The sequence below is a fragment of the Sinohyriopsis cumingii genome, chromosome 4, assembly GCF_028554795.1.
Source record: "Sinohyriopsis cumingii isolate HCF-2022 chromosome 4, ASM2855479v2, whole genome shotgun sequence".
Lineage (NCBI taxonomy): Eukaryota > Metazoa > Mollusca > Bivalvia > Unionida > Unionidae > Sinohyriopsis > Sinohyriopsis cumingii.
The window spans coordinates 78,959,014-79,103,192 of record NC_142964.1 but is presented as its reverse complement, the minus strand read 5'-3'; positions in this window follow the sequence as shown (position 1 = coordinate 79,103,192).

Sequence of the window (144,179 nt, the reverse complement as noted above, 5' to 3'; positions counted from 1 at the left end):
CGTTCAATGAGTGTCATGAGAGGGATAGTAAGAAATGAAAGAGCATCAATCCAACATTCTTATAGCTAAACAAAAGACAAAGGCATTTTTTTCAAAACACAACATTTTTTTATTCAAAAATCACTTAACACTAAACAACAACTCTAACATTTTTAACAATAATCCAACACTATAACATCAAACAATCTTTTCAAATCACAAACATTTTTTTCTTCAAATACAATTTACCTTGAACAGGGCTGACAACGTTGTGAATGAAATTGTGATTTCCACTTTTGGAAATCATTAGGCCATTGATGGACGCTACGTTTCCTAGCTTGAGACAAAAGATAAGCATAATGGTCACAAAACCATCGATCTACTTTCACATCGTTTCTAGTAGAAGAACGAGGATCAAAATGAGTCACTAAATGTTCTAAGGAATAGTCCAGGCTGCGATGATGCAGAAAATACACACAGTACTGTCCACACACCAAGGAATCTGTGCCTTGTAATTTCACATTATTGAATCGGGTAGTCTGAGCATTTCTTCTCATAAAGTCAATGATATCGTCTTCCAAAGGGGGCAATCCGTACGAATCGAAATATTCCACACATCCTTCTTGAGGAAAGTAGACGGCTACCCAGTGGGTTCCTGGGAGATGACTGTCGTCCGTGTTGATCTCGTAAGCTTGATGGTCTTTAGGTTTGCGATGAGGGAGTTCATCTTTAGCACAGACGACAGGATTCCAAGAAGCCGTATACGAACTGTGGTTCAAAAGGTAATAAAGTTCCCAAGTATCCATTTGTGTGTTTTTTTCTTCACAGGTAATAATAAGTCGTCAATTCGATCCTGACTTTTTGCTTGAAAATGTCTGACGAATAAACGGTTATTCGTTCTGTTTCCTCACTCTGATTCAGGAGAGCTTCGATACGATGGATCTCTTGAGTGGTTAATGGTGGACAAGAATGTTTACGCAAGTCTTTATACCACTGGTGCCACACGTCTTTGTCCGAGATGAGACTCCAAGCTTCGTCCAGATACTCGTCCAATTTTTCTTCTTGACTCAACATTAGGCATTTATCGTGTTGAATTTGACTGGGATGATCGTTTTGACATCCATAGCAATTTTTCTTGATCAGTTCCGTCATTTTTTCGACCAAGTGTTTGGCAAAACAGGAGACTAAATGGGCTTCTTGTTCTGGCCATCTTGACTTCATCATGATCACTTCTTCCACAGTCTCCTTACATTCCATGTCCAAAGTTTCTCCACTTGGTAAAGAGGGATAACAGTCTTCCATGGCTTCTAATAGTCTAGAATGACTTCTCTCAAACTGTTGATTTCTATCGTATTGTCAAATTCTGCATACAGGATGACGTTCAACGTTGGATCAGCAGGGTCTCGGTTTGCAAACTGAATTTCCACACGAATCTGGCCAGATTTTATAGGGTGGAAATGTCCCTCGTCGCTGCCTTGGTCTGGAGTGAAATCGAAAGCCCACAAAGCATAGCCTCCTGCATAATCGTCGTACGTAATCCCGTGACTGATGTTGGTCCCTAACTGTCCCGTGGCTTCGTACAGGGACAAGTACGATCTCAAGTAATTGTTCTGGGCAAAGTTATTCTCAAAGGGTCGGGTACACAAGGTCTTGCCGTCGCGACTGACTTCGATTTTGGACACGCTAGGGTGTCGAAACTCAAAAGGATTTTCGTTGTGAAGTCCATTGAAAGCTGAATTCCTGACGATACCAACGATCAAACGCTTGGGTAACTGTCCTTGGAACAGATGATCTTCGATCATGGATCGCTGTCCAACAGGAATGGTGAACGTTTTCACTTCCACGCGTCGTATGGGATACTTGGCGGTCGTTCTGCTCAACGTCTGACTGATGTCGTTTCCCACTTTAGGTAACACTTCCACACGGCGTACGTAAAGTCTGGCTTCTTGGATAACAGTTTTGTATTCGTTGGCATGGGCCATCAAATGGAAAGCGGCAGTGCTAAGATTCAGTCTCAGGCGAATATCAACTCCGTTCAGTAAATACCTTTCTTGTAACCACATGTCCAAATGCAAACGATCCATCAGTTCTAAACTACGTCCTTGCAGAATTTTAGTTCTACGTGTGTTAAACCCCACATTGTGAGGATTGTCATCTTCTGTCAGGGCTGTGTCGCTAAACGTGCCTACACCTGCCGTGTCAGGTTTCCATACCACGCAAGCATCCAGATGAGTATTCTTGGCTTCTTTTCCGTACGTCAAGAGATTTTCCAAGTAGGCACGATATGGGTAAGTATCCATGCTGCTGCTGACCAGTTTGTTATTCAAGTACAAGTCCACTTCGCTGAACAAGGAATGCATGAAATTGTTGACGGGCGCTACCCTATCATTGGCACAAGGATTGGTGTTGTCAGTTTTGATCACTTTGACTTTCAAATACAGGTAACTGCTATTCAGATCGATGTAATCTTCGGGTTGTCCTTTGATTTCGAACTCGATGGGAGCGGAATCCGTCAAAGAGGAGACGGGATGAAATTCCACCCACTGGGATTCTTGCATCGTCATCATGGTGGGGGGCATGGCAAACATATCCAGTTCCGTCTTGGAACAAGCACATGACTCTCGGTGCATCATTTTTTTCTGTGTCTCAATAATCGAAAACGTCTAAGTCTCGAACGGTTCTTCTTTCTTGGCTTTTCTCGCTTGAAGTCTGGTGAAAGGGTGTTTTCTTCGTCGTCTCTTTCTGCCTTGTCCTTGCTGAATGCCTGACTCGGTAGCGTGCAGGGCATTTATAGGTGTGTCTCGTCGGCCTAAAATGTCTTTACCCGTTTGCAGCAGGACATTTTTGCCTGCCCTCATGAAGGCTTCTTTAGGGTTTTGTTTGTCGATGATGACATTTTGGAGAAATTCTTTGCCTTGCGTCAGTGCCGCATCTTTCAAGGCGTGCAATCCGCGTGTCACCATCGGTTTCAACACCGGGGCCACCGAACAAAAGGACGATTTTAACATGTCTCCTAAACCGTGTCCTCGCTGTCGTGCAACCCCTTGGTACACTGGATACATGACTTACTTACGAATCGTGAGAGAACCGTTTTCGAAAATGGAGTTTCACCGTGACTTTTCCTTTGGTAAATGTAATATTTTGTCCCAGATCTCCTTTTATAGTAATGTTGACCGTGTCCAAATACGACTTGCTGACTGGCAAATAGTGAGGATGGACAAATTCGCGGTGGACGTGGTAAGTGTTTCCACCTTCCTCGTCAGCGTTCGCGGCAGAATCCAATTTGAAAGGAATGACACGCAGTAACGGTACGGAGGTGTGTCCCACCACGTTATACTCCACCACATCGGAATACACAAACATCAAATTCAGTCCTTGGTTCAGTTCTACTGGGGTACGAAATAACTTGCTAAAAGACTCGTTGTCGTAAACGATGGGTAATTCGTTGTTCTTGAGTATGGTCATTCTCAGGTTCATATCTCCGCCCAATATGTCAAACAATTCAGGACAAAATAAAATGGACATGATTTTACTCCGCTCAAATTTCATCGAGAAGCGACGAGCTACTTTGTGGTACTCCATGGTGACATTTTTGTTGACATGCTCCAAAGCTTTTCCAAACACGCCATTAAACTTGGCAGCTATGATGTTGACCAAATGTTGACCACTAAAATAATAACCTGGGGGAATGAACAAGTGGTTGGTCCACTTTTGAGTTTTCTCATTATAGGTTTTATTGTCATATATGACTTTCTTATTCAACTCCTGTTGCAATAGCTCGTCATGAACTTCCACATGAAAAAAATTTTGATTGGGAAGGACATTGAGGACTTGGGTTGGGTGAATGATTTCCACTAAAGCCACTTCCCAATGGGCTTCGTGATCTAAGGGGATGGCCTGAGGTAATTTGGCCGTGTAACAGCACAACGTGTTGTGGGGAAACACCTCCATGGAACTGTCACTGGGAATGGTTAAGTAAAATTGGTTTTGGTGACTCATAATTCCAGAGTTCTGTGGCTCTCCGAGGGGTTACTGGACGTCAGAGGCGTGTCTCCGTCCAAAATGGGGTTCTTATTGTGGTTGGAGTGGTGACTGAAACTGGCACTGGACACAAGGTTCCCGTGGTTCCCGTTGGAAGAGAATTTCAGGGAGGGATTAGGAAGCAGGTAACCGATGCAACTGCTTAATAAAATGGTCCACAATTGTTTGTCTCCTTGTTGCAAACTCAAATTGGCGATGGCTGCCCCGATGACACAATACACCACGAAGATTTGGCAGAAAAAGACGATTTGCGTTTTAGGCACACGTTCTCCACACCACACCCACAAGGGTTGTTTTTGTAAATCTTGCACAGAAGAACTAGGTGAAGAAGGAGTGGTCAACGTAGCTGCGTCTGCTGTGTGAAAGGCCATGATGGTCACTTCTTCTTTTTATAGTCGATGACTTGCGAAGCGTCGATCCAAGAATCGAAACTGGGTGGATATCCTTTCCAACGTACTTTGACTTCTTTGACACGTCGTTTGCCCACTTTACGGGTTCTGCGTTCGAGAATGCTTTCGATGTCGTACACGTCGTCTTCTTTTTTGGTGACACGTTGTAACTCGGGTAAATAAAACGTTCCTTTGAGCACTTCTCCGTTCATGTCTTCCAATTTATAGACGGCAGGATGACGGCCATGCACTCGTCCAGTGACGCGAAACAGTTCGGTCGTCCAGTTAGGTAAGTAACCTTTGTCGAAAGTGCGTTTGGTTTTGCCAATGCGTACCCAATCTCCTACGGCCAACTCTTCACTTTTCTTGGGGACAGCCCTCGTCGGGGACGTACCAAACAGGCGCTCAAACACCAACACTTCGTTGTCGGGAGTCACGTCTTGCGGGGCACGTCCGATGCTTCGATGGTAAGATTGGTTGTACGCTTGCACCAGGTGCGGTAAGATGTCGATGTACTTCAGAGTGTGGTGATGCGTAAAATATTTCCACATGCGTTCTTTCAAAGTGCGTTGAAAACGTTCCACGATGCTGGCTTTGGTTTCGGGATTCTCGGTGGTAAAAAAATGAATGTCACGTTTCTTTAATTCTTTTTGGAAAGCTTGGTTCAGAAATTCGGTGCCTTTGTCCGTTTGCCATCGAAGAGGGTGACGACCGCTTTGTTTCAACACTCGTTGCAGGGCTCGCACTAACTCGCTGCTCGATTTGGAAGTCAAGGGCACGACCCAGGCAAATTTGGAAAAGACGTCGATGACACAAAACAAATATTTGTAGCCACGATTGTAGCTGGCCAAATGAGAGACATCGGCTAAATCGGCTTGCCATTGATGATCGATGCCTTCCACTCGGGTGCGACTTCTGGCAAACTTGCGTCGAATGGGTTTGTGTAAAGTGTAGGTAGCTTGTTCTTGTAACCATCGTTGCACTTGAGGTAAACGGAGACTTTTCAGTCGCGTTTTGGCAGCACGATACAATTTTTGAACTCCTGCGTAACCTGCAGGATGGGAGGGATCGTAGTAAATGCTGGCTAAGACTTTTTCCATTTTTTTTTGTGTTGGTTGGTGTGTTAATAAGACACCCACTCTTGTAGGATGCTACTCTTTTTCTCTTGGGGTATTTTCTTGGATTGCAATGCTTTGCGTGTGCGGCCAGCAATAGGTGTCGAAGAGGAGAAGGATGTCTGAGCGGGGGATATCGGTTCTTGTTTCACTTCTGTCTTCACTTCTGTCTTCACTTTCTTTTTCACTTGTGAGGAAGAAGGGGTGGCCATCATCTTTTTAATCCATCCAATTCTGGAGGTAGGTGGTGTTGTTAACTTGCGTACTTTTTCTGGTGGAGTTTGAAACCCTTCTTCTTCTTCTCCTTTTTCTGTCTTGGTCACGGGTACTGGTGGTACTGGTACTGGTACTGGTACTTTTGATGGTGCTGGACTTTTCGTCAAGGTCTTAACATCTTTCAGAGTGGGTAGAGCTGTTTCGTCTAAAGCTTTCTGGTGAAAGAGTTGCAGTCGTTGCAAGAGTTGACCGTACTTTTGCGATTTTTCTGTTTCGGACAAATCTTGGCGATCCATCAAGGACTGCAATTCGTGTTGTAACTGGGACATCTCGCTCAAATGGGGATTGGGAGGTAAATGCGGGGTGTGTTGTTCTTGCCACCGATGGTATTCCATCCATCGTTTGTAAGGCACTAAAGCTAGTTTTCGTCTTTCCATGGGGTTGTCAGGGGTCGATTCTGAGATCTTGGAACTTCCGAGGCCTTTTTATCTTGCTCCCACCAGTCCTCCCAACATGGTTCCCAAGACTCCTTTCAGTATGGGGCCTAACAAGAGAGGTAAAATACCTCCACGTTGCACTAACATCTTCCTTTTTTGACGAATGGGAATTTTCTTTTGAACCATTTGGCGAAGAACGTGACGATGTTTGCCTAAGCATTGTTTCTGGTGTTTGGACAAAGGGATCGTGCCTTTCAAAACGTTCAAACAACATTCGCACACGGTATCGATGACCTCTTTGGAGGCCGTTTGAATGAGTTTTTTTCGTAGGGGTGGAGAAGCTTTGGACAGGACAGATAACAGGTCCCCATGTTTGGCTAAACGTGGTGGCAGTCCTTTCCTTTTCTTTCCTTGGGGTTTTCTGGAGGGTGACATCTTTGAGTCTTTAGGAGCACCAAAAAACACTGATACCCTACTCGGTCACAAGCCTTTTTTATACTCGAACGCGTCGCCACTGATTGTCTTTACGGCGTATTAGTTTGAGGACAGGCATGACACGTCGTGCAGGGGTACGTAACGGACTAAATCGAGGCAGTTCTTGCTTGGACAAATCCAGTAAACTTTGTAACATGCCCGATCTTTCATGGACTTTGATTTTGGGAGAAGGTACTTTGTGAGCAGCAGCCACTGCCGCTAAATTGGAAGGTCCTGCCACTGGGGAAGTTCTTTTGGGGGTCATCAACGGAGAAGTTCTTAGTGTGATCAACGTCTCCAAGTATTCTTCAGTTCCTGGTGACATCAACGGAGAAGTGGATAAACGTGAGGCTGCCGGAGACGCAGTCACCGCTGTGGCAGGTCGTGGTTTGCGAGTGTAAGGTTGCGTCCTGGCCGAAGTGCCTCTCTTGCTACTAGTTTTCTTCTGTGGACTTTTCTTTTTCTTGGGGCTTCTTTTCTTTTTCCGGGGTGGTGTCTGGTCAGAGGAGGGTCCCGCCACTGGAGAAGTTTTTCTCCTTGGGGACCTGGTCTTTTTCTTTTTCTTCTTGGGGCTTCGTTGGACTTTTGTCTTGGGTATAACTTTGGGGGCATTAGGATCCCATCTTAAGAGTGAGCGAATGATGACCCCTCCTAGAGTACCGCTCCCTCCAGGTTTCAAAATGATTTGTTTTTTGGTTTGAGTGTCGATGCGGGGATCAGCCAGTTGGACCAAAGCGACTTTGTTTCGATCAAAAAAGCGTTTGGTTTGATGAGGAATCTGAATGATTCCTTGGAGTAATTGACGTGCCGTCACCGTGAACCATGGTAAGACTTCTTTGAGACTAGCTTCTAAGACACGAGCTCGTGTTTGTGGATCTTTTTCTCGACTGATGCCATACAAGGCACGAATCAATTTGACGGGAAGATGCGACTGAAGGGACGTCATGTTCACACTGTGTGAGACAGACGAAAAGGGTCTGAGGTTTTTATAGATTTTTTGATGGGGAGTGAAATGAAGTCAAGGACGGAGACGTGTACAGGACAGGCCCTCCGTCTTGGCACCAGTGGTGAAACAAGTGGGTACGAAATCGCAAATCCTCGGGGGTCGTAAGTTTCAAATCGACGAGTAAATAGGCGTGTGGCGTTTGAGTGGCATCGTCGTACGCCTGAGTCAGCCAAGGTGTTCCTAACTGTTTGGCTAAGACTTGCACTTGCGATTTATCTCGAGGGCTTTTAAACAAGACTACGTAATGCGCATTGAGACTGATGGTGCGATGGGCTTTACTTTGTTGAAACAAATTTTGGGTGATGTAAACGACACTGGCATTACGGTGATGCCCTTTGCGCGTGAACCACAGTTTAATTTCTTCTTCGTCTTCTCCTAACATGTCGTCGAAAATGACCAAATGGGTTTGACGGGAGTCAGAGACGATGCCGTCGTCTTCTTTAGGAATGCCTTCCACAAACACGATGGAATCGCCTTGACTTTCTCGCAAGAGGCTGTACGTCGATTGCCACTCTTTGTAACACCACACGATTCGTTGAGGGGGTCGATCGATCAAATGATGTTTATGTTCGATCAAACGTTTGACGAATTCGGTTTTGCCTGAACCGCTAGGTCCAGCAATGAGCATGTTAAAGGGATGGCGAAGATACAAAGCCTCCCAACTGGCACGATCTAAGTGTTCGTCGATGACTTTGACAGTAGAGGAAGAGGGAGCAGAGACAGCAGAGGTAGCCATTGTGTGAGAAATGTCACTTGTGACACGAAAAAACAAACAAGACAAGAGTTTATATACTTTTTCAGAACACGTTTATTGAATGTTTTTTTCAAACATGAATACGAAAGACAAAAATACATAAAAGCCAAAGGTTTAAGTACAAGAATAAAAGGCACATGATAACTATGAACGTGGAATAAACACAAGTGTCTGTACAACATGTTTTGGGTAATGTTCTAACCAGTTCTATAGTAGGGGGTAAGGTCACACAAGTGTCCTCCCGAAAGGGTCTTTCAGGTCTGTCCACGACAGTCCTGTCCTGGGTGACGGGTTCTTCTGGCACCGTCACTAACACGGGTTGAAAAGTAACTTTTTTCCTTGAACAACTCTCGTGCATACTGGGCCACTTCTTGGGTCCAAGCCTCAAAACCCCATTCTTTCCAGGCACGGACATCTGTCCAATGGGGATGTAAGTCACAAGCTACACACACATCGTCATACACGTCTTGGGTAGCTAAAAGTTGACGAATCTTTTTTTCCTGTTGAGGTCGAGAAGTATCCAGATGAAACCGCAAGGCTTTGAGCAAAAGGAGTCTTTCGTGACCATTTAAGGCCATTGAGGTGGTAAGTACTGATCGTAAAGAGTCCACAAAGAATCGGCTGGTAAACGAAATCCCAGAAAACAAGTCACTAAGACACACACCACTTGTCGTCCCAAATTGAATGGATAAAGTTCTTGTAATAATTGATGGTAATGATCCACGGTTTGAATATGGTCATTGAGTACCTTCCACGGAATCTGTTGGATTACATGCGATAAAAGTCGTGGCATGACAGCCTGTTTTTATAGTCTCCTTGTTTCGGAAACAATACACGTACTTTCTAGCCAGACATCTTCGTTCTCCAGTAGGGAATTTAAATGTTGCATACTGTAACCGAAACGTCAGACTTCGTTTAGAAGTTTCCTCTTCCGCTAAGTAGATTCCACGTAAAATATGTTTGTAATCCTTTACCTTGTCTTCCTCAGTGTGTTGTAGTAGGTGAATCTCGAAGTAACCAAAATAATCAACACGTGGATCATCGGGAGCCTGGAAGTATTGAACAGGGTCTGACCACTGAAACAATTTCTGACGAATCAGTTCTCTTATAACATTTAGGTACCAGTGCTTAAAAATCTGGTGACGTAACGGATGCAATTGTTCTTTACGTTTCACTTGTATTTTCACCAGCCCTCGGTAAATCCTTTCTCTCAATTCCACAGGCAAAGCACGAATGTTCTCTTGTAAAGTATCCATGAACAGATGATGGTAAGAAGTTACTTCAATGTCTCGGTCCCACTAAGGGTAAGTAATGACAATTCAGTGACCATCGAGCATGTTCTACGTAAGCCGAATCTTGCGGTTCCCAGTGGTGAAGTGACACACCGCAACTGAAGCACTTGACTTTATCTCCTTCGCCCAAGTAGAAAAATCCGCTCTGGCTAATTCTTCGGGGGTCGGTCCTCCCAGATACTTAGGCCATTTTCCTTTGAACGATTGAAGACGATTTTCAAAGTCGCAGTATTCCGACAAACACACAGGGAACGAATATTCGTCTTTCACAGGTTCGTTTCGATGAGGGTTGGGTGACAAGAACAGGAGTTTGCTCAGGGCTGGATGACATCCGTAGGGGGGGGGGGTAGACGTGAAGGTGAACATTCCCCTTTAAAACGAAACCCAGTAAAATGTCCAAGAGGACGAGTGGCATCGCTTTCGCATCCCTCAGGTTTGACACGCACAGCATCACTTTCCATGATAGGGGTAGGGACACTAAAGTTCCCATGATGCTTTACGGCATCGCTCAGGTCACAAGGTACAGCATCGTACCCATCGCAAGGCTGACAATCGCATTCCACTTCCGAAGCCTCACACTTGAATTGTGCCTTTCTAAACAACTTGTTCTGTGTTTCTCTGAAAGTATTCATCTTGTTCGCTCGGTCTTGGTAGTCCCAATGAACTATCGATCTTGACCATAGCCCCCTTTTTATACTAGTCGCAATGCAGTCTCCAGCTTGTACATCTTTCCTTTTTTACGTTTTTTATGTCCTGTTCTGGAAGGCACGGTCTCTAAGGTACCGTCAACATTGTACCGTAGTGTGATGGGTGGAAAGGCCATAGAAAGGTAACGATAGTGCGGAGACCATCGAGTATGTTCCAGAATAGCTGAATCTTTATAGATACATAGATCCATTCGTAACTTCAGTCCGCAAGCGAAACACTGTACCTCGTATCCCAATCCTGACTCAGGTCCCAAGTAGTCAAATCCTGTTCTAGCTAAAACATGCGAAGAAGGTAATCCTTCCCTATCCGTAGGCCATTTCTGAAACGTGTCCAATCGACGGGCACAATCACAATAGTCAGGTAAAAAGACTGGAAAATGGTAGGGTTTGAACTTGGAGTTCTCATTGGGTTTCTCACTCGATTCTTGCTGTGGCGAAGTCATCCTTCTGGTGGGTGGCTATCCTCTTACAACCAATGTTTTATACCAACATGTCCATACGGTAAGGTAAAATGATTGGGAAGTCGAACTCGCTTCTGGTACACGATTTGATAAACTTTTTCCAAGGGTCGACTGACGGTGTGGTGAGTGGGTAAACGTACAATCTTGTTCGGTTGATAGGTGGTCACTTTAAAGTTTCCATCCTCTCCCGATTGCAAGGCTTCTTTCAATACCCCAAAGTTGACCACTCGACTGGTACGATGATTCAGAGTCAGTCCTTTCACTTTGCACGTCGTGTGCACTTCTCCTTGTTTGTCACGGTATTCGTAGCCGTAATTTTTGGGACCACCACTGACGAAACTTAGAATCTTGTCGTCGGGATGCTCGTCTGTCCAGGCTCCTAAACGGTCTCCTTCGATGTCAGGGTGCTGTTGACTCGGGTGATGGATGTAAATGCAACTGTCCGTGTCAAAGTACAGGACGCGTTCTTCTAACAGTTCTAAAGCTTCGTACAATTTTAAGCGAGCATGAGCTGTCACGTAAGCCGCAATGATGACATTTCCAAAAGGGTCGTCTTGTACAAAGTCCAGATCTTCTTCGTAATTGACCAAGATCAAATCCTCTCGAACGACGTCCACGTGTTTCATGTATTTGGTTTTGTCGTGAATCATCTGGAAGTAGCGGGAAGGTTCTGTCAAATATTCCGTCTTGGGTAAACACGGTCGTTGTGCCATTTTACCCCACAAGCAATTGAATATCACTTTGGCAAACGATCGCCTGCCTTCGTTTTTCTCGATGTGGTCTAAAGTGATGCCTTCTTGTTCATAGTATTTCTCTTTGAATTGTATTTGGTCTTCGGGAGTGTGACACCAGGAAGGATAGCCGCTGGCTTCTTGCTTCAGTTTCAAAAAGGCATCCACGTAGTCAGTGAAAATGCCTTTCTGAGTAGGGTCACCCTTGTGGTATTGCTGTGTCTTTGGAAAGTGGCAAATTTCGTACACTTCTAACAGTTGGTATCCCATGTCCAGAGCTTTGAACAATTCTACGCTGACCCAGGTTCCCGTCAAGGCACGTTCTTCCCGGGTGTGCTGACAAGGTTGGTCTTGGTTGCACGTTTCGGCACAAGTACGGCACAAGGGAAACATCAGTTTGCCTTGACAATGGTGAGGTAAGACGGGATGGTATAGGTTCGTGGGAGGCAAAACTTTGCACTTGATCAAGCCTTCGTATTGTCGAATGTTTTTCAGGTCGATTTGTTCCGTCAGCAATTGCGGGTGCCCTACAGGAAAGCGACAATATTTGCACACGTAGGGATACAGCGAACACACGTCCACGTATTTGATTTCTTCTCCTTTCTCTTCGTCGGCTTGGTACAGCAAACAGGTGGAATTGGTCCTTCCTCCGTACAAACTATCCCTCGGGTTCAGCGGGTCCATGAACTGGTAACTTTCCACGAGGCGTTTAAACTCGGGATCGGTTTTCATACGGTGATCGTACTCGTGTTCCCACATTTCCACCACTTGGTATCCTTGCTGTTCCAACTTTAGGCGCCGCTGACAAGTGTCCTGGTACAAGTCTTCCATGGTCCGTTGTAAAAACTGATTTTTAGTGTCACGGTCAGGGTAACAGACGGGACATCCGTGAAATAAGCAACCGTTAAACTCGTACACGATCTTGGGTTTTCTAAGTCCCAGCCATCGACCGAATACGTTCCGATAGTCTTTTCACCCCCTCCGTTACGGGCATGCTGAATCCATTTGTCTTCCTTGTCGCACAAGTAATGTAACCAACGTAGGGCTTTGACCGAGTATTGACGTTTGACATAGTGGGTCGTTTGAGGACTGATGACAGCCACGGTGTTTTCAGGCATGAATCGTTGGCGGTACACTAAGGAACACGCTTTGGCAATGGTGCAAGCTTCTTTCAAAGGATCGGGTCCTCCGTGTTCCATGAACAGTTCTCGAAATTTTCCACAGCAACGCCGTAAAATGTCCACGTCGGAACGACAATACTTTAGCATTTCTTCCTGAAAGTCGAAAGGGTCCGAGGCGTGAGCTTGGTACCAAGCGTAGAAAGCTTCTCGTTGTTCGGTACGCATGTTGTCGGGGTCGTAATAGTGAGCCTCAGGTAAATGGGGTAGAACGGCGTGTTGATTGGCTTCCGTATTGAAAAAGTGAGGAAAGTACCCTTTAGCCATTTCTGCCATTCCAAACGTTTTAGGCATTCGACTCAAAGGCATGGCCAAATAGCTCATCGAATCTTTAAACTGTACTTGTCCCACTTGCATGAAAATGATTTTGGCTCCGTTCAAAGTCACTTTAGGACGTTCGGTGCCTTGTTCCGTATAGTATCTCAAAAGAAACTGTCCATCGTATCCGGAGAAATTGTGAGCCATCACTGTGGCATGACGATGACATTCTCCGTAACGTTCGATGTCCTCTTGGCTCCACGTCTTGTCGATGGGGTCTAAGACCCATTGGGCAAAATCGGCTAACGTGTTCGGTCCCCGAAAGATTTTTTCACGCCCTCCGGGAATCTTGCTGCAGTGAGGGCAATGACTGAAGATAGGTTCTTGAATGCACTTCTCGCACGCTCGATGAGCCACGCAAAAATTAGGAATGTGAATGCCGGTCTCTTGCATGCATTCGAAATCGAAAAAGATGAAATTGCCTTTCTTCTTGTGACCGTCCTCTTTCTCTGGTGGGGGTTGGTATTTTTGCACGTAGCATTGGTGTTCCAAGTCCACGATGTGGTGACAAATGTGACATTTTTTCTTTCCTCGACATACGTGTTCCTTGGCCTTATTGGTACGTATGACTTGTTCACACGTAGGGCACAATCTCAGGAGTTGACAAGCACATTTCTTCTGTGAACTTTGTGTTTTCAGATGTTGTTGGTAACAGGTAGGACTGACAAACGTGCGCTGACAAGTCGAACAAGGCACTGGTTCTTCGCTCAGACAGGGTGGAGAGGCCAAACATCCTGGGCATTTCCATCCACAATGCTTGTGTTGCTCTCGATTATTATAACCATAATCACATTTCTCACAATAATAACCGTATCCCAGGAATCCAGTGATACTGGTAATGTTATCGAAATGTTCATCGTGATGATAAAGGTGAATGTATTTTCCGTCCTTAAAGTCTTGGCCTCGAAACAAGAGAGACCCACGCATTTCTTGAGGGTGCACTTTCAAGGTGTAGCGTGGAGCTAGGGCATCTTGCAATTTTTGCATCTCAGGAATGCCACAGGGTGTGTCTTTGGACAGGCCAGCTTGTTGCAACAGGAGTTCTGCTTCGTTTCGTTGTTTGGCTCGGTCCGATTGTTGAATAGTTTTCCAGGCTCTTTTCCATTCTGCCGTGTCGTTCTTGTTGGCATAGGTTCGTCCCACCGCGATGGCACGGGCTAAACACATCTGGTCTTGAGGGTTGTGAATTTGGACGAGACTCTTTTTGGTGTTGCGAAGGTCGTCCATCAATAACATCTTTTTGCGTTGTCCGGTCCCTTGAGGAGGAGAGACGTGAGCCATTTTCAGTGTGGCTTTACCATCGGTGATGTCAAACTGGTCATTAGATTGTTGTACGTGTTGAATCTTGTCCATGACTTTGGAAGGGGTCAGTTCTGCGGGTCTGCTAAACTCGATCCAAACAGGGGATTTCAAACCGTCGTGATCTATGGATAGTGTCAAGCGATCGTCTTCTTTGGCTTGACATTGTCGCTTGAGTGAGGTGAGCAAAGAATCCCACATCTCGGTGATGAACCCTTCTGCTTTCTCCAAGGGTACGTCGGCCTTGAAATCTTTAAACTTTACCGTGTAGGTGTAAGCCGTGGTTCTAAATTTTCTAGAGGAGCGCTTTTCCGTCTCTCGAATGGAATAGTACTTTTCGGGGTTGACTAAGGGTGGTGAACTTGGTTTAGAGGGTTCCAATTCTGGTTCACTCATGTCCTCTTCAAAATCACTGGCATGAATTTGTGCCAAGATTTCAGCTCTGGTACGAGGCGATAGATCACGTTTCTGCCTCTTACTTTCTTCTTCTTTCTTCTCAAATGAATAGGATCGTTTCATCTTGAGTGAAAAACGTCAAATGACTCAAGTTTAAACACCATAGACTAATTTATAGTCATGGCAGACTAGCGTATATAAAAGGGTGTGTGTCTTGTTCTTTCACTATTCATTTCACTCTCAAGCCGAGCACAACGATGGAAGAGACTACCCAGATGGAACGTTTCGTCAGAGCTTTGCGAGGGGTCATTAGAAAATTCTCTTCAGACCAGCCCACGGACTACTCTCCTTCCTTTCGAGATAAAAGTCAAGATACTTGCTATATCTGTCAGAAGAAAGGGCATTGGTCTACAGAGTGTCCAGACCGTCAAAAAAGAACAAAAACAGGGGCTAAAAAAGACAAAAGTCAAGATACCTGTTATTATTGTAAAGAAAAGGGACATTGGTCTCCAGATTGCCCAAAAAAGAGACAAGAAGAGTCAGAAGAAAAGAGGGATTCTTCAGAAGAAAGGGATTCTTCGGAAGAAGAGAGGGATTCTTCTGAGGAAGAAAGAAGACAGGTGAAGAAAAAGAAACAGGAGAAGAAAAGAAGAAGGGAAGAAAGCGAGGAGGAGGAAGAAGAGGAAAAAGAGTGTGACGGTGAAGAAATTTAAAAAACAGAGAGACTAAACAAGGAGACAGAAGAAGTCAATGAACTTTTAATTAAAGTGTTATGTTATGAATTGTGAATTGGATTGTAAAAAAAATGGTGAAAAGAATAAATGAATGATACAAGGTAAGTGTCTTTGAGTTTTGATTTTAAAATAAGAAGCTACACTCACGCACTCATACACAGAAACGTACTATAAGGGTAAAATGGGTGGGTTTTTTTTCTTTTTGAGTTATTGGCAAATTGAAATTGTATTTCTTTTCGAGAAATGTGGGTGGACCTGAAAAGGGCCTTTTTTCTTTATGGTGTAGGGGTGAGTTTAAGCAATCAACTTTAACTGCCTTAAGCCTTTGCCACGGCCAAGGCCTACTTCAGGACTGCGTAATGTTGATGATGATTATTGGGTTGAAATCACTAAGGGTGGTACGGTAGGCTTAGTCACAGGGTTGACGTGTTTAGCTCGGGCGGGTCGTATTCTCTTCGGTCGTAATAAAGAAGTCTGATACATTTGTTTCAGACTTCTTAACTCCGCTAAAATGTCCAACAGTACCGTGACCATTTGATTTTCACCCTCTTGTTTCTTTGCTGCTACTTCTTCTTGCTGTTGTTGCTGTTGTTTTTTTCTTACCTCTTCTTCTTGCTGCTGTTGCTGTAGGAGAAAAGCTTGTTCCGCTTCCTTTTGTCGTTGTATAAATTTCTCCAATTCTTCTTTCTGTCTCTGTCTAAAATTCTACACTTGCGGTAATGAAGAAGGTAACGAAGGTTCCGGAACAAATTCTTGCGAGGAGAGAAAATCCACAAAATCCCAATTCACCTCTTCTGAAAGTAAGTCCGGTTTCCCTTGGGCAGTCTCCCCTGCTGGTGCACCCCAATGGATCGTTTTCTGAGTTTCCGTCATGTTGAATCACTGTCGCATAGATTGACTGCACACAAGCGCTAACGAATCTATATAGACCACGTGACGTCACAGACTGCTCTCTTCGGATTGGATGCGAGCTGACTGAATTTTGTAACGCGTGTTCGGATTGGTGAATGAACTCAATCCGTTTCAATCCTTCCTCTACCTATAAATAAGCGCAGTTAACTGCATTGATTCACCTGTTCTCGTCGCTTCAAGATGTGGACTACAGTTGAGTCATCCACCCTTGTGTCTTCCATGATGTTCAGGAGGGACATGCTCATGTATGTCCGATCCAAGTGGACCGTTGTCCACAGGACAAACACCAGCCTGTGGATACGTAGGATCTACGTCGAAAGACAAGGATGCCTGAAAAGAGTGCTAATGTACAGACCAACAGTAAGACGCAGCCTAAGGACAAGAAGAAGACCAATGTGGTGCCCTTTATGTTAAGGGCATATTAACATAAACCCAAAGGCCCTTTTCAGGGCCAGCCATATTTCTCGAAAAGAGATAGCCTTTCCATTGCCTACCCTTTTTTTTAAAAAAAATTAAATTTAAATTAAATTTAAATTTAAATTTAAAAAAATTTTTAAAAAAATCCCATGTTCATTTTTCCTTGACGCTATAAAGTCCCACCCTGTTTAAATTCCTTGGACGCTAAACCGTCCCACGATTTTTCTCCATGTTAAATTTCCCTTGACGCTCATCTGTCCCGCGATTTTTCTCCATGTTAAATTTCCCTTGACGCTAATCTGTCCCAGGGGTCTCTGTAATGCTAATTCCCATTGACGCTAATGCGTCCCCCCTTACTACTTTCGTGACCTCGGATATTATATGCCTTTCGATGAGGAAGGAAAGATCCACATTTTTGATTGATTGGTATAATTTTCATGTCTGCTTGTCATTGAAATACTGTAAAATTTCATGTTAAAAAAAAAATTCGCCATTAAACTGTCTTTACTAATATTGACTTTTCAAATTAAAAATGTCCTCAGCAAATCCTGATCTTTTTTCAGGAAATCAGAGCATCCTATCTTGACCATACCACTCTTTATTTAGCCAGTAGAGACAAAGCTTTTACTGCCGTTGCAATATCCCATGGTATTATTTCCAGCTGGTTACTAGATAACGTCTCCATTCTAACAGCATAAATTACAACTACATTGAAATCTCTCAACAATGAAATGTCCCTATCTTTTCGGGTGGTCTTTCCACGCGGAATGCCTTGTAAAACCATAAACTTGAAACCCGTTAAAATCACAGAGCAAAAATCACAGATCTTCCAGGAACATTGTTTGTTCCTACAATCTGGACAATATTATTCTGTACTGTCTAGTCTCATTGTGTGTTAAATGCTACAAAAATGCAGATAAAGAAGCCCAAGGTGTCCCCTCGTCACATTGTGTATTAAATGGAATAAAAAGGCAGATAAAGTAGCCAAAGCTACCCTAGTTACCCATTTCCGAAATCCGATTTACTTTTTGCAAATATTATATAAATGAACATGTCGTATATACTTGTCAGAACACGTGGAATTAAATTGCCAAAAGCGAATAACACCAACCCCCAAATTATAGAGTAATACGATTGGCTTTGGGGTTTGAACCTAAAAAGGAAATCCCAATAGAGGGGTTACATTATTGTCTCAAATAATGCAACCCCATAGCAAGGAAATCGCAATAAAGCAACATTTCGAATGGAATGTCTTTGCATGGGTACAAACCACAACTAGATTTTTTTTATCTCACCCAACTTCAAATAACCCATAATTGTTGTAATATATTTTAACACAATTAACATATCTATTATTCAATAGGTAATATAATTTCATAGCCTTTTCTACATGTCATTCGGTCTTAACAAGTTTTGTAAAAACTGAAATAATATATAATTAGGATCATATTATATATGACAATCTTACAAAAAATAAGAGCTGGACATTTATTATTTGTACTTGTGCTATTTTTGTAACGGTGGGGTAAATTTGGTTTTGAAACAGCGAATTAATACGAATATGTTAATGGAGGCAGTGGCGTGTTTGCTCAGTCCGAAAAACACAACTTCATCGCGTGAGAAAAGAAAAGAGAATCACTTGATATAATCGCGATATTTTCACATTTAGTCGAAAATTAAAATAAATAATAGAGAATAACTTATAACTCTTTCAAAAGTTAAATATATGGACAGCTCATTAATGTTTGAAAAGTACTGGATGATAATGTCATCTGACGTATAGAAAAAATCGCGAGAGACGAGTTTGTATTGTGCCGATCGTCAATAGCGTACATACGCATGACTCATGTATAACTACTGATTGGTAAACCTTGACCTGAGCACGTATTGCGTGTCCACTGAAGTGAAACACATCCTGATCGAGTGTATTGAATTCCTCTATGAGAGACACAAGTTACTGGAGTTTCTTTAAACGTGAATTCGACTAGTGAATTTGAATGCGCTGTACCACCGCAGAAAATCTAGGATATTGTAACGGAAATTGGTTTTATAAAAGCTTTTGATTTTGAACATATATTTTAAGGCATTTATATTGGTTGCCTTTAAATTTAGTTAAACAACCACACTGCAGACAACGTAGCGGTATGACTGAAAAAAATATGAAAGCCACGTTAAAATTCCAACACACAGACGCACACACACTCAAACTGAATCGCATAAGTAAATATAAGAAAATGAACGTGTACTGAGTCCACAAAGGCACAAAACATGCTTGGAGTACACTATCTCAGGAGAATTTCATTACCCTATCGAAATTATACGGATTCATTTTTCCATATCGGTGCTGACTATACAGACAATAATTTCCAAATGATAGGCATACATCTTCGAATTACATTTGGCTCCGCTAATTTTTCTTGAACGTTAATGGTAAAATATGTGCATTTATTCAACGTTTGGATTGATTCCTTTACTCTTCTTCAATAGAATCGATGTTTTCGAATTTATACTTATAGATTTATGTGGATATATTGGTTCATTGGTTGATTGAAATATCACCTTTGACACATTATTAGCTACATTATGCCCAAAGAAAAATGAATGGCAAGTGCCCTTCCCAAAGATACAGAGAAGCAGCTAACCCCGGCTGGCATGGGCTGGAATTGAACCCGCAATACTGGGATAACAAACGAGCACGACGCTCTACCTCCTGAACTAACGCGCTTCCCGTTGTTGGGGCATATTCATTCTGCGTCTTCCTGCAGATTCCATAATTTAGAATTAGCCGGGTGCTCCTTACCGTGTGTCGTAAGAGGCGACTGAATGGAGACATGAGCTGCGGTGGCGCCGTGGTAAGGATGCCAAATTCGAGACCGATTAAGTGTGATTAAGTGTGTATTAAATCTTAAGAAAATCCTTAGTAAGCAAGAAGATTTTCTGCAAAACAGCCAAGCAATGCTAGGTATGAGATCCATCTTCAAGGCGTTGGTACAAATATTCCAAAATAGATCTATGTCGGGATGCTAAAATACAGATGATATGTACTTTTCATCAGAATATTTAAGTATATCTTAGCCGTATTTACCAACAGTAAATAGACCTTAACCTCCCGTTGTACTATTTGGGAGCGAGTGGTTTCTACAAAAGTAATATAGCTTAATGGCACTGATGAACATATCATATTAATTGCCATTAACTCAAATCAGCGAGACAAACAACCAGCCGATCTCATTTGATCAATCAATCATACAAACAATGATTTTGGAAATTAAAATAATTGATGAATCGATTTTGTAATACATGAAACCTGCTGATGTAATCGGACTCTTTCTAAGGGTGTGATTGTCAAATGAATAAACCTACAGCATGGTACGTTACACAGGTGTTATAATGCCTTTGTACTCGATTATAAAGAGGTCACAAAACACCAGCTTATTTAACGCCTGCCTGTAGCTTTATATGTCTCTATTAACGTTTCAAACAAAATCATGTCATATTTGATTATCTCAGTTTGTCCACGCGTGCTGAGGTCTACAGGGTGAAAACACCAATATGTGAAAACACCAATATATGAATGTTCGTTCTTTAATAACTTTATGTAAGTGGATACTCATGAAGAATATAAATATGAACACACACCCACACCCCGTTTAATTTTATATTCCGTATTATTTCTCAACAAAAGATAACATTTCTTCATCCAAGGACATGATTAAGTTGGGAATTTCGTTATTTATTTATTTATATATGTTTATTTCTGTATTTATTCGGGGAAATATCAGAGGAAATTTAATCTTAATTTTATCTGGTGACAGGCTCTTCACAGACTGTGTTAGACTTTCGAATGAAAATATATCCAAGACCAAGCATTGAAATTAACTTCCAGACCTAGATGGACATTGGGTCAACAGGTGATGAAACTAGAAGAAACATCTTATCCTGAGAAATGTTATTGATGCGATCTTAAAATTGCAATTTTCGTCCCGGTTAAAAGTGCAAACGCTCGGGTTAGACTGACAAGCAATACTGCCGACATGATGATAGTTTGATCTCAGAGGCAGCCTTGTTCTGAGTTGTTATTTAAGTCATATTTTTATCGGCATTTTGACATAAGACATTTTTCGAAATTAAACAGTGAAGTACAAGAACTTCATGCTTCAGCCTTAACACTTACAAATTGTCGTTACTTTTTAGAGAAATCTGTAGATGATGAAGTAGATAAAAAAACATGCATTTTTGTCTCATTCTTGAAGAAATCAACTTATCGTAGAGTTGATTTTATAAGAGAAGCGAGAAGGCAACCTGAGAGGCAGTTTTGTAAGATCAAGTTTCGTGAGTAGTAAGGGGGGACGCATTAGCGTCAATGGGAATTAGCATTACAGAGACCCCTGGGACAGATTAGCGTCAAGGGAAATTTAACATGGAGAAAAATCGTGGGACAGATTAGCGTCAAGGGAAATTTAACATGGAGAAAAATCGTGGGACGGTTTAGCGTCAAAGGAATTTAAACAGGGTGGGACTTTATAGCGTCAAGGGAAATTGAACATGGGATTTTTTTTTTTTAAATTTTTTTTAAATTTAAATTTAAATTTAAATTTAAATTTTTTTAAAAAAAAGGGTAGGCAATGGAAAGGCTATCTCTTTTCGAGAAATATGGCTGGCCCTGAAAAGGGCCTTTGGGTTTTTCTTCTTCTTCTTTTATCTTCTTAACTTTTTCCAACATCTTCTTAATTTGTCCATCATTCCTTTCTTCTTCTTCTTTTCTGTTTCCGGCAGCCAGTCCGGGTGGCCCATGGCCCGGAACTTCTCTTGGATTTTCATCCAGTTTGTGTTCAGTTTTTCTAGTTCATCCTTTTCTCTTCTATTTTCTTCGTCTTTTCTTTCATTGGACCACTTTTCTTTGATCTTCTTGACCTCTTTGGTCAGCACATTCCTCATTAGTTCTTCAGCTTTCTTAAGTTTTTCTAACCCCCACTTCGCGAAACACCAATCTGTCCATTCTACAATGTCTTCTAGAAAGCACCTTGCACTCGTCACATGATCTATTGCTTCTTTTAACTTACCCACTTTGACATACGGTGGGTTAATTAAACCTCTGATTCTCTTCTCCTCATCCTCTATCATTTCTTTCACGATGTTTACGGCTAAGTGCAGGCTGTTTACTTGTCTTGAGACGAAGTCTTTTGTCACTGCATACCTCCATTCCTGTTCAACCCTTTCTGCTACACTCAATCCATCTACCATCCAATACCAACTTCCCATAAGATCGTTGTATAAAGCTGAAGCTGCTGGCATCTTCTTGTTTGCTTATTCCGTAGAATGAGCTCCAATGGCCAACACTGTTAGTGTTATACTGAAAGTGCGGACGTGATGGAAAACATCCCCTTAAAAACATAAAATTGATCTTACCTAGATCATGACCCAACAACGCGCGGACGTGAAGGAAAACATCCCCCTACTTTCTCATTTCATATAATACAACCCTAACTATACTCTTCACATACGCTAAGAAACCCATAATCTACTTTTCACACAAACATACCTCATCTCTTACAAACACAAACACACAAACACACAAACACATACCCTCACATTTTTTAAAAAGAGTTAGTGTTTATATTCACACTACTCTACCTACACACATTGGCAAATTAATAGTTATTTCTTTTCTAGAGTATTGGGTAGCCCTTAAAAGGGCTGTTTTTTTTTTCAACTCCAGATGCACCTATCTAATGGTTGCACCTTCCAGTTCTGGCGCCACACACACATCTTTGACTCCAGTCTCTTTTTACTTTTTGTCTTGAGAGTGCAGAGGCGGGATGATTCGCTTCAGCACCCCAATCCTCTGTCTCGGGAATATTGTATGACATCCTCTCTCCTATTTTCTTTTCCTCTTCTTCCCTCTCTCTTCTCTCCTCATCTTCCTTCTTTATTCTTGCTTCTTCTACGATAGCCTCCGCTGATAGTTCGTTTACTATGCGCCTGGCATATTCCAGGTGCATCTGGAGTTCTAGCAGCTTCACAATCCTTGTATTCATTCTCTTGCTGTTAACAGGTCGACGATGTGACCCAACTGACGATTAGTTTTTAATTTATAGTGAAAGCGAGGACGTGAAGGAAAACAACCCCCTAAAAACATAAAATTCATCTTACCTAGATCATGACCAAAAAAAAACAACGCGCGGACCTAAAAGAAACACTCACTCACTTTTTTTATCCTACCCATCACTATTTTAAAATTTTTTATAAATCACTTCAATAGACTATTTACATACTCAAAGCAATCCAATCTAACCCCAAATATACACCTCAAACACCAAAAAATACATTATTTTAATCTACTATTGACCTAAACTTACGTGAACTGTTACTAACACTAACACACAAACACATACACTCTCACTATCAATAAAGAGTTAGTGTTTATTTTCACACTACTCTGCCTACACACATTGGCAAATCGATCGTTATTTCTTTTCTAGAGTATTGGGTAGCCCTGAAAAGGGTTGTTTTTTTTTTTTGCTTGCTATGGCATTCTTTTTTAGTTTCTAAGAATGCGATGTCCTCTGAGGATAGACTTTCTGGCAATAGGTCTGCTTCTTCGGAAAGAGAAGAAGAACTCTTTGGTGTCGATACGGCAATCGACAAAGCCTCTGTCAGCTTCAGGTTGCTGCTGCTGCTGTTGTTGTTGTTGTTGCTGCTGTTGCTGCTGTCTCTGAAGTCTGTACTTCTCTGTCCATTCTTCTTTTTCCCTGTTCATTTCTTCTCTGAAGAGCTCTTCTATCAGGTCTTCAGTGATTTTTAACATTCTCACATTCTCTATTTCTTCTGGCTTCGGTATCAGACTGTGTCTGACCCTGTGCAAATTCACGTAGGCTTCGTTGAGCTTGGCTAGTTTGGAACACATCTTCTTAGGAGGATGAGTCGACAATGGATGGTTAGACTGGAAACAACCCCGGTTCTTAAAGTCAAAGCGCGGACGTGAAGGAAAACATCCCCCACACGGTTTTCGAGCCGCAACGTTCAATGAGTGTCATGAGAGGGATAGTAAGAAATGAAAGAGCATCAATCCAACATTCTTATAGCTAAACAAAAGACAAAGGCATTTTTTTCAAAACACAACATTTTTTTATTCAAAAATCACTTAACACTAAACAACAACTCTAACATTTTTAACAATAATCCAACACTATAACATCAAACAATCTTTTCAAATCACAAACATTTTTTTCTTCAAATACAATTTACCTTGAACAGGGCTGACAACGTTGTGAATGAAATTGTGATTTCCACTTTTGGAAATCATTAGGCCATTGATGGACGCTACGTTTCCTAGCTTGAGACAAAAGATAAGCATAATGGTCACAAAACCATCGATCTACTTTCACATCGTTTCTAGTAGAAGAACGAGGATCAAAATGAGTCACTAAATGTTCTAAGGAATAGTCCAGGCTGCGATGATGCAGAAAATACACACAGTACTGTCCACACACCAAGGAATCTGTGCCTTGTAATTTCACATTATTGAATCGGGTAGTCTGAGCATTTCTTCTCATAAAGTCAATGATATCGTCTTCCAAAGGGGGCAATCCGTACGAATCGAAATATTCCACACATCCTTCTTGAGGAAAGTAGACGGCTACCCAGTGGGTTCCTGGGAGATGACTGTCGTCCGTGTTGATCTCGTAAGCTTGATGGTCTTTAGGTTTGCGATGAGGGAGTTCATCTTTAGCACAGACGACAGGATTCCAAGAAGCCGTATACGAACTGTGGTTCAAAAGGTAATAAAGTTCCCAAGTATCCATTTGTGTGTTTTTTTCTTCACAGGTAATAATAAGTCGTCAATTCGATCCTGACTTTTTGCTTGAAAATGTCTGACGAATAAACGGTTATTCGTTCTGTTTCCTCACTCTGATTCAGGAGAGCTTCGATACGATGGATCTCTTGAGTGGTTAATGGTGGACAAGAATGTTTACGCAAGTCTTTATACCACTGGTGCCACACGTCTTTGTCCGAGATGAGACTCCAAGCTTCGTCCAGATACTCGTCCAATTTTTCTTCTTGACTCAACATTAGGCATTTATCGTGTTGAATTTGACTGGGATGATCGTTTTGACATCCATAGCAATTTTTCTTGATCAGTTCCGTCATTTTTTCGACCAAGTGTTTGGCAAAACAGGAGACTAAATGGGCTTCTTGTTCTGGCCATCTTGACTTCATCATGATCACTTCTTCCACAGTCTCCTTACATTCCATGTCCAAAGTTTCTCCACTTGGTAAAGAGGGATAACAGTCTTCCATGGCTTCTAATAGTCTAGAATGACTTCTCTCAAACTGTTGATTTCTATCGTATTGTCAAATTCTGCATACAGGATGACGTTCAACGTTGGATCAGCAGGGTCTCGGTTTGCAAACTGAATTTCCACACGAATCTGGCCAGATTTTATAGGGTGGAAATGTCCCTCGTCGCTGCCTTGGTCTGGAGTGAAATCGAAAGCCCACAAAGCATAGCCTCCTGCATAATCGTCGTACGTAATCCCGTGACTGATGTTGGTCCCTAACTGTCCCGTGGCTTCGTACAGGGACAAGTACGATCTCAAGTAATTGTTCTGGGCAAAGTTATTCTCAAAGGGTCGGGTACACAAGGTCTTGCCGTCGCGACTGACTTCGATTTTGGACACGCTAGGGTGTCGAAACTCAAAAGGATTTTCGTTGTGAAGTCCATTGAAAGCTGAATTCCTGACGATACCAACGATCAAACGCTTGGGTAACTGTCCTTGGAACAGATGATCTTCGATCATGGATCGCTGTCCAACAGGAATGGTGAACGTTTTCACTTCCACGCGTCGTATGGGATACTTGGCGGTCGTTCTGCTCAACGTCTGACTGATGTCGTTTCCCACTTTAGGTAACACTTCCACACGGCGTACGTAAAGTCTGGCTTCTTGGATAACAGTTTTGTATTCGTTGGCATGGGCCATCAAATGGAAAGCGGCAGTGCTAAGATTCAGTCTCAGGCGAATATCAACTCCGTTCAGTAAATACCTTTCTTGTAACCACATGTCCAAATGCAAACGATCCATCAGTTCTAAACTACGTCCTTGCAGAATTTTAGTTCTACGTGTGTTAAACCCCACATTGTGAGGATTGTCATCTTCTGTCAGGGCTGTGTCGCTAAACGTGCCTACACCTGCCGTGTCAGGTTTCCATACCACGCAAGCATCCAGATGAGTATTCTTGGCTTCTTTTCCGTACGTCAAGAGATTTTCCAAGTAGGCACGATATGGGTAAGTATCCATGCTGCTGCTGACCAGTTTGTTATTCAAGTACAAGTCCACTTCGCTGAACAAGGAATGCATGAAATTGTTGACGGGCGCTACCCTATCATTGGCACAAGGATTGGTGTTGTCAGTTTTGATCACTTTGACTTTCAAATACAGGTAACTGCTATTCAGATCGATGTAATCTTCGGGTTGTCCTTTGATTTCGAACTCGATGGGAGCGGAATCCGTCAAAGAGGAGACGGGATGAAATTCCACCCACTGGGATTCTTGCATCGTCATCATGGTGGGGGGCATGGCAAACATATCCAGTTCCGTCTTGGAACAAGCACATGACTCTCGGTGCATCATTTTTTTCTGTGTCTCAATAATCGAAAACGTCTAAGTCTCGAACGGTTCTTCTTTCTTGGCTTTTCTCGCTTGAAGTCTGGTGAAAGGGTGTTTTCTTCGTCGTCTCTTTCTGCCTTGTCCTTGCTGAATGCCTGACTCGGTAGCGTGCAGGGCATTTATAGGTGTGTCTCGTCGGCCTAAAATGTCTTTACCCGTTTGCAGCAGGACATTTTTGCCTGCCCTCATGAAGGCTTCTTTAGGGTTTTGTTTGTCGATGATGACATTTTGGAGAAATTCTTTGCCTTGCGTCAGTGCCGCATCTTTCAAGGCGTGCAATCCGCGTGTCACCATCGGTTTCAACACCGGGGCCACCGAACAAAAGGCCGATTTTAACATGTCTCCTAAACCGTGTCCTCGCTGTCGTGCAACCCCTTGGTACACTGGATACATGACTTACTTACGAATCGTGAGAGAACCGTTTTCGAAAATGGAGTTTCACCGTGACTTTTCCTTTGGTAAATGTAATATTTTGTCCCAGATCTCCTTTTATAGTAATGTTGACCGTGTCCAAATACGACTTGCTGACTGGCAAATAGTGAGGATGGACAAATTCGCGGTGGACGTGGTAAGTGTTTCCACCTTCCTCGTCAGCGTTCGCGGCAGAATCCAATTTGAAAGGAATGACACGCAGTAACGGTACGGAGGTGTGTCCCACCACGTTATACTCCACCACATCGGAATACACAAACATCAAATTCAGTCCTTGGTTCAGTTCTACTGGGGTACGAAATAACTTGCTAAAAGACTCGTTGTCGTAAACGATGGGTAATTCGTTGTTCTTGAGTATGGTCATTCTCAGGTTCATATCTCCGCCCAATATGTCAAACAATTCAGGACAAAATAAAATGGACATGATTTTACTCCGCTCAAATTTCATCGAGAAGCGACGAGCTACTTTGTGGTACTCCATGGTGACATTTTTGTTGACATGCTCCAAAGCTTTTCCAAACACGCCATTAAACTTGGCAGCTATGATGTTGACCAAATGTTGACCACTAAAATAATAACCTGGGGGAATGAACAAGTGGTTGGTCCACTTTTGAGTTTTCTCATTATAGGTTTTATTGTCATATATGACTTTCTTATTCAACTCCTGTTGCAATAGCTCGTCATGAACTTCCACATGAAAAAAATTTTGATTGGGAAGGACATTGAGGACTTGGGTTGGGTGAATGATTTCCACTAAAGCCACTTCCCAATGGGCTTCGTGATCTAAGGGGATGGCCTGAGGTAATTTGGCCGTGTAACAGCACAACGTGTTGTGGGGAAACACCTCCATGGAACTGTCACTGGGAATGGTTAAGTAAAATTGGTTTTGGTGACTCATAATTCCAGAGTTCTGTGGCTCTCCGAGGGGTTACTGGACGTCAGAGGCGTGTCTCCGTCCAAAATGGGGTTCTTATTGTGGTTGGAGTGGTGACTGACACTGGCACTGGACACAAGGTTCCCGTGGTTCCCGTTGGAAGAGAATTTCAGGGAGGGATTAGGAAGCAGGTAACCGATGCAACTGCTTAATAAAATGGTCCACAATTGTTTGTCTCCTTGTTGCAAACTCAAATTGGCGATGGCTGCCCCGATGACACAATACACCACGAAGATTTGGCAGAAAAAGACGATTTGCGTTTTAGGCACACGTTCTCCACACCACACCCACAAGGGTTGTTTTTGTAAATCTTGCACAGAAGAACTAGGTGAAGAAGGAGTGGTCAACGTAGCTGCGTCTGCTGTGTGAAAGGCCATGATGGTCACTTCTTCTTTTTATAGTCGATGACTTGCGAAGCGTCGATCCAAGAATCGAAACTGGGTGGATATCCTTTCCAACGTACTTTGACTTCTTTGACACGTCGTTTGCCCACTTTACGGGTTCTGCGTTCGAGAATGCTTTCGATGTCGTACACGTCGTCTTCTTTTTTGGTGACACGTTGTAACTCGGGTAAATAAAACGTTCCTTTGAGCACTTCTCCGTTCATGTCTTCCAATTTATAGACGGCAGGATGATGCACTCGTCCAGTGACGCGAAACAGTTCGGTCGTCCAGTTAGGTAAGTAACCTTTGTCGAAAGTGCGTTTGGTTTTGCCAATGCGTACCCAATCTCCTACGGCCAACTCTTCACTTTTCTTGGGGACAGCCCTCGTCGGGGACGTACCAAACAGGCGCTCAAACACCAACACTTCGTTGTCGGGAGTCACGTCTTGCGGGGCACGTCCGATGCTTCGATGGTAAGATTGGTTGTACGCTTGCACCAGGTGCGGTAAGATGTCGATGTACTTCAGAGTGTGGTGATGCGTAAAATATTTCCACATGCGTTCTTTCAAAGTGCGTTGAAAACGTTCCACGATGCTGGCTTTGGTTTCGGGATTCTCGGTGGTAAAAAAATGAATGTCACGTTTCTTTAATTCTTTTTGGAAAGCTTGGTTCAGAAATTCGGTGCCTTTGTCCGTTTGCCATCGAAGAGGGTGACGACCGCTTTGTTTCAACACTCGTTGCAGGGCTCGCACTAACTCGCTGCTCGATTTGGAAGTCAAGGGCACGACCCAGGCAAATTTGGAAAAGACGTCGATGACACAAAACAAATATTTGTAGCCACGATTGTAGCTGGCCAAATGAGAGACATCGGCTAAATCGGCTTGCCATTGATGATCGATGCCTTCCACTCGGGTGCGACTTCTGGCAAACTTGCGTCGAATGGGTTTGTGTAAAGTGTAGGTAGCTTGTTCTTGTAACCATCGTTGCACTTGAGGTAAACGGAGACTTTTCAGTCGCGTTTTGGCAGCACGATACAATTTTTGAACTCCTGCGTAACCTGCAGGATGGGAGGGATCGTAGTAAATGCTGGCTAAGACTTTTTCCATTTTTTTTTGTGTTGGTTGGTGTGTTAATAAGACACCCACTCTTGTAGGATGCTACTCTTTTTCTCTTGGGGTATTTTCTTGGATTGCAATGCTTTGCGTGTGCGGCCAGCAATAGGTGTCGAAGAGGAGAAGGATGTCTGAGCGGGGGATATCGGTTCTTGTTTCACTTCTGTCTTCACTTCTGTCTTCACTTTCTTTTTCACTTGTGAGGAAGAAGGGGTGGCCATCATCTTTTTAATCCATCCAATTCTGGAGGTAGGTGGTGTTGTTAACTTGCGTACTTTTTCTGGTGGAGTTTGAAACCCTTCTTCTTCTTCTCCTTTTTCTGTCTTGGTCACGGGTACTGGTGGTACTGGTACTGGTACTGGTACTTTTGATGGTGCTGGACTTTTCGTCAAGGTCTTAACATCTTTCAGAGTGGGTAGAGCTGTTTCGTCTAAAGCTTTCTGGTGAAAGAGTTGCAGTCGTTGCAAGAGTTGACCGTACTTTTGCGATTTTTCTGTTTCGGACAAATCTTGGCGATCCATCAAGGACTGCAATTCGTGTTGTAACTGGGACATCTCGCTCAAATGGGGATTGGGAGGTAAATGCGGGGTGTGTTGTTCTTGCCACCGATGGTATTCCATCCATCGTTTGTAAGGCACTAAAGCTAGTTTTCGTCTTTCCATGGGGTTGTCAGGGGTCGATTCTGAGATCTTGGAACTTCCGAGGCCTTTTTATCTTGCTCCCACCAGTCCTCCCAACATGGTTCCCAAGACTCCTTTCAGTATGGGGCCTAACAAGAGAGGTAAAATACCTCCACGTTGCACTAACATCTTCCTTTTTTGACGAATGGGAATTTTCTTTTGAACCATTTGGCGAAGAACGTGACGATGTTTGCCTAAGCATTGTTTCTGGTGTTTGGACAAAGGGATCGTGCCTTTCAAAACGTTCAAACAACATTCGCACACGGTATCGATGACCTCTTTGGAGGCCGTTTGAATGAGTTTTTTTCGTAGGGGTGGAGAAGCTTTGGACAGGACAGATAACAGGTCCCCATGTTTGGCTAAACGTGGTGGCAGTCCTTTCCTTTTCTTTCCTTGGGGTTTTCTGGAGGGTGACATCTTTGAGTCTTTAGGAGCACCAAAAAACACTGATACCCTACTCGGTCACAAGCCTTTTTTATACTCGAACGCGTCGCCACTGATTGTCTTTACGGCGTATTAGTTTGAGGACAGGCATGACACGTCGTGCAGGGGTACGTAACGGACTAAATCGAGGCAGTTCTTGCTTGGACAAATCCAGTAAACTTTGTAACATGCCCGATCTTTCATGGACTTTGATTTTGGGAGAAGGTACTTTGTGAGCAGCAGCCACTGCCGCTAAATTGGAAGGTCCTGCCACTGGGGAAGTTCTTTTGGGGGTCATCAACGGAGAAGTTCTTAGTGTGATCAACGTCTCCAAGTATTCTTCAGTTCCTGGTGACATCAACGGAGAAGTGGATAAACGTGAGGCTGCCGGAGACGCAGTCACCGCTGTGGCAGGTCGTGGTTTGCGAGTGTAAGGTTGCGTCCTGGCCGAAGTGCCTCTCTTGCTACTAGTTTTCTTCTGTGGACTTTTCTTTTTCTTGGGGCTTCTTTTCTTTTTCCGGGGTGGTGTCTGGTCAGAGGAGGGTCCCGCCACTGGAGAAGTTTTTCTCCTTGGGGACCTGGTCTTTTTCTTTTTCTTCTTGGGGCTTCGTTGGACTTTTGTCTTGGGTATAACTTTGGGGGCATTAGGATCCCATCTTAAGAGTGAGCGAATGATGACCCCTCCTAGAGTACCGCTCCCTCCAGGTTTCAAAATGATTTGTTTTTTGGTTTGAGTGTCGATGCGGGGATCAGCCAGTTGGACCAAAGCGACTTTGTTTCGATCAAAAAAGCGTTTGGTTTGATGAGGAATCTGAATGATTCCTTGGAGTAATTGACGTGCCGTCACCGTGAACCATGGTAAGACTTCTTTGAGACTAGCTTCTAAGACACGAGCTCGTGTTTGTGGATCTTTTTCTCGACTGATGCCATACAAGGCACGAATCAATTTGACGGGAAGATGCGACTGAAGGGACGTCATGTTCACACTGTGTGAGACAGACGAAAAGGGTCTGAGGTTTTTATAGATTTTTTGATGGGGAGTGAAATGAAGTCAAGGACGGAGACGTGTACAGGACAGGCCCTCCGTCTTGGCACCAGTGGTGAAACAAGTGGGTACGAAATCGCAAATCCTCGGGGGTCGTAAGTTTCAAATCGACGAGTAAATAGGCGTGTGGCGTTTGAGTGGCATCGTCGTACGCCTGAGTCAGCCAAGGTGTTCCTAACTGTTTGGCTAAGACTTGCACTTGCGATTTATCTCGAGGGCTTTTAAACAAGACTACGTAATGCGCATTGAGACTGATGGTGCGATGGGCTTTACTTTGTTGAAACAAATTTTGGGTGATGTAAACGACACTGGCATTACGGTGATGCCCTTTGCGCGTGAACCACAGTTTAATTTCTTCTTCGTCTTCTCCTAACATGTCGTCGAAAATGACCAAATGGGTTTGACGGGAGTCAGAGACGATGCCGTCGTCTTCTTTAGGAATGCCTTCCACAAACACGATGGAATCGCCTTGACTTTCTCGCAAGAGGCTGTACGTCGATTGCCACTCTTTGTAACACCACACGATTCGTTGAGGGGGTCGATCGATCAAATGATGTTTATGTTCGATCAAACGTTTGACGAATTCGGTTTTGCCTGAACCGCTAGGTCCAGCAATGAGCATGTTAAAGGGATGGCGAAGATACAAAGCCTCCCAACTGGCACGATCTAAGTGTTCGTCGATGACTTTGACAGTAGAGGAAGAGGGAGCAGAGACAGCAGAGGTAGCCATTGTGTGAGAAATGTCACTTGTGACACGAAAAAACAAACAAGACAAGAGTTTATATACTTTTTCAGAACACGTTTATTGAATGTTTTTTTCAAACATGAATACGAAAGACAAAAATACATAAAAGCCAAAGGTTTAAGTACAAGAATAAAAGGCACATGATAACTATGAACGTGGAATAAACACAAGTGTCTGTACAACATGTTTTGGGTAATGTTCTAACCAGTTCTATAGTAGGGGGTAAGGTCACACAAGTGTCCTCCCGAAAGGGTCTTTCAGGTCTGTCCACGACAGTCCTGTCCTGGGTGACGGGTTCTTCTGGCACCGTCACTAACACGGGTTGAAAAGTAACTTTTTTCCTTGAACAACTCTCGTGCATACTGGGCCACTTCTTGGGTCCAAGCCTCAAAACCCCATTCTTTCCAGGCACGGACATCTGTCCAATGGGGATGTAAGTCACAAGCTACACACACATCGTCATACACGTCTTGGGTAGCTAAAAGTTGACGAATCTTTTTTTCCTGTTGAGGTCGAGAAGTATCCAGATGAAACCGCAAGGCTTTGAGCAAAAGGAGTCTTTCGTGACCATTTAAGGCCATTGAGGTGGTAAGTACTGATCGTAAAGAGTCCACAAAGAATCGGCTGGTAAACGAAATCCCAGAAAACAAGTCACTAAGACACACACCACTTGTCGTCCCAAATTGAATGGATAAAGTTCTTGTAATAATTGATGGTAATGATCCACGGTTTGAATATGGTCATTGAGTACCTTCCACGGAATCTGTTGGATTACATGCGATAAAAGTCGTGGCATGACAGCCTGTTTTTATAGTCTCCTTGTTTCGGAAACAATACACGTACTTTCTAGCCAGACATCTTCGTTCTCCAGTAGGGAATTTAAATGTTGCATACTGTAACCGAAACGTCAGACTTCGTTTAGAAGTTTCCTCTTCCGCTAAGTAGATTCCACGTAAAATATGTTTGTAATCCTTTACCTTGTCTTCCTCAGTGTGTTGTAGTAGGTGAATCTCGAAGTAACCAAAATAATCAACACGTGGATCATCGGGAGCCTGGAAGTATTGAACAGGGTCTGACCACTGAAACAATTTCTGACGAATCAGTTCTCTTATAACATTTAGGTACCAGTGCTTAAAAATCTGGTGACGTAACGGATGCAATTGTTCTTTACGTTTCACTTGTATTTTCACCAGCCCTCGGTAAATCCTTTCTCTCAATTCCACAGGCAAAGCACGAATGTTCTCTTGTAAAGTATCCATGAACAGATGATGGTAAGAAGTTACTTCAATGTCTCGGTCCCACTAAGGGTAAGTAATGACAATTCAGTGACCATCGAGCATGTTCTACGTAAGCCGAATCTTGCGGTTCCCAGTGGTGAAGTGACACACCGCAACTGAAGCACTTGACTTTATCTCCTTCGCCCAAGTAGAAAAATCCGCTCTGGCTAATTCTTCGGGGGTCGGTCCTCCCAGATACTTAGGCCATTTTCCTTTGAACGATTGAAGACGATTTTCAAAGTCGCAGTATTCCGACAAACACACAGGGAACGAATATTCGTCTTTCACAGGTTCGTTTCGATGAGGGTTGGGTGACAAGAACAGGAGTTTGCTCAGGGCTGGATGACATCCGTAGGGGGGGGGTAGACGTGAAGGTGAACATTCCCCTTTAAAACGAAACCCAGTAAAATGTCCAAGAGGACGAGTGGCATCGCTTTCGCATCCCTCAGGTTTGACACGCACAGCATCACTTTCCATGATAGGGGTAGGGACACTAAAGTTCCCATGATGCTTTACGGCATCGCTCAGGTCACAAGGTACAGCATCGTACCCATCGCAAGGCTGACAATCGCATTCCACTTCCGAAGCCTCACACTTGAATTGTGCCTTTCTAAACAACTTGTTCTGTGTTTCTCTGAAAGTATTCATCTTGTTCGCTCGGTCTTGGTAGTCCCAATGAACTATCGATCTTGACCATAGCCCCCTTTTTATACTAGTCGCAATGCAGTCTCCAGCTTGTACATCTTTCCTTTTTTACGTTTTTTATGTCCTGTTCTGGAAGGCACGGTCTCTAAGGTACCGTCAACATTGTACCGTAGTGTGATGGGTGGAAAGGCCATAGAAAGGTAACGATAGTGCGGAGACCATCGAGTATGTTCCAGAATAGCTGAATCTTTATAGATACATAGATCCATTCGTAACTTCAGTCCGCAAGCGAAACACTGTACCTCGTATCCCAATCCTGACTCAGGTCCCAAGTAGTCAAATCCTGTTCTAGCTAAAACATGCGAAGAAGGTAATCCTTCCCTATCCGTAGGCCATTTCTGAAACGTGTCCAATCGACGGGCACAATCACAATAGTCAGGTAAAAAGACTGGAAAATGGTAGGGTTTGAACTTGGAGTTCTCATTGGGTTTCTCACTCGATTCTTGCTGTGGCGAAGTCATCCTTCTGGTGGGTGGCTATCCTCTTACAACCAATGTTTTATACCAACATGTCCATACGGTAAGGTAAAATGATTGGGAAGTCGAACTCGCTTCTGGTACACGATTTGATAAACTTTTTCCAAGGGTCGACTGACGGTGTGGTGAGTGGGTAAACGTACAATCTTGTTCGGTTGATAGGTGGTCACTTTAAAGTTTCCATCCTCTCCCGATTGCAAGGCTTCTTTCAATACCCCAAAGTTGACCACTCGACTGGTACGATGATTCAGAGTCAGTCCTTTCACTTTGCACGTCGTGTGCACTTCTCCTTGTTTGTCACGGTATTCGTAGCCGTAATTTTTGGGACCACCACTGACGAAACTTAGAATCTTGTCGTCGGGATGCTCGTCTGTCCAGGCTCCTAAACGGTCTCCTTCGATGTCAGGGTGCTGTTGACTCGGGTGATGGATGTAAATGCAACTGTCCGTGTCAAAGTACAGGACGCGTTCTTCTAACAGTTCTAAAGCTTCGTACAATTTTAAGCGAGCATGAGCTGTCACGTAAGCCGCAATGATGACATTTCCAAAAGGGTCGTCTTGTACAAAGTCCAGATCTTCTTCGTAATTGACCAAGATCAAATCCTCTCGAACGACGTCCACGTGTTTCATGTATTTGGTTTTGTCGTGAATCATCTGGAAGTAGCGGGAAGGTTCTGTCAAATATTCCGTCTTGGGTAAACACGGTCGTTGTGCCATTTTACCCCACAAGCAATTGAATATCACTTTGGCAAACGATCGCCTGCCTTCGTTTTTCTCGATGTGGTCTAAAGTGATGCCTTCTTGTTCATAGTATTTCTCTTTGAATTGTATTTGGTCTTCGGGAGTGTGACACCAGGAAGGATAGCCGCTGGCTTCTTGCTTCAGTTTCAAAAAGGCATCCACGTAGTCAGTGAAAATGCCTTTCTGAGTAGGGTCACCCTTGTGGTATTGCTGTGTCTTTGGAAAGTGGCAAATTTCGTACACTTCTAACAGTTGGTATCCCATGTCCAGAGCTTTGAACAATTCTACGCTGACCCAGGTTCCCGTCAAGGCACGTTCTTCCCGGGTGTGCTGACAAGGTTGGTCTTGGTTGCACGTTTCGGCACAAGTACGGCACAAGGGAAACATCAGTTTGCCTTGACAATGGTGAGGTAAGACGGGATGGTATAGGTTCGTGGGAGGCAAAACTTTGCACTTGATCAAGCCTTCGTATTGTCGAATGTTTTTCAGGTCGATTTGTTCCGTCAGCAATTGCGGGTGCCCTACAGGAAAGCGACAATATTTGCACACGTAGGGATACAGCGAACACACGTCCACGTATTTGATTTCTTCTCCTTTCTCTTCGTCGGCTTGGTACAGCAAACAGGTGGAATTGGTCCTTCCTCCGTACAAACTATCCCTCGGGTTCAGCGGGTCCATGAACTGGTAACTTTCCACGAGGCGTTTAAACTCGGGATCGGTTTTCATACGGTGATCGTACTCGTGTTCCCACATTTCCACCACTTGGTATCCTTGCTGTTCCAACTTTAGGCGCCGCTGACAAGTGTCCTGGTACAAGTCTTCCATGGTCCGTTGTAAAAACTGATTTTTAGTGTCACGGTCAGGGTAACAGACGGGACATCCGTGAAATAAGCAACCGTTAAACTCGTACACGATCTTGGGTTTTCTAAGTCCCAGCCATCGACCGAATACGTTCCGATAGTCTTTTCACCCCCTCCGTTACGGGCATGCTGAATCCATTTGTCTTCCTTGTCGCACAAGTAATGTAACCAACGTAGGGCTTTGACCGAGTATTGACGTTTGACATAGTGGGTCGTTTGAGGACTGATGACAGCCACGGTGTTTTCAGGCATGAATCGTTGGCGGTACACTAAGGAACACGCTTTGGCAATGGTGCAAGCTTCTTTCAAAGGATCGGGTCCTCCGTGTTCCATGAACAGTTCTCGAAATTTTCCACAGCAACGCCGTAAAATGTCCACGTCGGAACGACAATACTTTAGCATTTCTTCCTGAAAGTCGAAAGGGTCCGAGGCGTGAGCTTGGTACCAAGCGTAGAAAGCTTCTCGTTGTTCGGTACGCATGTTGTCGGGGTCGTAATAGTGAGCCTCAGGTAAATGGGGTAGAACGGCGTGTTGATTGGCTTCCGTATTGAAAAAGTGAGGAAAGTACCCTTTAGCCATTTCTGCCATTCCAAACGTTTTAGGCATTCGACTCAAAGGCATGGCCAAATAGCTCATCGAATCTTTAAACTGTACTTGTCCCACTTGCATGAAAATGATTTTGGCTCCGTTCAAAGTCACTTTAGGACGTTCGGTGCCTTGTTCCGTATAGTATCTCAAAAGAAACTGTCCATCGTATCCGGAGAAATTGTGAGCCATCACTGTGGCATGACGATGACATTCTCCGTAACGTTCGATGTCCTCTTGGCTCCACGTCTTGTCGATGGGGTCTAAGACCCATTGGGCAAAATCGGCTAACGTGTTCGGTCCCCGAAAGATTTTTTCACGCCCTCCGGGAATCTTGCTGCAGTGAGGGCAATGACTGAAGATAGGTTCTTGAATGCACTTCTCGCACGCTCGATGAGCCACGCAAAAATTAGGAATGTGAATGCCGGTCTCTTGCATGCATTCGAAATCGAAAAAGATGAAATTGCCTTTCTTCTTGTGACCGTCCTCTTTCTCTGGTGGGGGTTGGTATTTTTGCACGTAGCATTGGTGTTCCAAGTCCACGATGTGGTGACAAATGTGACATTTTTTCTTTCCTCGACATACGTGTTCCTTGGCCTTATTGGTACGTATGACTTGTTCACACGTAGGGCACAATCTCAGGAGTTGACAAGCACATTTCTTCTGTGAACTTTGTGTTTTCAGATGTTGTTGGTAACAGGTAGGACTGACAAACGTGCGCTGACAAGTCGAACAAGGCACTGGTTCTTCGCTCAGACAGGGTGGAGAGGCCAAACATCCTGGGCATTTCCATCCACAATGCTTGTGTTGCTCTCGATTATTATAACCATAATCACATTTCTCACAATAATAACCGTATCCCAGGAATCCAGTGATACTGGTAATGTTATCGAAATGTTCATCGTGATGATAAAGGTGAATGTATTTTCCGTCCTTAAAGTCTTGGCCTCGAAACAAGAGAGACCCACGCATTTCTTGAGGGTGCACTTTCAAGGTGTAGCGTGGAGCTAGGGCATCTTGCAATTTTTGCATCTCAGGAATGCCACAGGGTGTGTCTTTGGACAGGCCAGCTTGTTGCAACAGGAGTTCTGCTTCGTTTCGTTGTTTGGCTCGGTCCGATTGTTGAATAGTTTTCCAGGCTCTTTTCCATTCTGCCGTGTCGTTCTTGTTGGCATAGGTTCGTCCCACCGCGATGGCACGGGCTAAACACATCTGGTCTTGAGGGTTGTGAATTTGGACGAGACTCTTTTTGGTGTTGCGAAGGTCGTCCATCAATAACATCTTTTTGCGTTGTCCGGTCCCTTGAGGAGGAGAGACGTGAGCCATTTTCAGTGTGGCTTTACCATCGGTGATGTCAAACTGGTCATTAGATTGTTGTACGTGTTGAATCTTGTCCATGACTTTGGAAGGGGTCAGTTCTGCGGGTCTGCTAAACTCGATCCAAACAGGGGATTTCAAACCGTCGTGATCTATGGATAGTGTCAAGCGATCGTCTTCTTTGGCTTGACATTGTCGCTTGAGTGAGGTGAGCAAAGAATCCCACATCTCGGTGATGAACCCTTCTGCTTTCTCCAAGGGTACGTCGGCCTTGAAATCTTTAAACTTTACCGTGTAGGTGTAAGCCGTGGTTCTAAATTTTCTAGAGGAGCGCTTTTCCGTCTCTCGAATGGAATAGTACTTTTCGGGGTTGACTAAGGGTGGTGAACTTGGTTTAGAGGGTTCCAATTCTGGTTCACTCATGTCCTCTTCAAAATCACTGGCATGAATTTGTGCCAAGATTTCAGCTCTGGTACGAGGCGATAGATCACGTTTCTGCCTCTTACTTTCTTCTTCTTTCTTCTCAAATGAATAGGATCGTTTCATCTTGAGTGAAAAACGTCAAATGACTCAAGTTTAAACACCATAGACTAATTTATAGTCATGGCAGACTAGCGTATATAAAAGGGTGTGTGTCTTGTTCTTTCACTATTCATTTCACTCTCAAGCCGAGCACAACGATGGAAGAGACTACCCAGATGGAACGTTTCGTCAGAGCTTTGCGAGGGGTCATTAGAAAATTCTCTTCAGACCAGCCCACGGACTACTCTCCTTCCTTTCGAGATAAAAGTCAAGATACTTGCTATATCTGTCAGAAGAAAGGGCATTGGTCTACAGAGTGTCCAGACCGTCAAAAAAGAACAAAAACAGGGGCTAAAAAAGACAAAAGTCAAGATACCTGTTATTATTGTAAAGAAAAGGGACATTGGTCTCCAGATTGCCCAAAAAAGAGACAAGAAGAGTCAGAAGAAAAGAGGGATTCTTCAGAAGAAAGGGATTCTTCGGAAGAAGAGAGGGATTCTTCTGAGGAAGAAAGAAGACAGGTGAAGAAAAAGAAACAGGAGAAGAAAAGAAGAAGGGAAGAAAGCGAGGAGGAGGAAGAAGAGGAAAAAGAGTGTGACGGTGAAGAAATTTAAAAAACAGAGAGACTAAACAAGGAGACAGAAGAAGTCAATGAACTTTTAATTAAAGTGTTATGTTATGAATTGTGAATTGGATTGTAAAAAAAATGGTGAAAAGAATAAATGAATGATACAAGGTAAGTGTCTTTGAGTTTTGATTTTAAAATAAGAAGCTACACTCACGCACTCATACACAGAAACGTACTATAAGGGTAAAATGGGTGGGTTTTTTTTCTTTTTGAGTTATTGGCAAATTGAAATTGTATTTCTTTTCGAGAAATGTGGGTGGACCTGAAAAGGGCCTTTTTTCTTTATGGTGTAGGGGTGAGTTTAAGCAATCAACTTTAACTGCCTTAAGCCTTTGCCACGGCCAAGGCCTACTTCAGGACTGCGTAATGTTGATGATGATTATTGGGTTGAAATCACTAAGGGTGGTACGGTAGGCTTAGTCACAGGGTTGACGTGTTTAGCTCGGGCGGGTCGTATTCTCTTCGGTCGTAATAAAGAAGTCTGATACATTTGTTTCAGACTTCTTAACTCCGCTAAAATGTCCAACAGTACCGTGACCATTTGATTTTCACCCTCTTGTTTCTTTGCTGCTACTTCTTCTTGCTGTTGTTGCTGTTGTTTTTTTCTTACCTCTTCTTCTTGCTGCTGTTGCTGTAGGAGAAAAGCTTGTTCCGCTTCCTTTTGTCGTTGTATAAATTTCTCCAATTCTTCTTTCTGTCTCTGTCTAAAATTCTACACTTGCGGTAATGAAGAAGGTAACGAAGGTTCCGGAACAAATTCTTGCGAGGAGAGAAAATCCACAAAATCCCAATTCACCTCTTCTGAAAGTAAGTCCGGTTTCCCTTGGGCAGTCTCCCCTGCTGGTGCACCCCAATGGATCGTTTTCTGAGTTTCCGTCATGTTGAATCACTGTCGCATAGATTGACTGCACACAAGCGCTAACGAATCTATATAGACCACGTGACGTCACAGACTGCTCTCTTCGGATTGGATGCGAGCTGACTGAATTTTGTAACGCGTGTTCGGATTGGTGAATGAACTCAATCCGTTTCAATCCTTCCTCTACCTATAAATAAGCGCAGTTAACTGCATTGATTCACCTGTTCTCGTCGCTTCAAGATGTGGACTACAGTTGAGTCATCCACCCTTGTGTCTTCCATGATGTTCAGGAGGGACATGCTCATGTATGTCCGATCCAAGTGGACCGTTGTCCACAGGACAAACACCAGCCTGTGGATACGTAGGATCTACGTCGAAAGACAAGGATGCCTGAAAAGAGTGCTAATGTACAGACCAACAGTAAGACGCAGCCTAAGGACAAGAAGAAGACCAATGTGGTGCCCTTTATGTTAAGGGCATATTAACATAAACCCAAAGGCCCTTTTCAGGGCCAGCCATATTTCTCGAAAAGAGATAGCCTTTCCATTGCCTACCCTTTTTTTTAAAAAAAATTAAATTTAAATTAAATTTAAATTTAAATTTAAAAAAATTTTTAAAAAAATCCCATGTTCATTTTTCCTTGACGCTATAAAGTCCCACCCTGTTTAAATTCCTTGGACGCTAAACCGTCCCACGATTTTTCTCCATGTTAAATTTCCCTTGACGCTCATCTGTCCCGCGATTTTTCTCCATGTTAAATTTCCCTTGACGCTAATCTGTCCCAGGGGTCTCTGTAATGCTAATTCCCATTGACGCTAATGCGTCCCCCCTTACTACTTTCGTGACCTCGGATATTATATGCCTTTCGATGAGGAAGGAAAGATCCACATTTTTGATTGATTGGTATAATTTTCATGTCTGCTTGTCATTGAAATACTGTAAAATTTCATGTTAAAAAAAAAATTCGCCATTAAACTGTCTTTACTAATATTGACTTTTCAAATTAAAAATGTCCTCAGCAAATCCTGATCTTTTTTCAGGAAATCAGAGCATCCTATCTTGACCATACCACTCTTTATTTAGCCAGTAGAGACAAAGTTTGGACTGCTGTTGCAATATCCCATGGTATTATTTCCAGCTTGTTACTAGATAACGTCTCCATTCTAACAGCATAAATTACAACTACATTGAAATCTCTCAACAATGAAATGTCCCTATCTTTTCGAATGGTCTTTCCACGCGGAATGCCTTGTAAAACCATAAACTTGAAACCCGTTAAAATCACAGAGCAAAAATCACAGATCTTACAGGAACATTGTTTGTTCCTACAATCTGGACAATATTATTCTGTACTGTCTAGTCTCATTGTGTGTTAAATGCTACAAAAATGCAGATAAAGAAGCCCAAGGTGTCCCCTCGTCACATTGTGTATTAAATGGAATAAAAAGGCTGATAAAGTAGCCAAAGCTACCCTAGTTACCCATTTCCGAAATCCGATTTACTTTTTGCAAATATTATATAAATGAACATATCGTATATACTTGTCAGAACACGTGGAATTAAATTGCCAAAAGCGAATAACACCAACCCCCAAATTATAGAGTAATACGATTGGCTTTGGGGTTTGAACCTAAAAAGGAAATCCCAATAGAGGGGTTACATTATTGTCTCAAATAATGCAACCCCATAGCAAGGAAATCGCAATAAAGCAACATTTCGAATGGAATGTCTTTGCATGGGTACAAACAGCAGCAGGGGGGGGGGGCGAATCGGACATTTTGTCCAATCGTTATTTTGCTTAATTATTACTTCTGCACTCAGCGGATCCGGTGTAGTCAGCGCTGGTAAAAAAAAAAACGACGTCGGTCCATCCTACACGATGGTGACGTCATTTGGTTTAATTAATACTTTCTGCGCGCCGATCCCAGCGTCGTCAGCGTCCGGTAAGCACAGCGACGACCGCGTCGATGTCATTTCCCCCCTGCTGCTTACAATGATTTTACAAACAGAGTAACCACTAACTCCTCCTCTTGTAGATCAATTAGGTTATTTGACTGATCGGTAAGTCTAAAATTAATTCTTGTTAAAAACCGATTATGGCATCGCATATAGACCGGATTAATCGGGTTCTCAACGATTAAGAATCCTGGAGGGGCTGTTGGCGAAAATGAATAAAGGATATACCCCTGTTGAGCTTGATTTGATTGCTTGGTATTTACCTGGTAACTCCCTTCGATAACATCACACACTAGATTGATTGCTATCACCGATGCGATATTTACGTTGTATGGAGCAATATGCCTACCACCATCTCCGTTATCGTGTTTGAGGATAGTTGATGGACCGAGAAAATCATTAAGAGACTTTCTTAGTTCTGGCGCGTTGTATCCTGGAAACTTGAAATCGGGTAAATCGGCTTCTGTGATATTATACTCGGTTAGGAATTTTTGTTTATTACCATCGCTGTTATCGGATATTATTTTAACTAATCGTTCATTGATATATTCCATGTCTGATATAAGTTGATTTAACATCTCAACGTGTTTTCGTGCTTTTGTTTTCCGTAGTTGTTCTAGTTGCAATTGGTAATAATGATTAATCTCGGCAAACACACTAGCGATATCTTCTAAACGAACTGTGACCACTGCGGACGATTCAGGAGTTTCCTTATACTGAAAAAACCACTGTATGATATTCCTGTTTTGAAATAAAAACTCGCTGGGTAATAACGTGCTTTTTATAATAGACAAATCATCCAGATAACTGGGATTAATCTCATGATACGATTGCGCATTCGTGTGCAAATACGCGGAGATTTCATTAGGTGGATTCTCGGGCCAACCTAGTATGGTTCTTATTGAACTGTTATAAATATCAACCATATACCCCGGTGTGCTTATTTCAATCATCGACGATAACGTCGGTTCATGAACCGTGATAGCGATTTTTGATTCTTTTCCTGTGATCGATTTTATCCTGCGTTGAAATTCTTTATTGATTTGTTCTACTTGGTATGACCCAGTTGGTATTGTAACCTCATTCCAGTCTGGGGTCCCATCGGGTTTATTTGTCCATGCAAAAACCAGCGAGTTATTAGGTTGTTGTCCGTTAAATGCTTCCGCTCGGATATTAGGCCAACTGTGATATACTCGCAATTTTGCCAGCGCTATTTCCTTCACTGGAACCGGTGATGGGAAGTTTACACTGAATTCTGGCTTCGTTGATGTTATCGATATCATATTTGTTTGTACCGGAGTGGTGTTCTCCGCGATCCGTTGGAGTAATTGCAACCCTTCGGGGTTCAGCGACATTATTATTATTCGTCGTTTCTAGTGTTTAATATTAACAACCTGCTTGTTTTAAGCCCATTGAAGTTGTTTTAGGAGAATGTTTTAAGCCCATTGAAGTTGTTTCAGTCACGTGGTTTCCAGCTTCCAGTTGAAAAATTCTCGATTTTTGACATCGCGGAGTCATACAACTGGACCATCGTGGAGAATTCAGCATCGGATATAAACGAATTATCTATCGCCAACGAGATCAACCCGGATAATTTCGAGTACGCGTCGGATACTATTTGATGTTTTACTGTATACTCGTTGAGTTTTTTCTGAGCACACGATGATATCTTTCTAGTGATTGCGTTGGCGACTCCAGCAATTGTTGTCGCCGCGGAGATAGCGATTGGAACAGCGATCGGGGCTATCATGGTCACCGTGGATAAAATAACACCGGTACCGGCTACTATACCTGACACCGAGTACACGACCGCGTCGATGACGGTTATTTTTCGACGGTATTTTTTTATTTTTACACGGTATTGTTCGGAAAGCGTTTTCAAATTCGCGGAGAATTCTTTTACGGTATTGAATCGATATTGATGTGACGTCGGTGATACCTCTGATTCAATTACCTTGGTGGTCATTTTTATTTTAAAAGAGCTAGTGTTTTTAATTACTTAGATCCGCTACAAATTCCACATACCATGTAATGTTTGACAGGGTTAAATTTCTATCAACGGCTCTAATTGTAAACTGTTCAGTTGCGTCCTTGTCTATAATTGTTGATATTGTATTGTTAAACCCGGATGAACTTGACGATGTTATATTAAACTGCATCATTGAAACCAGTGTCAATCGATAAATACCCTTAACAGTTGCGGTGATATATATTATACTATTTGTAGGAGTCCAAGCGAATGATCCGTGTTGAATCGTGTATACTGTGTTGATGGTGTTTTCATGAGGGATTTTTATTTTTGTTATTTTCAGTGTATACACTTCTATACTATTTATGCAGCGATCAATATCAAGTTTGATTGTTTCTATTTTCTGCAGATTCGCGTATATATTAATTTTGATTTTTCTTATTTCCTCTCTATACGCGTCTATATTATTTATGTTCGTTGCAACATTAGAGCTGATTTTTTCTATTATCAGTTTATGCGCGTCTATATTATTTATGATCGTTGCAACATCAGTTTTGATTGTTCCTATTTTCTGTTCATACGCAGTGATATCATTTATAGTTATTGTAATTTCTTCCGGTTTGGTATTTTTTTTACCAAAGAATTTATTAATGGCGTTATCAACCCTGTTAAAATTTTTTCGTAACGTGTAAATTTGGCCCGACAGCGTTGTAAACTCCGAAATAGTATTTTTTAACGAATCCGACACGGATATATAATTGTTGCCAAGTGTACTTATTTTTCCATTTATCGTCAAGATGGATTCACCTGATTTAAGTCGTCCATCGCCGGTATACAGCGCGATAGTGTCCTCGGAGGCATCATTATTTCGTGTTAAAACGTCATTCAGCGGCACATTACTGGATTTCAGTTTACCCTGGCGGTCTTGAAATACAACTATTTCGCCCGGGTCAACACTGGTTAAATTTAACGTATCAGCGATTTCATCCTCGATTAGTTTTTTTATGTCATCGGTGGCGAGCGTTTCCGTGGGTTTTTTCAGCGCCGAAACCGGTCGTCCCCAGATATCAATCATTATTATTGTAAAAAAAAACAGCGTTTCTAATTAACCCGCCGGGCCTCTACGACCCCACTAGTGTATTCGTTTACAACCACATGAGGTGGTTTCCGCGATGATGAAATCGCCGCGAGTACGTTCAATACCTCACGGCCGCATATCGGTGGGTCACTTAATTGTTGTGTTGGCAGCGTGGAATAAAAAACCGGGGCTGAACACGCCCGGATATATCGCATGAACTCGTTTGGCGGGGCTAACCCGTATGAATCAAAATAGACGATCGCACGCGGATCAATTGCGTATGCAACCCAATGAGTCCCCGCTCCGGAGGATTTATCGAGGTTAATTATACCGGTTTCAATATTCCTTGGTTTTGTCGGTAATTGATCCCTCATGAAAACACCTCTGAAGTTTTTTATCGCTAACGCGTTTGCGGCATCTATTAAATCAAAATTAGACATTGGAGTCATTAAACGGTTCCCGGTAGTCTTAGACCCTTCCCCGAGTACCATGAATACGGGGTTCCCGGTAGTCTTAGACCCTTTCCGGCTACGGGTCGTTTTTTTTTATAGCCTTTCCCGGTTGCCTTCTTTAATGCCATTCCAGCCGCGGTACCAACGGCTCCTAACGCCGCCGCCTTCGCCACTGCTGGGGCCGCCGCGGCAATCAACGCTGGAATCGCAGCTAACAGCGGAAATATCCCGCCGGTCTTTTCCATGTTTTTAATCGCTGCGGCCGAAAAATCAATTTGAACACCCTTTTTATTCTTCATCGCATTATTGAAATGTTTTATTTGACGCGCCGTCAACGATATCTTATGATTACCACCTGCCATCTGTGACGGCTTCAGCGTTATTGTGGTTCCACATTGTTTAGCCGACTTTGATCGTAATTTCTTGACTTGACCATCGGTCAACTCTACACTGACGACACTATACGACATTTTATTGTAAACGCGTTTATGTTTTCAATTACATGTTTTCCACTGGCGCATCAACGATTCTCATTCGTCCACCAACGCCTTCCAACAGCATTGATTTATCGCTGAGAATGACAGCAACCGCTCTATAATCAACACCACCCGGGGCTATACGAGCTCTAAAGTGTATATCAACGACGGATTGTCTCGTTAAATCAAGATGTTCCAACGAAAAATAATAAATCGGATACAGGTTTTTAAAATCAAGTTGTGATATTTGCAGACCAGTGTCGACGTTTTGATCACGACCCATATATGACAGCAATCGATGATACACACGTGCGACATGGTTGTCACCGTAATTAAGCTGTATATCCTCGGATGGTTCCTGTTGTCCGTTTATTCTCAGCGAAACCTCCCTGACTCCTAATCGATCAAATATCATATGGCTGCGTTCTTGATTACCCAATCGTTCCCTATTCTGTAGCGCTATGAATATATGACGCGGGGCTGAAACACCCTGTTTTGATGCCAGGTGCCATGTAAACGTATCGGCGACGTTATCCTCTTTAGCATCAGTTGTTACCGCTAGCCAACTCAACAACGATTTTCCTCCCTGTTCCATAAATGCTAACAATCGTCCTTCCGTGGTAACTGATGGAGTCAACACCGGCATCCACAATGCCATTTTAGTTAAAACGACTTTACCGGCAGCGACGCCAGCAGCATGCCATATTGCATTGTTATCATCGCCCCTTCGCGTCAGCGCGATTGTATGCTTAGCCCCATAGATAACTTTTCTAACATTTCTGCAGAATCCAAATATGTGATGGAGTGGAATCGCGCATGAAAACTGCCGGCGTGGTCTTTGCAACATCCCTACTCGTGTTGCGAATCCTAGATTGTAATCATTGTTGATACTCTTTATAATATTGAAATTAGCGCCTGGTCTTGCTCTGCGGTCTGGGTTATTTGCTTCAGCCTGTGGGTCAACTGCGGTATCTCTTTCCACTAGCACGTTAACGTACTGAAGATGATCAGCGTTATTAGTGGTGTCCTTTGCGAACATCATAGATGGGCCCGCCGATCTTGTATAATCATCTGAATACCTCGCTAACCCAATTATCGTCGTTGCAACATCAACCTCGCGTTCTATTGATTCAATTTCTCGCCCGTCAATAAGATATCTGGCGCTCTCAAATAACGCCATGATACCGTTGTTAACGAAGCCAACTCGAACACGATCGTCATCTGCGTATGGTGCATTATCGGCAGCATTTTTCACGAGTTCTCCCTCAATTTCGATAAACGCTTCACATGGCAAAAAATATTTACTGGTATCTTGGACTTGAAGTTCAATTCGCGATCGTAGGTCAGGTTGCGCTGCATAATAAGAATAATATTGATAATCACGGACAGAATCATCCCTGCGCACTGGGGCATCCATATCAAACGCCGGATCAGCGGTTCGCGCAAACATTTCTATTATTATTCATGTCGGTGTTTTCAATTGAAATCCATCAACGTCGTTTTCGTCGTAGACCACTCCCCGCTATCGCGTTAATGATCGCGTTGGTTGACGCATCGGCGGATGGCGAAGTCGCCGCCAACGACTCTAATTTTTCTTCCACGGCGTTATTTATTACTTTACTGACATTCGCAGGCATCACTGTCGTTGATGGCATCTGTTTTTTTCTCCTCACCAACGACATTAGTTTGTTCCGCGCGGCTGAAAGCGCCTTTCCGGCAACATCTCCAATAGCGCTGATTCCCTTATCACGAATAACATCAATAGCCTTCATTCCTAATTGTTTGGCTAACGGCGCTACTTTTGGAGCCATTCTTGTAAATAACCCCGCAATGGTGCTACCGAGACCATCTCCATAGTACGCGCGGTAAACAGGCAATCGCGAGTTTACCACGTAGACGAGTACTGGTTTATCATGGTTGTAGTGTATGATCATCTTTATTATAAAAACACCAGTGTTTTCCAATTAGTGATTGTGATCACCAGTGATTAATCAATCGCTGTAATGACCGTGGTTCACGAGTTCGTCTATGAGCGTTCGATATGCATTAATGTCCATAATACCGCCCGTAAATAACCGCTTGCAAATATCAGCGGCCTCATTGATTATTTCCGGAGAGTTATTTCCGGCTCGTTTTCCTCCGATTAGTATTTCCAGCCGTGATATATCACTGAGAACACTACCAGGACAGGTAACACCGTAGGATTCTTTACCAACAGAGTATCCTTTTCCTTTTTTTGGTGTTCTACTCTTAACTTCCTTGTGGAATGTGTTGTAATCGGGATCACCACGTGGTAATGCATCTTTATATCTACCTGCTAAATACACTATTCTTGTCCAATCCTTTAACGACCTTATATTTTTCTCGTAGCCGCTATTGATATGCTCATTTCGTGTGCCCTTAACAAAATTTGTAACAGTAAAATTAACTAATTCGTCATCGCTGTCGAAGGCTCTAATTTTATCTATTGTGCTCTTCTTGAGTACATTACGGGGTATATTCTCCTTTTTCTCTATTTTTTCCGGTATTTCTTCCAGTAGTTCTTCCGGTATTTCTTCTTCTGGTTCTCTTGCGGTGGCGCCTGGTTTTTCCTCGTCGGCCATTGTAACATAAGGTTCTTGTGGGTCCGTTATAGCGAGTGGTGGCGGCCTCCGTGTTGTAGCAGCCGCTATTTTCGCAGGGAGTGTTTCCAGAGACTTTTTTGTTTGCTCGGTCTGAGCCGCTATCTTTTCAAGCGCACCGAGGACGGGCACAGTTGCCGCCGTAACATCTTTAGTTACCGGAGCAAAGAGCTGTTCGCTTCCAACAGCAAAATCAGTTTGTAGTTGTTGCCGCGTTTGTAGTTGTTTTCGAACCCTGTCTCGTAACGGTATGAACTTTTTAAGCGCTACTAGCCGCTCTCTGGCTAGCCGAGTAGTAAGTGATTCGCCTACCATTATTGCAATTGCTCCGTAATTTCTAATTTCCCGCCGAGTGTGTCGGGGATATGTCCCAGGGGCTCCAGGGAGTTTTCGTCTATAATCCTTCTAATGTTTTTAATTTTATTAGAGATTTCTCGACGTCGTTCAAAAGCCTGTCCGAGTTTTTTTCGTACTGTCTCAACGGCAGTAAATAGTCCAATAAATGCATTTACGTCATTGCCATACAAGTTTTCATTGATCGTATATTGTAATCGCTTTATAAAAGAATACTCGCGTGGCAAGGTATATCGACCTTTCTTTGATTGCTCGTTAATAATTTCATAATCGGACAATATTTTTTGGTTATCAAGCTTATCAGATAATTCAATTCCTTGATTTTTTAATTTTAAAATCTCGGTTAATATATTATTGATGTCTTCGATATTCATATTCTTATAAAACATCTTATTTCTAATATCAAAAATTTTAATAAAATTATTGGGGTCATTTTTTGACCCGTTTTTAAGGATCATACAATGCCGTAAATCTCCACTCGAGTGTTGTGGCAGATTGTAGGTATATAAACAATGACGTAGATGATATTATGGTATGGGATGATGGGACGGCATAAGACAGCACAAACATAAAACGACGGGGCGGAACTCTACGGCTGATTCGACCAATCAAAAGCAACCCAATTAAATTAACCCGGTTGCATGATTGTAAACAAAAGACAACCACACGCCCGGGTCAAGTGCGTGGGTTAGTTTTGATTGATCGAAGCCCCAGGCTTATAACGAGTCGTCTTATATATAAGGTGACTAATACAACCGCATCAGTCACAAGGTGTGTGTAATTTGAATTCCCTTGAATCGTTAAATCCTTGAATACTTATTAATGGTGTTTCACAGCATTTAAATGAAACCAAATATTTGAATAAAACATTAAAAAAAAGAATACAGCTGTTAGATAACAGCGTGTATTTCATTAGTTTTCATCGTAAAATGATTAATTAATCGCAACATTAATTGGACTTCAAGGGACGTAACTCTTGTCATGCGACGCTATCACAAAGCGAGTTATCTCCCTTTGATGTTATATATGAAAATCGAATTCTGTGACCCGTCTTTTTTGAGATCGCTGTTTGATATACTCGTTCTGCAACAAATTGTATTGAGGCTCTACAAATATCGAAATATTTTCCTGCCTCATTCATCGACTGAAATATTTTTTCCTCGTGAGTTGTTGTATCAAATGACTTTACGCTTTTTGCTTTTTTTGAGCATTTACCAGTTTGGCCTTTTTTACTATTTTCACTCTGAGAGATGGCTTGCAGATTACACAGTCTGTTATTTTGAGGACATCCATCAATATGATCAATAACGAGACCGTCCTCGATTAATCCGTTGAATGCTTCAAATACCACCCTATGAACATAATACTTCTTCTTTCCGGCACCAAACATCAAGTATCCGTGATTATTTTTCCATCCAACCGGCTTCTTCAGTCTACAATTTCTAACAACGCCGTCGCGAGATGCCTCGTAATTAACGATGGCGGGATGCGGCTGAAATTCTTGGTTCATTTGTATAATAATACTACTTGTCTAATTCATTATTTGGTTTAATTATAAACCTTGCAATGTAGTCCTGAGGAGTTTTGATGACGAAGTCTGCGGTGGGGTCAATGACGGCGTTTTTTATTCGTTTATCATAATAGCGTTTTAACTCTCTGTATCGCTTTCCGCCACAATTGATACACAACTGCGATTTTCCTCTTACACCAACGTGGCAAACCAAGCACGGGAGGGGGCCAAGAGAACCATTACGAACGCTTTGTAAATGATACCCGCAGAATTCACCTCTACATGATTTATTGCACGGGGTTATCGACCCAATCATCAACCATTTGCAGTGATTCATTATACTATATTCTTTCATTTAAATACTTGTTTTAATTATATGGAGGAGTTCGAGAGATTAGCAGCAATTAAGCCCTGGAAAAATATTAAGTTCAATCTCGATAGAGTCCTCAAGGACGCACCAAAAGCGTTAATAAACGATAGAACCCTGTTGAATAAAATACGCGACTGTATCAATGAATTCAAGCGTGATGGTGCATCTCATAGTTGGTCAACATTTCGAATTGATGGTGTTGTTAATGCTACCATGAACGACAACCGCGCAGCAACGATAATATCACAACTTGGCTCCAGCAAGTATTTCTTCAGAGTAAAATTCATTGTCCGGGTGGAATCAGGTAATTGGATCATACGTGATAAATTTGAACCGGTTCTCAGCGATAAGAAAACAGTCATTGTTAGCCGCGACTCCAAGCCAGGGCTGTTAACCGGAGTTGACAGACCATACTATGAACGAGCGTATCCTGAAACAGCAGTTGTCTATGGAATATGCCCGTTAAATAAGAAACCTGATATCGGAAAACTAGCGCCGATGAAACAGTCAACGGGGATAAATTGTGTAGCAGAACGAGTAATAGAGCATTTTACAAATGCGTGTCGAGGAAACAAATTGACTGATTTACGACGTAGTAAAATAAACCAATGGGAGGAGACAGTGCGCGAGCGAGGAGCAACCATCAGCGACATAGCGAAATTAGAAACGTCGCTGAGATTTCCAATAACCGTTACAACAATAACCGGTGAAGTATTATATGAATCAAAGTATAAATCAAAGGGAGCCCCAATCAAAATTATTGATCATAACGAACACGCGTGGACGCCCGCGGTCACAATATTTCCACGGGATAGAACAGTAAAGTATATCCCCGGGGAATTTATACAGGATGGTTTTCTCGCGGAGAGGAAACTATTTGATGCTATTGCTTGTTTGTGTAAAAACGACCCTGTATCAGTGTGGTTACTTCGCAGCGCTGAAAACGATGCGGATACCTTTGATCAGTTTGTAAGACCAAACGGTGAATTATATCGCACTGAAGCGTTTCACAACAAGATGAAAAAAACCGCCATGGAATTTGAAGAGTATGATGAACAACTGCTAACAAATTGTTTTACGATTCCATCGGTTGCGGCTCATGTTGCAGCAAGGAAAAATGCGTGGAGACCAACGCGCAAGGAATTTCTACCGGATGTACAATCCAGTTGTTTGGAATATTATCACGGTGGACTATGGAACACTGAATACAACCGCGACGCTATGATTTCCGTTGATATGGTTGCCTGTTATCCAGCGAGTTTTCTCGGGTATGGATCCGCCGCTGAGTATTTCAAACGATTTGGACACCCCAGACATGAAATGACTCGTGTTGCTATTAATGGACCACTGCCTGATTTTGATTTAACCGGATTCGCTCGCATAGTATCATTTGAATTCGCAGCAGGACTTCATCGCTGTTGTTATATTTGGATCGGTAGACACATGGCTGAAAAGAAGTGGCTGCCAATAGCGCTGCTACGGTATATGATTGATTGTAGCATGCTTGTATCGTTGATTGTCAGTGATGCGATTATATCATATCGGGCGCAGACTGAAGTCTGGTTACCAGAACCAGAGCGTCTAGATAGCATAATTGACGAATCCAGAAAACAGATTGATGCCGACGAGGAATATATCGTCGAATGGTCCAAAAAGATATTCAACCAACGAAACCGCGAGGCAAAAGATCTCGGTAGAAGAATAATCGGTAAGTTCACACAAGGTGGAAAAAACTGCGACTACAAACGATATTGCTCACGGCTGATTATAGATGACGCAGAATATGATTTCGTAATCAAGGACGCAGTGGCGAAAAATAGATACGTGAACTGCAAAACAGCTTTCTTGTCCAATGGAACAAAGTTGGGTACAGTTGTTACTTACAGCGATGGAGACAGCCCGGCATATCCGCATTTGAGGGCGTCTATGCTGGGTTATGCTTGCATAAATTTATTCTCGACGATAAATAAATTTCCCGACACCGCGGTTAGAGTAGCCGTTGATTCATTTTATATTGACGTAAAGTATAAGGAAAACATAGCCGAGTTTACTAGTCCGGACGAGAGTTGGGGTACATGGAGAATTAAAAATGAAATACGACGCGATTATTCCCCGTCAGCAGATGTCACCGTTGAGAACAACTACTTACGCGGTGATAAATGGTCAGAATGGTCTAATGCACCACCGTGTTCTGATCCAATTTGTAGACATAAAACAGTTTATTTAAGCGGCTGTGGCGGGTCGGGAAAGACGACTCGGGCAATTGAGTTATTTCGAACGCGGGCAAGTATAATCGTGCTTACACCGACCCATAGACTAGCGCGAGAGATAAAACAACAAAATGTTGACGCCGTTACTTATCATAGCTTTTTTCGATACAGCGGCGGTGAGTGGACTCCTGATCGAATGGGTGAAAAATTTATTCCTGAGGTTATCATCTGGGATGAGATATGTACTGTTTCGTTAGATACTTTACAAATGTTTCTTGAGTGGTTGCTGCGCGCGAATACAGCGGTAATCATGTGTGGCGACCATGGCCAACCACCACCATTTGTCGGCGAGGGTCCACATGATTGGTTAAAGGGTTTTGTGGACTATTATGAAGAAACCGATACTGATTACCGAGCACTTGATGAACAACTGCGCGAGGTTAAAAAATTAATCAGATTACAGCCGGATAGAGTTCAATGTGAAATAATCCGCGAGGTGATTCCGGAAACGCCGTTAAATGAATTCTGGGAAACATGGAGACCAAACGATTTGATTGTAGCGAGTAGAAAGATAGTCAGAGACACACTTCAGCGGAAGTTGTTTGCGTTGCATAAGGAAAAGTTTCCAACGCGTCCAGTGCCGTTATGTTATAGACCCGCGGACACACGGCGGCAGAACATTGAAGTTGAAATCCCGGGCCCGACAGCGTCAGGGACAAAAAAACAAATTCTCGTGCTGAATGATATTGTGCTCGTTGATATCAGCGTCGTCGAGGACGCGCTACGTGCTAATAAATCCCCGTGGACGCTAGGATACTCAACAACAATACATTCCTCGCAGGGATTAACCATCACGGACACAATTGTTTGGATGGTTGATAATCGCATCGAATGGTCAAATCTAGTCTATCTTGCAGTGTCCAGAGTACGGAGAATTAATCAGCTTCGAAGAATTGTTATTGACGAAGCCACCGACGAAGCCAGTGACAACGATGACATTATTGATGCTAGCGTCATTGATAGAAAACTCTCGGGTTACCGCCAACAGGATAAAAAAAACAGCGGCGTTTTGATATTGATGCCGAATTAATAATTGCGTTACGACAACAACAGAATAATCACTGCGCGAGTTGCAATTGTGTAATGCTCTGGCGTTATTCGGATAAAGACGCTCGCCAATTTACCGTGGACAGGATCGATAACAGTCTCGGTCATGTCAAAAACAATGTAAGGTTGACCTGTCTTGAGTGCAATAGACGCAACGGCGCTAGTTAAGACCACGCGGGGGTAATTGAGTATCGTCAGGTATCACTTGTAGTTGCTCGCGTGTAAATCCGCGCTGAGGAGCAGTTGAATCCAGTCTATAGATCGGTGGTCTACCAGTTGATCGTGTTATCGTTGATATGTTATGCGTGGTAACACTCCAAATAGGATCAGTAGCTCTTTTTTTACCGCCTTCAAGCTCTCCTGGTTCATACAGATATCTAACAGTGACATTGCCGAGAATCGGCTTGGAAACGCTATCTATTTTTGATCTTCCGGGTATGTACTCGTATTTAATCGCGTCGCTGGGCTTCATGTTGATTGCTCGGGTAATCTCGTTATTTAATGCTGCAATTACGCCCGGTAACCTTTTGACCCATTCACGAGATCGTTTTTCTTGGATGAATTCCTTCGCGTATTGATATCCAAATAACCGTTCAGCAAGAGTCCGATTGAATCGTTCAACAATTGCCTGATCACGATGTAGCGCAGTATGACCTCGTCGTATCGCGACGCTATGATGTTTCAGCGTTGATAAAACAGCGCCGCGAAATTCACTACCAGGATCAACTTGTAATAGATTTGGCCAGCGCAGAGGACCCCTTCGGTAAATCCGCTCAAACGCATCGGCTACTTCAGTTGCTGACTTTGTTTTCAAGGGCTCCGCTTGTTTGTATCGACTCGCAACATCAACTACGGTTAGCGCGTATTTGTAACCGTTGTCATGCGGCAGAAATAATATGTCAGCTTGATGAACTTCATTGGGTACGCTGACATCAAAGTGTGAGAAGTTGATTTGTTTAGGCGGTGGTAGATAAATTTGCCATATAGCCTGTTTGGATAACCAATTAGCCGCAGTGGCCTTTGTTACCTTTGCAGCGCTTGCGAGTTTACCAATTGCGGCCTTCCCCTTCCAGTATCCTCTCGGAGAATAATAGATGGATTCCATGTTGTTATTATAAACGCTAGCGTATTCAATTACCAGCGCGAGAAGCTCCGCTTCCAATCATTAATTTACCTTTCATAGCCGATTTTACCAACCATGAAGCCAATTTTTCTTTGAATGATTTATCAGGAATAGCATTTAACGCGTGAATTAATTTTACATCCGCGATATGACGCTGTTGCAGATCACCGCTACGATAAGCTATATCATGTATCCGACATGCTTCGTCGATAGCGTTTATTGGATACTCACCGGGTCGCGGCTGATTTTGATCATCGAGTCTGATATCTAATCGTGTTCCGGGGCCACAGTAGCTATATCCTGGGAGGTGCTTTTCTCCTGGATACTTTGCCCACGGTGTTCCGGGGAGTTTTGATAACTTGGCTGCAATATCACCTCCTCGCTTTTTTTTAAAGCATCCCCGGGTCTAGCAGAAATAAATCTAAATTTCTTTGTACCGCATTGTACACACTTACCAGTAAGCGCCGATCTATTATTTCTTGTTGTAACGGTTGTCATATCATTTGTGCCAGTACGCACTCTACACTTCACACAATATAGATCCATAATTTATGTATAGAGATATGAATATAATTGATTTTTCGGCGACTAAAACGAGAGAACCAGTTAAGCATGTTGCAGCGTTACCAAACTCGATCCGGATGATTATCATCGGACCGTCTGGATCCGGCAAGACGCAATTGTTACTCAATTTAATAATGAGATGGATGAAGTGGGATAAGTTGTATTTAACCGCCCCTAGCGTAGATGATCAACGATGCTACGAGGTGTTGAAAGATTTTAACGAGAATGCATCAGCGATCGCTGAAAAAAATGTTATTGAGTTTATTACAGATATCAGTGATGCACCGGGTATTGATGATATTGATGGCGACGTTAACAATCTAGTCGTGTACGATGATGTTATGTTAGACAATCAAAAAAACCCAGCTAGGATATTTTCCAGAGGCAGGTATAAAAACACCGACGTGATATATGTCACTCAACGATACACTCAGATTCCAAAAGTAATCAGAGACAACTGTAATATTCTTGCTGTATTCAACGGCGTTGATACACACACGCTACGAAATATTTGGCAGACATGGTGCGGCGGTGACATGGACTTTAATGGTTTTCGAAACTTTTTTAGTCATGCTCAGTCGACCCCACATGGATTTGTAACGATAAATTTACATGATCCTCGGACACGATATCGTATCGGACTTGACCAAATATTCGGTTAAATTGTAAATAATTTTCATTGTAAGCAGCAGGGGGGAAATGACATCGACGCGGTCGTCGCTGTGTTTACCGGACGCTGACGACGCTGGGATCGCTGAGTGCAGAACGTATATTAAACCAAATGACGTCACCATCGTGTAGGATGGACCGACGTCGTTTTTTTTTTACCAGCGCTGACTACACCGGATCCGCTGAGTGCAGAAGTAATAATTAAGCAAAATAACGATTGGGCAAAATGTCCGATTCGCCCCCCCCTGCTGCTCAAACCACAACTAGATTTTTTTATCTCACCCAACTTCAAATAACCCATAATTGTTGTAATATATTTTAACACAATTAACATATCTATTATTCAATAGGTAATATTATTTCATAGCCTTTTCTACATGTCATTCGGTCTTAACAAGTTTTGTAAAAACTGAAATAATATATAATTAGGATCATATTATATACGACAATCTTACAAAAAATAAGAGCTGGACAATTATTATTTGTACTTGTGCTATTTTTGTAACGGTGGGGTAAATTTGGTTTTGAAAAAGGAATTAATACGAATATGTTAATAGAGGCAGTGGCGTGTTTGCTCAGTCCGAAAAACACAACTTCATCGCGTGAGAAAAGAAAAGAGAATCACTTGATATAATCGCGATATTTTCACATTTAGTCGAAAATAAAAATAAATAATAGAGAATAACTTATAACTCTTTCAAAAGTTAAATATATGGACAGCTCATTAATGTTTGAAAAGTACTGGATGATAATGTCATCTGACGTATAGAAAAAATCGCGAGAGACGAGGTTGTATTGTGCCGATCGTCAATAGCGTACATACGCATGACTCATGTATAACTACTGATTGGTAAACCTTGACCTGAGCACGTATTGCGTGTCCACTGTAGTGAAACACATCCTGATCGAGTGTATTGACTTCCTCTATGAGAGACACAAGTTACTGGAGTTTCTTTAAACGTGAATTCGACTACTGAATTTGAATGCGCTGTACCACCGCAGAAAATCTAGGATATTGTAACGGAAATTAGTTGTATAAGAAGCTTTGAACTTTGAACATATATTTTAAGGCATTTATATTGGTTGCCTTTAAATTTAGTTATATAATCATTTTGCAGAATTTTAACATTTGAACATTTTATATTTTTTGGGGTAGTACCTCATGTTTACCTTTATCTGGTGGGGTTTAATCTTACAAATGTATGTGCAGTTCGTTTTGACATTTTAGAACTTTATTAAAATTAACACGATATAGAAATTATTGTTCTGAAGTGCCGTTAAACATACATACATACATACATACATACATACATACATACATACATACATACATACATACATCATTGTAGCGGAATGGGTTTTGTCTATGTTGAAGAACCTGCAAAAAACCACACACACTTCTTAATAAGGTGATACAATACGTAAAGACAGAAGTAACCATATATTTTAAATTCCAGTCCCATCGTTTCCAGGCGTACTGTATTATTATTTTACTGAATCCTTTTTTAAATTGTGGGGAGAGGTCACGGCACTTTCAAAACATTATTGGATATATTATGACGATAACATTGGAGGGAAGTGTCTTTGCAAGAAGACACCCTGGTAGCCAACTACGGCATGCACGGGCACAGCATTCTCTGAAGAAAGCCATGAATATGTTAATCCGTAAATAGCATGGGATAACATATAATGTAAATTTAATATAAGTTTTCAATTTTGTCTACAAATTAAGTGTACCTTGTCAGAAATCATTGCATATTTTAGATAGATGATGCAAAGATTTAAATTTGTTTAATTTAAACTAAAAGTTCTGATATGTCGTTTGTCAGCAAATTCCTCGAACTGCGTAGCTTTAAGAGAGACCCTGATCATACATTATACCTGCTTCCGGGTCAGAACTAATGAATATAGTCTCTGTCAATATTAGAATAATTTTAAATTTGTGTTTTCTTGGTAACGACCCTTGGCTTATATTTTGATTATTCTTTGTATTGATTTATGCTTTATCAACAAAAGGATGATTTATTTTGTCTACAGAGCATAGTGGGTAAGCAGACAGTGGGATGTTGCGCTATTTACATCTCAGATTGGCACCAAAATGCTGGACAACCTATGACATGAAGTTCACTGCAAGTTTCTCTAGGAAGATCCTTCTGATTGATAAATTTGTATTTAGACGTATTGGAATGTTCAGTGCTGGACCGCCCCGGTGGCCATGTGGTTAGAGCGTCTGCCTCGGATGCGGGAGCAGCAGAGGGGGCGAATCGGACATTTTGTCCAATCGTCATTTGGCTTAATTAATGCCTTCTGCACTCAGCGGATCCAGCGTCGTTAGCGCCTGGTAAAAAAAAACGACGTCGTCGTCGGGGGGGTAAATCGAACGTCATTTAGTTTAATATACTTTCTGCGCGCCGATCCCAGTGTCGTCAGCGTCCGGTAAAAAAGCGCGACGACCGCGTTGATGTCATCGCCCCCTCTGCTGCTAAGTGGCTAATTACAATGAAGATCTTTATGATCTTACAATTTAACCGAATATTTGGTCGAGTCCGATACGATATCGTGTCCGAGGGTCATGTAAATTTATCGTTACAAATCCATGTGGGGTCGACTGAGCATGACTAAAAAAGTTTCGAAAAACATTAAAGTCCATGTCACCGCCGCACCATGTCTGCCAAATATTTCGTAGCGTGTGTGTATCAACGCCGTTGAATACAGCAAGAATATTACAGTTGTCTCTGATTACTTTTGGAATCTGAGTGTATCGTTGAGTGACATATATCACGTCGGTGTTTTTATGCCTGCCTCTGGAAAATATCCTAGCTGGGTTTTCTTGATTGTCTAACATAACATCATCGTACACGACTAGATTGTTAACGTCGCCATCAATATCATCAATACCTGGTGCATCATTGATATCTGTAATAAACTCAATAACATTTTTTTCAGCGATCGCTGATGCATTCTCGTTAAAATCTTTCAACACCTCGTAGCATCGTTGATCATCTACGCTAGGGGCGATTAAATACAACTTATCCCACTTCATCCATCTCATTATTAAATTAAGTAACAATTGCGTCTTGCCGGATCCAGATGGTCCGATGATAATCATCCGGATCGAGTTTGGTAACGCTGCAACATGCTTAACTGGTTCTCTTGTTTTAGTCGCCGAAAGATCAATTATATTCATATCTCTATACATAAATTATGGATCTATATTGTGTGAAGTGTAGAGTTCGTACTGGCACAAATGATATGACAACCGTTACAACAAGAAATAACAGATCAGCACTTACTGGTAAGTGTGTACAATGCGGTATAAAGAAGTTTAGATTTATTTCTATTAAACCTGGGGATGTTTTAAAAAAAAGCGAGGAGGTGATATTGCAGCCAAGTTATCAAAACTCCCCGGAACACCGTGGGCAAAGTATCCAGGAGAAAAGCACCTCCCAGGATATAGCTACTGTGGCCCCGGAACACGATTAGATATCAGACTCGATGATCAAAATCAGCCCAAACCCGGTGAGTATTCAATAAACGCTATCGATAAGGCGTGTCATGCTCATGATGTTGCTTACTACAAAAGTAGCGATCTGCAACAGCGTCATATCGCGGATGTAAAATTAATTCACGCGCTAAATGCTATTCCTGATAAATCCTTCAAAGAAAAATTGGCTTCATGGTTGGTAAAATCGGCTATGAAAGGTAAATTAATGATGGGCGCTGGTAATTAATAACAACATGGAATCCATCTATTATTCTCCGAGAGGATACTGGAAGGGGAAGGCCGCAATTGGTAAGCTTGCAAGCGCTGCAAAGGTAACAAAGGCCACTGCAGCTAATTGGTTATCCAAACAGACTATATGGCAAATTTATCTACCACCGCCTAAACAAATCAACTTCTCGCGCTTTGATGTCAGCGTACCTAATGAAGTTCATCAGGCTGATATACTATTTCTGCCGCATGACAACGGTTACAAATACGCGCTAACCGTAGTTGATGTTGCGAGTCAATACAAACAAGCGGAGCCGTTAAAAACAAAGTCAGCAACTGAAGTGGCCGATGCGTTTGAGCGGATTTATCGAAGAGGTCCTCTGCGCTGACCAAATCTATTACAAGTTGATCCTGGTAGTGAATTTCGCGGCGCTGTTTTATCAACGCTGAAACATCATAGCGTCGCGATACGACGAGGTCATACTGCGCTACATCGTGATCAGGCAATTGTTGAACGATTCAGTCGGACTCTTGCTGTACGGTTATTTGGATATCAATACGCGAAGGAATTCATCCAAGAAAAACGATCTCGTGAATGGGTCAAAAGGTTGCCAGGCGTAATTGCAGCGTTAAATAACGAGATTACCCGAGCAATCAACATGAAGCCCAGCGACGCGATTAAAAAAAAGTATATAGCCGGAAGATCAAAAATAGATAGCGTTTCCAAGCCGATTCTCGGCGATGTCACCGTGAGATATCTGTATGAACCAGGAGAGCTTGAAGGCGGTAAAAAAAGAGCTACTGATCCTATTTGGAGTGTTACCACACATAACATATCAACGATAACACGATCAACTGGTAGACCACCGATCTATAGACTGGATTCAACTGCCCCACAGCGGGGGTTTACACGCGAGCAACTACAAGTGATACCTGACGATACTCAATTACCCCCGCGTGGTCTTAACTAGCGCCGTTGCGTCTATTACACTCAAGACAGGTCAACCTCACATTGGTTTTGACATGACCGAGACTATTATCGATCCTGTCCACGGTAAATTGGCGAGCGTCTTTATCCGAATAACGCGCAGTGATTATTATGTTGTTGTCGTAACGCAATTATTAATTCGGCATCAATATCAAAACGCCGCTGTTTTTTTTTATCCTGTTGGCGGTAACCCGAGAGTTTTCTATCGATGACGCTTGCATCGATGATGTCGTTGGTGACTTTGTCGGTGACTCCGTCACTGGCTTCGTCAATAACAATTCTTCGAAGCTGATTTATCCTCCGTACTCGGGACACTCACAAGATAGACTAGATTTGACCATTTCATGCGATTATCAACCATCCAAACAATTGTGTCCGTGATGGTTAGTCCCTGCGAGGAATGTATTGTTGTTGCGTATCCTAGCGTCCACGGGGATTTATCAGCACGTAGCGCGTCCTCGACGACGCTGATATCAACGAGCACGATATCATTCAGCACGAGAACCTGTTTTTTTGTCCCTGACGCCGTCGGGCCCGGGATTTCAACTTCAATGTTCTGCCGCCGTCTGTCCGCGGGTCTATAGCATAACGGCACTGGGCGCGTTGGAAACTTTTCCTTATGCAACGTAAACAACTTTTGCTGAAGTGTGTCTCTGACTATCTTTCTACTCGCTACAATCAAATCGTTTGGTCTCCATGTTTCCCAGAATTCATTTAACGGCGTTTCCGGAATCACCTCGCGAATTATTTCACATTGAATTCTATCCGGCTGTAATCTGATTAATATTTTAACCTCGCGCAGTTGTTCATCAAGTGCTCGGTAATCAGTATCGGTTCTTCATAATAGTCCACAAAACCCTTTAACCAATCATGTGGACCCTCGCCGACAAATGGTGGTGGTTGGCCATGGTCGCCACACATTATCACCGCTGTATTCGCGCGCAGCAACCACTCAAGAAACATTTGTAAAACATCTAACGAAACAGTACATATCTCATCCCAGATGATAACCTCAGGAATAAATTTTTCCCCCATTCGATCAGGAGTCCACTCACCGCCGCTGTATCGAAAAAAGCTGTGATAAGTAACGGCGTCAACATTTCGTTGTTTTATCTCTCGCGCTAGTCTATGGGTCGGTGTAAGCACGATTATACTTGCCCGCGTTCGAAATAATTCAATTGCCCGGGTCGTCTTTCCTGACCCGCCACAGCCGCTTAAATAAACTGTTTTGTGTCTACAAATTGGATCAGAACACGGTGATGCATTAGACCATTCTGATAGATTATCACCGCGTAAGTAGTTGTTCTCAACGGTGACATCTGCTGATGGTGAATAATCGCGTCGTATTTCATTTTTAATTCTCCATGTGCCCCAACTCTCGTCCGGACTAGTAAACTCGGCTATGTTTCCCTTATACTTTACGTCAATATAAAATGAATCAATCGCAACTCTAACTGCGGTGTCGGGAAATCTATTTATCATCGAGAATAAATTTATGCAAGCATAACCCAGCATAGACGCCCTCAAATGCGGGTATGCTGGGCTGTCTCCATCGCTGTAAGTAACAACTGTACCCAACCTTGTTCCATTGGACAAGAAAGTTGTTTTACAGTTCACGTATTTATTTTTCGCCACTGCGTCCTTGATTACGAAATCATATTCTGCGTCATCTATAATCAGCCGTGAGCAATATCGTTTGTAATCGCAGTTTTTTCCACCTTGTGTGAACTTACCAATTATTCTTCTACCGAGATATTTTGCCTCTCTGTTTCGTTGGTTGAATATCTTTTTGGACCATTCGACGATATATTCCTCGTCGGCATCAATCTGTTTTCTGGATTCGTCAATTATACTATCTAGACGCTCCGGTTCCGGTAACCAGACTTCAGTCTGCGCCCGGTATGATATAATCGCGTCACTGACAATCAACGAAACTAGCATTTTACAATCAATCATATACCGTAGCAGCGCTATTGGCAGCCACTTCTTTTCAGCCATGTGTCTACCGACCCAAATATAACAACAGCGATGAAGTCCTGCTGCGAATTCAAATGATACTATGCGAGCGAATACGGTTAAATCAAAATCAGGCAGTGGTCCATTAATAGCAACACAAGTCATTTCATGTCTGGGGTGTCCAAATCGTTTAAAGTACTCAGCGGCGGATCCATACCCGAGAAAACTCGCTGGATAACAGGCAACCATATCAACGGAAATCATAGCGTCGCGGTTGTATTCAGTGTTCCATAGTCCACCGTGATAGTATTCCATACAACTGGATTGCACATCCGGTAGAAATTCCTTGCGTGTTGGACTCCACGCATTTTTCTTTGCTGCAACATGAGCCGCAACCGATGGAATCGTAAAACAATTTGTTAGCAGTTGTTCATCATGCTCTTCAAATTCCATGGCGTTTTTTTTCATCTTGTTGTGAAACGCTTCAGTGCGATATAATTCACCGTTTGGTCTTATAAACTGATCAAAGGTATCCGCATCGTTTTCAGCGCTGCGAAGTAACCACACTGATACAGGGTCGTTTTTACACAAGCAGGCAATAGCATCAAATAGTTTCCTCTCCGCGAGAAAACCGTCCTTGGAGAATTGTTCTCCCAGGAATTCTTCAGGTATATACTTTACTGTTCTATCCCGTGGAAATACTGTGATCGCGGACGTCCATGCGTGTTCGTTATGATCAATAATTTTGATTGGGGCTCCCTTTGATTTATACTTTGATTCGTATAATACTTCACCGGTTATCGTTGTAACGGTTATTGGAAATCTCAGCGACGTTTCTAATCTCGCTACGTCGCTGATGGTTGCTCCACGCTCGCGCACTGTCTCCTCCCACTGGTTGATTTTGCTACGTCGTAAATCGGTCAGTTTATTTCCTCGACATGCATTTGTAAAATGCTCTATTACTCGTTCTGCTACACAATTTATCCCCGTTGACTGTTTCATCGGCGCTAGTTTTCCGATATCAGGTTTCTTATTTAACGGGTATATTCCATAAACAACTGCTGTTTCAGGATACGCTCGTTCATAGTATGGTCTGTCAATTCCGGTTAACAACCCCGGCTTGGAGTCGCGGCTAACAATAACTGTTTTCTTGTCGCTGAGAACTGGTTCAAATTTATCACGTATGATCCAATTACCTGTTTCCACCCGGACAATGAATTTTACTCTGAAGAAATACTCGCTGGAGCCAAGTTGTGATGTTATCGTTGCCGCGCGTTTGTCGTTCATGGTAGCATCAACAACACCATCAATTCGAAATGTTGACCAACTATGAGATGCACCATCACGCTTGAATTCATTGATACAATCACGGATTTTATTCAACAGGGTTCTATCGTTTATTAACGCTTTTGGTGTGTCCTTGAGGACTCTATCGAGATTGAATTTAATATTTTTCCAGGGCTTAATTGCTGCTAATTTCTTGAACTCCTCCTCCATATAATTAAAACAAGTATTTAAATAAAAGAATATAGTATAATGAATCACTGCAAATGGTTGATGATTGGGTCGACAACCCCGTGCAATAAATCATGTAGAGGTGAATTCTGCGGGTATCATTTACAAAGCGTTCGTAATGGTTCTCTTGGCCCCCTCCCGTGTTTGGTTTGCCACGTTGGGGTGCGTGGTAAATCACAATTATGTATCAATTGTGGCGGCAAACGATACAGGGAACTAAAACGATATTATGACAAGCGAATTAAAAACGCCGTCATTGACCCCACCGCTGACTTCGTCAAGGACAAAATCATCAAAACTCCTCAAGACTACATTGAAAGGTTTATAATTAAACCAAATAATGAATTAGACAAGTAGTATTATTATACAAATGGACCAAGAGTTCAGACCTCACCCTGTGTTTGTTAATTACGAGGCATCTCGCGACGGCGTTGTTAGAAACCGCAGACTGAAGAAGCCGGTTGGTACCGTAAATAATCACGGATACTTGCGATTTAATGCTGGGAAAAAAATCTGTCTTATTCACAGGATGGTATATGAAGCGTTTAACGGAATGATCAACGACGGTCTCGTTATTGATCACATTGATGGATGTCCTCAAAATAACAGACTGTGTAATCTAAGAGGTGTTACACCGAGTCAAAATTCCAAATTTGGAAAAACAGGAGGGATGAGAAAGGCAAAACCCGTAAAGTCATTTGATACAATAACGCACGAAGAAAAAATATTTCGCTCTATGAATGCGGCTGGTAAATACTTCGATATTTGTAGTAAATCAGTTCGAGATGTTGCAGAGAATATAACTAAAACAGCGATCTCAAAAAAGACCGGACACAAAATTGGATTTTCATATTATCTGAGTGGGCATCAAGGGAGATAACTCGTTTTGTGATAGCGTCGCATGACAAGAGTTACGTCCCTTGAAGTCCAATTAATGTTACGATTAATTAATCATTTTACGATGAAAACTAATGAAATTCACGCTGTTATCTAACAGCTGTATTCTTTTATTTAATGTTTTATTCAAATATTTGGTTTCATTTAAACTCTGTGAAACACCATTAATAAGTATTTAAGGATTTAACGATTCAAGGGAATTCAAATTAACACACACCTTGTGACTGACGCGGTTGTACTAGTCACCTTATATATAAGATGACTCGTTATAAGCCTGGGGCTTTCGAAAGCCAATTCAACTAATCAAAACTAACCCACGCTCTTGACCCGGGCGTGTGGTTGTCTTTTGTTCACAATCATGCAACCGGGTTAATTTAATTGGGTTGCTTTTGATTGGTTGAATTGGCCGTAGAGTTCCGCCCCGCCGTTTTATGTTTGCGCTGTCTTGTGCCGTCCCATCATCCATCAATCATTTCATTGTAAATATATCCATCCTTAATTAAGTACATGTAGTGATGTCCCCCCAAGCATATCTTCTGGGCGGTCTACGATGACGTTTGTCACCCTATGCCTCCCTCCCGGAGATGTATGTTTTGGGGTTCCCTTGGGCTCAGATGGATGCGAAGGCACCCAAGGGGTTCCAAGATGTGTTGTTGATGAATGTCCTTAATTAAGTAACCGATGGGCCTCTCTGACGTCATAGGGCGCCAGCGGGGTTGCCAAACGGGTCTTTTATGTATGTGCCGTCCAATCATAATACTCTCTGTTAACACGAAGATGCGGTGGCAACTTTATGTTATACGAGTCCATAATCACGCACATATTTCTCTAGGCAGTAAAGATGTTAACAGCACCTTTATGTGCCTAGAGTTCATTTTGTAAAACATTTTTTTTTATATTAGAAATAAAGATGTTTATAAGAATATGAATATCGAAGACATCAATAACATTTTAACTGAAATTTCAAAATTAAAAAATCAAGGAATTGTATTATCTGATAAGCTTGATAACCAAAAAATATTGTCCGATTATGAAATTATTAACGAGCAATCAAAGAAAGGTCGATATACCTTGCCACGTGAGTATTCTTTTATAAAGCGATTACAATATACGATCAATGAAAACCTGTATGGCAATGACGTAAATGCATTTATTGGATTGTTTACTACCGTTGAAAAAATACGACGAAAACTCGGGCAGGCTTTTGAACGGCGTCGAGAAATCTCTAATAAAATTAAAAACATCAGGAAGATTCTAGACGAAGACGCTGCGGAGGAGAGAACTCTCTCAATTGAAATCACCGATTATACTCATTGAAGTTACTTGTGTGTACAAGTAAAAGAAAAATAAAACGTTAAAACAACATTTTTTTTTGCCATCAGCGAAGTCATATACGTGTGCAGGTATATTTCTACATAGGATTTTCTCCTCCAAGAATTCTTATCAATCTGGATTTTCCTATACAACTATGTGCGTACTGAATTAACTGTTTGTGGTCGCAGATAATTACTGCGACACCGCCGTTTTCACGTAGTTGCTGATATTGCTGTGGTGTTAGCAAGAATCTATCATCAACGTGTTCAGCAACCACTAGTTTAAAACCCTCCCCGTGATTATTTTTGAAGCATTCCCGGATTGCGTCGTATAGTTTGACTTTGTCGTTGATGGATACTTTGACCTGGTAGTACATTATTAAATAACTTAGTACTTAATTGCAATGACGTGTTGGGGGTTTGTATTATAAAATTAGAAGAATTTTATTTATAATAAATGGTAGGTGAATCACTTACAACGAGATTAGCACGTGAAAGACCAGCAGCGCTTAAAAAGTTTATACCGTTACGAGACAGAGTGAGAGAGAAACTTCAAACGCGGCAACAAATGCAAACTGATTTTGCTGTTGGAACTGAACAGTTATTTGCCCCGGTAACTAAAGCGACTAAGGATGTTACAGCGGCAACAGAACGAGCAATATATGGAGATATTCCTAAGGAGGGCGAGCGACGAGAAGTGCCTCTTCTTCCTGTACTTGAAAAGATAGCAGCAGAGACCGAACAAACAAAAAAGTCTCTGGAAACACTTCCCGTGGATATAACAACTACTGGACAGCAACAACGACAAAAAGAACGAGTACTAGAAGAACTACGACGACAAGGTGATACTGAAGAAGAGGAAGGAGACGTTACTATAAAAAAAATGTATTCACCACAAAGTATACTTACACACGATGTATACAATAAAATTAAAAGTTTAGATGTCACTGAATTAGCTAAATTCACCGCGCTGAATTTTTCACCTGATCTAAGAGAAAACGCTGTAAACAAAATGTATAAAGAGTATATAAAAAATGACAAGAATTGGATAAAAAAAAGTATACCTGGCAAAACGTGACAAATTTAAAATCACAAAAAATATCCGCAATGATTTCGAGGATTTTAAAGAGATGGTATTGAGTAGAGTGGATAAAGAAAAGTCAACTGGATTTCTTGGTAAATGGGACACAACTAAAGAAACAACTGGAGATGGATATTTAGGCAGCGGCTTAGTTGGAAACGCTAGTGTTACTTGTCCTGGTAATGTTCTCAGTGATATATCACGGTTAGAAGTACTTATCGGAGGGAAACGAGCCGGAAATAATTCCAGAGAAATTATTAATGAAGCCGCTGATATTTGCAGGCGGCTATTTGCCGGCGGTGTAATGGGTATTAATATATATCGAATGCTCATAAACGAACTCGTGGATGGTTTTGATGACCACGGTCATCACAGCGATTGATCAATCACTGGTGATCACAATTACTAATTGGAAAACATTAACATGATAATAATAAGATGATCATACACTACAACCATGATAAACCAGTACTCGTCTACGTGGTAAACTCGCGATTGCCTGTTTACCGCGCGTACTATGGAGATGGTCTCGGTAATACCATTGCGGGGTTATTTACAAGAATGGCTCCAAAAGTAGCGCCGTTAGCCAAACAATTAGGAATGAAGGCTATTGATGTTATTCGTGATAGGGGTATTAGTGCTATTTTCTGCAGTACGAGATAAACTAGCATCGTTGGTGAGAAAAAGAAAACAGAAACCACCGGTGATGCCATCAACGACAGTGCCATCAACGACAGTGATGCCTGCAAATGTCAGTAAAGTAATAAATAACGCCGTGGAAGAAAAACTAGAGTCATTGGCGGCTCAGTCATTGATGACGACTCCGTCGTTGATGGCTTCGCCGTCCACTGATGCAACAACCAACGCGCTCATGAACGCGATAGCGGGAAGTGGTCTTAAACAGAATTCAAAGAATTTACGACGAAAACGACGTTGATGGATTTCAATTGAAAACACTCACATGATAATAATAAAATGTTTGCGCGAACCGCTGATCCGGCGTTTGATATGGATGCCCCAGTGCGCAGGGATGATTCTGTCCGTGATTATCAATTTTATTCCTATCAACCACCACAAGCCGACCTACGATCGCGAATTGAACTTCAAGTCCAAGATACCAGTAAATACTTTTTGCCGTGTGAAGCGTTTATCGAAATTGAGGGAGAACTCGTGACAAATGTTGCCGCTAATACACCATACGCAGATGACCATCGTGTTCAAGTTGGCTTTGTTAACAACGGTATCATGGCATTATTTGAGAGCGCCAGATATCTTATTGACAGGCGAGAAATTGAATCAATAGAACGCGAGGTTGATGTTGCAACAACGATAATTGGGTTAGCGAGATACTCGGATGATTATACAAGATCGGCGGACCCATCTATGATGTTCGCGAAGGATACCACTAATAACGCTGACCATCTTCAGCACATTAGCGTGCTGACGAAAGAAAATACCGCAGTTGACCCACAGGCTGAAGCAGCTAATCCAGACCGCAGAGCAAAACCAGGCGTTGATTTCACTGTCATAAAAAGTATTAACGATAATTTTAATTTAGGATTCGCAACACGAGTAGGGATGTTGCAAGGACCACGCCGACAGTTTTCATGCGCGATTCCACTCCATCACATATTCGGATTCTGTAGAAATGTCAGAAAAGTTATCTATGGGGCTAAGCATACAATCGCGCTAACGCGAAGGGGCGATGATAACAATGCAATATGGCGTGCTGCTGGCGTCCCTAACGGTAAAGTCGTTTTAACTAAAATAGCATTGTGGATGCCGGTGTTAACTCCATCAGTTACCACGGAAGCACGATTGTTATCATTTATGGAACGGGGGGAAATCATTATTGAGTTGGCTAGCGGTAACAACTGATGCTAAAGAGGATAATGTCGCTGATACATTTACATGGTACTTGGCATCAAAACAAGGCGTTTCAGCCCCGCGTCATATATTTATAGCGCTACAGAATATGGATCGATTGGGTAATCAAGAACGCAGCCATATGATATTTGATCAATTAGGAGTCAGGGATGTTTCGCTGAGAATAAACGGACAACAGGAACCATCCGAGGATATACAGCTTAATTACGGCGACAACCATATCGCACGTTTATATCATCGATTGCTGTCATATATGGGTCGTGATCAAAACGTCGAGACTGGTTTGCAAATATCACAACTTGATTTTAAAAACCTGTATCCGATTTATTACTTTTCGTTGGAACATCTTGATTTAACGAGACAATCCGTCGTTGATATACACTTCCGAGCTCGTATAGCCCCGGGTGGTGCCGATTATAGAGCGGTTGCTGTCATTCTCAGCGATAAATCAATGCTGCTAGAAGGTGTTGGTGGACGAATGAGAATCGTTGATGCGCCAGTGGAAAACATGTAATTGAAAACACAAACGCGTTTACAATAAAATGTCGTATAGTGTTGTCGGCGTTACACTAACTGATGGTCAAGTCAAGAAATTACGATCAAAGTCGGCTAAACAATGCGGGACCACAATAACGCTAAAGCCGTCGCAGATGGTAGGTGGTAATCCTAAGATATCGTTGACGGCGCGTCAAATAAAACATTTCAATGATGCAATGAAGAATAAAAAGGGTATTCAAATAGATTTCTCGGCCGCAGCGATTAAAAACATGGAAAAGACCGGTGGGATATTTCCGCTGTTAGCTGCGATTCCAGCGTTGATTGCCGCGGCCGCACCAGCAGTGGCTAAGGCGGCGGTGTTGGGGGCCGTTGGTACCGCGGCGGGGATGGCATTGAAGAAGGCAACCGGAAGAGGCTATAAAAAAAAGAAACAAGGACGATCCGTGGCCGGAAAGGGTCTAAGACTACCGGGAACCCCGTATTCATGGTACTCGGGAAAGGGTCTAAGACTACCGGGAACCGTTTATTAACGCAAGAGTCAATGACTCCTATGTCTAATTTTGATTTAATAGATGCCGCCGACGTGTTAGCGATAAAAAACTTCAGAGGTGTTTTTATGAGGGATCAATTACCGGCGGCACCAAGGAATATTGAAACCGGCATAATTAACCTCGATAAATCCTCCGGAGCGGGAACTCATTGGGTTGCGTACGCGATTGATCCGCGCGCGATCGTCTATTTTGATTCATACGGGTTAGCCCCGCCGAACGAGTTCATGCGGTATATCCGGGCGTGTTCAGCCCCGGTTTTTTATTCCACGCTGCCAACACAGCAATTAAGCGACCCACCGATATGTGGCCGTGAGGTATTGAACGTACTCGCGGAGATTTCATCATCGCGAAAACCACCTCATGTGGTTGTAAACGAATACACTAGTGGGAAATTTAGAGACAATTACATTAGATAATAATGATTGATATTTGGGGACGACCTATTTCGGCGCTGAAAGAATCCACGGAAACGCCCGCCACCGATGACATAAAAAAACTAATCGAGGATGAAATCGCTGAGACGTTGAACCTAACAAGTGTTGACCCGGGCGAAATAGTTGTATTTCAAGACCGCCAGGGTAAATTGAAATCCAGTAATGTGTCGCTGGATGACGTTTTAACACGAAAGCGTGATGCCGCCGAGAACGCTATCGCGCTGTATACCAGCGACGGACGACTCAAACCGGGTGAACATCTACTGACGATAACGAATAGGGTAACATTAATCCAAGACGGTTTTATAAGGTTGGATAGATTGGTGACCGAACTTGACACGCAGGTGAAAAAATCTGTCACCGAGGTGAAAAAATCTGTCACCGATATACAACTCACTACCGCTAGTTTTTTTGGAACCCCGACGGTAACCGAACCGAATATTACAACAATAAAAAATACTATTTCGGAGTTTACAACGCTGTCGGGCCAATTTTACACGTTACGAAAAAATGTTAACAGGATCGATGACAACTTTGATAAATTTTTTGGTAAAAAAAATACCAAGCTGGATGAGATTACAACAACTATAAATGATATCACTGCGTATGGACAGGAAATCAAAACAATCAAAACTGATGTTGAAGCGAACAAGAATAATGTAGACGCAAATGGACAGGAAATAAAAACAATCAAAACTGATGCTGAAGCGAACAAAAAAAATGTAGACGGGCATACACAGGAAATAGGAACGATCAAAACTGATGTTGCAGCGAACAAAAAAAGTATAGACGCGTATGGAGGGGAAATAAAAACAATCAAAACTGATGTTGAAGCGAACAAAAAAAGTATAGACGCGAATGGACAGGAAATAAAAACAATCAAAACTGATGTTGAAGCGAACAAAAAAAATGTAGACGCGTATAGAGGGGAAATAAGAACAATCAAAACTGATGTTGCAGCGAACAAAAAAAGTATAGACGCGTATTGAGGGGAAATAAAAACAATCAAAAGTGATGTTGCAGCGAACAAGAATAATGTAGGCGCGTATGGAGGGGAAATAAAAACAATCAAAACTGATGTTGCAGCGAACAAAAAAGTATAGACGCGTATGGAGGGGAAATAAAAACAATCAAAACTGATGTTGCAGCGAACAAAAAAAGTATAGACGCGTATGGAGGGGAAATAGGAACGATCAAAACTGATATTACAGCGATCAGAACTAGTATAGACGTGCATGAACGGAGAATAGGAACGATCAAAACTGATATTGTAGCGAACAAGAATAATATAGACGCGCATGGATGGAGAATAGAAACAATCAAAACTGATGTTGTAGCGAACAAAAGGAATATAGACGCGTATGGAGGGGAAATAGAAACAGTCAAAACTGATGTTGAAGCGAACAAAAGGAATATAGACGCGCATGGAGGGGAAATAGGAACGATCAAAACTGATGTTGCAGCGAACAAAAAAAGTATAGACGCGAATGGACGGGAAATAGGAACGATCAAAACTGATGTTGCAGCGAACAAAAAAAGTATAGACGTACATGGAGGGGAAATAAAAACAATCAAAACTGATGTTGCAGCGAACAGAAAAAGTATAGACGCGCATACAGGGGAATTAAAAGCAGTCGACAATAATATTACAGCGATCAGAACTAATATAGACGTGCATGAACGGGGGATAAAAGCGGTCAAAACTGATATTACAGAGATTAAAGACAGACTACCTGGAATGACAGAGCAACTCGAAAAAATGAAAACACCTCATGGGAGCATCGGCAATAGCGTATACACGGTTCAACACGGATCATTCGATTGGACTCCTACGCATGATACAGTAAATATCACCGCAACTGTTAAGGGCATTTATCGATTGACATTGATTTCAGCGATGCAGTTCAGTATATCATCGTCGAGTTCATCCGGGTTTAACAATACAATATCAACAATCGTTGACAAAAATGCAACCGAACGGTTTATAATTAGAGCCGTTGATAGCGGTCTATTTAGGACAAACATCACATGGTATGTGGAATTTGTAGTGGATCTAAGTAAGTAATTGAAAACACTAGTTTTTTTAAAATAAAATGACCACCAGGGTAATTGAATCAGAGGTATCACCGACGTCACATCAATATCGATTCGATACCGCAAAAGAATTCTCCGCGAACTTGAAAACGCTTTCCGAACAATACCGCGCAAAAATAAAAAAATACCGTCGTAAAATAACCGCCATCGACGTGGCCGTGTACTCGGTGTCCGGTATAGTAGCCGGTACCGGTGTCATTTTATCCACGGTGACCATGATAGCCCCGATCGCTGTTCCAATCGCTATCTCCGCGGCGACAACAATTGCTGGAGTCGCCAACGCAATCACTAGAAAGATATCATCGTGTTCTCAGAAAAAACTCAACGAGTATACAGTAAAACATCAAATAGTATCCGACGCGTACTCGAAATTATCCGGGTTGATCTCGTTGTCGATTGATAATTCGTTCATATCCGATGTTGAATTCTCCACGATGGTCCAGTTGTATGGCTCCGCGATGTCAAAAATCGAAAATTTTCAACTGGAAGCCGGAAACCACGTCGCTGAAACCACTTCAATGGGCTTAAAACATTCTCCTGAAAACAAGCAGGTTGTTAATATTCGGTGTTGAAATTAAACACTAAAAACAGCAAATAATAATAATGTCGCTGAACCCCGAAGGGTTTCAATTACTTCAACGGATCGCGGAGAACACCACTCCGGTACAAACAAGTATGATATCGATAACGTCAACGAAACCCGAATTCAGTGTGAACTTCCCATCACCGGTTCCAGTAAAGGAAATAGCACTGGCAAAATTGCGAGTATATCACAGTTGGCCTAATATCCGAGCGGACGCATTTAACGGACAACAACCTAATAACTCGCTGGTTTTTGCATGGACAAATAAACCCGATGGAACCCCAGACTGGAAGGAGGTTACAATACCAACTGAGTCATACCAAATAGAACAAATCAATAAAGAATTTCAACGCAGGATAAAATCGATCACAGGAAAAGAATCAAAAATCGCTATTACGGTTCATGAACCGACGTTATCGTCGACGATTGAAATAAGCACACCGGGGTATATGGTTGATATTTATAACAGTTCAATAAGAACCATACTAGGATGGCCTAAGAATCCACCTCACGAAATCTCCGCGGACTTCCACACGAATGCGCAATCGTATCATGAAATTAATCCCAGTTATCGAGATGATTTGTCTATTATAAAAAACACGTTATTACCCAGCAGGTTTATATTTCAAGACAGGAATACCATGCAATGGTATTTTCCGTATAAGGAAACTCCTGAATCGTCCGCCGTGGTCACAGTTAGTTTAAATGATATCACTGGTGCGTTTGCCGAGATTAATCGTAATTACCGATCACAACTAGAACAGCTACGGAAAACAAAAGCACGAAAACACGTTGAGGTGTTAAATCAACTTATATCAGACATGGAATATATTAATGAACGAATCGTTAAGACAACATCTGCTAACAGCGATGATAATAAACAAAAATTCCTAACCGAGTATAATATCACAGAAGCCGATTTACCCGATTTCAAGTTTCCAGGATACAACGCACCAGAACTAAGAAAATCTCTTAATGATTTTCTCGCCCCATCAACTATCCTCAGACACGATAACGGAGAGGATGGTAGGCATATTGCTCCATACAACGTAAATATTACGTCTGTGATAGCAATCAATCTAGTGTGTGATGTTATCGAAGGGAGTTACCAGGTGAATACCAAGCAATCAAATCAGGCTCAACAGGGGTATATCCTTTATTCATTTTCACCAACAGCCCCTCCGGGATTTTTAATCGTTGAGAGTCCAATTAATCCGGTCTATATGCGATGCCATAATCGGTTTTTAACAAGAATTAATTTCAGACTTACCGATCAGTCAAATAACCTAATTGATCTACAAGAGGAGGAGTTAGTGATCACTCTGTTTGTAAGATCATTGTAAATAGCCACTTAGCAGCAGAGGGGGCGATGACATCAACGCGGTCGTCGCGCTTTTTTACCGGACGCTGACGACACTGGGATCGGCGCGCAGAAAGTATATTAAACTAAATGACGTTCGATTTACCCCCCGACGACGACGTCGTTTTTTTTTACCAGGCGCTGACGACGCTGGATCCGCTGAGTGCAGAAGGTATTAATTAAGCCAAATGACGATTGGACAAAATGTCCGATTCGCCCCCTCTGCTGCTGCGGGAGGTCACAGATTCAAACCCCGGCCAAGTCATACCAAATACTTAAAGAAATGGTACTAACAGCTGCCTCACTTGTTGCTCAGCATTAGAAATTTAGTGTTAGGACGGGCCGGCCTGGTGTCAGGATAATCTGATTGGCTGGGGCATGATGCTACATGTCTGCGGCATGATGCCCCAGTGCTAGACATCACTATAAACTGTCACATTGCAGAAATCGTAGGGATATGACTGAAAAAATGTGAAAGCTACGTTAAAAATCGAACACACAGACACACACACACTCACGCTCACACATGTTCAGTGCTGAATCGCATGAGTGCATAGAAGAAAATGAACTTGTACTGAGTCCACAAAGGCACCAAAAGTAGGCCTACTTATAAAACCAACGTGTATTTAGTCCACAAGGCACCAAACATGCTTGGAGTACACTATCCCAGGAGAATTTCATTACCCTATCGATAGTATACGGATTTCTATTTTTTATATCGGTGCTGACTATACAGACAAAATTTTCCTAAATTATTCATTATTAGTGGACATGATTGACAAAAGCAGTTCACAGCATAATTTGTCCGATATTGTTTATCATATTGATGAAAGGGATGTATTCTTTGTAATTTGTGAGTTTATGTCTATGTTCTGAATGGATCATATCATACAATATTTGTTTCGTTTTAAATATCAACACTTGTTTCAGCAGCGTAGCAAGACACCCCATCCAACCAACGGCAAAACTTAGTTATAAGGCCCCATCCTAGTAAAACAATAAAACGTTGTTTGACGGGAATTTCGGTCCCAGACTGGGTCTTCTCATCTCCATCCCACGTCCCGTTCAATCACAGTTGTATGCAAGATGTCTACGCCACTGACCTGGTTCACTGCTGCATTAGTGATGCTTAATAATATATTCTGGTCATTGGTCAAGCTACTTTGAAACATAGTTTATAAAGGTATTTAATAAAATAAGAATGTTAAAAAGGATTAAATGTGTTATATCAGATCATTTGATCCAAAAAATGTAAAATGCAATTGTTTTCCCACAATTTTTCTACTGTTGCATTCTGAGCGGACACTCCCAAAATTCTTCTTACATGCATAGCCAATACAGCTACAAAAATTTAATGCCTGTGCGATTTTAAATATCAAGGATATCATCTCTTTTTAAAAACACTTTTATACTGATGACACTAATCTATTATATCATTTGTATAGAAAAGCTGTTAGTAGTAAATAGGGTCACTTTAGCCTCAATGGGAATTAGCATTACAGACCCCCCTTGGGTCGTTTTAGCCTCAAGGGAAATTTAACATGGAGAAAAATCGTGGGTCGTTTTAGCCTCAAGGGGAATTTAACATAGGAAATAGCTTTGGGTCACTTTAGCCTCAAGGGGAATTGAACATGAAGAAAAACCCTGGGTCACTTTAGCCTCAAGGGGAATTGAACATGGGGGAATAAAGTGTGGGTCTATTTAGGGACAAGGGGGGAATTGAACATGGGATTATTTTTTTTAAAAAATTTTTTAGAAAAAGGGGTAGGCAATTGAAAAGTCATTCTCTTTTCGAGAAAAGGGCCTTTGGGTTTATGTTAATGTATCCATTAACATAAAGGGCATCTGCGGCATCTTCTTGTCCTCAAGCTGCGTCTTACTCGAGGGCCATAAATCAGTGTCCTCTTGAGGCAACCTTGTCTTTCTACATACACTCTTCGTATCCACAGACTGGTGTCTGACTTGTCGACAACGGTCCACTTAGACCGGACATACATGAGCATGTCCGTCCAAAACATCATGGAAGACACAAGAGTGGATGATTCGACTGTGGTCCACATTTTGAAGCGACGAGAACAGGTGAATCAATGCAGTGAACTGCGCTTATTTATAGGTAGAGGAAGGATTGAAACGGATTGAGTTCATTCACCAATCCGAACACGCGTTACAAAATTCAGTCAGCCCACATCCAATCCGAAGAGAGCAGTCTGTGACGTCACGTGGTCTATATAGATTCGCTAGCGCTTGTGTACAGTCAATCTATGCGACAGTGATTCAACATGACGGAAATTCAGAAAACGATCCATTGGGGTGCACCAGCAGGGGAGACTGCCCAAGGGAACCCGGACTTACTTTCAGAAGAGGTGAATTGGGATTTTGTGGATTTTCTCTCCTCGCAAGAATTTGTTCCGGAACCTGCGTTACCTTCTTCATTACCGCAAGTGGAGAATTTTAGACAGAGACAGAAAGAAGAATTGGAGAAATTTATACAACCACAAAAGGAAGCGGAACAAGCTTTTCTCCTACAGCAGCAAGAAGAAGAGGTAAGAAAAAAACAACAGCAGCAACAGCAAGAAGAAGTAGCAGCAAAGAAACAAGCGGGTGAAAATCAAACGGTCACGGTACTGTTGGACATTTTAGCGGAGTTAAGAAGTCTGAAACAAATGTATCAGACTTCTTTATTACGACCGAAGAGAATACGATCTTCCCGAGCTAAACACGTCAACCCTGTGACTAAGCCTGTCATACCACCCTTAGTGATTTCAACCCAATCATCGTCAACATTACGCAGTCCAGAAGTAGGCCTCGGCCGTAGCAAAGGCTTAAGGCAGTTAAAGTTGATTGCTTAAACTCACCCCCTACACCAAAAAAAAGGCCCTTTTCAGGTCCACCCACATTTCTCGAAAAGAAATATAATTTCAATTTGCCAATAACTCAAAAAAAAAATAAACAGCCCATTTTACCCCCCATAGTACGTGTCTGTGTATGAGTGCGTGAGTGTACGTTCTTATTTTAAAATCAAAACTCAAAGACACTTACCTTATATCATTAATTTATTCTTTTATCCATTGTTACAATCCAATTCACAATTCACAACACAACACTTTAATAAAAAGTTCATTGACTTCTTCTGTCTCCTTGTTTAGTCTCTCTGTTTTTTAAATTTCTTCACCGTCACACTCTTTTTCTCTTCTTCCTCCTCACTTTCTTCCCTTCTTCTTTTCTTCTCCTGTTTCTTTTTCTTCACCTGTCTGCTTTCTTCCTCTGAAAAATCCCTCTCTTCTTCCTCTTGTTTCTTTTTTGGGCAATCTGGAGACAAATGTCCTTTTTCTTTACAATAATAACAGGTATCTTGACTTTTGTCTTTTTTAGCCCTTGTTTTTGTTCTTTTTTGACGGTCTGGACACTCTGAAGACCAATGCCCTTTCTTCTGACAGATATAGCAAGTATCTTGACTTTTATCTCGAAAGGACGGAGAGTAGTCCGTGGGCTGGTCTGAAGAGAATTTTCTAATGACCCCTCGCAAAGCTCTGACGAAACGTTCGATTTGGCTAGTCTCTTCCATCGTTGTGCTCGGCTTGAGAGTGAAATGAATAGTGAAAGGACAAGACACACACCCTTTTATATACGCTGGTCTGCCATGACTATAAATTAGTCTATGGTGTTTAAACTTGAGTCATTTGACGTTTTTCACTCAAGATGAAACGATCCTATTCATTTGAGAAGAAAGAAGAAGAAAGTAAGAGGCAGAAACGTGATCTATCGCCTCGTACCAGGGCTGAAATCTTGGCACAAATTCATGCCAGTGATTTTGAAGAGGACATGAGCGAACCAGAATACGAACCCTCTAAACCAAGTTCACCACCCCTAGTCAACCCTGAAAAATACTATTCCATTCGAGAGACGGAAAAGCGCTCCTCTAGAAAATGTAGAACCACGGCTTACAAATACACGGTGAAGTTTAAAGATTTCAAGGCTGAAGTGCCGTTAGAGAAAGCAGAAGTGTTTATCACTGGGGTGTGGGATTCTTTGCTCACTGCACTCAAGCGACAATGTCAACCCAAAGAAGACGATCGCTTGAGACTTTCCATACAACACGACGGTTTGAAATCCCCTGTTTGGATCGAGTTTAGCACCCCTGCAGAATTGACCGCTTCCAAAGTCATGGACAAGATTCAACACGTACAACAATCTAATGACCAGTTTGACATCACCGATGGAAAAGCCACACTGGACATGACCCACGTCTCTCCTCCTCAAGGGACTGGACGCAAAAAGATGTTATTGGTGGACGACCTTCGCAGCACCAAAAAGAGTCTCGTCCGAATTAACAACCCTCAGGACCAGATGTGTTTAGCCCGTGCCATCGTGGTGGGACGAACCTATGCCAACAAGAACGATACGGTAGAATGGAAAAAGAGCCTGGAAAACTATTCGACAATTGGACCGAGCCAAACAACGAAACGAAGCAGAACTCCTGTTGCAACAAGCTGGCCTGTCCAAAGACACACCCTGTGGCATTCCTGAGATGAAAAAATTACAAGATGCCCTAGCTCCACGCTACACCTTGAAAGTGCACCCTCAAGAAGTGCGCGGACCTCTGTTGTTTCGAGGCCAAGACTTTAAGGACGGAAAATACATTCATGTTTATTATCACGATGACCATTTCGATACCATTACCACTATCACTGGATTCCTGGGATATATTTATTACTGTGAGAAATGTGACCGTGGTTATAATAATCGAGAGCAACACAAACATTGTGGAATGAAATGCCCAGGATGTTCGGCCTCTCCACCCTGTCTGAGCGAAGGACCAGTGCCTTGTTCAACTTGTCTGTGCACGTTTGTCAGCCCTACCTGTTACCAACAACATTTGAAGACGCAAGGTTCACAGAAGAAATGTGCTTGTCAACTCCTGAGATTATGCCCTACGTGTGGACAAGGCATATTTACCAATGCTGCCAAGGCACACGTATGTCAAAAAAAAATGTCACATTTGTCACCACATCGTGGACTTGGAACACCAATGCTACGTGCAAAAATACCAACCCCCACCACAGAAAGAGGACGGTCACAAGAAGAAAGGCAATTTCATCTTTTTCGATTTCGAATGCATGCAAGAGACCGGCATTCACATTCCTAATTTCTGCGTGGCTCAGCGAGCGTGCGAGAAGTGCATTCAAGAACCTATCTTCAGTCATTGCCCTCACTGTAGCAAGATTCCTGGAGGGCGTGAAAAAATCTTTCGGGGACCGAACACGTTAGCCGATTTTGCCCAATGGGTCTTAGACCCCATCGACAAGACGTGGAGCCAAGAGGACATCGAACGTTACGGAGATTGTCATCGTCATGCCACGGTGATGGCTCACAATTTCTCCGGATACGATGGACAGTTTCTTTTGAGATACTATACGGAACAAGGCACCGAGCGTCCTAAAGTGACTTTGAACGGAGCCAAAATCATTTTCATGCAAGTGGGACAAGTACAGTTTAAAGATTCGATGAGCTATTTGGCCATGCCTTTGAGTCGAATGCCTAAAACGTTTGGAATGACAGAAATGGCTAAAAGGTTCTTTCCACACTTTTTCAATACGGAAGCCAATCAACACGCCGTTCTACCCCATTTGCCTGAGGCTCACTATTACGACCCCGACAACATGCGAACCGAACAACGAGAAGCTTTCTACGCTTGGTACCAGGCTCACGCCTCGGACCCTTTCGACTTTCAGGAAGAAATGCTAAAGTATTGTCGTTCCGACGTGGACATTTTACGGCGTTGCTGTGGAAAATTTCGAGAACTGTTCATGGAACACGGAGGGGTCGATCCTTTGAAAGAAGCTTGCACCATTGCCAAAGCGTGTTCCTTAGTGTATCGACAACGATTCATGCCTGAAAACACCGTGGCTGCCATCAGCCCTCAAACGACCCACTATGTCAAACGTCAATACTCGGTCAAAACCCTACGCTGGTTACATTACTTGTGCGGCAAGGAAGACAAGTGGATTCAGCATCCTCGCAACGGAGGGGGTAAAAAGACCATCGGAGCGTATTCGGTCGATGGCTGGGACTTAGAAAACCGCAAGATCGTGTACGAGTTTAACGGTTGCTTATTTCACATATGTCCCGTCTGTTACCCTGACCGTGGCACTAAAAATCAGTTTTTGCAACGAACCATGGAAGACTTGTACCAGGACACTTGTCAGCGACGTCTAAAGTTAGAACAGGAAGGATACCAAGTGGTGGAAATGTGGGTACACGAGTACGATCACCGTATGAAAACCGATCCCGAGTTTAAACGCCTCGTGGAAAGTTACCAGTTCATGGACCAGCTGAACCCTAGGGATAGTTTGTACGGAGGAAGGACCAATGCCACTTGCTTGCTGTACCAAGCCGACGAAGAGAAAGAAGAAGAAATCAAATACTTGGACGTGTGTTCGCTGTATCCCTACGTGTGCAAGTATTGTCGCTTTCCTGTTGGGCACCCGCAATTGTTAACGGAACACATCGACCTGAAAAACATTCGACAATACGAAGGCTTGATCAAGTGTAAAGTTTTGCCTCCCACGAACCTATACCATCCCGTCTTACCTCACCATTGTCAAGGCAAACTGATGTTTCCCTTGTGCCGTACTTGTGCCGAAACGTGCAACCAAGACCAACCTTGTCAGCACACCCAGGAAGAACGTGCCTTGACGGGAACCTGGGTCAGCGTAGAATTGTTCAAAGCTCTGGACATGGGATACCAACTGTTAGAAGTGTACGAAATTTGCCACTTTCCCAAGACACAACAATACCACAAGGGTGATCCCAGTCAGAAAGACATTTTTGGCGACTACGTGGATGCCTTTTTGAAACTGAAGCAAGAAGGCAGCGGCTATCCTTCCTGGTGTCACACTCCCGAAGACCAAATACAATTCAAAGAGAAATACTATGAACAAGAAGGCATCACTTTAGACCACATCGAGAAAAACGAAGGCAGGCGATCGTTTGCCAAAGTGATGCTAAATTGCTTGTGGGGTAAAATGACACAACGACCGTGTTTACCCAAGACGAAATATTTGACAGAACCTTCCCGCTACTTCCAGATGATTCACGACAAAACCAAATACATGAAACACGTGGACGTTGTTCGCGAGGATTTGATCTTGGTCAATTACGAAGAAGATCTGGACTTTGTACAAGACGACCCCTTTGGAAATGTCATCATTGCGGCTTACGTGACAGCTCATGCTCGCTTAAAATTGTACGAAGCTTTAGAACTGTTAGGGGAACGCGTCCTGTACTTTGACACGGACAGTTGCATTTACATCCATCACCCGAGTCAACAGCACCCTGACATCGAAGGAGACCGTTTAGGAGCTTGGACAGACGAGCATCCCGACGACAAGATTCGTCAGTGGCGGTCCCAAAAATTACGGCTACGAATCCCGGGACAAACAAGGAGAAGTGCACACGACGTGCAAAGTGAAAGGACTGACTCTGAATTATCGTACCAGTCGAGTGGTCAACTTTGGGGTATTGAAAGAAGCCTTGCAATCGGGAGAGGATGGAAACTTTAAAGTGACCACCTATCAACCGAACAAGATTGTACGTTTACCCACTCACCACATCGTCAGTCGACCCTTGGAAAAAGTCTATCAAATCGTGTACCAGGAGCGAGTTCGACTTCCCAATCATTTCACCTTACCGTATGGACACGTCGGTATTGGTCTGTATATAAAAAGGAAGCCTAGGCAAGATCGATAGTTCATTGTGACAGCCAAGACCGAGCGAACAAGATGAATACTTTCAGAGAAACACAAAACAAGTTGTTCAGAAAGGCACAATTCAAGTGTGAGGCTTCTGAAGTGGAATGCGATTGTGAGTCTTGCGATGGGTACGATGCTGTACGTTGTGACCTGAGCGATGCCGTAAAGCATCATGGGAACTTTAGTGTCACTACCCCTATCATGGAAAGTGATGCTGGGCGTGTCAAACCGGAGGGATGCGAAAGTGATGCCGCTCTTGGACATTTTATTGGGTTTCGTTTTAAAGGGGAATGTTCACCTTCACGTCTACCCCCCTACGGATGTCATCCAGCCCTGAGCAAACTCCTGTTCATGTCACCCAACCCTCATCGAAACGAACCTGTGAAAGACGAATATTCGTTTCCTGTGCGTTTGTCGGAATACTGCGACTTTGAAAATCGTCTTCAATCGTTCAAAGGAAAATGGCCTAAGTATCTGGGAGGACCGAACCCCGAAGAATTAGCCAGAGCCGGATTTTTCTACTTGGGCGAAGGAGATAAAGTCAAGTGCTTCAGTTGCGGTGTGTCACTTCACCACTGGGAACCGCAAGATTCGGCCTACGTAGAACATGCTCGATGGTCACCGAATTGTCATTACTTACCCTTAGTGGGACCGAGACATTGAAGTAACTTACCATAATCTGTTCATAGATACTTTACAAGAGAACATTCGTGCTTTGCCTGTGGAGTTGAGAGAACGCATTTACCGAGAGCTGGTGAAAATACAAGTGAAACGTAAAGAACAATTGCATCCGTTACGTCACCGGTGTTTGAACCACTGGTACCTGAATGCTATACAAGGACTGATTGAGTTGAAAGTGTTCCATTGGACAGACATTGATCAACGACCCCCTGGTTTTAAAAATGAATGGTTTGGTATGGACGATTCTATCTACTACATTGTAAACGTACTGCATCAAATTCCAGAGGAAGAGTTAACGAATTACCAACATCTTGTACACAATGTCAGCTTGGTGAAAGAGGAAACTTCTGAACGAATTGTAACGTGTAAATTAGTAACTAAACGATTTAGATTCGACAATGCATTAAAACCATGTCTGTGCAAACAGTACATTTCTTGTGTCAGACCAAAGAGGATTTAGTATGACCTATTCATGGATACTTTGCTAGAGAACATTCGTGCCTTGCCTGTGGAGTTGAGAGAACGCATTTACCGAGAACTGATCAAAATACAAGTGAAACGCAGACTCAAAGTTATTGAACCGTTTTTAAATTATGCTCTGTTTCAAAGTATAAGAAGACTGATTATGAGTGGATATTACATCAGGCACAAAGGTAAACGAGGCTATTGGCCACCACCCAAGGATTCCAAAAACAGTGTATATACTTATGGATACTTTACAAGAGAACATTTTGGGCTTGCCTGAGGAGTTGAGAGAAAGGATTTACCGAGAACTGGTCAAAATACAAGTGAAACGTAAAGAACAATTGCATCCGTTACGTCACCAGATCTTTAACCACTGGTACCTGAATGGTATAAGAGGACTGATTCGTCAGAAATTTTTTCAGTGGTCAGACCTTGTAGAACACTTTCAGTTTGTGAATGATGATGAACTAGACGTTCGTAATTTTGGTTACTTCGAGATTCATTTACTGCAACGTATTGAGGAAGACGAGTTAAAGGATTACCAACATTTGTTACATGGAATCTGCTTAGAGAAAGACGAAACATCTAGACAAACTCTGACGTTTCAGTTACAGTATGTAACATTTAAATTTCCTCCTGGAGAACGAACATGTCTAGTTAGAAATTACCTTTATTGCTTCCGAAACAAAGACACTATAAAATCAAGTTGCCATGCCACGGATTATGTCACATATTATTGAACAGATTCCGTTGAAGGAACTCAATGACCATATTCAAACCGTGGATCATTTACGATCGATTATTACAAGAACTGTATCCATTCAATTTGGGTCGACAAGTGGTGTGTGTCTTAGTGATTTGTTTTCTGGGATTTCGTTTACCAGCCGATTCTTTGTGGACTCTTTACGATCAGTACTTACCACCTCAATGGCCTTAAATGGTCACGAAAAACTCCTTTTGCTCAAAGCCTTGCGGTCTCATCTGGATACTTCTCGACCTCAACAGGAAAAAAAGATTCGTCAACTTTTAGCTACCCAAGACGTGTATGACGATGTGTGTGTAGCTTGTGACTTACATCCCCATTGGACAGATGTCCGTGCCTGGAAAGAATGGGATTTTGAGGCTTGGACCCAAGAAGTGGCCCAGTATGCACGAGAGTTGTTCAAGGAAAAAAGTTACTTTTCAACCCGTGTTAGTGACGGTGCCAGAAGAACCCGTCACCCAGGACAGGACTGTCGTGGACAGGCCTGAAAGACCCTTTCGGGAGGACACTTGTGTGACCTTACCCCCTACTATAGAACTGGTTAGAACATTACCCAAAACATGTTGTTGTACAGACACTTGTGTTTATTCCACGTTAATGGTTATCATGTGCCTTTTATTCTTGTACTTAAGCCTTTGGCTTTTATGTATTTTTGTCTTTCGTATTCATGTTTGAAACATTCAATAAACGTGTTCTGAAAAAAGTATATAAACTCTTGTCTCGCCATCCCTTTAACATGCTCATTGCTGGACCTAGCGGTTCAGGCAAAACCGAATTCGTCAAACGTTTGATCGAACATAAACATCATTTGATCGATCGGCCACCTCAGCGGATCGTGTGGTGTTACAAAGAGTGGCAATCGGCGTACAGCCTCTTGCGAGAAAGTCAAGGCGATTCCATCGTGTTTGTGGAAGGCATTCCTAAAGAAGACGACGGCATCGTCTCTGACTCCCGTCAAACCCATTTGGTCATTTTCGACGACATGTTAGGAGAAGACGAAGAAGAAATTAAACTGTGGTTCACGCGCAAAGGGCATCACCGTAATGCCAGTGTCGTTTACATCACCCAAAATTTGTTTCAACAAAGTAAAGCCCATCGCACCATCAGTCTCAAGGCGCATTACGTGGTCTTGTTTAAAAGCCCTCGAGATAAATCGCAAGTGCAAGTCTTAGCCAAACAGTTAGGAACGCCTAGGCTGACTCAGGCGTACGACGGTGCCACTCAAACGCCACACGCCTATTTACTCGTCGATTTGAAACCGACAACCCCCGAGGATTTGCGATTTCGTACCCACTTGTTTCACCACTGGTGCCAAGACGGAGGGCCTGTCCTGTACACGTCTCCGTCCTCGACTTCATTTCACTCCACATAAAAAATCTATAAAAACCTCAGACCCTTTCTCGTCTGTCTCACACAACGTCAACATGACGTCCCTTCAGTCGCATCTTCCCGTCAAATTGATTCGTGCTTTGTATGGCATCAGTCGAGAAAAAAAATCCACAAACACGAGCTCGTGTCTTAGAAGCTAGTCTCAAAGAAGTCTTACGATGGTTCACGGTGACGGCACGTCAATTACTCCAAGGAATCATTCAGATTCCTCATCAAACCAAACGCTTTTTTGATCGAAACAAAGTCGCCTTGGTCCAACTGGCCGATCCCCGCATCGACACTCAAATCAAAAAACAAATTATTTTGAAACCTGGAGGGAGCGGTACTCTAGGAGGGGTCATCATTCGCTCTCTCTTAAGATGGGATCCTAATGCCCCCAAACTTCTCCCCAAGAAAAAAGTCCAACGAAGCCCCAAGAAGAAAAAGACCAGGTCCCCAAGAAGAACTTCTCCAGTGGCGGGACCCTCCTCTGACCAGACACCACCCCGGAAAAAGAAAAGAAGCCCCCAGAAAAAGAAACAGAGAAAAAGTCCCCAGAAAAAGAAACGCCCACAGAAGAAAACTAGTCGCAAGAGAGGCACTTCAGCCAGGACGCAACCTTACACTCGCAAGCCACGACCTGCCACGGCGGTGACTGCGTCTCCGGCATCCTCACGTTCATCCACTTCTCCGTTGATGACACCAAGAACTGAACAGTACATGGAGACGTTGATTACACCAAGAACTTCTCCGTTGATGACCCCAAAAAGAACTTCCCCAGTGGCAGGACCCTCCAATTTAGTGGCAGTGGCTGCTGCTCACAAAGTACCTTCTCCCAAAATCAAAGTCCAAGAAAGATCGGGCATGTTACAGTGTTTACTGGATTTGTCCAAGCAAGAACTGGCTCGATTTAGTCCGTTGCGAACCCCTGCACGACGTGTCATGCCTGTCCTCAAACTAATACGACGTAAAGACAATCAGTGGCGACGCGTTCCGGTATAAAAAAGGCCTGTGACCAAGTAGGGTATCAGTGTTTTTTGGTGCTCCTGAAGACTCAAAGATGTCACCCTCCAGAAAACCCCAAGGAAAGAAAAGGAAAGGACTACCACCACGTTTAGTCAAACATGGGGACATGTTATCTGTCCTTTCCAAAGCTTCTCCACCTCTACGAAAAAAACTCATTCAATCGGCCTCCAAAGAGGTCATCGATACCGTGTGCGAATGTTGTTTGAACGTTTTGAAAGGCACGATCCCTTTGTTCAAACACCAGAAACAATGCTTAAGCAAACATCGTCACGTTCTTCGCCAAATGGTTCAAAAGAAAATTAACATTCGTCAAAAGAAGAAGATGTTGGTCCAACGTGGAGGCATTTTACCTCTCTTGTTAGGCCCCTTACTGAAAGGAGTCTTGGGAACCATGTAGGGAGGACTGGTGGGAGCAAGATAAAAAGGCCCTCGGAAGTCCCAAGATCTCAGAATCGACCCCTGACAACCCCATGGAAGGACGAAAACTAGCTTTAGTGCCTTACAAACGATGCATGGAATACCATCGGTGGCAAGAACAACGCACCCCGCATTTACCTCCCAATCCCAATTTGAGCGAGATGTCCCAGTTACAACACGAATTGCAGTCCTTGATGGATCGCCAAGATTTGTCCGAAACAGAAAAATCGCAAAAGTACGGTGAACTCTTGCAACGACTGCAACTCTTTCACCAGAAAGCTTAAGACGAAACAGCTCTACCCACTTTGAAAGATTTTAAGAACTTGATGAGAAGTCCAGCACCATCATCACTACCACCACCACCACCACCACCACCACTACTACCATCCCCAGGGGTCACCAGAGATGCTACCCCACGAAGACCTGAGGAAGAAGAGATGCGAGAAGTGTTTCAAACACCGTCAGCAGCTCCCATTTCGAGTAAGATTGCAGCATTTTTGTTGACCCCGTCCCGCACATCCCAACGAGAAGAAATGAAAGCTTGGGTTAAAAAGATGATGTCCACTCCTCCTTCGACAGAAGTCAAAAAGAAAAAAGGGAAACCAGAAGTGAAACAAGAAAATAAAACCAAAGCCATTCCATTGCCACCTCCACCACCACCACTACCTTCGACTTCTACTCCCGTAGCCCATCGGACACGTAAATCCGTTTCTAAACCACCCTTTCGGCCCACCCAAAGTAGCATCACCGAAGAGTGGGTAACTTATTAACACACCAAAAATGGAAAAAGTCTTAGCCAGCATTTACTACGATCCCTCGCATCCTGCAGGTTACGCAGGAGTTCAAAAATTGTATCGTGCTGCCAAAACGCGACTGAAAAGTCTCCGTTTACCTCAAGTGCAACGATGGTTACAAGAACAAGCTACCTACACTTTACACAAACCCATTCGACGCAAGTTTGCCAGAAGTCGCACCCGAGTGGAAAGCATCGATCATCAATGGCAAGCCGATTTAGCCGATGTCTCTCATTTGGCCAGCTACAATCGTGGCTACAAATATTTGTTTTGTGTCATCGACGTCTTTTCCAAATTTGCCTGGGTCGTGCCCTTGACTTCCAAATCGAGCAGCGAGTTAGTGCGAGCCCTGCAACGGGTGTTGAAACAAAGCAGTCGTCACCCTCTTCGATGGCAAACGGACAAAGGTACCGAATTTCTGAACCAAGCTTTCCAAAAAGAATTAAAGAAACGTGACATTCATTTTTTTACCACCGAGAATCCTGAAACCAAAGCCAGCATCGTGGAACGTTTTCAACGCACTTTGAAAAAACGCATGTGGAAATATTTTACGCATCACCACACTCTGAAGTACATCGACATCTTACCGCACCTGGTGCAAGCGTACAACCAATCTTACCATCGAAGCATGGGACGTGCCTCGCAAGAAGTGACTCCCGACAACGAAGTGCTGGTGTTTGAGCGCCTGTTTGGTACGTCCCCGACGAGGGCTGTCCCCAAGAAAAGTGAAGAGTTGACCGTAGGAGATTGGGTGCGCATTGGCAAAACCAAACACACTTTCGACAAAGGTTACTTACCTAACTGGACGACCGAATTGTTTCGCGTCACTGGACGAGTGCATGGCCGTCATCCTACCGTCTATAAATTGGAAGACATGAACGGAGAAGTGCTCAAAGGAACGTTTTATTTGCCCGAGTTACAACGTGTCACCAAAAAAGAAGACGACGTGTACGACATCGAAAGCATTCTCGAACGCAGAACCCGTAAAGTGGGCAAACGACGTGTCAAAGAAGTCAAAGTACGTTGGAAAGGATATCCACCCAGTTTTGATTCTTGGATCGACGCTTCGCAAGTCATCGACTATAAAAAGAAGTGACCATCATGCCTTTTCACACAGACGCAGCTACGTCGACCACTCCTCCTTCACCTAGTTCTTCTGTGCAAGATTTATAAAAACAACCCTTGTGGGTGTGGTGTGGAGAACGTGTGCCTAAAACGCAAATCGTCTTTTTCTGCCAAATCTTCGTGGTGTATTGTGTCATCGGGGCAGCCATTGCCAATTTGAGTTTGCAACAAGGAGACAAACAATTGTGGACCATTTTATTGAGCAGTTGCATCGGTTACCTGCTTCCCAATCCCTTCCTGAAATTCTCCTCGAACGGGAACCACGGGAACCTTGTGTCCAGTGCCAGTGTCAGTCACCACTCCAACCACAACCAGAACCCCATTTTGGGCGGAGACACGCCTCTGACGTCCAGTAACCCCTCGGACAGCCACAGAACTCTGGAATTATGAGTCACCAAAACCAATTTTACTTAACCTTACCCAGTGACAGTTCCATGGAGGTGTTTCCCCACAACACGTTGTGCTGTTACACGGCCAAATTACCTCAGGGCATCCCCTTAGATCACGAAGCCCATTGGGAAGTGGCTTTAGTAGAAATCATTCACCCGATCCAAGTCCTCAGTGTCCTTCCCAATCAAAATTTTTTTGATGTGGAAGTTCATGACGAGCAAATGCAACAATTGATGGATAGCAATGTCAAATATGACAAGAAAACCCGTACACAAAATCAAAAGTACACCACCTATCACTTGTTCATTCCCCCAGGCTATTATTTTACTGGTCAACATTTGGTCAGCACCATGGCCACCAGGTTTAATGGCGTGTTTCTGAAAGCTTTGGAGCATGTCAACAAAAGTGTCACCATGGAGTACCACAAAGCAGCTCGTCGCTTCTCGATGAAATTTGAACGGAGTAAAATCATGTCCATTTTATTTTGTCCTGAATTGTTTGACATGTTGGGCGGAGACATAAACATGAGAATGGCCATGATGAAGAAAAACGAATTACCCATCGTTTACGACAACGAGTCTTTTACCTAGTTATTTCGTACCCCAGTAGAACTGAATCAAGGACTAAATTTGATGTTCGTGTATTCCGATGTGGTGGAGTACAACGTGGTGGGACACACCTCCGTACCGTTACTGCGTGTCATTCCTTTCAAAGTGGATTCTGCCACGAACTCTGACGAGGAAGGTGAAAACACTTACCACGTCCACCGCGAATTTGTCCATCCTCACTATTTGCCTGTCAGCAAGTCGTATTTGGACACGGTCAACATTACTATAAAAGGAGATTTGGGACAAAATATTCCATTCACCAAAGGAAAAGTCACGGTGAAACTCCATTTTCGAAAACGGTTCTCTCACGACTCTTAAGTCATGTATCCAGTGTACCGAGGGGTTGCTGGACAGCGCGGACACGGTTTAGGAGATATGTTAAAATCGGCCTTTCGTTCGGTGGCCCCGGTGTCGAAACCGATGGTGACATGCGGATTGCACGCCTTGAAAGATGCGGCACTGACGCAAGGCAAAGAATTTCTCCAAAATGTCATCATCGACAAACAAAACCCTAAAGAAGCCTTCATGAGGGCAGGCAAAAATGTCTTGCTGCAAACGGGGAAAGACATTTTGTGTCGCCGAGAAACACCTATAAATGCCCTGCACGCTACCGAGTCAGGCATTCAGCAAGGACAAGGCAGAAAGAGACGACGCAGAAAACACCCTTTCACCAGACTTCAAGCTAGAAAGGCCAAGAAAAGAAGAACCGTTCGAGACTTAGACGTTTTCGATTATTGAGAAAGAACAAAAAATGATGCACCAAGAGTCTTGCGCTTGTTCCAAGTCGGAACTGGATCTGTTTGCCATGCCCCCCACCATGATGACCATGCAAGAATCCCAGTGGGTGGAATTTCACCCCGTCTCCTCTTTGACGGATTCCGCTCCCATCGAGTTTGAAATCAAAGGACAGCCCGAAGATTACATCGATCTGAATAGCAGTTACTTGTACTTGAATGTCAAAGTTCTAGATAAGACTGGAGGTCCTATATACGATGAAGCAGTAGCTCCCGTCAACAATTTCATGCATTCCTTGTTCAGTGGAGTGGACTTGTACTTGAATAACAAACTGGTCAGTAGCAGCATGGATACTTACCCTTATCGTGCCTACCTGGAAAATCTCTGGACGTACGGAATAGATGCCAAGAACACTCATCTCAATGCCTTTGTGGTATGGGAAGCTGACGAACCTACCAAGTTTTGAAATATTGGAAACTGATGAAAAGAAAGACAACAATGATGGATTTCTAGAACGAAGAAAGAGAATCACGGGAGTCGACACATGTTTAGAACTGATGGATCGTTTGCATTTGGACATGTGGTTGCAAGAAAAGTATTTGCTGAACGGGGTGGATGTCCGCCTGAGACTGAATCGTAGCAGTACTGCTTTCCATTTAATGGCTGATAGTGACGGTTACAAAACCAAAATCCAAGAAGCCAGACTCTACGTACGCCGTGTGGAAGTGTTACCTAAAGTGGGAAACGACATCAGTCAGACGTTGAGCAGAACGACCGCCAAGTATCCCGTACGACGCGTGGAAGTGAAAACCTTCACCATTCCCAAGGGACAGCGATCCATGATCGAAGATCATCTGTTCCAAGGACAGTTACCCAAACGTTTGATCGTTGGTATCGTCGAGAATACAGCCTTCAACGGAGCTGCCGAAAAAAATCCTTTCTACTTTCAACACTTTGGCGTGTCCAAAATCGAAGTCAGTCGCGATGGCAAAACCTTGTGTACCCGACCTTTTGAACCTGACTTTACCAAGAAGAATTACTTGAGATCGTACTTGTCCTTGTACGAAGCCACCGGACAGTTAGGAACCAATACAAGTCACGGTATTACGTACGAGGATTATGCAGGAGGCTATGCTTTGTGGGCTTTTGATTTCACTCCAGACCAAGGCAGCGACGAGGGACATTTCCACCCTATAAAATCCGGCCAGATTCGTGTGGAAATTCAATTTAAAGACCGAGACCCTGATGAAATGGTGAACGTCATTCTGTATGCAGAATTCGATAATACCATAGAAATTAACAGTTTGAGAGAAGTCATTCTAGATTACTAGAAACCATGGAAGACTGTTATCCCTCTTTACCTAGTGGAGAAACTTTGGAGATGGAATGTGAGGAGACCGTGGAAGAAGAATCCCAAGACAAAGACGAAGAAGATATCATGATGAAGTCAAGATGGCCAGAACAAGAAGCCCATTTAGTCTGCTGTTTTGCCAAACACTTGGTCGAAAAAATGACGGAATTGATCAAGAAAAATTGCTATGGATGTCAAAACGATCATCCCAGTCAAATTCAACACGATAAATGCCTGATGTTGAGTCAAGAAGAAAAATTGGACGAGTATCTGGACGAAGCTTGGAGTCTCATCTCGGACGAAGACGTGTGGCACCAGTGGTATAAAGACTTGCGTGAACATTCTTGTCCACCATTAACCACTTAAGAGATCCATCGTATCGAAGCTCTCCTGAATCAGAGTGAGGAGACGAAACGAAGAAACGGTTATTTGTCAGACATTTTCAAGCAAAAAGTCAGGATCGAATTGATGACTTATTATTACCTGTGAAGAAGAAGAAGAAAAAACCACACACAAAACAATGGATACCTGGGAACTTTATTACCTTTTGAACCATAGTTCGTACACGGCTTCTTGGAATCCTGTCGTCTGTGCTAAAAATTAACTCCCTCATCGCAAACCTAAAGACCATCTAGCTTACGTAATCAACACGGACGACAGTCATCTCCCAGGAACCCACTGGGTAGCCGTCTACTTTTCTCAAGAAGGATGTGTGGAATATTTCGATTCGTACGGATTGCCCCCTTTGGAAGACGATATCATTGACTTTATGAGAAGAAATGCTCAGACCACCCGATTTAATAATGTGAAATTACAAGGCACAGATTCCTTGGTGTGTGGACAATATTGTGTGTATTTTCTGCATCATCGCAGCCTGGGTTATTCCTTAGAACATTTAGTAACTCATTTTGATCCTCGTTCTTCTTCAAGAAACGATGTGAAAGTAGATCGATGGTTTTGTGACCATTATGCTTATCTTTTGTCTCAAGCTAGGAAACGTAGTGTCCATCAATGGCCTAATGATTTCCAACAGTGGAAATCACAATTTCATTCACAACGTTGTCAGCCCTGTTTAAAGTAGAGTGTGAATTGAGAAAAATGTCTGTCATTTTTTTGAAGAAAAAATGTTTGATGTTATTATGTTGGATTATTGTTAAAAATGTTAGAAATGTTGTTGTTTAGTGTTAAGTGATTTTTGAATAAAAAATGTTGTGTTTTGAAAAAAATGCCTTTGTCTTTTGTTTAGCTATAAGAATGTTTGATTGATGCTCTTTAGTTTCTTACTATCCCTCTCATGACACTCACTGAACGTTGCGGCTCGAAAACCGTATAGGGATGTTTTCCTTCACGTCCGCGCTTTGACTTTAAGAACCGGGGCAGTTTCCAGTCGAACCATCCATTGTCGACTCATCCTCCTACAAAGATGTGCTCCAAACTAGCTAAGCTCAACGAAGCCTACGTGAATTTGCATAGGGTCAGACACAGTCTGATACCGAAGCCAGAAGAGATAGAGAATGTGAGAATGTTAAAAGTCACTGAAGACCTGATAGAAGAGCTCTTCAGAGAAGAAGTGAACAGGGAGAAAGAAGAATGGACAGAGAAGTACAGACTTCAGAGACAGGAGCAACAGCAAACAACAACAACAACAGCAGCAGCAGCAACCTGAACCTGACATAGGCTTTGTCGATTGTCGTATCGACACCAAAGAGTTCTTCTTCTCTTTCCGAAGAAGCAGACCTATCGCCAGAAAGTCTATCCTCAGAGGACATCGCATTCTTAGAAACTAAAAAAGATTGCCATAGCAAACAAAAAAAAGCCCTTTTCAGGGCCACCCCAATACTCTAGAAAAGAAATAACCATCAATTTGCCAATGTGTGTAGGTAGAGTAGTGTGAATATAAACACTAACTCTTTTTAATAGTGTGAGTGTATGTGTTTGTGTGTTTGTGTTTGTAACCGCTCACGTACGTTGGTGTGGATATTAGATTAAGATGATTTTTTTGGTGTTTAATGTGTGGGAGAGTAGATTTGGGGTTGGATTGCTTTGCGTATGTGGATAGTCTATTGAAGTGGTTAATGAAAAAAATCTTTTAGAATAGGAATGGGTAGCATAAAAAGTGAGTGAGTGTTTCTTTTAGGTCCGCGCGTTGTTTTGGTCATGATCTAGGTATGATCAATTTTATGTTTTTAGGGGGATGTTTTCCTTCACGTCCGCGCTTTCACTATAAATTGAAACTCGCTGGGCAGTCTAGCTACCCTTGTTGATTGATCAACACCAGAATGAATAGCAGAATAAGCAAACTTCTTGAACTCCAGATACATCTGGAATATGTCAGGCGCCTGTTAAATGAACTGGCTGCGGAGGCTATAGTAGAAGAGGAAAGAATAAAGAAGGAAGAGGAGGAGAGAAGACAGAGGGAAGAGGAGGAAAAGAAAATAGGAGAGAGGATGGCTTACAAGATACCAGAGACAGAGGATTGGGGTGATGAAGCTAATCATCCTCCCTCTCCGCTCCCAGCCAAACGAGTCAACTGGAAAGACTGGAGTAGAAGATGCGTGTGTGGCGCCAGGCCAGGAAGGTGCCATCATTAGATAGGTGCATCTGGAGTTCAAAAAAAACCAACAGCCCTTTTCAGGGCTACCCAATACTCTAGAAAAGAAATAACTATTAATTTGCCAATGTGTGTAGGTAGAGTAGTGTGAATATAAACACTGACTCTTCTTTTCATAGTGTGAGTGTATGTGTTTGTGTGTTAGTGTTTGTAAGAGCTCAGGTATGTTAGTGTGAATAGTAGATTATGGGTTTCTTAGCGTATGTGGAGAGTATAGTTTGGGTTTTATTATATGAAATAAGAAAATATAGTTTGGGTTTTATTATATGAAATGTAAAAGTAGGGGGATGTTTTCCTTCACGTCCTCGCGTTATTTGGTCATGATCTAGGTAAGATCAATTTTTATGTCTTAGGGGAATGTTTTCCATCACGTCCGCGCTTTTCGTATAAGACCCCACAGCATTCGTCGTTCAAACCATTATACAGAGAAGATGGCTTCAAACCACCTCGATAAATTGCAAACATTGCAAGACGTCCTTGACAATTTGGGCATGATGGAACAAATGCTAGTGAGACTCAATGAAGACCACTATTCTTATAGTCCGCATAGAGTAAAGATGGAGATTAACAACTTAAGAAAAGTAAAGGACATGATAAGTGGTGTGATGAAAGAAATAAAGGAGGAGAAGGAGGATGAAGAGGAAAGGATAAGGATAAGAGCATGGAACGAAAAAATTGAAAAAGAAGAAGAAAATGAGAAGAGGAAGAAAGAAGAGGAGGAGAAGAAAGAAGAGGAGGAGAAAAAAAGAAGAGAAAGAGTGTAGGAGAGAAAATAAGAAGTTGGTGGAGAAAAAGAAGAAATTAGAAGCAGAAGAAGAAAAACCAAAGGCCCTTTTCAGGGCCACCCATATTTCTCGAAAAGAGAATGACTTTTCAATTGCCTACCCCTTTTTTTAAAAAATTTTATAAAAAAAAAGTCCCATGTTCAATTCCCCCCTTGTCCCTAAATAGACCCACACTTTATTCCCCCATGTTCAATTCCCCTTGAGGCTAAAGTGACCCAGGGTTTTTCTTCATGTTCAATTCCCCTTGAGGCTAAAGTGACCCAAGACTATTTCCCATGTTAAATTCCCCTTGACGCTAAAACGACCCACTATTTTTCTCCATGTTAAATTTCCCTTGAGGCTAAAACGACCCAAGGGGGGTCTGTAATACTAATTCCCATTGAGGCTAAAGTGACCCTATTTACTACTGCTGTTCCTTTTTTCAAGGTCTTAGGTAATTTAGCGACACAATATCAGTCTTTTTAAATTTCTGAGGAACATTACCAGAAAGAGATACACGGTCAAGTGCAAGAATGTTTTATATTTAACAAATATTTGGACAGAGTATTTTAAGAAATCGTTTACTTACTCACGTACAGCTTAATGGGATAGTTTGGTGCATTATATTAAACAAGCACATGCTATTTCCACTTCGAAGAAACTATACCTGATATTTTAATGAGCAATCCATACTTCAAAAGTGCAACAGATTCGCAAGTAGTATCTCTGGTACATCGTTTCATTAACAGTAGTTCACCTTTTATAATTTGTACTATAATATATTTGTTTTATTTTACCTAACAGAAGCTATCCTAATGCACATTTATTAATTATATTAGTTATATATTTGTTTTCATTGCTGGGCCATAGAGTAAACTAAATATTAGCTGACTGAGTGACCCTGGGTAAAAATATTTGAGTCGTATCCTGAGATGTGAACAACTGAAAAAGACAATAGGTGTCAATAGAATCGACGTTTCAGCCTGTAAACTTGTAGATTTATATGGACATATTGGTTGATTGGTTGGTTTGAATGTCACCTTTGACACATTCTTAGTTGCATTATGCCAAAGAAATTAGATGGTCAAGTATCCTTCCCAAAGATTCAGCGACGCAGCCAACCCGGGCTGGCATGGGCGGAAATCGAACCCGAAATGATGGATAACTAACGAGTAGGACTTTCTGCTTCCTGAACTACCGCGCTTTCCGTTTTAAGGGCATATTAATTCTGCGTCTTCCTGCAGATTTCCAGAATTTAGAATTAGCCATATGCACCATACCGATTATCGTTAGAGGTGACTAATGGAGAAACTCTATATATATATGAATTCGATGAAAAAAGATACATATATCTGTTGGAATTTCGGCACACCGTTCTATTCCAAACAAACAGGGTATTATAAGCTAGGACTACATTCGAAAAACCCGAAAAAGATTCGAAAATTAAACTTACAAGATTATGAAATTTGAAAACCTACATCCAATCAAAATGCAATTTACTTCATAATATCAGTTTATGACACATGTTGCTGCAATTATATAATGTCAATTTAGTATAGTTGTAAGGATTGTGAAAGAGTGACTCATAGCGTTTTTGTTAGTTCAAAGTTCAAGGAGCAGTATGGAAAGGCGGATTTTCATGTCCTAAATGAGACATTCTTCTCTATTCAAATGTTACAACGATAAATTGTGCATGACATCACTGCAGAGTTAATCCCGCTTGTTGACAGTCTTGAGCGGGTAAAATATAAGTCTTAGATTTCATGGTTTCTTTCGATTGGTTACTTTTTGTACCATGAAGTAGAAATCACTATCATATTTATTGTATCCTTGCCCAGTACTTTAACAGGCACTACACTGGCACAATGAAACACAAGTCCGTCGCTATACCTTGCCAATATTTACGATGTAGCTTTTAACTCTATAGCAATATACCTTCATAACATTTTTTAAAAGTATTAACACACACTCTCACTCTCTCTATCTCTCTCTCTCTCTCACACACACACACACACACACACACGGTCAAAAATGACACGTCACACATCATGGGAAAACAAAACTCTCAGAATGAAAACAAAGAAGTGTAGTTATGGAATAAACAAAATGCGACCAATATTAGGAGGAATTCTTTTATTTTATTATTTTAGTTTTACTCTTTGGCCCGAAATTAGACTTTTTAAACATTGATTATGTTGGTATGAGACGTAACATTGGCGAACAAACCCAACTTGTATTCTCTTTAGGTTTTAATGAATCCTATCTATTTGTACAAGGTTAATTCACAAAGAAACCTAGCATAGCCTAACAAGAAAAACTCACGGTCGTGCTATAAGCATTATCACTTTACCTTCAAAAGATGTCATTGAAATAAGTATACATGTGAATAACATTAAATTATTCTTAATAAGAGTGTCATTATGGGCAATACAAATTAAATAAAATTTAAGGAAATGACACTTCGAAAGGCTCAACACCAGCATGTTTTGTTGTACAACGAAGCCGAGAGTCTAGTGATAAAACATGTGAGCATTTATGCATATGACCTAGGATACGCACAGGCATTATTAAATGTAAGGAGTTTGTGCACACACACACACACACACACACACACACACACTGACGCACTCACTCATATATATATATATATATATATATATATATATATATATATATATATATATATATATATATATATATACACCAACATGTGTCTTGTGAAATTAAATAATTTAAATTTATTGATCTGGGCCTTGGGTAGCCTATTATTTCAAGGTGTTCGCCTTTACAGTTCAGTCACCTCTCACCCGTGTCAGCGTGTGTTTGTCTTGGCTCGTCCAACTGGCTATGAGAAACCTTGCCTGTAGCTTCACGTGGGTCGGTATGTTCTTCAGGGGTTTTTCCCGGTTTCTTCCTCCACCAAATATACTGGCCGCCATGTATAGCCAGCCTATCGTGTATTGAAAACTGCCGTTAACCCAACAAACAAAGCTCTATTTAGTCAATGAATATGGTGCATGGAGAGATGACTCGACTGATTAAAAAGTTACTTGGAGAATCGGTTAGATAATTTGTATAGCAATGCCCTTAATACTATGACACTGCATAAAACTGTGTAGTTTTAATAGAATAACTGATAAGCATATATATATATATATATATATATATATATATATATATATATATATATATATATATATATATATATATATATATGTATGTATGTATGTATGTATAACGGTTTGTGTATACATTTAGATTTTACTGGTTCAGCTTTTGTCAGAGACTCTTGAATCTTTCTGATCTAATTATGCATATAAGATTGTTACGACAACGCATATCATAAATATATTGGCGTCATCCGTTTCCTTCAAAATACTGTTAGTTTGTGACCGAAGAAGCATACGCTAAATGCACATCTAGTCGCAGAAAAATATCGGTGTTTGTGTCGTTCTTGTTATATATATATATATCATTACGAGATATATTTCAAGTTTGTACGTTATTAGTTACAACATATAGTTGTTTTGTATTTTTTTGCCACAGGATGAACATATCCGGTGCTTACGAAGGGAAGATGAAATTAGTTTTATTTTCTACCGAACTTGCTCTTGAACCGAAGTTTAAAAAATATTAAACAAGCTCTTCTGGTCCCCACCCGACCTTTTGGTAAAGTCACCCCACTTTCAGTCATATTCATCGGCTCATCATAAAATGTCAGAAATTAAAAAGAACTGTACATTGAATATTTCTTAATCTGTTGCAATAGATTACAACTTGATTTTTTTGTGTAATGGCATGAAAACCAATCAACATAAATTCCAAATCACTGTTATCACAAAAATATCAAGATTTTGTATGATTTCACTATCCAAGCCTATAAAATAATGGCCTGTAAGGAATGTGTGCGTCTCGCTGAAGTAGATATTGACACCCACCTAAAATTTTAGAACCATATTTCTAATATTGAACATCTTTCAATATCTCAAGTGATGTATCCACTAAGTTAAACCTCTGCATGTAGATCGTTAGACCATATCTCAACTAATAATTTTCTTGACATTCCAAAACACAGTTTCTGACAAAATGTGGAAAATCACAGTACAGTTGACTAATATTTGTTTGTTGTTGATGACATTAGTAGCTCACGTGATTTTTTTATTCAGAAAAACAAATCTTCTTACACTAAATATTAGTAGATTTAGATCCATGAAAACCAAGTATATAAAATACTGAACAAGGAAATACATGATTATTTTAACAATTTCATCACACTATAATTTCATACAGCAACATTTGCATACGGACAAGGTAAAGCAATCTCTAATATAATAATAATAATAATAATAATAATGAGGACTTGTGTAGCTCCTAATCCTTAGAAGCTCTAAGCGCTTTACAACAATAGACAACACCTATAAGATAAAAATCATATAATACTATGATTACAAAAACAAACACCATGAAATTAGAAAACATTTATAAAAATAAAAAAAAACATGCTGAGAATATTTAAGGTAGGAAACATTATTAGGTCTTTAAGTTTGTTCTTGCAGTCGAAATAAGTGAGTTTTGAGAGCCCTCTTGAATGTGATCACTGTCTTTGTGTCTAAGTTCAGTGGGCAATTCATTCCACGATACATTGTGCGATAAGGGACGATTTTGGACCCCAATCAGATTATTATGAAACAGATAAAGGACGTACCTCTCTCTTCCAAATAGATGTATTCAATCCTTATCTAAGATCGCTTTTAATAAAGAAAATTGACGCCAGTGGAGTTATCCTCTCCTGTGGAACCTATTTTCGTGGATTATAGACAGTGTGTCTAATGCGCTCATATAAGTTGACTGCTGAAAATGGTACATGTGCAATTCTACGTATGCTTAATGGTCAATGAAAATGTGTCATTTTGTTTTGAAACATTGTACAAAGGAGGTATATAGTTATGTTAAGACAAATTGAATAACTCTGACACCTATGTTAGATTTCGTTTAATCATATATTCTCTTTTAGGTCTTACAATGACTAAGTGTATCAAATCTTGATTTATTTGCCACATAATAGAATAACAATATGTGTACTTCCTTACCATAAACAAACAATAAGCATCCCATATAGTTTCAGAAATAAATTAGCACAACTATCTGAAATATGTTTGAAGCTGAGAAAGCTGTTGACTCGGGTATAATGTAATATCGTGAAAATTGATCTTACTACATTAAAAATATATTGTATGCTTCATGACTTTCATATTGATCGATGAGTCTGTAGAACGATGTGATATCCATATTGTAAGTAAAGAACGATTATAAGACCAAGTGATACCATATATAAGGTAGTCCGTAATCGATTCCAGTAAAAGGACTTATTACGTTGTGTCTAAAAATAGTATTGAGTTGGAAGCCTACCTGTGTACGGTTAAAGGTGATATATTTAGAATAGCTCTTGCTCATAAATAGTATCAGATATTCTTTCTGTAGAATTAGGTTGCTATTGAAACATATCCAGAGAAAAGTGGTTTTAATGGATTGAAAAATAGTATCAAGTCTTCCTATGTTTGTCTTTTGTGTCGTGGCCTTAAAAAGCAGTGTTTAACAAATTATTCTTGCTTTTATCTAACATTGCGCAAACAATCTGTCAAGTCTTTTCAGTCTCAAAAATAAATGAATAGAGGAGATCAATACATTCATATATAATTAAATTATGAGATAAAATGTTATCTTGATCACTGCTGTCTTTGTTTGCTTTATCATATTTTGTTTTGTAACATACCTATCTTTGTTTATACATGCACTGTACAAGCGCAGTATGTTAACACTGATCACATTCAGGCGATAAACATTGTGTATTTATTACTTCAGAAGTATGAGTTTACAGACATTTGTCTTGTATCGCATTTTCCTAATAAAGTAAACAAAGGTTGTGTGCTAGATAAAGGGAGTTGAAAGTTAATAGAACTACGTCAAGTCACATGATCCTCTTTGGCAAATGACCTGTTACGCTCCATGGGCAAAAGGTAGTGGATTATTTCTTTTCTTCGTATCAAGATTTCCGAAAGGTCGAAATGTTTTGTCAACAACTTCCAGTGTTATTTCTGATCATGTTCCACTGCATTTAAAAGAAAAATATGAGACGGCAATACTTCAACATTGGATGTCACTACTAAAAACGAAAATTAACTTAGTGAGGTGGGATGGTGATAATACAGACTCGTTTGTTTCGATTGTGAGGTGGTGGCTGACGTAACTTTACTTATCGGCATTGTAAAGAACACATGTGTTAAATTATATTGTTGACAGTTTCTCAAAGGTTAGTTTGGAATGTACACCTCCATTTGTAAGAAGAAAAAAAAACATGTACGCAACGTTTTGTTATGATGAAAGTTGTCGAAAAGCACGAAGAGAGTTTAATGTAAATAGAAACAAGAATATTCGGAATAAACAGAAATGACTTTTTAAAAGTAAGAACAAGTAGTATGATAATGGGACGTCTAGACTTTTGTAGCTTAAAGCCTTCTAAACTCATGACTTTGTCCACGCATCACACTCTCACGAATGCGAGCCCACGTGCAAAAGTTACCACGAGGCGCTCATGCCAGAGGATATTTCTGTTGGGTAGAAGACTTTAATCTAGATCACTAACCAATCAAACCGCCATTATTATATTACTACTATAAATCACTCGAATACAACACCATATGAGGGATGAATATGGTTCCAAAACTACGAATCCATATCAGCGTAGCCTCGTAAGTGAAGTTTTTAGCACCCTGGCAAACATTCAAGCATCTACTCAATTTTCACTGTCTGTAAATCAAAGTCGTTATTGTTCCGGTTCCTTATCTCTGTTCGGAGTCGGTGGTGGTTTTCCATCTCCTCCAACACGGTGTCGAACTCACCTATGCTAAACGTTTCATCCTTAATACGCATCTAGTACAGCTTGGTAGTTATACTGAGACTACTTTGTGCCAACTCGAAAAGTTCTGAATAGATAAGTATTCGAGAATGCAGCCGCAACGAGAATATTGAACCGGTGGAGACAGTCACACCGGGTACTATTAATACTGCCCCATCATCAATTTCGATTTGTGTGTCTATGCTAGTGCTAGTAGTGCCTGTTGAAATTTCAGTTACACCCAGACCATCGGTAGTTGCCGCAGCGATTCCGCAAATTGCAACTACAACATCTGGTTTTGCATTTCAAGAGTGACGCGATTCTCTTGATGATTTCTTGATCATTTCGCAAATGTTGTTCCGCTTCGATTATTTTGTTACGTCGGTAACTTTGAATGTCTATCATTCGCGAAGTATAATTGATTGACAATCTCGCTTTCTTCAGCTACAAGATTCATACACTTCTAACCAATGACTCTTTTTTAATGGTACACCTGTCATATAATTATAGAAAATATCTGCCTGAGGAATAATACAGTCGCCGGCAATAGTGCGTTCTGAGGGCCTAGCATACCAATTACAACACTAGAATAATTTTTAAAACAATCCTTCTCTTCCTCGGCAAAAACAATTACACGGACAAGTACATCATTTCATAATAACAGTCGAGATTTTTCAGTTCTTAATTGAGTGCTACATAATCAACTAGGATTCAAAAGGGTGGATTTGTATGTGAACTACATTTTATTGTTGTAGAAATAATCCCTCATTATTTTTTCATATATGGCATATTTACGTGTTAATGCAATAACACTAAACTGGCATCAAGTTGGTATTAGTACACCATGGTGGTTCCAACTGTCGATTTCTATTTTGTTCTTAACATTATTATAGTTTAGTGTATACGAGCATTTGTTAATACCACTTGTACGCATATATTCGTCGACAAGTGGAACAAAATCGTGACCATTATTAATATTTGCTTGCAGCCGGTCCAACAGCTGTCAGCAAATTTCTGAACCTCACCACTACACTCTTAATCCATGATATATATATTGATAAATTGAATCTGAAACATAAACAGCAGAGACAGTTAAGATCTCATATAGATAGATATGGAAGCCTTCAAACTGAATTTTATCTTTAACTACTAATGATATTTTTATTGGATATATAAAAAAATCTGAAATTTAGTCGGGATTATTACTTATTATTATTCATGGACCAAGCTTATTGTTTATCAAAAACTATTTTGTTATACATTATGATATAGTATTATATATTATAATAACGGGATATGGTAAATAAATACGATCCAGACTAGCGTACTGCTAAGATGTGAGATTTAGATTTATCAGAACCATTCGCATTAATAAAAACAATTCAACACTATCTTATTATATTTTATGGTTTTCTTCTTCGTAAGTCAGCATGTTTTCATATGGTGTAAACGTCAAGAACAACTCTGCTAGTAAATTGAGTCACACACGCTTTGGTCGCAAACCTGATCAGATCCGCATCATGGCAGCATCGTCAGGTGGTTGAACATCCGTAAATATCAATAGGCATTTTTTAAAAAAAATTATATTAAGTGTTGTTTCCAAGTGATAGAGTAAAACCAATAAGCTTTTGCGGGGATAGTAAACGTTGAAATGAATGCATTGTTTTAACAATACGATGACATTATATATGTGGGTTCCAGACGAGATTGCAATGGCAGTGTTCAGTCAAATTGCTGTTGCTGGTATCTTTGTCCTAACGACGGTATAATCGCATAGATATTAAAGCCAAGTGAGCACCAATTATAGGTAACCCGGGCTACCGATGAATGGTAGATTTGAGTAAATGTTAACAGATTATATAGAAAACATATATGTGCTAATAACGGCAAAAGAATGTATACAACAGAAGTAAGGTTACCAAATACAATTCGATCACAAAATTAATGTATTATCCATACATTCTGTCCAATACAAATGAGCAACCATTGCAACAAAATATTGACAACAAAACCAACGAAAATAACAAATATAATTTTCTTTCAAAAACCAATGATAATTATTGGTTTATAAAAAGCATAGAAAAGTATTGTAACAAGCCAAACACAAATAATTAAAAGTTAGTAAAGCATTAAATGCATGTGACAGTGATCATCTTTTAATACAAAGGTGTAGTTCTATTTTCACCATAGTCATGTTTTGTGCCTTTAAGATGAACTTTTATGATTAAATTTATAATAGTATCTATGCAGGCTGCAAAAAGCCTATGTGGTAATGAAATGCATCTAAAAATGGACTGTAAACAATTTAATGTTTTGAATCAAACTCCCAACTGGTCTCATGTATGTCTCATCAAAGGCTATATACACATTAGATGCTTGGCCAGGTCACACAACAAAGTTAATGGAGACCAGACAGAAAAGATGAAATTATACATCAGAAACAGTATTTACACAGAACAGACCTTTTATACCTCTAGTCGATACAATAATCTTAACATCTAAAGGAAATATCAAGAGGCAATGAAAAATAAAATGTTAAGAAGTATTCAATCAAAATAACAGCTGTTTGCATATTGATTACATCAAATGTTTGATTCTTCTTGAGATGATAAACATGAACATAAGGAAACAAAAGCATGCAACAATCATAACAGTAATGTTTTTGATATCTGTTCTAATATCAAAAGCAATATCTGTCAGTAATCATTACTAACTATGCAGAGACGAAAATATTATTATTTATCCCGAGAAATAAATTTTCATTTAAAGCACATTACAACAAAAAATATATATGTTCCTCATACACACACTGAACTTTTGTGTGTAGGTGAATGGCTACACAATAGCAAAATATCAAGTATGTATCGAATAAGTTCTTTGATACCATATAACAGGAAACTCAAACTAACAGGCTGGCAAAAGAATGAATTGTGGTACAAGAAATGAAACTTCTTCAGCCAAACAATTTTGAAAAATAAGGTAAATAAAGAGCATGATGCCAAATACTGTATTCTTTTCAGACAGACTAATGTGACCTCTTCATCTGAATCATGTTCTCACTTTAATCCATAACAGATATTTTATCTGTAGCATATATGGCATCCATGTCATCACTCTGCTTCCAATGCAAGCACTATGAGCTTAATACATATAAGGCATAATGTAAGAAACCACACCCAGAATGCGGATATGCATAGATAGCAAAATTTAGTCTGTCTAAAAGGTCTAAAGCAATAATATAACTATGCAAGCAATGATGTATAAAACATGCACAGCAAAGCAAATCGATCATAGGAGCATTAAATAGCAACAAAAAAAAATGACAACTGTGTGAAAACTCAATTGTCAGTGCAAATCAGTGGATAATGAAATATAGGTCATGCAACTTAGTCCTAACTACAGTAAGTGTTTTTTGTCATGATGCTTCATATACCATGTTACACAACCTTTCAGGCAATAATGTACAATAAACCAAGATAAATAAAAAAAACTCACTGCACTGTACAAGCTGATAAGAAACACAAATATATGAGACTTCTCATTATTGTACAATTAAAATTAAAGATTCAAGAACAGTGATGTTCTGTATCAAAAGCTTAATAAAAAAACTTAAGGGATAGTTCTCTTACATTAAGATTTGTCATGGCTAAAATCAACATAGTGTATGTACACACACACACACACACACACACACACACACACACACACACACACATTACATATGCACATGGCATCGAGGAATCTCATGTGCCTGAACATGGCTTGGTTGAACAATTTGGAAAGTTCAAAGTTGTTTTCACATCAAACAGAATTGTTTTTTTTTTCTTCACATATAACAGAATGTTACCAAAATGTTTAAACAGAATTTTACAAGAGTGTTACACACTGTTGATCTAAACTTTAGATCTCTTAAAATGATTTCCTAGGTCAGATGGGGTTCAAGCTATTCACACCACCCGCATGTAGATATATATATATATATATATATATATATATATATATATATATATATATATATATATATATATATATATATATATATATATATATATATATAGACACAGAATATTGCAGAATAGTGTACCAACAATCAACTCTTGTTACAATGGACTGATTTGATTACATGCAAGTTGTAAAAATAGTTGATACTATTTGCCACAAAAATACAAATAAAATGGTCACTACATTCTGCAATTAAAAGAACAACTACACAATGTTCATTTCCATGTATTCTTTAGATTCAAGCATGCTTTCCCACTCAGATCGAAAGTCAGGGTAGTTTGCATATGTTGAGGGAAGTTCTAACATGGTTCCACAAGTGTGGACACTGGGAAGTCTTCCTTTTCCATGACGTACAATAAACTGAACATCAATCTTACATCTGATCCAGTCAGAAACCTGAGTAACTTTCTCAACTGCCATTTATTTCTTCCCCGAATAAATCTATGAAGAAATCCAACAGAAGCGTTTTCTTCCTTTGTTCTTGGTGACGCATGGAGCAGCTCTATTAGTTTTGGGATGGTTGGGTCTAGTCTCCCATACAGGGTTATGATTGATTCATTATCTGGAAAGTCAATTTGTCAAACACCTTCACCAACACCACTAATAGCATCCAGGGCATATTTAGATTCTTGGATTAATACTTTGTGTGCAATTTGTATAATTATTGATGCCATCTCACTCAGTTCTGGGATTTTATGACACTGAAAGCGGTCAAGCAAAGTAGCTCATCTTGGTCATACTGTGTTCCTGTTAGAACAGCCTCAATAACATCCTTTTCTGGCTGTGAAATATATAAAAGGAATGAGTCTTTCAATAACTGTGGAGTGACAGAATTTTCCCCATGTACTACTGCAATAAAAAAAGCTGGAGCCAAGCTTATTGGATAGTATTTGTGTTCCTTGTATCCCTTGATCAAAATTCTACCTACAGCCTCCCATTCTTCTTGGCTGTATTCCTGAGATAAAACAGGTATGCGATAAACCTCACCATCTGCATTTCTCAAGAAAAATGATTCCCAAAATGCTGCATAGGCATCCCTTGATACTCCATCTGCATCATCCCCACACTCGTTTACAAACTTGAATTTTAATGTTGTATTCAAAATATCAGATGCTTTGAAATATTGCAACATTTCTTCCTGTAAATTGGAGCGGTGCAGCATAATGGTCGTAACACTTTTGTAGTCTGATGATGGTGCTTGTGATAGATCAATGGCTGGCTGAAACTGCTCTTGGGAATGAGCTGCTGTCATCAGAAACTAATGTGAATCAAGTGTTACCTCACACACTTTATGATTAAGACTGATCGAAGGCAAATTATCATTGGATCCAAAAGAATGAATGCTGTTTACTTCGAAGCAATCCCCATGACATGTGTTATCAGAAGCAGTGTTTGATTCTTCAAAACCAATCATATTTTCAGCTTGGTTACTATCAGTTATCTGTAGTTCATTGGTAGACACAGATGTTATTGCAATTGTACTGCCTTCTGCTTGAACCTGAGGAGACGTTTGACCCAAATCGGACTGGTTTGGATGTATAGTCTATGCAGAAGTTTCTGATTCTGTATTAGTTCGTCTTTCTTTGCAGTTGTTACCATTCAAGCTTCTTGTGTGTGCTGTTGTTACAACACAAAGCCTAAGAGTCTTCAGTTTTGTGGATTCATATATATCCTTCAAAGTCAGTTCATCAGACAATTTTTCATGAGTTTGATCAGCAAGATAGAAATTAAAGTCATCAACTTTTCCTTTCTTTGATGTTCCACTGGGAAAGAAAAGATCCTTTCCTGTGGATAATATGACCGAGACAGTTGCATCAAGGTGGACTTTTAACAGTTCTTGTTCCGCCACCATATGCTGACCTAACCTGCTTCGGACCACTAACACCATAAGTATTTAACCAGCCAATTTCCACTTTTCTTAGGATTTTTTGTGTGTTTTTGTTACCAGCCTGAGGTGCTGCTCTCCTGAAATGCTCCTCTTTGTTCCCTGTTGCTCGTAATTTCTCCAGTAATCTATCTCTCAGAGATCTTTTTCTATCACTGGGAAAGCTTGCAGTCTCTTCAAGAGCTCAATATGCCTGTCTTAAGGGTCAGTAGACATATGGTAAATTTAAAATTCAACCCCATCTGTACTGCCATCCATTTTCCTGTCACTTTGTAATGTAGTATAGCTCCACCTGTACCAATGAAGACATGGACTTGAAACCTTAGGTTCCTATAGATGTCGGTGTTCAAAAGGCTGAGAATATTGATATGACTTGCACATATATCCAATCTGAGCTGGAGGCATGAGGGAGTTTTAGTTCCTCTTCACAAAATCCTGAACAGGTTTTTTTGTTGTTGCAATAATAGATATAAAAGGTGCATATGTATGTATGTATGTATATATATATATATATATATATATATATATATATATATATATATATATATATATATATATATATATATATATATATATGAGACACATGCACACACACACTTAAAGGGCATAAGAAGATTGGTTATCTAATACAGTCAACATAGCCTTTGTCCTTAATTGTTTGTTTACTCCTTGTGAGTTTCTCACTCAATAGTTTTTTATGTGCATGCTTCCATAACTGTTCATACTGTTCATTTTAATCAAGAAATACAGTTATTTTCTCTGGTATACCTTGGAAGTTATGGTACAGACAATTTGGCACATAGCTTGAGAGCACATTGAATTCCCCTCAAGGATGACCTAAATCAGAAGATATTCCCAAAACATAGTACCAAGTTTGATAGTATGTTTCACAGGTTATTTGTTGTGAAAGGGTACAAGCTATAAAAAATAACCAAAGGGTAGAGTTTAAAGTTTAACAACTGTAAATATTGTTAAAATTTCGTATCTACAATGAACACACAGATATGTAAAGTGTCACCTCATTGCATGTCCTCATCCACTTTGCAGTAACTTCCCTTGAGTAAGTCTGTTTACCATATACACATAAACAAATGGGCTTTTCAACCCTTGATGACACTTTCCAGATTTTAGGCACCACTGTGAACTAGCATGTGTAAAAATCTACCAAGTTCCATCAGTTATAGCAACAAATGTACAATAATGAGTGGTTATATATAACAAAAAAGGAAAATAATTATGGTTTGATGCCCATGTCTCGCTATAATAGTGGATATTTCAACATCATGTCTTTTGAATGAAACTATATGGGCAAGTGTTAACTTAGTGAAATGAATCCTGTTTCACCTACTCATCCTGACTCATAAAATAACTCAAACAAAGCAGTGTATGATGATGTACTGGTAATTTTACTGGTCTAAGATGGTACATTAACACAGCATCATATTTGACCAATCACAATTCACTAATAAGTATACATGTACCTCTGTGTGCCACACACAGCCTGGATATGAATGTGCTGCCTACAGAACTAGGACCATAGGAAATGTTCACCCATGCATCCAAACATATATAATGATCTTCAGGAACCCCAGGTGGAATCGGTTCACAATTAATACTTCCAGTTCAGTACCCACGAGTGTAGTTCTAGTCTATTTTTAGAACATTTTTTCCTCTCTCATTTTGGTGGTGATAGAAGAGTTGTATTTATGCATTTTTGGTAGGGATTTAAAGGTAACTGTTTATTCTTGATAATATGAGCTCAGGGTGTTGTTATCTGTGTGTATTTCGGCGACAGTGTACAGTGAGTAATAAGGCCTTGGTGATGATCCTGAAGTGAAATCTGTGTTCTGTTTACATGCTGCTATGTTGACAGTCCAGCATCTAAAAAAAGAGCAGGTCAACCTTTGATGAGAACTTCACCGTGAAGTCATCTTTGAAGGTATTTTAGATTAACATATGATTTGTATTGATTGTCACACAGTGGAAAGGTCAGAACTGAGAAACAAATGTAGAGAACATATAGTAAAATTAATTGTGTCCTATGTCCAGGTCTCTATCAGTGAGAAACTGACAGTGAGTAAAACGACACAACTCAAAGCCATGTTTCACTGGGGGTCATTTCTAAATCAATGGTTGAGGAAATGCTTTAAAATGGAGACTTTTTAGCCATACAAGTCATCCTAAATGCTTTTCGTGAGCTAATTTAAGTCATCCATACCATCTCAAAATTACATGATTACATGCTTAAACATGATGATCAGTTTTTCAATACATCCCTAACACTACTTGCTTCTTGTGGAGCGAACAGTATCCTTTACAAACTTGTCTGTATGATATTTAAATGCTGTAACTACACAATCTATACATGCCAGAATTAGTTTTCTTATGTATTAATGTCCTTCATCTTCATTTCAATCATACAGACCAGTCACAACTTCCAACTTATGTTTGGCCAACGCCAAATTGAAATCAAAATCACAATGATTGGAAAAGGACAGAATAAAATGCCACATATATATTTTCATACAAGTGATTTCAAATGTTATTTTTTTCAGATGGGTCACCAAATAAGTATATGATGATTTAAATCCGTAGTTTATTTGACATTTATTAAGAGGTTGGTAACCCCTGATTGAGCTGACTCAGATAATGCATCACTCTGATATAAAGCAGTCACTTTTAAATACAGCAATCTATAGACCGAACAGGTCAACAAATTCTGTTACTGAAGAGATTGTTCATAAACTGTTTGTGCTTTTCAGGTTATGTGTTCCACTTTTAATTATTGCAGTCTCTAAAAACATAAACATCTGAAAAAATAAACCTAACATGCTTTTCTATATTGTGTTATGGTATAATAAACAAATTGTTTTACACTGGTACCATTGTCTTCAAGCGAAAAAATGTTAATAATATTATGACTTCTATTTATTAGAAATTGTTTGAGTAAATTTACCCCATCTTCTTTCATCCTTGTGATGGTGTCTTCACTGATCTTTCTGTGTCTCAATAATTCCTCCATTCTGTAGTAGACAAATTAACACATTTCTTAAATAATGGAATATTATTAAAATAGCTATTATAGAAGATAAAAGACAATATGTGTTATATTTACATAATACAAATAATCAATTGAGGAAAGCACTTTCCCCCAAAGTGTTCCTTATTAAATAGTGCTGTCTGAAGTATCTGAACCAAGTCTTCCAATTTACACATTGTTTATACATTTAGGCCACCTTACTCTCCAATCTGTAAACAAGTTAAAAGCAAATGATGGTATGACTAGATTGCAAATGTTTGTTTTGTCTAAATGATGCAGTACTTCTTAAGGTGCATATATCAATTACATCACTATATATCAAGTTATATCCTATATATTATGTTACAGCACTATATATCAAGTTATATCCTATATAAATATATCATGTTACTACCTATATACATATATCATATTACATCCTATATGCATGTGTCATGTTACATCCTATATACATATATCATGTTACATCACTCTACAGTGATAGTGTCTAAGAAACAGTTCCCAGTGCAAAAAGGTAATTTAAATGCAGAGCTCTGGTGTGTTAAATATAGGTCATAGTGACATCATTTGGACTGATGGGTGAAGTGCATCTTAAGTAACCAGATACAAAGTTCCATGAATCTGCAGGGAACAGTGCATGAGAAACAGCTCAACACATGAAAAGTCAACAATTAAACAAGAGGTCCTAATGGACTGATATCACATACTTGGCTTACACAGCTTAACAGCTGACCATTTTACTAAACAGGTGTTTTCTCTGTCTTTATTTTAATGTTACTTTTAACACATTATTGCCTATATTATGCCAAGAAAACTGGAGCTAAGTGCCTTTCCCATGGACACACCGAGGCCATCAACTTGGGCTGGTGGATTTTTCCATGTAGTATTGGAAGAACACATCCTATGTAAACAATTTGTATCTTCCAAACTTGATACCATTGGAGTTTACCAATTTTACTTTATCCTGATAACATTTCCTTTTAAATATAAAGCATAATTAATGTGCACAGTCTCTTGCACATACATAAATATATAAGTTTAAGATGGAGAAAATCCTAATTGGAATTTGGTCTCTAGGGCGTTAACAAACTTGTCCAATAGATAAAAGATCATTATATGATTATGTGTTGATCATGCTAATGATCAAACTCATGCAAAATATGTATGATATAAGACTGTTTGGCAAGTTTGATTAAAATCTCATCAAAATATATTTCTTACATTGTTGACATCTTCAGCTCATCAGCTGCATTATCACACCATTAATGTGCATTCTTTTCTCTTAAAATCATACTCAACCAAGATCTTGATGACAGAAGGCCTGATTGCCAACTGTGGTCAAAATCTGATCATAAATAGTTTATAGAGAGGTAAAAAATCTCCAGATCAGTTGCAACATCACATCATGCATATACATAGGTGTTTCTTAACAGATGTCATCCAACACCTTGACGATATTAGCCTATTCCCAAAATAATTCATTTCTGTGAATTTCTCACATGAAAACTGGTTCCAAATTCAAGGTAAAAAGAGCTCAACTAATTTGAAAATTTTGATTTATCATTGGTATTTAGCATATATGACCAATTTACTCAATCCTTTTAAAAACAATTTTAAACTGCTCTCAATTTGTTTGATATTATTAAGTTTTAAAAAAATGAGGTTTTCATAAAATATGTCGCTTTTCAAAAGCTGGTGTATAATATTTAAAGAGTAGTTTCAACTCACAGTGTTTTCACAAAAATAGCAGTGCTAGGTTAAAGTGAATTGATTATTGCTCAAATTGTTGGTTTTATTTTTCATAACAACACAGGAAACGTTATGAAATTTTTATTAATTTAAAAAATAAACGTAGTCATGAATAAATGTTGCTTTTATAACCCTGGGTTATAATACATAAGGAGTTGTTACCCATTATACAATTGCACAAGATTTCCATTGACTTTTATGTCCATTTATACTTTTTAAAATGCTTATCTGATATTCACAGGTAAAAAATGCTAATGTTCATTCTTTTTCTGAAAGAAAATTAAACAATTGTTAAAAAATGAATGTTTCTTTGATAGTGAAATTTCAATTGCAAAGCGTTGCTAGGAAATATGGACCAGTACAGTTGGAACAGTGAATTTCCCATAGACCTTGACCAATACAAAATGTAAATACATTTTTCATCAAGAGGTAATGTGTTGTTTCTCTATGAACGTTACAATTTTACCTTGACCTTTCATAGAAATTTACCATTAGAATTGCCATGTTTTAATACACAGGATAATTCAATTCATCACGATGTTTAATTTCTATAGTATCTGTACAAACATATATTACCAGATAAATCTACTGGACTTTTTGAAGACTGAACAAACATTTGGCAAAAGAGTCAGATGGATCTACAAAAGCCCATTATTATGAAACCATGATGTACATCCTTAAAATCCCTTCAAACACCACAAGGCAATGGTAGAACATGAACTGCTAAAAACAAGTTCACCATGCCAGGAATCATGAGGAGATGCATGTTGAAAATCATTCACTTCCTTTTTTTTAAAGTCACAGAGACCCCCAGCAAAAAGTTTCCTTTTGCACTGGTTTTAAAATTAGGGTAGTTGGGTAGGTAGATTATTTTAAAAAATTCTTTTCTTTAAACGTTATATAATGATTAGTATATATAATGTACTAAGCACTTCAAGTACTGGACTAAACCATCTCAATTTGATGTACTAAGCACTTCAAGTACTGGACTAAACCATCTCAATTTGATGTACTAAGCACTTCAAGTACTGGACTAAACCATCTCAATTTAATGTACTAAGCACTTCAAGTACTGGACTAAACCATCTCAATTTGATGTACTAAGCACTTCAAGTACTGGACTAAACCATCTCAATTTGATGTACTAAACACTTCAAGTACTGGACTAAACCATCTCCATTTGATGTACTAAGCACTTCAAGTACTGGACTAAACCATCTCCATTTGATGTACTAAGCACTTCAAGTACTGGACTAAACCATCTCCATTTGATGTACTAAGCACTTCAAGTACTGGACTAAACCATCTCAATTTGATGTACTAAGCACTTCAAGTACTGGACTAAACCATCTCAATTTGATGTACTAAGCACTTCAAGTACTGGACTAAACCATCTCAATCTGATGTACTAAGCACTTCAAGTGCTGGACTAAACCATCTCAATTTAATGTACTAAGCACTTCAAGTACTGGACTAAACCAGCTCAATTTGATGCACAAAACAATTTCAGAAATTATTTTTTAAATTTTTTTTCGTCCCTTCTTTTAACGGGGTCGGGTGTGTGCTAGGGTCGTTAACAAAAAACACGGATGGTCGGTCGACCAGAAATGCACACGTTTTTTCTTGCATAATATTTACAATGCTAAAATACACTGACAGCAACAAGAACTAATACAACCCTATTATTATCACTTGGCAAACATGCAATGTCATGGTTGGGATTTTTAATATACATAGCGATGTTACAAATAACTGGGGCCCCGAGCGGCCAACCGTTACGGATCACTGCCATCTCACCTCTGTCTGCGTGGTTTCGAGTCGCGGGTTCGGCCTATGTTGGTATGTGAGAAAGCTTGCCAGTAGCTTCTCGTGGCTCGGTGGTTCTTTCCGGGGTTTTCCCTTGTTCTTCCTCCACCATTAATACTGACCACCATGTATATCCTATCTTGTGCTGAAAAATGGCGTTAAACCTAACAACAACAACAACAACAACAAATGACTAAAACTGGACCCAAATGAAATATCTGAAAGAAAAAAGACAGAAAAATTGCTCAGATTTACTTGCATGTTCTTACAAGAGCGATAGTGGTATACATTACTAAGAAAAGCATGTACTATGCAACTGTTTAATGATACATGAGTGTGGTATACATTATTAAGAAAAGCATTTATATTCGCATTACATCGTATCATGTGAATGAAGACAAAATATTGACTACTAATCATTTAGAGACAGACATGGAGGATGAGGCACCCCACTGAAAAATTATCCGTTTAAAATAAAGTCAGGCCAAAACATTGTCAAGCGTTCAAGAGTATTCAGCCACACTATACCGATGCTACTACACCATAACAACAGTTTATATTTATTTATTGCTACATCTACGTCTTACATTGGACTAAGCCTACACCTAACTCACCTTTGTATCTTTCACATAAATGACAAGACGCTGGCACAAAACCATTTACTGCAAAATGTATCACCATGTTAAGAGACCACAACAATACAAAGGGCGATAATCGACACATACATTAATTTTCAAATTTAATTACATATAGGATTCCAAAGAACGAAATACTATTTCGAAATAACGAATAGTATTTCGTTTAAACGAAATAGTATTTCGAAATAACGAAATAGCATTTCGAAATAATGTAATAGTATTTCGTTCAAACGAAATAGTATTTCGAAATAACGAAATAGTATTTCGTTTAAACGAAATAGTATTTCGAAATAACGAAATAATATTTCGAAATAACGAAATATATTTCGATTAAACGAAATAAAAATATGTGCATCGATGTCACTTAAGGGGCTCCGTACTTAAGGGGCTCCGTAGAAATGATACCCATATTATTGTAAAACTCAATAGTAGATACATGCCTAACTACGATATTTCACAAGCTGTTAAAGTTTTAAGAAAGGGTCATCTTTGTCACGAACATAAATGTTTTATTAGGCAGCAGTGGTAAATATTACTCCATTCTTTTGCAGAATTAAGATTTTGCTTTCGTAACTTGCACTTTCTTTGTTTCATTTAAATCACAGCGTAACCTATAAATTATATAGTTTGCAATCAGAATGAAAAATAATTATTTATATCTCCACACTTGTCATTTCCAGAAATTACAACACTTCTGGAAATCGTAATATTTGGTATATAATTACCGTGCATGCAAAAAGGATTTTTACAAATCAACAATAACTGGATAATCACACAATAAGTGTTGGATATTTTATACTTCGTGTTTACAAAAGTGCATGTATCCTCATCAATGATGTTTTGTTGTTTTTTTTTTCTTTATCCGGCAACTTGATTTGTTACAATGACTATGTGCATGAATTGAAACTTAAATGCTATTACATTTGTATCCTTGATGCAATTCTTAGCTAAGCTTTATAGAAATTTGTGATATCCAGTTTTGATCAATGATTCAAAACCTTATTTGACTTAACCAAGTCTAGTATTTTCCATAAGATTTATTTATTTTATTATCTACGAAATATTAATAAACAGATTTTTACTTAATATTTGCCTGAAGTTAGATTTGTAAAAGTCTTTCTTTATCGGCATATGTTTTATTCATTCTCTTCTAGTGACCAGATAGTTTTGAAATAATTAATAAATATTCAATGGAATTATCAGTGTCAGCATTTTGACGTAATGCTTCAAAATCTTTGGCTATTAAAGAGACGTTTGAATGTTATTTTATACAGGAATGAAAAATATTAATTTCAGCAGAATTTAAAACTTGGGCGACAAGTATTCTTCCACTGACGAATGGTCCGTTTTCCATGTTCCTCAGACACACGTAACATCTAGCCAAAATGTACTACTAATACATTCACCATATGTTACTAATGCCGTCTCCCCTAGTTTTAATATCTATATACCTCCAAATGATTGAAAAATAGTTTTGTAACCTGTTCTGTCAAACTCCTTCCTCGTTTGACATAAGTTCGTTAATCGAGGTAATATCATTGTGTTGAATAAATGAATGAGTATGAACCATGAACGAGACCACCATCTGCAGATGGCGCTGTACGTGTTTCACTTTGGGTGTTACCATTACAATAAATTTCAAAACATGTTATGTTCATTTTTTATGTAACGGATGACTAGGCAATGCTGAGAATAACTGAATACATTTTGGCGAAATTCAAGGATTTTATGTTTGGTTGTGATACTGGCTTTGCAACACTTTGATGTGTATATTCGATCCTCTACTCCGATTATTGTATTCAGGGATCACAGATCGCTACTTCCATTCCGAAGATGATAAACAAAAATCAAAGATTATTAAGGTAGAGATTAAAACTGCATGAAAGCAAAGTTTATATCAGGCACGTCAAGGGAAAATATACTCTAATTTCAGATGCACGTTTACGTGGAGAGAAGTATACTATCGCTTCATGAATAGTATGTGTCATTCATTCATTTAATCATATGTATATTTGACTAATATTTAAAATAAAGATTTATCATATAAATCTCGCAGTTGTATTATGTATATTTAATTTGCATAGTTTGTTAGGGTGGTTTTTTTTTCGAATTCATTATATGCAAAGATATAAATGTATTCTGTCCAAAATCAAGTTCACTCTCTTCCTTACTAGAGACACTGATGGTGTTTGTTTTCTCTAAACAAATAATACAGAGTTAATATTTCCCAATATGTATGGGTTAAATATTGGATCATTATCTATAATAGTAAACATATTTATTAGGGTCTGGGTCATATTTATTGGAACTCGCCCTATAAATACCTGATGCTCGACCACATTCTATATTACAATTTTAGAAACAGATTGATCTCTAATGTAGGTTTCAATTAGGTCATAGTATTTCCAGAAAATGCTAATTGTGATCTAGGTCAGGTAGAGGGCTTTATAATCTTGTTGATCTAAAAAGTATTCATTCTTGCTTTAATAATTTTAGGCAGAGTCAGTCTTTGTTGTTGTGTTCGGCATTAGCTTGGACTAGAATTTTGTTATTCAAATTGTTATTACAAAGTGCTCAGTTATATTATTGGACAGTGACATTAACTTGGAATTATAGAGCATTCATTGTAATTCATGAAAAGACTGTTGTCCCATCGCCACGTTACAGGTCACTACACGCACATCAACATCTTAGTTAGAACACCACTAGATTTTAATATAGACTGTATGTATTAGGACTGATGCAAAACTTTTTGGAGATGTAATTCGTAGTATTGTAAGTTGTTTATAACTTTTCACTTAATATTCTAAGGAAATATATTGTTGAATTTTACAAAACTTGATGGTTTTAGCTCTTTTCTTTTACCAAGTTTAAGACCTTAGAGTCATAACTATATATATATTTCATACTAGACTTTCGGCTTCATTGTGCAACATACATCCGTGTGTTTCATTTAATTTGTATAGTCCATATTAATACTTTCATTGAGAAAGATCTAATGTTATTCATACCTAGACTTATTTCAAGAAGATATTTTGAAGGTAGAGTGATTTAACGTTTCTGCTTTTACTTTTGCAAGGCCGCCGAGTACGGTTTTTCTTGTTACATTATACCAGGGGCGCACAAACTTTTTCGACCAAGGGCCAGATTGCATTTTCTAAGACCACTCGAGGGTCGCAAGAACTAATTTCTTTAATATAATTACTGTTCCCGGGCTAGATTTCTGTGTTGTCTTAATTTGCCCTGAGTGCCGTACAGAACACGTTCGCGGGCCGACCGCATGCCGGGGGTTGTGCAATGATGCGTTATATCAAGTGTCCTAAAAGGTAAACATATAAGTTTACAAAACATAAAGAGATGAAATAATGTTTTACTGAGCCAATATAACGAGTCATGCCAAAATGTTGTGTAAAAAATAATGCTTGTTTCAAAAGTCTATTTTGTGCTAAGGAATATTTCTTGCTCCAATAAAAGAGTTTCTTATAATATTATCGTATTTTTAATTCATGCATAATTTAGCTTGCTTGTTTACAAGATGGACATGTTTGGCCATTATGTGTGGGGTGCCCTTTTTACGCGCGCGCGCGTGTGTGTGTGCAGATATTTGTTTACGTCTTATGTGAGCAGTTGTCTTGTGAGTTAGAAGCTAAAAAATAAATATTGACATGGTCTAGCGACGGACTTGTGTTTCTTTAAGTTAGTGTGTTGGTTGTTGAAGTACTTGACATGTATACAATAGATATGATAGTAATTACTACAACATCCTGGTACAATAAATTAACCAATAAAAAGAAACCATAAAATCTAAGACTTGCCTTCTACAACTTCCGGGTTATCTACTAGAAATATTGATTCTGCAAGAACGCCATGCACAATTTATCTTGGTTACATTCAGAAAAAAATCACTCAATAATGAGATGAAGAATTTAAGTTTTCATGCTGCTCCTTAAACTTGGAACTAACAACAATTTTGTGAGTCATGCTTTAAAAATACTTACAACTTTACAAACTTACATTATATAACTTCAATGACACGTACGATAAACCGAGAATAGGATATAAATTGCATTTTGATTTTCATTTACGTTTCAAATTTGGTTCCTTGGAAGTTTAATTTCCATGTCTTTTGGGCTTTTTTTCTTCGAATGATTGCAATAAACAGGAGTATCTTAATTTTACCAAATTTACTTGTATTCTCTAAATAACTTCTAGATGTTCCAGCAGAAAGCGCGATTCCAAGCAGACTTGCACATTATTTCAAATTCGAAGTTTGTAGAAAAGAGTTATTCTTTGAAACCTGACACGAAAGGTCTCTCCTACCGAACTGAAAACGGCTGAGTAATTCCATTAAGTGTGTATTCTTGGAAGATTATCAAACTGGATCGAGAATTCACATGAAAATAAGAGAATACATCCATTCGAATGTGCGTCAGTGATGAAATAAGCCATCGTTAAAAATAAATTGCCCATTCAAGATTCATCCGAGTTCCTTTTATAACTTTTAATAAAAAAGTGTTATAATAATTCGAAATTACGAACATTAAATCGGTTTCTCAAATTTCATTTTGTTTTTTAAGGATCGCATAGTGGTATCGGATCATATAATTAGCCTGTATAACGATTGTTTATTTATTGTGTTTTTTTTTTTTAAAAGTACACATTTTATGAAATTTGCTTCTCTTATCAGCATTCGCTGTGGTATTATTGTTCCTTTCATCTAATCGTGTGAGTTCATTAAAAGCTACCGTTCTTTGGATTTATCAGCTTTCCAAAAATATAGATGACGAGCTTTCAGAAACTACAAATATTATTAATACTCAAGCCAGTTTCTTTTCTTATCAAATCAGCAATGTTTCTCCAAGATAAAGTGACAAAAGATATATATTTAAAACAAAGTTTGTATCAAAAGATCTGGTGGCGTTATTATGCACATATACTAATCGACACATAACAAGTAATTCTCAGAATAGTCTAGTTAGATGGGTTTTCACAACCGTAAGCTTTATCATGCTATCGATAGCCAAAATGTGACTCTTGGTTTGATAGGCATGCCCAGGCACGAGTATGTAGATATGTATCTATGTATGTATGCATGTATGTATGTATGGCACGAGTATGTATGTATGTATGTATGTATGTATGTATGTATGTATGTATATTTTAGCGTTTAACGGTACCTTATGACAATAACGTATAAACGAATTCCACAAACAACTTTAGAAAGACGAGCCCTTCCCAATAAACCTAAAATCAAGTACTATAAAAATATAAAAGGTTTAGATGTAAAAATTCGGTAAAATATATCAAAAACAAACTGGAAAGGCAACAAATACAAAATCTTTAAAAGTTTATGGTCAAAGCTTGTTACAAAACCGATTTCCCTTAAAAAGTCCTAAAAAATTCTCAGGTGACACAGGCTTACACAGCCTATTAAACTTTCATAGTTGAATTCACATATAAAGAAAAACAACTTTTGTCTCAACGGGGCGGAAGTCGATATACTCGACCAGAATGTGTTCCATTGTCAATGGGCACATCCACGTTATGTACTCAAGGTCGAGGTTCACCAGTCAGGAGTTATATATGCGTGCCTTACAAGCCATCGGTACATTATCACTCATGCGATTTGTTTTATACGAAGGATACAATTCTCACCAATGCGACAAAGAAATCTGGCTGATTTGCTGACCTACTTTTCTTATCTAAGTCAATTTGTCTCACCCCGTTGCCTTAGCCATATTGTCCTTGCGCTAGCCACATCACTTATTTGGAGGGAAGTACTTGTTGAATAGTTACTAATTGTCTTTTGAGATAACGTTTTAAAGAGTTATAAGCTATTTTTATAAACGAAATTATTTATTTATTATTTTCATATCGAATTCATTGATTAAATGTGAAAATGTCGTGTCACTATCTAATCTATAATTAATATAGATTTCTCACGTTATAAGAAATTCACTTAATGTCGACAAGATACAATAAATTCTACATTCTGCTAATGAAGTATATTCGTGACAGGTCTTTCCGTAAAACTAAGTGCGATGCACTTAATGGAGTTTTGTTGACTTAAATAATGTGGGTTACAGCATACATACACATCCTTGTATATATGTATCTATGACCTCAAAAATCAACTTGCGTATGCACAAAGCCCAATTTATTAGAATTAATATAGATTTCTCACGTTATAAGAAAATCACCTAATGTCGACAACATATAAGAAACCTTATTAAACGTACGTAGGCGGGATAAGATAGAAACACCAACTGTAAAGGAGCTATTTTACATACGCGGCATAAACACTTCATTACATATCGCAATGGACAGGTACAAACGAACAATAAAACAATACAAATCAGTTGAAACAGCTGAAATTACAAACGATAATACATACAATATTTCGATACACATTTAGAAATAAACAATGTATGTACATATATGATGCATCAACGAAATGCGTATATCTATTAATATTTATATAAGCACTACGAGAGATTTTATTAGTAAAATGCATGCATAAAGACTATATTAATAATTTAGGCATCAACAATTGGTGGTGGCAAAAATTGAAATTTAACATAAATAAATTAATTAATAGCTACATACATAAAAAAATAAAAGAAACAATAAGGAATCAGGATTTAAAAGAACAGATACTCAGTAAAACTTGATAAACATAAAGTGTTATGTATATCTGATTTAATTCATATTTGATTTAATTTAATTGCTTGCCTGTTAGTTTAAAAACTTTGATATTCCATTATATGTTATTGCAATGTAATTTTATTTACTGGATTTTATATTGACCAGAAATTTAATTCAGTAGTAAACAACTAATAATTGAAACTTTTATATAATGCTGAACTAGTTCCTGACCTCGATTAAGAACAAGTAAGAGTTGTGGTAAGCAACCCTTGTTAAATTTTTTTTTAATTCTTTCTCAGAGCAAGGTTATTTTATGTATAAATAGAGCCATGCTAGGACTACGTGACAAATAACATATATCAATTAGGTTTTTCCAAAGGATTGACTCACATCCGGACATCTGTTTTGCGTTGTAGCTAAATTTATTATTGATGTTTTGAGAAAGAATAGTCATTACTGCCTTAACACTTGAGAATTTGAAGTGTTTTATGTTATGACCAGTTTTGGGGCTAATTATTTTGTTTTCTTCAGTTTATTTGGATTACATGTTTGTTTTCCCCGGATATACTAGTGCCCTAAATTGATTATTGGACAAGGAAAGTTATCGAAATTTACACAGAATGCAAACACTCGAATATTCTATGTGATTCAACAAAGAAAAAATGTTGACACATCCGTACAACGCTGACTCCAACATACGTCCTCGCCTTCCAATTTGGATTTCATCGGGATTCGAACTCAGTTTAATTCGGACTTTTTATTACCAGTACTTCAATTGTTTTAATTCTTGGAATATTTTAGGATTAGATTCGTAAAACCGTAAGTTCTTTTTTACAATTTTACTTCTTTTTTTAAGGGAAATAAATTATTTGTTAAATTTTATAAAGCTTGTTGTCTTCAACTTTGTCTTGCTACTGTTTGAAAGATCCTAAAAACGTCACAAAAGTAAGTCATAACTCACCGTTAAATAAAAAGACACTTAACATATTTACATCGAGGCTTTAACAACTTTCCAATATTTATTCTATACTTTGGAAATTAGAGATTGTTCTTAATGTGCTGACCAGGCAGTTACAGACTCTAGGAACCTCAAATGTAAACGAGAGCTTAACATACCCTAAACGTTAACTAAAACGACACCATGGACATTTACAATTAGACTTTAAGAAATGTTGTAATCAATCCTCAAAATTTGTTAAGATCAGAGGTTGTTCTTAATTCATTGACCAGGATGTTCCAGACTTTAAGAGCCTCAAATTTGAAAGAGAGATTACCATACCTTGTCTTCATAAAAATCTTGGTGCATGAAATTATAGTTTCTTTATTGGAATATGACCAAATGTTTCAAAAATTAGGCGTTTTCTTTGTTGATCATCTCATATTCTTCGGTTGTGATGGATTTAAATTTGCTAATATGTAATGCAAGAAGACCTGTTTTGATGAATAGAAACTCATATTTGCTAACAAAATTATCAACGATAAAAACAATATTTTACTACTGTAATTTTCTGCATTTGATCAGAATTTGAATTTTTTTAATCCAAAAAGAGGACTAGTAGTTAGAATGTGATCTAACAAAACTTTTGTAGAATTTTTACGCATTAACAGAGGACAAATCATTCGATACGTTCCACGACGTGCAGTTTCTTTGCGGCGTTATGGCAGGAATGTGGTTGTTGCAGTTCAGGTGAGATTCAATATCTACTTCAATGAGTCGCACACATTCCTTACGGACAATTATTTCATGGGCTCATATGGTAAAATAAGAAAAAAATTCAGTATTTCTGCAATACCTGAGGCTTGGAACTTCTGTGCATTGAGTTTCAGTTAATTGGCTGCAAACCCTCTGTGCTGTAGAGACGAGTCAAACCTCCTTTATGGTAAAAAAAGAATACTTATAAAATAAAAAATTAAAATGTAATCTTTGGGAACAGATTGAAATATACAAAACCTACTGTTTTGGTTAAATGCTGATATTTTTATGATCAGCCGATGAATATGATTGAATGTGGGGTGAACTTACGAAAAGATGTGTTAGGGATAGGGTGCTGACAATTTTGAGACTATATGCTTTAAGCTTCGGTTCAGGAGCATGTTTACTTGTTGTTGTTATAGGGTTTAAGGATGAAGGAATACATGCATCACCTGATAACTTCTTTAGTCCTCTGAAAATGCTGGATACAATTCGTTGTATGAAATTGATGATTGACCATTCTGATCACATTTCACAAAATTATTATCATTAGATTATTACGTTACGAGTTTTATTCTCGCCCTGGATGGAAACGAAATATCCATTTCCCCGTCACATTCAAATATCTGATCATCCAGGCACATGGTCACATCGATGTTACTCTGCGTATAACCTACTCCAGTAGTCATTAACAAAACAAAAACATTTAATCATGGTCAACCGCGAGTCCTCGTAGACAAACTACAGACGCGGAACGCAAGCTTGAGAATAAAATGAACTCATGTCATGAACAGCTTTAGTTATCTGCAAAATATTGCCGTTTTCTAGAGACCATTTCAATATTTTAAATATATAAAAAGTTTTTCCGTTGTTATCGTAATGCGCTCTAGAAGTATTTGTATCAACAGCAACTTCTTGAAAATTATTTCATTTTAATTGACTCTAACAAATTGTACAGTTAACTGCACCATACCAATGATAAATAAAGAAACTGCAACAACAAGCAGAATTAACAGTAAATAAACGATAACTACTTTTCTGAGCATATATGAGGAACTTGTGAAATGGGAAACATTTGATTATCACGAGTGGCGAAGCCAAGAGTGATACCACACAAAATGTTTCCACTTCAAGAGTGAAATGTTTCGTTATTCCCACTGAAAGGAAACGTAGATTTTCTTTACATCATATTTTTTCAGGCACATTCCGTTGATTTGCACCGATTTGTTACCCATTTTGTGTCAATGCGTTTAATTGCTACAGTCCAACATCGATTAAAAATAAGTTCAGATATTTACAATACATTTACGACAGCGACCTTTAAAAAAATAGCTTATATAAATAATGCTTAAAACTGTGTATTTTGTCAAATGAATTACTAATTTCTAACCAATATGAGAAGACGCGAGTTTTTTTTTTTTTCGTTGACGCATTAATTGCGTGGATTGTTACAGTAAACATTGCTGGGGTGGGGTTCTGTAGCAACATCTTAGAGAGGTGATATCATACTGATTCCAGAACGTAACATCTTTAGACAAAATATGTTCATGGTTGTGAGTTCACTTGTAAGGATTTTGGGGTTTTGTGTGCACTTGTCTTCATTCAAACTTGCCGTTTGGCCTTGGCAAGGTTGCAGTCTATTTTGGTGACAGACGCTGCAACCAAATTGATTATTGATTAAACAAATGTGTAGTAGAGAGTATACCGTCTTGACACAGTCTAATATCTCTTATTCCTAAAAGAGTGAGACAGAGACACAGAGAGAGAATGGAGGGATAGAAAGAGATGGGGGAGATAAAGAGATGAGAGAAAGAGAGAGAGAGAGAGATGAAGAAGTAAACAAATGAAAAGGCCTCAGTATGGAAATGTCGCCCTTAACCTTTGCTTCTAACGTTAATAATACAAATATCCTCAAATCTGTTTTGAGTTCCTCCATCGCTATAAAGTGAAGATATTATAAAATCCATGTATATCTCAAAACTCTCAAGTTATATGAAACACAGTCGCTTTTTAGATAATGCATTATATTTTAAAACTGCAGTCTTGCATGGTATTGCGAATCCCCACCCCTACCCTACTGTCCATGCACAGAAAGCAGAATGTGGGCATGAAATTAGCGATAAGATTATACTCTTGCAATGTACACCTTTCTATTATTGTAATCATACGTTCTCGTGCTTACAAGTGGGACAGACAGTCCAATAATGTCATACACATTGTTATATTTTCTACTCTCGTGCTGGATACACAATTTTGCTGTCATGGTAAAGATTTTTTGTACTAAGCCCAAACAATACTGTCCAATAAGGAACTACTCTTCTTCCTCAACCAATAACCAATCCGTGCAACGAATGTATTCATTGAGCAGGATGACGGAAGGCAGGGTACTAATGAAAAAGGACTGAATCTGTGAGTGTTTAATATTCGTGTACCGTTACGTTCCTTCCTTTATTGATAAAGACCTATTTCCCCAGGTGTGTGTGTGTGTGTGTGTGTGTAAAGATACGAAAGTAAGAAAAATTAGCATCACCGTAATCATTGATTATTCACACACAACTAATGTCTTCCTAATGTCTCCTTTATAGACCTAATGTCATGTATAGCTCTGAGGAAAAACTCTAAGAGAAAGGTATATATTATCTAGCCAGCACACAGACGATCCTTCGTTATTGTAAAGAATACGTCTCATTTTACCTTGTTTTAGACATTAAAAGACACGCATAACGCAGGTCACATTGTTGTTACATACTGATCTAACCTCCTGCTATTTGACGCCAAGCCATGGAAATTTGATTTACTCCATGACATACACTGGGAAGAGAAATATAGGAGATGAATCATTACTAGACACAACCATCCCTCTGAAAATAAATCTGAATTTCTTGATTATCACCTTCGGTAATTCGTGAAAAAACAACGTTCAAACATCCAAGACTCAACTGACTATGTCAACAAAACAAAAACAGCAAAAACTAACTTTCCAGTTAGCACTCTCCTAACCACTTTGTTGAAAAAATGTATTTATTTGTTAAACAATATATTAAATAAAAACTTCTACAGTAGTTAAATTTTCCTTTTATTTAAAGTCATAAAGGTGTTAAAAGACTTTGGTTTAAGGCTTTCTGTTTTTCATGGACGAGTGGATGTGGCAAATCTGACAGTGACTAGGGACGGCAAAATCATAAATCCGCCACTGCACACAGACACAATCATTCTTTCTTTTAAGTCAGAAATAATAGTCATATTTCATTCACTATGGCCATTAGGTCAAGGCATTTTCCCCTACTTTTTTGGCCATTGTGTTGTTACTGTTGTTCTTGTCATTGTCATCTTCGTCGCCCTCATTTACAAGTATATCGAAGACATCCTTTCCCTATCTCCCAAAGAAAAGAGTGGCTTACGCAATCGTTTTTTATAGGTTTTTTTGGATAGAAAGTGTGTAGTAAGGATTGCTACACGCTGCTTGTTGATAGCATATTGCCTGCAGTAGATAACCGAGTATTGGTCACTATACTTGGCTTGTTTGCCATTTGAGGTCACAACAATTTCTACCAATGTTACAGTGTAGCATGGAAAATTAAATTCCCCAATGTTTTCGCACGAAAGTCTTGTATTCTTTCCTGACTGTAAAGACTCTTTCACGTGTTAAGATTATATTATCGTAAACTAAATAATAGAAATAAATAACAGAAAGAAGCAAACCAACAAGGTTTGTAAAACTTAACAAATAATTTAATTATCAAAGTTATAAAATGACAGTGTAAGAGAAACATACAGTATTATGAAATGGATCCAAAATAATCCCAAAACGTTCCATTCAAATCCAAAATATTCCGAACGAATTTCATATTTTTGAATGCACTGGTCTGCCAACAGTCCTCATGTCTCAAAATGGCATAGTCCAGAATTCGTTTGGATAATTCACAACAGTCCCAGAATAAATATTTAGCTCAATGACCACATTTTAATTCTAATGAGTACTTGTAAAAATGTTTCCTCTCAAATTTTCTAAACACAACATTAAACACGTCTAAGTACTGATGTTATAACAACAATGATCTTAAGACTCATAAAAAATATGTCTGTTATATTAAGACACTTTACCTTTTGCTTTGAAATTCGCTCATATTCTTTACTCTTTAGCAGAAACATTTTGACACCGAAGGTTACGTGTCTCCTGAATATATTCAACTAAACGACCTTTGGACAATATTTTACGAGGCTACTTCTTACTAACCCCAGAACCAAAACCTCGTCTTTCGCAATACTTACACTTACTGGTTCTGTGGTGTAAGATATGTTTTAAAAACGCGGGATTTCGCCTGGGAAACCCACCGCATGCATTTAACCGATTCATTAAAATATTCAGGTTTATCTAACTGACATTTGTAATACAAGCTATTCCAGTGCTTAGAAATTCTACATTCATTAGTGTACCTATCTCTGCAAAGTTTCCACTTACGACAAATATTCCATCAGGAACGAGCGCTGTTTCGGCAACATTTCAACCCTTGGCATTTCAATAAACAAAGCCAAATATTTAACCCTTTCCAGGTTCGCCTGACATTGTTATCAAACAGACCAACATTAAAAATCAATCAAGTCCCTACCATCTGTATTTCTTTTCATAAAGTCAATGATGTCGTCATCAAAAGACGCTAATCAATAGAAATCCAAGTAGTCCACACTATGATCGTTGGGAAAGAATTGTATTGATCACATTCATCTTTATCACACACCACAAGGTGTCATAAAGCTATTTACGAATTGTGAGTCAGAAGGTAATTAAGTTCCCAGATATGGATTATATTTGTTATGTTCACCGGTCATGATAAGTCATCATTTCACACTTGACTTTTTCCTCGAAGGTTTCTGTCAAGGAAATCAATGACCCACGTGAGGTCCATCTATTATGTTGCTAAAAATCATAGATACGTTTGATCTCCAGAGAAGTCTATATAGTTAGGGAATTGTCACGCTAGTCTGTATACCACTTTCTCTAAATGTTCTCTTTGGAGTCCATGCATCTTCCATATACTCTTTCAACTGTTCTTCTGGACTCATCTTCATACATTTGTTGTGTTGTTTATGATTTTGATGATGTATTTAACAATCAAAACAACATTATCTAGTTAAACATGTAATTCTTTTAGACGAGCATAAGAGGAGAAGAAATTGGCCCGATGTTATAGGGTGGAAACATCCGTTTCCGCTACCTTAGTCTCGAGTGAAATCAAAGCTTTATAAAAAGTATCCACCTGCACTATCGTCGTACTGAATACAGTGGCTATTGTGGTACCTAACTGTACTGTGGCTTGAAACAGTGTCAAGATCTCAGGTAATTTTTAATGGCAAAGTTGGGTCCAAAGGGTATGGTACACAGGGATTTCGCCATCTTGAGTGACTTCGATCTTGGAAACAATGATGTGTTGGAAACGGTGACGTTTCCTTTCTAGAATATAATTTTCTGTCTAATATATATTTTTATACTAACGTTGACGATGTCAAAATATGATTTTCTGGCAAGACGATAATGAGAATGTATAGATTAACGGTAAAAGTGATACGTGATGCCACCATCCTTGTATGCAGCGATGGCATAATCCACTTTTTAAAAAAAGTTTCTCAGTGACGAATCTGTGTTTCCCTACACGTTGTACTCAACCACACCCGAGTAAACAGATAATAAAATGAGACCTTTGCTCACCTCTAAAGAATAAAGAAAATACTTGTAGAATAGATCTTTGTTGTAAACGTCTTTCATTGGTCCGAAAGCAATATATCCAACCAAAATATAAAACTAACCGGAACAAAAAGGTAATGGCAAAATGCGTTTTGAGACGATGAGAAATTTTATTGTACTCGATCAAATCACTTTTGCTAAAATGGTCGTTAAAAATAGAGGCAATTGTTTCCACCAGATTTTGAGCATTCAAATAATACCCAACACGAAATCTTATGGAGCAGGTAGTCGGTTGAGGGTGGGCAGGTGATAGACGTTTGGATTCGTAAATATAAGTATAAATTTTGTCCAACTGCTCTTGAACGTGTTCGCTCAAGATATCGACAATGAAGGTTTTTGACCTCAGCAGCAGAGAGGGCGAACAGACCAAATGATTCCGACAAACAAATAAAACAAACAAAAAAATAAAATCTGTAGAAAGGTCCAGATTTTCACAAATAAACGTTTCCTTGAGATGATTTTATTTTTTTGTTGAAACCAACCCCATCAATAAAACCTAGTTCGAAAAGGTGGCTGAAAAATAAAGTACTCTACGTGTTTATTTATTTTTTTGTTTAATTACTGGACGACCAACATTGGTAGGCGCCCTCTCTGCTGCTATTAATTAAAAAATTTTATCAAGACCCACACGATATCTTGTTCTTGGATCATGTAAATTTCTTGTTATAAATCCATGCGGAGTAGCTTGCGCTCGTGAGAAGAAATTTCTGAATTTAATTATATCCATGTCACCACCACACCAAGTTTGATGAATATTTCGCAGCGTGTGTGTGTCTACACCATTAAATACAACTAAAATATTGCAATTGTCCCTGATCACTTTTGGTATTTGTGTATATCGTTGAGTAACATAGATCATCTCTGTATTTTTATGTCTACCTCGGGAAAATATTCTAGCTGGATTTGATGGTTTATCTAGCATCACATCGTCGTATACAACTAAATTATTGATAAATCCGTCTAAAACATCTACGGACGGTGCTTCATCAATATCGGTTATAAACTCTATAACATCATTACTTTCATCCAGTAATCGCACGTTTTCACCGAAATCTTTAAGTACATCATAACATCGTTGATCATCAGCGGATGGTGCTACTAAATACAATTTATCCCATTTCAACCATCTCATTATTAAATTAAGTAATAACTGCGTCTTACCCGATCCAGATGGTCCTATGATAATCATTCTGATGGAGTTCGGTAGCGCAGGATGATGCTTAACAGGTTCTCGTTTTCTTGTTGCTGAGAAATCAATTATATCCATATATATTATATCATGAGTTTATATTGTTTAAGCAGTAGAGTTAAAACTCCAACTGTTGATTTAGCTTACGTTACAACAAAAAATAAAAAAAAGCGTATGGTGGAAAATGTTCTGTGTGCGGTAGGAAGAAATTTTCGTTTTTACCTAATAAGCGCGGTGGTGATATTGCTAATTTGATGTCAAAGTTTCCAGGTGCTCCATGGGCTAAATACAGCGGAGAAAAACATCTACCAGGATATAATTATTGCGGTCCTGGTACCAGACTTGATATCAGGCTCGATAATCAAGATCAACCAAAACCAGGCGAGGAACCAATAAACGCTATTGATCGAGCTTGTCACGCTCATGATGTTGCGTATAAAAGTAAAAATCTACAAGATAGACATATTGCGGATGTGAAATTAATTCACGCGCTAGATTCTATAAAAAATAAAAATATCAAAGAAAAATTAGCTAATTGGTTAGTAAGATCCGCGATGAAAAGTAAATTAGCGCTTGGGGCTGGTAATATATAAATGGAATCGATTTATTATTCACCGAGATGATACTGGAGAGGCAAATCAGCAATTGGTAAACTTGCTGATGCAGCAGCGGTTAAACATTCTACTTCTAAAACGTGGTTATCCAAACAAGCAATATGGCAAATTTATCTACCACGTCCTAAACAAATTCAGTACGCGTATTTCGATGTCAGTGTTCCTAACGAAGTTCATCAAGCTGATATTCTGTTTTTACCGCATGATACTGTGCGTGGAAAAACGTACAAATACGCGTTAACCGTAGTTGATGTTGCAAGTAGATATAAAGAAGCAGAACCGTTATCGACGAAAACATCATCTGAAGTAGCCGATGTGTTTGAACGAATTTATCAACGAGGTGGTGGACCACGAGGTGGTCTACGATGGCCACAGCTACTACAGGTTGATCCTGGTAAGGAATTTCTTGGCCCAGTATCATCGTTGATGAAAGAACATAATACCAAAATACGACGAGGGCATACTGCAATTCACTGTGATCAGGCAATTGTTGAGCGATTTAATCGAACACTTGCCGAGCGGTTATTTGGATATCAATACGCGAGGGAATTTATTCAGGATAAAAGATCTCGCGAATGGGTTGCAAGATTACCAAACGTGATAGCTGCATTAAATGATGAGATCACACGAACAACCAACATGAAACCCACTAGCGCAATTACGAAAAAAAATATACCAACACAACGAAAAGATGTTGAAAAACAGAAAATATTGGGTGATGTCACAGTCAGATATTTATATGAGCCTGGTGAACTTGAAGGTGGTAAAGCGAGAGCGACTGATCCTATTTGGAGTGTTACCACACACAAAATATCCACCGTGACAAGATCGTCAGGTAGACCTGCAATCTACAGATTAGATTCGGCCGCTCCTCAACGCGGATTTGTACGTGAACAACTACAAATAATCCCCACGGATACACAACTACCACCGCGATCACTTAACTAGCACCGCGACGTCGATTACACTCGAGACAGGTCAGCATGGTATTTTCTCGTGTATGACCGCGACTATTATCTTTCCTGTCTACGGTAAATTGTCTTGAATCATTACTCGAATACCGCCATAACATTATACAATTGCAACTTGTGCAATGATTATTCTGATGCTGCTTTAACTCCATAATAAATTCAGCATCAAGATCAAAGTCGCGTTTATTTTTTTTATCAGATTGTTTATATCCGATTAATTTTTTTCTTATTATATCATCATCGATGATGTTAAATTTATCAATGATTTCAGGAATTATAATTCTACGTAATTGAGATATCTTTCTGACCCTCGATACCGCTAAATAAACTAAATTTGACCACTCGATGTGATCGTCTACAATCCAGACTCGTGTGTCAGAAATAGTTAATCCCTGAGACGAGTGGATCGTCATAGCGTATCCCAACACCCATGGAGATTTGTCAGTGCGTAATGCATCTTCGACCACACTGATATCAACAGCGACAATATCATTTAATACGAGATTTTGTTTTTCAGTCTGCCCTGGAATATCAACATTAATATTTTGTTTTCGTGTATCTGATGGTCTATAACACAACGGTACGGGTAATTCTGAATATTTTTCTTTATGTAGTTGAAATAACTGCTGTTGTAAATCGTCTCTGATTATTTTTCTGCTTGCTACTATCAAATCGTTGGGTCTCCATAAATTTAAAAAATCACCCACTGAGGTCTCTGAGATTACTCCGCATAATATTTCACACTGAATTTTGTTTGATTGTAATCTGATTAATTTTTTAAACTCCTTCAAATTTGCATCGAGAGCTCTATGATCATCATCTATTTCTTCTTAAGAATCAACGAAATTTTTTAACAAATCATGTGGAGATGGCCAACAAAAGGCGGAGGTTGACCATGATCGCCACACATTATTATAGCGGTATTTTTCGTCAACAACCAATCAAGAAACGTTTTTAATGTATCCAATGACACCGTACATATCTCATCCCAAATAATTATTTTAGGTATATATTTTTCTCCCATTCGTTCAGGAGTCCATGTATCCCCGCGCCACCGAAAGAAACTGTGATACGTGCACGATTGTACTTGCCGTTGTTTCATCTCGCGTGCAAGTCTATGTGTGGGTGTCAGCACGATCATATCCGAATTTCTAAAAACATTAATCGCTCGAGTCGTTTTGCCGCATCCACCAGGTCCATTGAGATATACTGTCTTATATCTGGTTATTGGATCACTCACCGTCGGCGCTTTCGACATTTCTGATATTTTATTACCCTCACGATAAAAATCTCTCATTGGAACATCTGCTGATTCTGTGCAATTGTGTAATATTTTTTTTTTTATTCTCCACGAACCCCATCGTTCATCATTACTTGTAAATTTCATAACAGATTTTAAATATTTACTCGAAATATAAAACGAATCTGATGCGACTCTGACTGCGGTCTTGGGAAATCTATTAATCATCGATAATAAATTTATAGAAACATAAGCCAACATGGAAGATCTTAGATGAGTATACTGTGGGGAGACGTCATTTATGTAACTAACGATCGTGCCCAATTTTGTTCCGTCGGATAAATAAACATTTTCTCGATTTGCAAATATATTTCTCGCTGTTGTATCAGCGATTATAAAATCGTACTCGGCATCATCTAAAATTAATCGTGTGTGATGTCTTTTATGATCATATGCACCACCTTGAGTAAATTTACCTATAATTCTTCTACCGAGATCTTTTGCGGTTTTAAGTTTAATCTCGAGAATTTTAGGAGCTTCTTTGATAATATCATCTTCGGAAACATCAGGACATTTTTCCGTAAACTCGCTAATAACTTCATCGAGATTGATATAATCTGGCATGGGCAACCAAACTTCGGTCTGTGCATGATATTATATAATTGCCTCACTGACCACCAACGATGTCAGTATCGCACAATCTAGCATATATCGTAACAAAACTATAGGTGCCCAACGTTTTTCACAAAAATGTCTGCCAAACCAAACATAACAAATCTTGTGAAGATTTTTGTTAAACTCGAATGATTGAATACAAGCAAATCCAGTCAGATTAAAATCAGGTAATGGTCCATTAATTGCCACTCGAGTCATCTCGTTTGTGGGGTGACCGAATCTTTTAAAGTACACAGAACAATCTCCGTATCCTAGAAAACTTCCCGGATAACATGCAACCATATCAACCGAAATAACATCATTGTAATTATACTTGGTATTCCATAATCCGCCATGTCCGTATTCGACGCAACTTGCGCGTACGTCCTCGAGTAAATCAAATCGTGTTGGTTTCCATGAATTTCGTTCTCTAGCGAAATGAGCCGCAACAGATGGAACGGTAAAACAATTAGTTAGTAATTTGTCAGTATTTTCCGCGTGTTTGCACTCTAAAAACCTATCCGCGAGATTTTTCATCTCGTCATGGAGAGATTCTGTTCGATATATTTCACCATTTGGTCTAACAAACTGATCAAATTCAACCTCCTCATTACTTTTAAATAACCATACCGATACAGGATCGTGTTTACTTATTTCGTTGATAAAATCAAACATACTATCTGCCCCAGAATTATCTGGGGGGTAAAACCTAACAGTTCGATCACGTGGAAATATTGTTACTGCGCTGGTCCATGCGTGCGCGTTATGATCAACAATATTTATTGGAGCTCCTTTTGATTTATATTTAGATTCGTACAGTACCTCCCCCGTTATTGTCGCTACAGTTATTGGAAATTTTAATATTTTTCCTAGTTCAGCAACATCTTTTATTGCGGCACCTGTATCCTTAACTGAATCAGCCCACGAGTTTATATTTTTACGTCTTAAATCAGTTAATCCGTTTCCACGCATCGCGTTTGTGAAGTGTTCTATTACTCGTTCGGCTACAAAATTTAACCTTGAAAATTTCATCGGCGCTAGTTTATCAACGTTGGGTTTTTTATTTATCTCATAGATTCCATAAATAACCGCTGTTACAGGATACGCTCGCTCATAATACAGTTTGTCAATACCCGTCAATAGACCCGGTCTGGAATTTTTACTTAATATGACAGTTTTATTATTACCAAGGACAGGATCATATTTGTCACGGACAATCCAACTACCTGTTTCTGTTAATACAATAAATTTTACTTTGAGGAAATATTTTTGATTGCCCTCGTATTCAGTGATGTAGTTAATGATAGTAGCCGCTCGCTTGTCATTCATTGTGGCGTCCTTGACAGTATTGCGAATAATCTTGAACGTTGACCATGTGTGAGATGCACCATCTGTGTAAAATTCCTTCTTGGCGTCGTGAATTTTCGAGATCAGACTTTTATTTTTCGGATCAACCATATCTCGTACTGGTAAGTCAGAAGATAATCTGTCGAGGTTGAATTTATACTTAACAGGCCTAGCTTGGGATAATTTCTCAAACTCGTTCATATAATTAAAACAAATATTTAAATAAAAAATATTATATATACAATGTCTCAATGCAAATGGTTGATGATCGGCTCAGTAAATCGATGCAACAAATCCTGTAGAAGCGAATTTTGTTGGATGCACTTACAGAGCATACGGCGAGGAAGTCTAGGACCAATACCGTGTCTGCGGTGTGGTGTTGGAGTGCGAGGCAAAATAAAATTATGTGGAAAGTGCGGGGGAAAACGGTTCAGAGAGCTTAAAAGATATTATGACAAAAAAAATAATAATGGTGAAAACGCTATAAAATCCATGGAGGATTATATATCAAGATTTCAGACAAACAATGATTTAAACAAATAATATTATTATAATGGAGCAAAATAAATTTGTCCCACATCCCACAATAAGAAACTATGAATCAGATCGTAATGGTATGATCAGAAATTGCAGGTTGAAGAGACCAGTTGGTTATATTACTAATGCTGGTTATCTAATGTTCACATACAATGGAGAAAAGAAACAGTATCTATGTCATAGATTTACATACGAGTGTTTCTTCGGAGTGATCAATGACGGTCTTGTGATCGATCACATTGACGGGAACACTCAAAACAATAATTTATCAAATTTACAAGCTATCACACACAGCGAGAATAATACACGTGGTAATACTGGAAGATGTAAGACAGTTTCTAGAAGGGTGGTAAATTCCACAAACACAGAAACTGGCAAAGTAATTATATTTCGTTCGATGTGTGCTGCTGCGAAATATTTTGATATTCACCCGCATTCAGTACAAAAAGTAGCAGAAAATATATATAAAACCGCTTTTTCAAAGAAATATAAGCAGAAAATCATCTTTCAGTATCAATAATTATCATCACCACATTATTAACTATCATCACCACATTGAATTAATTTTTTTAATTTATGTCACAGTATGTCCTCCATACACTACTGAATTTTTGATTATATAAGGGGGGATTACTTTGTAATATATAGTTTTCTTAGATTTTTGATTTTTTATGATCGTAATTAGTCAGTTTAACTAATTACGTCGTAATTAATTACTCGTAGAAGCATATTTATGGTTTTTAAATATTTCCCATCATACAACATTACGAGAAATCAGGGCAATTTTACAACCGCTGTTATTGATCCGCAGGTAGCTGTATACAATCAGCTTAGAAACCGTTGTCATGGTGTACAGGTGTATTTCACAATCCGTTATTGATTTCGCAGGTTTTGCAGTCTGCATAATACAGATATATTCAGAAACCGCTGTTATAATTCAGAAACCGTTATTTTAATGCAGGGTAGTTATTTAAATGTAGAAATTATTATTATTATTCAGAAACCGCTATTTTAGTGTAAATATATTTGAAATTAGTTCCTTAGTTATATATTAACGTCCGAAACATATGTTTCTAACAAGATTTGATAGCTCAATCAGTATCGTATTGGACTGTGACGCTCGCGGTCCAGGATCGAATCCCATGACTGACAATTGGTCGGGTGGTTACGCATATTAGCGATTTTTATAATTAATTGGGGCACCGCCAGCCCCTCTCCGCTGTCAGAACACCATCCTATCATGTCAAACGTGGTAGATACATGTTTTTGTATTTCCCACGGGTTGATTATTGTGGGTGGGTGTTCTGTTGAGCGGAGAAAATGGCCTCATTACATTACATCTCATTTCATTCATTACATCTCATTACATGTATTTCATCTCATTATATATATTTCATTTCATTACATCTCATTACATACTTAATGAACTTAATGTACCGTCATTCATTGCATAAACCTGCTAAAAGACTCGAATAGAGGTTCCATTTCATAATATATGTGCCGTCCATGCATAATTTGAGCTCGCTAAAGACTCGATAGGGGCTCTTCATTCATTAAATGTTCTGTGTGCCTGGTGAACTTGGTAGAATGCGATGGCATTCTGCGAGTTCTTGGCTGTACTGTCCATGCATAATTTGAGCTCGCTAAAGACTCGATAGGGGCTCTTCATTCATTAAATGTTCTGTGTGCCTGGTGAACTTGGTAGAATGCGATGGCAATCTGCGAGTTCTTGGCTGTACTGTCCTTGAAACATCCCGACGAACTCGCTAAAGACTCGATAGGGGTCAGGGATAAAAAATTTTTTTTTAAAGATTTATATATTATATAATGAACCATGAAAATATCAATGACATTATTTCTGCTATCAAAAATCTAGAAGAAAACGGAATTAATATATCTGATGAACTAAATCCTGAAAAAATAATATCTGATTTTGAAACGTTAGAAGAGCTTAAGAACGAAAATAAGTACGTTCTATCATCTCAATATAAGTTCATAAAGCGGATTCAGTCAGATATGTTTCAGTCACTGGCTATGGTGAGCGATGATCAAGTAAATAAATTTGTTCCTCTTTCTGTCGCAGTAGAAAAGGTCAGATCGGGATTATCCAGCGAGTATCAAACGAAAAAGACAATCAGTACCCGCATAAGACACTTAAGAAAAATTATGTCAGCGGGTAGCGACCAAAGCACCCCTGTCTGAATTAATTATTTATTTATTCTGGGATTATATTTATTCTGAAATATTTTATTTATTTCTGAAATATTTTATTTATTTCTGAATTATTATTTATTTATTCTGAATTATTATTTATTTATTCTGGGATTATATTTATTCTGAAATATTTTATTTATTTCTGAGATTATATTCTGAAATATTATATTTATTCTGACATTATATTCTGAAATATTATATTTATTCTGAAATATTGTATTTATTCTGAGATTATATTCTGAAATATTATATTTATTCTGAAATATTATATTTATTCTGAGATTATATTCTGAAATATTATATTTATTCTGAAATATTATATTTATTTCTGAGATTATATTCTGAAATATTATATTTATTCTGAAATATTGTATTTATTCTGACATTATATTCTGAAATATTATATTTATTCTGAAATATTGTATTTATTCTGAAATATTATATTTATTCTGAAATATTATATTTATTCTGAGATTATATTCTGAAATATTATATTTATTCTGAAATATTATATTTATTCTGAGATTATATTCTGAAATATTATATTTATTCTGAAATATTATATTTATTCTGAGATTATATTCTGAAATATTATATTTATTCTGAAATATTATATTTATTCTGACATTATATTCTGAAATATTATATTTATTCTGAAATATTTTATTTTTTTCTGAAATTGATGGGCTAGTTGGTATTCAGATTTATGTAAAATGATCAATTTCGTAATTTTGATGGGTTAGTTGGTACTCAGATTTATGTAAAATGATCAATTTCGTAATTTTGATGGGTTAGTTGGTACTCAGATTTATTATTTATTTTATTTTCTGAATTATCCATCAAATGTAGGGGTAAGTTGCTTGATTCTCTAATTGATTTCAATTGAATAAAATACCAAAACCAACAAAAATTAGAAAAAATCAGCAAAATCAGCTCAAATATCAGTAAAATTAGCTCAAATATCAGTAAAATTATCTCAAAAAATATGTAATTTTTTACTGATTTACTGGTTTTTACTGTTTTTGATATTTTATTCAATTGAAATCAATTAGAGAATCAAGCAACTTACCCCTACAATCTGATGGACAAAATCACCCAAAATGGGTAAAATACCCATCAAAAACACGAAATTTGTTGATTTTTCACTGAAATTCAGAAAAAAATAAAATATTTCTGATAAAATAAAATATTTCTGATAAAATAAAATATTTCAACATTTGTCAGTGAAAATTGATGAATTTTCCAACATCATCAGGGTCAAACCTCAAGCGGTTCTCTAATTGATTTATCGATAAATCGTCAAAAATCAGTAAAATTAGCTCAAAAAATTAGATTTTTCATGCGATTTTCGTAATTTTTCTGGTAATTTTCTAAACAAATGAGGATTTTTGACGATTTATCGATAAATCAATTAGAGAACCGCTTGAGGTTTGACCTGACGAAAAACTGTAATTTGACAAATTTTCCCTGACAAATCGACTAAAATAACCATCAAAAACACGAAATTTTTTGATTTTTCACTGAAATTCTGAAGAAGAAAAAATATTTCTAATAAAATAAAATATTTCTGATAAAATAAAATATTTCTAATAAAATAAAAATAAAATAAAATAAAATATTTCTGATAAAATAAAATAAAATAAAATAAAATAAAATAAAATAAAATATTTCTTAATCCGCTCCTTATTTTATTCATTCTGGAATATTATTTTTTTAAGTTGATCGACTTTAATGCAGGAATGTGCATAATTTAGAATCTGATCTCTGCTACAAATGATCTCGATAATATGTTTTTGACGGAGCTCATCTAACTGTTCTTGTGTTAATAAGAAATCCTCACCTCCGTATTCATCAATAACTAAATTAACGTTAAATTGCTCCATGTTTTGTGAAAACGCTGTTCTGATGGCGTTTTCAAGTACTTCTTTGTCGTGTATAAAAACCCTTACGTGCTGGTACATTATATAATATTTACTTGATTAATTAAGATTTCACATACAGATTTATCACAAGTTCTTCTCCACGTATGTCAATTAAGCGATTGAGGTGGTCTGTGAGCTTAAAATTTATTCGTGTTAACATATTATTGTGACACCGCAGATAAACAGGATTAGTTGGTTCTTGCACGATTAAACTTCCGGGGGAAACTTGTGGTGTAAATGTATATAAAATGTATCCTTGTTGAGCCTGATTTGATCTTCCGAGATCTATTTGATAGCTGCCGTTGACTACGTCACAAACCAGATTGACCACGATCGTGCTGGTTATATTAACGATTCCTGGAGAAACGTGTCTGCCGCCGCCATATGGATCATTATTATATCTTAAAACAGTTGGAGGTGGTGCTAGTTTTCTCCACACATCGAGTATTTTAGGAAAATATTCATCAATGACATCATTGACAGATTTTTTTAGTTCATTCGCATTATATCCGGAGAATTTAAAATTTGGTAGATCAGCTTCTTTTCTTTTATACTTATCTAAAAAAAGCTTTTTGCCATGGTGGTCTGCTTCAGCATTAATTACTGCATTAATTAATCGCTGGTTGAGATATTCCATGTCGGAAACAAGTTGATTTAATATTTCTATACGCGTAATGATTTCTTTGAGTGAGCTTGTTATATCAAAAAGATGTTCTTGAAAGTACTGTTGTAGTTGCTCTAGTTGTTGTTTATGATGTTTATTAATTTCTGTAAATATTTTAGTAAGTTCAATTGTGCTAATACCAATTAAGGCAACTATTCTGGATTGTGTTTTTTCAGAGTAAAATGTCCAAGAAAATATATCTCCATTAGGTAAATAAAAAACCACATCATCACCAGCCCTTGTTTTTTTTTACATCGATTAACGTTTTTTTATACACTATATCAATTTCGTGATATGATTGTCCATCTGTGACATAATCAGATTTTTTTGGTTCTGGTGGTCCTTCATACACCGGGGGAATTTCAGGCCAACCTAGTACGGATCTTATCGTGGATTGATAAATATCAACGACGTAATCGGGAGAATGTATCTCAACCGTCGAAGATAGCGTCGGTTCATGAACGTTAATTGATATTTTTGCTTCTTTTCCGGTTATTGATTTTATTCTACGCTGAAATTCCTCATTGATATCTTCAATCTCATAACTACCAGTGGGTATTCCAACATCTATCCAGTCAGGAGTACATCTGGCTTGTTCTTGTTAGCAAATACGAGCGAATTATTTGCTGGTGTACCATGAAATGATTTTGATCTGATATTTGGCCAGCTGTAATATACCCGTAATTGAGCTAACGCTATTTCTTTTACTGGAATTGCAGTAGGAAAATTAATACTAAATTCAGGATTAGATGAACTTACCGAGATCATCGTTATCTTTGGCGGAGTTGTGTTAGTCACGATCTGCTTGAGTAATTCTGTCATTATTAATATTTGTATCTTTAATACCGATACCTTCGTCGTATATTTTAGTCATCATTGAAAACTCGAAATCGGATATAATTCCATCACTGAGACTCGCTGATAACAGCGAGGATAATTTCGAGTATGCTACCGTCGCTGTGTGTAATTTTGTTATGTAATCGGATAATTTTTCTTTCGTGCAAGTACATATTTTTTTGCGATGATATTGAGCACACCTGCAATCGTTGTTGCCGCTGAAATACAAATAGTTACAGCTACTGGCGCCATCATTGTCACCGCTGATAATATAACACCCGTTCCAGCAACAGCAGCGGATGCTGAATAAACAATCACGTCGACGATAACTAATCGTCGTCGATATTTTTTTACTTTTACTGTATATTGTTCGACTTGATCTTTTAGCGCCGCCTGCCATTCACGCGCTTGATTATACCTGTATTGTGCACCGTCCATATATTTTTATGCAGTAACCAATTGAGGTGTTTCAGCTACAAATTCCAAACACCACCAGTAAGATGTTGCGGTTAATTTCTTATCAGCTGCTTCCAGGATAAATATTTCTTCAGTTCCGCTATTTAATATAACAGATACAACCCCGGAAAACCTGTCGGTGGAATGACGCCATGGAAACGTTGTGAAGATCTCAAATCGCGCAGCACTGAACACGGACAACCTGTACACGCCAGTGACTGTTGCGGTATATTTGATAGTATTATTTTGCTGCGACCACGTTGCAAATCCCGATGATACTGTGTATACGATGTTTGTGATATGTCCGGGAGTTATTCCGGTTGGAATTTTAATCACACCGGTTTTGTTAACGATCTCACGAATCCCCGCTACGATGTTTTGCTGTGTTTGTTTAATCGTGTCAGTGTTGGTCTTGATATCTTGCTGTGTTTGTTTGATCGTGTCAATGTTGGTTTTGACATCAACGAGTTTTATGTCAACGGAGTGCGGAGAACCAAAAAAATCTGCAGCGGTTTTTTGATGGTTTCTGCGAAATCTTGCAAAAGCGCCCACGTGAACATCATACTCAGCCCGTAACGTGGATAATTTATTATCTACGGTACCATAGCTAATGTCAACATACTTTTTCGTTGCAGCATCTTCACCGGATGTTGGATCTCTTAAAACCACTATTTTGTTTCCGTTCATGCTGAGTTCACCCGTCATTGTGTCGCCGGTGTTTTTCACGCGATTAGAAACGCTTCTTGCAATTTCATCTCTGATGGTTGTAAATGATACACTTGAATCTCTGATTCTGCCGCCGTCAGTAAACACAGGAATATTATCTGTAACTGCACCGAGTACTCGTCGAACTATATCATTCCATTTAATATTGCTCGTTTTTAGTTTACCATATCGATCTTGAAAAATAACAACCTCATCTGGGTCAACTCCAGCCAGGTTCATGATATCAGCGAGGTCATCCTTAGTCGCATACTTCGACAGATCAACATCGCCGGATGTTCTCCTAACACG